The sequence below is a fragment of the Myotis nattereri genome (assembly GCF_964212035.1).
Source record: "Myotis nattereri genome assembly, chromosome: 5".
Classification (NCBI taxonomy): domain Eukaryota; kingdom Metazoa; phylum Chordata; class Mammalia; order Chiroptera; family Vespertilionidae; genus Myotis; species Myotis nattereri.
In genome coordinates this window covers 10,488,918-10,611,352 of record NC_138080.1, presented here as the reverse complement: position 1 = coordinate 10,611,352, position 122,435 = coordinate 10,488,918, and the positions used below count along the sequence as shown (strand labels likewise).

The window sequence follows — 122,435 nt, the reverse complement described above, 5'->3', positions numbered from 1 at the left end:
AACCTGGACTGGTAGCCAAGATGTGGGAGCTACAGAGGTACAAGGGCCCCCCCAGAAAGAGGTCATAACCAGTTTGTTCTGGGGCCTTGCCTGGGAGATAGGGACATCTAGTGGCTAGGAGATAAAATCAAACACCAGCCTGGCTGGTGTGGCTCAACGGTTGAGTGTCAACCTATGAAACAGGAGGTCACAGTTCGATTTCTGGTGGGGTTACCCGGGTTGTGTTCTCAATCCCATGGGTGTGCAGGAGGCAGCCCATCAATGAATCTCTCTCATCATTGATGTTTCTATCTCTCTCTTCCTCTCTGAAATCAATAAAAATATATTTTGAAAAGTCGAACACCAGGAAGATGCACAGGATATTTAACCCTCTCATTTTTATACTGCCATTTCCACACAAAGGATAGTTTAATTCTGGGGACAATTTGATTCCAGTTTTATAAGCATAATGGAAAAAAAAATCCAACAAATTTTTGTTGGAAAATACTTTTGAATCATAAATTGCACTTGGCCAATTAGATTCCTAGATCACTTTTCTATTCAGTGCAGTTAAACCCTTCCCAAATTTTTCTCAAAGTTCATTTTTACTTGATTGAAATAATTTTATGAGGAACATATTTTTCATGTGATTTTTTAAGTAAACATTTGATTCATCAAACAGTCTCCTTTGTCCAATTTTTACCAACTGTTGATTCTATCACTGTGATTTTTTGTGTAATTGTCATTTCTTCAGAGTCAAGTTTTGCATATTTAAATTTATTGAAATACTTTCTCTCTCTCTCAGTATTCAGGCATAACAAACTTTAGCACAATCAAAAATTTTTTCTGTATTAAACTTTCTGGACTCAAAATTCATTTGTTGTAAATATTGATTAATGTGAGTTGCACCTCATACTTGTCACATAGAGAGCAAATTAGGCTATAATTTAAAAAATATATTTTTATTGATTTCAGAGAGGAAGGGAGAGAGAGAGAGAGAGAGAGAGAGAGAGAGAAACATCAATGATGACAGAGAATCATTGATCAGCTGCTTCCCTCACACCTTCTATTGGGGATCAAGCCCACAGCCCCTGCATGTGCCCTGACTGATAATCGAACTGTGACCTCCTGGTTCATAGGTCGATGCTCAACCACTGAGCTACGCTGGCCAGGCCATTTTTAATTTTTTGAGATAATTCCATATTGCTTTCCACAGTGGCTGTATCAATCTACATTCCCACCAAGACAGTTCCCCTTTCTCCATGTCCTGGACAACACTTGTTATTTGTTAATTTATTGATAATAGTCGTTCTGACAGGTGTGGGGTGATATTATTGTGGTTTTGATTTGCATTTCTCTGATGATTAGGGACATTGAACATCTTTTCATATATTTATTGGCCATCTGTATGTCCTCTTTGGAGAAGTGTCTATTTAGTTCCTTTGCCCATTTTAAAAATTGGATTGTTTGTTTTTTTGGTGTTGAGTTTTATAAGTTCTTTATAAATTGTGGACAGTAATCCTTTATCAGATGTATCATTGGCAAATATGTTCTCCCAGTCAGTGGGTTGGTTGTCTCTTCATTTTGTTGATAGTTTCCTTTGCTGTGCCAAAACTTCTTAGTTTGATGTAGTCTCATTTTTTTCATGTTTTCTTTTGTTTCACTTGACCAGGAAGATATATCAGAAAAAATATTGCTATAAGAAATGTCCAAGATTTTACTCTCTCTCCCTCCCTCTCTCCCTTCCTCTCTCTCTCTCTCTCTCTCTCTCTCTCTCTCTCTCTATATATATATATATATATATATATATATATATATTTTTTTTTTTCTTGAAATTGGGAAGTGTGAGTTCTCTGACTTTGTTTTTCTTTTTTTAAGAAATATGATGTTAGCTGTCAGGCAGAAGAGCCTGTGAAAGAGGTGGAGCGGGAGCAGCCTGGAAGGTAGGAAGAGTCCTAGGTGAGAGGAGGGCTCAAGCAAGGAGAAGGGAATGGCTATCCCTATCAGGGTAGGACCAAGACAAAAATGGATCTGTTGGTTTGCTCAGGGGGAAGGTAAATTCTGTCATTGGTCATTTTTGGAGAGTGGTGGGAGGTAAAGCAGCCAGGAGAAGGAAAGAGAGAGGAGGTGATGGCAGGAATGAGGACAACCCTTTCCTGAGATGTTTGGTGACACCTAGGGGACTGGGGAGGTTTTTCCCCAAAGATGAGAGAAGCATAACCAAGTTCCTAGAAGTCTCCTTGTTCCAGTATGCGGGGCACAGCGCATCTGCAACACCAGGAATGGAGACTTTGGGGATGAAAACAGCAGCTGACCCAGGAGCCAACTACTGCAGGACAGGTGTCTGGGCATACCCTCCTTCCCAGGGCTCTCCAGGGCAACAGTGACCAGGAGGGGCTAAGGAGCAAGGTGAGGGAAATGAGCAAATCTGGAGGACCGTGAACTCTCAAGAACAGGTAAAATGTCGGAGAGGTGGGGGAAGGGCGGCATGCCAGGCAGAGGTTCTAGCAGACTCTAGCCAGAGCTAAGGCAAGGAGGTAGGAAAGTTTGGTATCTGTTCTGTAAACATGTGTTGAAGCCACCTCAAACCTCTGGGTGGCGCTGTCTAGCCTGGCGAGACACCAAACAGGCTGCCTGTTTTTAAATTTATTTTTCCTGAACAGGTTTTATTACACACAGCGGGGATGGGGCTCAGTCCTTCTTGGTTGCTGCTTTCCTCATGGCAAGGACATTGCTCAGCTCCTCTCTTCCTCTTGACATAGATGTGTGTCCCCTTTTCTTTCTTCCTTTTTTTTAAAAAATTTTATTTCAGAGAGGAAGGGAGAGGGAGAGAGAGAAGAAACCTCATTGATGAGAAAGAATCATTGATCGGATGCCGCCTGCATGCCCCACTGGGGATTGAGCCCGCAATCAGGGCATATGCCCTGACTGGGAATTGAACCTTGATCTCCTGGTTCATAGGTCGATGCTCAACCAGTGAGCTTTGCCTGTAGGGCATGTGTCCCCTTTTCTTGACACATTTCAGGGCTCTCTTGTCCTTAACCTTGAGCAGCTCCATAGCGTGTCTATCATGGGAAGCAAAGTCACACACACACACCTCTTGGATCATTTCCTGCACCAACTTGGTGTGTTTGGTGAGGTGCGTGCAGTGGTGGCTGAGCCTCTGCTGTGCCTCAGCTTGCTCATGTTTTTGGTCACCATGTGGTCTTTGTTGAGGCCCAAGGCCATTGGGTAGCACAAAGCCATGGCTTCTGCTCCTCAATGGCTGCCACTGTGAAAGGGCTGGCACCGCTGCTGTCCTGTTTTTTGATTCCTGTGCACAGCCCCATGGGGGGTCTCTTTCTGATCAGTGGTTGTTAGCTGAGGTTCTGTAATTCCATTGTGGGCAAGTTTCTGAGAGGCCAGCCCAGCTTGGCTCACATTTCAAAGAAGGAGAGACATACCTCTAAAGGAGCAGATGGCTTGTGTCTAAGAATTGAGGAGTTAAGTGGGGTCTTGTAACCAGATAACCGAGGAGTTCAGACTGCCTGTCACTACTTGAGCCAATTACGAAGAGTCAGGGTTGAATGATATATGAGCGTTTATTCCAATAATGCTGGCAGTATGGGAGAGCAGCAGGTCATCCACAAAAATTTGCTCTGCCTCTCCCTGTAAGCCAGATGGTTATATTGGGTAGAAGTACAATGATTACACAGGAAAGTAGGAATTACAGGCATGGGAAAGTAGGCACAGTATAATCATTACAGGTAACAAGCCATGTGGGCTGGTGGGGGTCGCAGAGGGCAGGCACCTCTGGGACTAGACCAGCCATGGGCAAACTACGGCCCGCGGGCCGGATCCGGCCCGTTTGAAATGAATAAAACTAAAAAAAAAAAAAAAAAAAAAAAAAGACCGTACCCTTTTATGTAATGATGTTTACTTTGAATTTATATTAGTTCACACAAACACTCCATCCATGCTTTTGTTCCGGCCCTCCGGTCCAGTTTAAGAACACATTGTGGCCCTCGAGTCAAAAAGTTTGCCCACCCCTGGACTAGACTGTTTCAGCCATGAGATTGTAAGTCTCTCCATAATGATAGGCAGTTCTTGGGACAGGAGGATGGACTATATTCTGATGTTAGCTCCCATGTCCCAGGGCGTACAACTCTCAACCAGGTGAGAATGTGCTTTCCTTAATCAGAACAGAACCATCATGGTTAATAGAGCATGATTAATATTTCTTATAATTATAGTTAGTTCACAATAGTCTATTTCTGCCCTTAACAGTTTGACTTGAGGAAAAACTCCTGCTGCCAATCAAAGTTTACAGGGTGTGACAGAGTCTGTGCAGCTCAACTAGTTTGGAAAAGAACTCCAAGTGGATAGGGAAGGAAGCCTTTCTGGAGGAGGTGGTATTGATCCAGGTAGCCCAGTTGGTTTGATCCTTGGTCCGTGCACATGCAAGAATCAATCAATGGATGCATAAATAAGTGGAACAACAAAAAATTTGATTTTTTTCCTTTCTCTTCCTTTCTCTCTCTCTCTCAAATCAATAAATAAAAAAATTAAAAAAAGATGTGTCTGTATATAATGTAGAAGTTAACTGGACAGTGGAATGAGCCAACATTTGCTCACTCACTTCATTTGTTCACTAGACATTTGTTGAACTCAGTCTCTCCATGTGGAACTCACAGTCTAGAGGGGGAGATAGATAGATGTAAAGCATGGGGTTTCGTTCTTTTTTTTAAAAAAATATTTTTATTGATTTCAGAGAGGAAGTGAGAGGGAGAGAAAGATAGAAACATCAATGATGAGAGAGAATCGTTGACCGATTGCCTCCTGCACAACCCACACTGGGAATTGAGCCCGCAATCTGGGCATGTGCCCTGACCAGGAATCAAACTGTGACCTGGTTCATAGGTTGACATTCAACCACTGAGCCACACTGACTGGGCATAAGAAGTCTCTTTTGATCACACCAGAGTTTATGCTAATGAGATAACTCAGAGTAGGGCCACTTTATAGTCTTAGGTTGGTCAAGTGATTACAGGGTTGGAGATTAAGTTCTATAAAAACTCTTGAAATATGAGTTGATGAGCTGGCTGGTGAGGCATCCCAGTTCCACAGACACAGAGCTCTTGTGCTTGGGATCCTTCTGGACCTCATCCTATGTACCTCTTCATCTGGCTGTTTATCTGTATTCTTTAGCATGTCCTTTGTAATAAACTAGTAAGCCTGGCTGGTGTGGCTCAGTGGTTGAGTGTTGACCTATGAACCAGGAAGTCATGTTTCGATTCCCAGTCAGGACGCGTGCCGGGGTTTTGGACTCAATCCCCAGTAGGGAGTGTGAGGAGGCAGTCAAGCAATGATTCTCTCTCATTGGTGTTTCTAGCTCTCTTCCTTCCTCTCTGAAATAAATAAAAATACATTAAAAAACAAAAGAAGTAAGACCAATTATTTGCCCGGCCGATGTGGTTCAGTGGATTGCACTTGGTCATCCCATGCACCAAGAGATCACTGGTTTGATTCTGGGTCAGGGCACGTGCCGGGGTTTAGGGCTCGAGCCCCAGTAGGGGACATGCAGGATGGATGTTTATCTCTCATTGATGTTTCTATCTCTCCCTCTCCCTTCCTCGCTACCTAAAAATCAATTAAAAACATTAAAAAAAAAACCCTAGTAAACATAAGTTTAGTTAATGTTTCCTGGAGTTTTATGAGTTGTCCTAACAAATTATTGGACTGAGGAGGGTGACATGACAACCTCTGATTTATAGCCAGTCCATCGGAAATATGGGTGGCCTGGACTTTCAATTGGTGTCTGAAATTGGGGACAGTCTTGTGGGACTGAGGGATCTGTTAAAAACAAGACAACAGACCCCAAATGGAATCGCTTATGCTAAGCTCTATGTCACCAAACTGAGACTTAAGTTAATGACAGTTTCGTCTCTCCCAGAAATGGAATCTTAACCAAGAATCGCCTGATCAGCACTAGCCATCCCCTGTAGGGAAAGTAACCTTGCAATAACCAACCCACTTTTTCTGCATTGTACAACTTCCTTGTTTCTGTTCCCCTCTCTCTAAAATCTCTTGCTTTGCATAGCTCTTCAGAGCTCTAACTGCTAGATTAGATGCCATTTGATTCACAAATCATTGAATAAAGCCAATAAGATCATTAAAATTCACTCAGTGGAACTTTTTTTTTTTTAATCCTCACCCGAGGATGTTTTTCCATTGATTTTTAGAGAGAGTGGGAGAGGAAAAGACAGAAATATTGATGTGAAAGAAACACATCGATTGGTTGCCTCCTGCATGTGCCCTGACCAGGACCCAGGCCATGGAGAAGCCTGCAACCAAGGTACATGCCCTTGACCAGAATCGAACCTGGTGTCCTTCAGTCCACAGGTTGACACTCTATCCACTGAGCCAAACCGGCTAGGGCTCAGTTGAATTTTTAAAATAGCTCTGATGCTATAACCAGGTTGATAATGTCGGAATTGACTTAAATTTGTAGGACATCCAGTCAGTGATGGCTGAGAATTTTAGAATTGCTTGGTGATATAGGAAAACATGCCAGAACTTCCAGAAGGTTACATTCTAGGGCAAGGGTTACATTCTGAAGAATGAAGTGTTGAAATGGGGTGGAGGAAGGAGTGTTTCTGTTAGAGTGGTCAGCACCTGCAAAGATTAGGAAATGAAAGAGAATGTGACTCCCTAGAGGAACTGAAAGTTTTCAGCAGGACTCTAGGGCCTTAGGAATTAAAACTAGATGGCTAGTTTGGGATCTAATTACAAGGTATGGAATACCAGGCAGAAGGGTTAATAATGAATTTGGTAGGAATAGTACACCCAAGAGAGAGTATCATCTTTGGCCTTCCTGAGGGATTGATGTTCCAGTTTTGCTGATGTGCCTCTGGAGATAGAAAAGCCACCACCACCTCAGGAAGTTCAGCCAAGCACAAAGAGTATGCGAAATCAGACAGACCTGGCTGGGGACTCTAGCTCTGCCTCAAGCCATGCAGCCAGGAGCAGCTCTTCTCAACTCTCTGAGCCTTAGTTTCCCCAATGTGATATGGGACACAGACTGTCTTAATCCATTCAGGCTGCTATAACAAAATACCATAGACTAGGTGGCTTAAATAACCAACATTTAGTCTTTACAGTTTTGGAGGTTGCAAGTCTGAGATTAAGGCACTGGCAGATTCCATTTGTGGTGAGAATCCTCTTCCTGGTTCATAGACAGCCATCGCATTCATGACCTAGTCACTTCCAAATGCCCCACCCCCAAATACTATCACATTGGGGATTAGGTTTCATCATAGGAATTCTGGGAGGACACAAACATTTAGTCTTTGGCATAAAACTACCTCACAGGGCTGTCATGAGAAAGAACAGGTCCTTAGCACCAAACAGATGCCAAATAAAATTTGTTTCTTTCCCTCTTCTTAAAGGAATAAAACTCCTCCAGAAGACCTGTAACATATTTCCAAGTTGGATCTTGCACTGTCTGTTCAACAAATCCACCAGCACCACTCACTCTGGTCATGTCACCTCTTCTCCACCAAGAACATACAAACAAAAGTAATTCGTTTATTCATTTAACAAACACTGATGGAGTGCCTACTATGTGGTGGGCAGTGTTCTTTACAGTGGGGGTATAGCAGTGAAGAAAATAGACTCAGTCTCTTCCTTCTGAACAGCCAGTCCCCAGCTCTTTTTATAAAAACAGTTGATCCTTGAACAACACAGAGGTTAAGGGTGCTGACACCCTACATAGTCAAAATCCACGGGTAACTTTGACTTTCCCAAAACTTCTAAGTTGCACCTAGATATCCATGGGGTTGGTTTCAAGATCCTTTGTGGATACCAAAATCCACAGATCCTCTAGTCTCTTATATAAAACTAGAGGCCCAGTGCATGAAATTTGTGCACAGGTGTGTGTGTGTGTGTGTGTGTGTGTGTGTGTCTGTGTGTGTGTCCCAGCCTGACCTGTACCCTGTCCAATCTGGGAGCCCTCAGGGGATGTCCTACTGATGGCTTAGGCCTGCTCCCAGTGGTCCTCTGCTCTCTGCAGGGTCTGTCTGCTCCACACCACAGCGACTGCCAAGCAGGCCATGCTGGGTGCTGCCTGCAGTCGGTGCTTGCCTGCTCCTGGGCCACCACAGCAATGGCCAAGCAGGCTGTGCTTGGAGCTGCCTGTGGGCTGCAGCGACGGCCAAGCAGGCAGTGCAGTGCTGGGAGCTGCCTCCTCCCTGCTGTCAGTCTCCACAGAGGCGATGAGGTTAATTTGCATACTCACTCCTGATTGGCTGGTGGGCATCATGAAGGTACGGTCAATTTGCATCTTTCTCTTTTATTAGGGTAGATGACATAGATCACCCTGGCCAGTGTGGCTTAGTTTGTGGGAGCATTACCTGATTCACCAAAAGGTGGTAGGTTTGGTTCCTGGTTAGGGCACATATCCAGGTTTTGGATTCAATCCCTGGTCAGGGCACATTTGGGAGGCAACTGATTGTGTTGTGTTGAAATTCAGCAAGATGCCACAGCCAGAGGGTCAAATTTGGGAGCTTTTATTTCAAAACTGACACGCCGGGACCACAAAGGGCTTTTTGCCACTCTAAACCTCGCGGTCCCAAACAGAAGTTAGGGGTAAGCTTATAAAAGCAAAAAGAGGAAAAAAACTCTAGGATTTGTGCTGTGAGATCCTATCTCAAGGCCTGGCCTGGTGCCAGCCCTGACAACTCTGTCTGGGAGAATTTTAGCGTATGGCCTTTTCAATACGGTTAAGCAAACAGGTCCTCCAATATAGACAATTTAAGAGGGAGCAGTGAGCAGACCATAAACTGATAAGAATGTACACCAGATTCCCGCCACAGGCTCAGATTTCCAGCCCCCCTCCCTTTTATTTTCCCATTATTCAAGCAAGCATATTTACAGAAGCTAGAAATAGCTTAGTTACTTACCTGATTTAGTTATACCCTGGAATTAACAGGTTAATGGACCATCTGTGCCTGAAAGTCAGTCCTAACAAAATTTATGGGAATAAAATGGAATGTTTATGGTTTAGATAGAGGGCAAGGGGACGGGACGGAGTCAGTTCTTTCAAGGCCCATTCTTTAATTGATTCTCTCTCTCTCTCTCTCTCTCTCTCTCTCTCTCTCTCTTCATTCCTCTCTCTAAAATCAATTAAAAAATGACCTAATAAAAATAATGGCATAGATCATTGCATACTGTCATTCCTCTGCCCCTGTGAACTCCCAACTGTTGATAAAAAACAGTACAGGTATTTATTGAAAAAAAAAATCCATGTGTAAGTGGACCCATGCAGTCAAACCCGAATTATTCAAGGGCCAACTGTAATTTAGTGAAACATACCCCTGTTCATTCACTGATATATCATCCGTGGTGTTTTCATGTTATAGTGGCAGAGTTGAGTAGATGTGGCAGAAACTGTATGGCCCACAAGGCCAAAAAATATTTTTTATCTGGTTCTTTTCAGAAACTGTTTGTCAACTCTTGGTTTAGACCAGTGGTCGGCAAACTCATTAGTCAACAGAGCCAAATATCAACAGTACAACGATTGAAATTTCTTTTGAGAGCCAAATTTTTTTAAACTTAAACTGTATAGGTAGGTACATTGTTATTAACTTAATTAGGGTACTCCTAAGGCTTAGGAAGAGCCACACTCAAGGGGCTAAAGAGCCGCATGTGGCTCGTCTAGACCCCCACGGGTCTAGACGGTTGCATTGTGGGGGACAGATAGTAAACAGATAAATTTTAAGCCTGAATTTGGGCCCTTCCCTCTCTTTCTTGGACTTCCCAAATATGAGACGCAATACTATCAGCCTCTACCCCCACTTTATTTTGAGCTAGTCTGAGTTGGGGGCAGAGAGGTGAATGAAAAACAATGTGCTTTCATGGTTTGAATCCATCTGTAGCAGGGACCATGGGCAGGTGAAGTAATCTTTGAGCCTGTTTGCTCATAGGTACAATGAGGACACTAATAGCTGTGTTATGGGGATTAACTGAAATCATGTCCAAAAAACATTCAGCACAAAAGAAGTGCTCTAGGAATGCTGGTAGGATTTCTGCCTCTGGTTAGAATGTAGAAGGACCCCAAAGACCCTCACTTCCATGGTGACAAGTAGAAAAAAACAGAGGAAAATCCATGCTTTACATCAGGGCTAGTTAAGATGATGAATGCAAGGAAGCCTTAATGAGATGGATTTCAGAGATAAAATGAGCCAAGAACAGTGGCAGCTTCCATACCAAGAAACAGGCAGACTCTGGCTCTGAGTATGGGTGGGCTTGCATGGATGGAGAGACCATTAGGGTTAGAGTAAATAAGTGTTCACAATGGTATTGGAGTCCAGTTCTTGTGAGGAGAGCATCCACATGAGAGGATGGCCTACTACTATGGGCTGTGAGATCACAAATGAGGTAAGAAGGAGAATAGTATGGGGGTCGTCTGCCTAGTGGGAGAGCTCAATGTCCAAGCACAGTGAGGTGGTATCCACACAAGGTAGGGGATTGTGATGAAAAAGGAGATTGGTTATATACAGGGGGATTGATTCAGGATTTTCAACATCAGAGAAGGATGTTACAAAGATGAATAGAGAAAAAATTACAATGAACTCTATTGTATTTAATTGAAAGTGTTGGTGTAAACTCATGCTCTTAAACATATATATAGAGATAACTAATGAAATTGAAGCAGTAATAAAAAAAACTCCCAGCAAACAAAAGTTCTGTATCAGATGGATTTACAGGCAAGTTTTACCAAACATTCAAAGAAGAGCTAACACCTATCTTCCTCAAACTATTAAAAAATCCAAGCTCTTTTTAGGAGGCCAGCATTATCCTAATTCCAAAACCAGATGAAGATACTACAAAGAAAGAGAATTATAGACCAATATCCCTGATGAACATAGATGCTAAAATCCTCAACAAAATATTAGCAAATCACATCCAGCAATATATGAAAAAGATCATATACCATGACCAAGTGGGATTTATTCTGAGAATGCAAGGCTGGTGCAATATTCACAAATCAATAAATGTGATCACATAAACAAAATGAAGGATAAAAGTCACACGATAATATCAATAGATGTAGAAAAATCATTTGACAAAATCCAATACCCATTTTTTATAAAAACTTTCAGCCAAGTGGAAACAGAGGGATCAACATAATGACAAACCTACAGCCAACATCATACTCAATGGGCAAAAACTAAAACAATTACCCCTAAGAACAGGAACAAGAGAGGAATGTCCACTTTCATCACTCTTATTCAACATAGTACTGGATGTTCTAGCCAGTGATCAGATAAGAAAAAAACATAAAAGGCACCCAAATTGAAAAGAAGGAAGTAAAACTGATATTGTACGTAGGAAACCCTAAAGACTCCACCAAAAAAAAACCCCACTTACCATTGCAACAACAACAAAAAGATACCTAGAAATAAACTTAGCCACGTAGATAAAAGACCTGTACTTGGAAAACTATAGGAAATTGAAAAAATAAATAGAGGAAGATATAAACAAATGGAAGCATATACCGTGTTCATGGATTGGAAAAATTAATGTCATTAAAATGTCCATACTACCCAAAGCAACCTATAGATTGAATGCAATCTATAATCTAAAATATCATCAGCATACTTCACAGATCTAGACAAATTCTCCAAAAATTTATATGAAACCAAAAAAGACCCCAAATAGCAACAGCATTTTTGATAATGAACAATAAGGTTGGAGGGATCACAATACAGATCTCAAACTCTACTGCAAAGACATTCTAATGAAAAACAGCCTGCTACTAGCACAGAACAAAGACCCCAGAAATTGACCCCTGCCACTATGGTCAATATTTGACAAAGGAGGCAAGAGCAAACAATGGAATAAAGATAGTTTCTTCAATATATGGTGTTGGAAAAGTTGGACAGGTGCATGCAAAAAAAAATGAAATTAGACCACCAACTTACACCATATACAAGAATAAATGCAAAATGTATTAAAGACAAATGTAAGTTGCAAAACTATAAAAAACCTAGAAGAAAAAATAGGCAATAAAATTTCAGACATCTCATGTAGCAGAATTTTCACCGATATATCTCCTAAAGCAAGAGAAACAAAGGAAAAAATAAACAAATGGAAATATATCAAAATAAAAAGCCTCTGCACAGCAAAATAAACCATCCTCAAAATGAAAAGGGAACCCACTGTATGGGGGAACATATTTGCCAATGATACATCTAATAAGGGGTTAATTTCCAAAGTAAACAGAACTCATACAACTCAACACCAGGGAGACAATTTAAAAAATGGGTAAAGGGCTTGAATGGATGCTTCTCCAAAGAGGACATAGAGATGGCCAATAGACATGAAACAACGCTCAACATCACTAATCATCAGAAAGATACAAATCAAAACCACAATAAGATATCACCTCACACCTGCCAGAATGGCTACAATTAATAAATCAACAACAACAAAAAAATGCTGATGAGGATATGGGGAAAAGGGAACCCTAGTACACTGCTGGTAGGAACACAGACTGGTGCAGCCACTATGGAAACAGTATGGAGATTCCTCAAAAAATTAAATATAGAACTGCTGTTTGATCTAGTGATCCCACTTCTGGGAATATATCCTAAAAATCCCAAAACTCCAATTAGAAAGAATATATGTACCCCTATGTTCCTAGCAGCGTTATTTACAATAGCTAAGATCTGGAAACAGCCCTAGTGCCCATCAGTAGATGAGTGGATAAAAAAACCTGTGTTACATTTACACAATGGAATACTATGTAGCTGTAAAAAGATGGATCTCATCCTGGAGAGTATTATGCTAAGTGAAATAAGCCAGTCAGAGAAAGATAAGTGTCATATAATCTCACTCATATGTGGAATATAATAAACAAAATAAAATAGACCCAGAGATATAGAAACATGGACCAGACTGATGAATTTCAGAGGGCAGGTGGATGTGGATGGGTGGATGGGGAGAGATTAACCAAAGAATTTATATGCATAGCCCATGGACACAGACAATAGTGTTATGAAGGCTTGGGGTGGGACAGGAACCAGGTGGAGGAGGGCAAAGGGGAGAAAATAGGGGACATTTGTAATACTCTCTGTTAGGGTCACTGAAGGAGGAACGCATGAGGCCAAAAGGGATAAAGAATTATGAATTTATTAGGTCCTCTGGAAAGCCTGATGGGCTGAGCCCCCAAATGGCCCCAGCACCCAAGGATGGGGACTCAGATTTTAAAGGACTCTAGGCAGGCTTTTTCTGGGTGGAGAATTCTCTGGGCAGGTCCTGAGGGGAAAGATAATGGTCTTAGCAAGTGGAATGTGGTCTTAGCAAGTGCTAAGCAAAAGGGAATGTCAGTTGTGCAGTGATATAAAGGTCAATTCCCAGGGGAGGGTGTGTCCCTTCAATTATTCGATCAGACCTAACACACTCAACAATAAAAATAAACAAAATATGCTAGAAAAAAACTATAGAGAAATATTTGTGTGTGTGTCTGTGTGTTCCCATTTATCTACGAGAGGTCCTGGTATGACTGGAAAGGGACTCTGCTCCTGAATGGGTCTACCTAGGGCCAGCCTGTAGTGTGTGGGTTCTTGACTTGGTGCAGGAAAAATTTCATGAGTCCAGGTGAATTTTAGAGGACGTTTATTAAAGCTGGTGACAGTGAAACAAGAAAGGACTGGGGAAATGAGGCTAGACTGATCTACTTGGCTCTTTGGGAAGTCAGAGAAAAGGGGCCTTGGGGACAGGTTCAGGGGGTTTATCTGGGATGAACTGCTGTTTCCCATTGCTGCCCAGGTTACAAACCTCGTGGGGTCCCTTAGAGTTTAGGAGATGCATACCTGTGGGGGAAGATGGGGTGGGAGGAGATGTGGGCGTGCTCCTGGAAGGAGAGCACAACTGGGTCCTTTGTCTTGAGGTTTTTATGTCTCTTGCAGGCAGGAATCTTAGGGGAGGCCTTAGGTGAGGGTTTGAGCAGAACATTCATCAGTTTTCTAGGTGTGCTCCTTCAGGGTTGTGGTCTCCACTGATTGGTGGGGTCGTTAGTCATTGCAGCTGGTCTTGGTGTCACCCACCTGGTTTTGCTGCTTTTCCAGGCCTAGCCTGGTTGGTGTTTTGTTTTTTTTTTTTAAAACAAATCCAAGCATACTGGAAATTTTATTTCGTGCAGACTTGACACAGCAGATCATTGTGGAGCAGTTAAACAATTCAATAAATGTTGCTGGGACAGTGGTAGATCTATATGGAAAAAATGAATTAAATCACGATCACACCACATACCCTGGTTGGTTTTAAGTATAGTATGGAATTCAGAAACCAAGACCTGGATGTTCAGTGTGTTTATTATTATTTAGGTATCACTGATCCCAGCGAGACAGATCAGTTCAGAGCCTGATATCCCTCCATGTTCTAGTTTTGCTTTCTTCTTCTTTGATGATGATGATGTTGATGACTCAGAAGATACTGAACATACTACAAAAGTGGAAAGTGCTTGTTTTTTTTGAACAGCTCCTGTTCTCTCAAAAGGCTTGGCTCCATAATGCTGAGCAAGGAGGGCCACCCCCACGCACCCTCTGCCTCTGCCAGCCACTCACACCGGCGTGGCTGCTGCTCTCAGCTCCTGGTCAGTGCGCCCGCAGGCCCTAACGCTCACCCAGCGTTGCCCCGCCAGGCCAGGCGAGGGTCTGTGGACTGGCAGCAAAGGGGGAGGGAACTCAGCCCTGATCCCTCATTCTTTTCCCACTCTCACTATTCTGGTAATTCTGCTTGTAATTGCATGGAGGACCCCTGCAACATGTACAGCATCTATAATGGTTACAGTCTGCTGCATATTTATTGCCTTGCACTGGAACTCCATCAGGGCTTGTAACATTTGCTGCCTCCATAACCTTTTCTCCTTCAACAAATCCTCTACATCTTCTACACTGCAATGGTAATTCCTGGGTTCATTCTTCTTTATGGCAGTCTGGTACACAAATACATCTTCCTTGGTGTCATTCCTGTTGATGAAACCACATCTGTTTCTTACATTAAACCATTTTACTGTTCCTCAAAACTTCTTTGTGATGACCCTTTTGTCCCTGTCAACAGGTGTGCTGATGTGAGGTCTCCCAGGCCACCGCTCTCTGTGCTGCTGCCTGTGGTGCTGGGCTGGTGTTGGCAGCAGTGAGGGTCGGGGTGGTAAGCAGCTGTTGGATATTGGTCTTGCTGCTCATGGTTGTGGTGATGGTGACTGGGGCCAGCTGCAACAGCTGTGGCTTCTCCAAGGGTGTGATGGTTACTAGGTCAGCAGTGGTGGTGGGGCTGCTCAGGGCCTTATAGGAAATCTTTTCTAAAGAATTAAAGAAAAGTCTGAGAACAATGTCACCAAATAGAGAATATCAATAAAGAGAGAAATTATAAAAATAAACCATATAGAAATTCTGGAGTTGTAAAGTACAATAACTGAAATAAAAATTTTACTAGAGTCCAATAGATTTGTTCAGGCGGAAGAAAGAACCAGTAAAATTTTTTAAATTTATTTTTATTTATTTATTTTTTTAATCTTTAATTTCTTTATTGGTTAAGGTATTACAAGTGTGTCCTCATCCCCCCCCCCCATTAACTCCCAACCTCCCCCCTCCGCCCCCCGCACTCAATGCTCTCATCCACCTGTTGTTCATGTCCATTGGTTTGGCTTATATGCACGCATACAAGTCCTTTGGTTGATCTCTTCCCATTACCCCCACCCTGCCCGACTTTCTCTCTGGGGATTGATAGTCTGATTGATGTTTCTCTGTCTTTGGATCTGTCCCTATTTATCAGTCTATGTTGTTCTCTATATTCCACAAATGAGTGAGATCATGTGGTATTTATCTTTCTCTGACTGGCTTATTTCACTTAGCATAATGCTCTCCAGTTCCATCCATACTGTTGCAAATGGCAAGAGTTCCTTCTTTTTTACCGCAGCATAGTATTCAATTGTGTAGATGTACCACAGTTTTTTAATTCACTCATCTGCTGATGGGCACTTAGGCTGTTTCCAAATCTTAGCTATGGTGAATTGTACTGCTATGAACATAGGGGTGCATATATCCTTTATGATTGGTGTTTCTGGTTTCTTGGGATATATTCCTAGAAGTAGGATCATTGGGTCAAATGGGAGTTCCATTTTTAGTTTTTTGAGGAAACTCCATACTGTTTTCCACAGTGGCTGCACCAATCTGCATTCCCACCAGCAGTGTAGAAGGGTTCCTTTTTCTCCACATCCTCTCCAACACTTGTTGTTTGTTGATTTGTTGATGATAGCCATTCTGACAGGTGTGAGATGATACTGCATTGTCGTTTTGATTTGCATCTCTGGTATAATTAATGACTTTGAGCATGTTTTCATATGTCTTTCGGCCTTCTGTATGTTCCCTTTTGAAAAGTGTCTATCTAGGTCCGTTGCCCATTTTTTGATTGGATTGTTTATCTTCCTATTGTTAAGTTGCATAAGTTCCCTGTAAATGTTGGAGATTAAACCCTTATTGGTGATATCATTGGCAAATATGTTCTCCCTTGCAGTGGGCCTTCTTGTTGTTTTGTTGATGGTTTCCTTTGCTGTGCAAAAGATTTTTATTTTGATGTAGTCCCATTTATTTATTTTCTCTTTAGTTTCCATTGCCCTAGGTGCAGTATCAGAGAAGAAATTCCTTCGGCATATGTTTGCTATTTCGCTGCCTGTGGATTCCTCTAGTATTTTTATGGGTTCCCGTCTTACGTTTAAGTCTTTTATCCATTTTGAGTTTATTTTTGTGTATGGTGTGAGTTGGTGGTCTAGTTTCATCTTTTTGCATGTATCTGTCCAATTTTCCCAACACCATTTATTGAAGAGGCTGTCTTGTCTCCATTGTATGCTCTTGCCTCCTAGTCGAATATTAATTGGGCAGAGTGGTTTGGATCAATTTCTGGGTTCTCTATTCTGTCCCATTGATCTATATGTCTGTTCTTGTGCCAGTACCAAGCTGTTTTAAGAACAGTGGCTTTGTAATACAGCTTGATATCTGGTATTGATCCCACCTACTTTGTTCTTTTTTCTCAGTATTGCTGCAGCTATTCGAGGTGTTTTTTTTATTCCAGATGAATTTTTAGAACGTTCGTTCTAGATCTGTGAAATATGCCATTGGTAATTTGATGGGGGATTGCATTGAATCTATAGATTGCTTTGGATAGTATGGACATTTTGATGATGTTGATTCTACCAATCCATGAGCACGGTATGTTCTTCCATCTGTTTATATCTTCCTCTATCTCTTTTTTCAGTGTCCTGTAGTTTTTCTCATATAAGTCTTTTACCTCCTTAGTTAAGTTTATTCCTAGGTATCTTAATTTTTTTGATGCGATGGTAAATGGGATTGCTTTCTTAGTCTCACCTTCTGTAAGTTCACTACTGGTGTAAAGAAATGCCATAGATTTCTTGGTATTAATTTTGTATCCTGCTACACTGCCAAATTCACTTATTAAGTCTAATAATTTTTTGATGGAGTCTTTAGGGTTCTGTATGTACAGTATCATGTCATCTGCAAATAAGGACAGTTTTACTTCTTCTTTTCCAATTTGGATGCCTTTTATTTCTTCTTCTTGTCTGATCACAATGGCTAGTACTTCCAGTACTATGTTGAACAGGAGTGGTGAGAGGGGGCATCCCTGTCTTGTTCCTGTTCTTAGGGGGAATGGTTTTAGTTTTTGCCCATTGATTATGATGTTGGCTGTGGGTTTGTCATATATGGCTTTTATTATGTTGAGGTATGATCCTTCTATTCCTACCTTGCTGAGAGTTTTTATCAAGAAAGGGTGTTGAGAATAGGGAAACCAAGATGGTGGCATAGGTAAACACTGGAGATTGCTGCCTTGCACAACCACTTCAAAAATACAACTAAAAGATGGAACGGACATCACCCAGATCCACAGGAAGGCTGGCTGAGGGGAAATTCTACAACTAGAAGGAAAGAGAAAAGCATACCGAGACTCAGAGGAGTCACGGTGCGGAAGTAAAATACTAAGGTGTGGAGGTGTGTGTGGAGGGGTCTGGTGGCTGAGGGAACGGTTGTTTGTTTCAATTGGGAGGGAGTTTTAGGCTCTGGGCTCCAGTTCAAGGCGAGTCTCTGGGGACCCAGACTCAAATGGGAGAAGCGGGACTGTCTGGCATCGGTCAGAACTTGAGGGCAGCTTTCTCTCCGAGGTACTTGCAGCGGTTGCTGGGACACTGAGAGGCAGAGCCTCTGGGGACGGGACTGAGAGCAGCCATAACTGCTCACTCAGCCTGCTCTGTTGATCCCCTGGGACCCGCCCTGCCCAAGCCCTGCACAGAGGCATTTGCTGGTTAGCCTAAGGCAAAGGCTAGATTAGCACCTCCCTAGAGGACAGAAGTTCTCCCACTGCAGACACAGCTGATTCTCACAGCCAGTTGGCCTGGAGGTCAAATCCCCCCCCAATGTTACCTACAACAATCAAGGCTTAACTACAACAAGACTGTGCACAAAGACCACTAGGGGGCGCACCAAGAAAGCATAAAAAATGCGGAGACAAAGAAACAGGACACAAATGACAGAAATGAAGGAAAGCAAAATGCTGGCTATAGAGTTCAAAACCACACTTTTAAGGTCTCTCAAGAACTGTTTAGAAGCTGCCGATAAATTTAGTAAGGCCCTTGGAAAAGACTGGTGAGACTGCCGATAAATATAGTGAGATCCTCAAGAAATCTAATGAGGCCCTCAACCAAAATGGCAGCTGTCTAAACTTCTTTGACAGAAAAGATCACTTGTTTATTCTCACACAAGGAACCAGGTAGCTCTGACGAGGCTGAGCCCTCATTCTGGGGTAATGAGGATGGCAGGGCTCCAGAGTCCTGGGGGAGTCCAGGTCTGGCCTCCAGCCTGCAAGGAGGGAAGAGGGTCTGGTCTCCAGTAGGGCTCAGAGGCCAGAAGGCAGTGGGAAGACATATGTGAAATGCTGAAAGAAAAAAACTGTCAACCAATAATTCCATATCCAGAAAAATGACATTATTCAGCCATAGAAAGGAATACAGTACTGTGACAACATTGATGAACCTTGAAGACACTATGCTAAATGAAAGAAGCCAGACACAAAGGGTATTGTATGATTCCATTTGTATGAAGTATACAAAATAAGTCAATTGATAGAGACAAAACACAGATTAGGTTTTTAGATTCTGGAGGAAGGTGGGAATGTGGAGCAACTGATTAAATGATATGAGGTTACCTTTTGGGGTGATGAAAATGTTCTGGAAAGGGCAACAAGAGAAAACCAAGATGGCGGCATAGGTAAACACCGGAATTTGCTGCCTCGAACAACCATTTCAAAAATACAATTAAAAGACGGAACGGACATCATCCAGAACCACAGGAAGGCTGGCTGAGTGGAAATTTTACTCAGGAAAGAGAAAAGCATTCCAAGACTCAGAGGAGGCTCAGTGCAGAAGTAAAATACTAAGGTGCGGAAATGCGTGTGGAGTGGGTTGGCGGCTGAGGGCGTGGTTTCAGGCTCTGAGCTCCAGTTCTTGGTGAGTCTCTAGGGACCCAGACTCATATGAGAGAAGTGGGACTGTCTGGCATCGGTCGGAACTCAAGAGCAGCTTTCTCTCGGAGAGGCTGGCAGGGATTTCCAGGATACTGAGAAGCCGAGACACCATAACTGCTAGCCCCGCCCTGTTGATCCCATGGACCGCCCCGCCCAAGCCCAGCAGGGAGGCTTTTTCTGGATAGCCTCAGGCAAAGGCTAGATTAGCACCTCCCTAGAGATCCAGGAGCCAGGAAACCCAGAGGTCAGAGTGGGACCATCCAGTTTGCAGCTCTGTGGAACCATAAAAGACACACTCAGGGGGCAGACTCAGTGAGCACCAAAGCCCCAGTGAAGCAAGTCTTACACCAGAGGGGTGTCTCCAGGACAGAAGTTCTCCCACTGCAGACACAGCTAATTCTCACAGCCAATTGGCCTGGAGGTCAATTCCTCTCAGTGATACCTACAACAATCAAGGCTTAACTACAACAAGACTGTGCACAAAGCCCACAAGGGGGTGCACCAAGAGTGTCCTCCTCAGGTAATTGGGGAGGCTGAACCTCTGGGCCCTAGAGGACACTTAGCACAGAAAACCACTTTATCAACACAGGGAAGCATAAAAAATGCGGAGACAAAGAAAAAGGACATAAATGACAGAAATGGAGGAAAGCAAACTACTGGATATAGAGTTCAAAACCACACTTTTAAGGTTTTTCAAGAACTTTCTAGAAGCCACCGATAAACTTAATGAGATCTACAAGAAATCTAATGAGACCCTCGATGTTGTGATAAAGGACCAACTAGAAATTAAGCATACACTGATTGAAATAAAGAATATTATACAGACTCCCAACAGCAGACCAGAGGAGCGCAAGAATCAAGTCAAAGATTTGAAATGCGAAGAAGCAAAAAACACCCAACCCGAAAAGCAAAATGAAAAAAGAATCCGAAAATATGAAGATAGTGTAAGGAGCCTCTGGGACAGCTTCAAGTGTACCAACATCCGAATTATAGGGGTGCCAGAAGAAGAGAGAGAGCAAGACATTGAAAACCTATTTAAAGAAATAATGACAGGAAACTTCCCCTATCTGGTGAAATAAATAGACTTACAAGTCCAGGAAGTGCAGAGAACCCCAAACAAAAGGAATCCAAAGAGGACCACACCAAGACACATCATAATTAAAATGCCAAGAGCAAAAGACAAAGAGAGAATCTTAAAGGCAGCAAGAGAAAGACAGTCAGTTACCTACAAGGGAGTACCCATACGACTGTCAGCTGATTTCTCAACAGAAACTTTGCAGGCCAGAAGGGAGTGGCAAGAAATATTCCAAGTGATGAATGCCAAGAACCTACAACCAAGATTACTTTATCCAGCAAAGCTATCATTCAGAATTGAAGGTCAGATAAAGAGCTTCACAGATAAGGAAAAGCTAAAGGAGTTCATCACCAGCAAACCAGTATTATATGAAATGCTGAAAGGTATCCTTTAAGAAGAGGAAGAAGAAGAAGAAGGTAAAGATACAAATTATGAACAACAAATACACATCTATCTACAAGTGAACCTGAAAATCAAGTGAATAATCTGATGAACAGAATGAACTGGTGATTATAAAAGAATCAGGGGCATAGAAAGAGAGTGGACTGGCTATTCTTGGGGAGGGGAAAGGGGTTAGGGGGATGCGGGAAGAGACTGGACAAAAATCGTGCACCTATGGATGAGGACAGTGGGTTGGGAGTGAGGGAGGAGGGTGGGGTGGGAACTGGGTGAAGGGAAGTTATGGGGGGTGGGGGAAAGAGGAACAAATGTAATAATCTGAACAATAAAACTTTAATTAATAATAAAAATAAATAAATAAATAAATAAATTTTTTAAAAAAGAAAGAAAATGTTCTGGAACTAGCTAGTGATGGCTGCACAGCATTTACAACCATATGAATGTACTAAATGCTATTGAAGTGTATAGTTTAAATGGTAAGTTTTATGTTATGTGTATTTTACCAATAAAAGAAATGAATGGAGTCTTTCAGGATGAAATATGAATCTAGACAATAATGTGAATCTACATGAAGAAATATAAAGTACCAATAAAGGTAACTACACAGGTAAATATAAAACATTTTTGTTTGTTATTCCTTCCTCCCCCATATGATTTAAAAAACAACTGTATAATGCAATAATTAGAAACCAAAGTTGATGAGCACACATGTATAAGGATGTAATTTGTGATAAAAGCAGCATAAAGGGCGGGAGAAATGAAACTATATAGGAGCAAAGTTTTGCATACTATTAAAAGTAAGTTGTTATTAATATTAACTAGATTGTTATAAATTAAGATGTTAAAAGTAATCCCAGGACAAACACTAAGGAAATAATTAAAAAATATGTAGTAAAACAAACAAGAGAATTTAAATGACACACTAGAAAATATCTATTTAATACAAAAGAAGATAGTAATGGAGGAACTGAAGAAGAAAAAGATATCTATATACATAAAAGCCTAATATGCAAATTGTCCCCTTGGGAATTTGACCGGGAGACTAGGAGTTTGATCACTCACTATGACTTGCACTGACCACTAGGGGATGGCATAGAAGAAAGGAAGGCCCGGGCCAGCAGCTGGCAGCCAGAAGACCTCAATCGCCTCTGATCGCCGGCCAGGCCTAGGACCCCACCCATGCACGAATTTCATGCACTGGGCCTCTAGTAGGGGATATAAAAGCCAAATAGCAAAATGGCAGATATAAACCTTTCCTTGTCAGTAATTACATTAAATATAAATGGATTAAACTCTCCAATTCAAAGGCAGAGATTGACAGAATGGATAAAAATGACCTAATTATATGCTGTCTATAGAGTACATAGATTTAGATGTGAGCAAAACCAACTCCATCTCTGCATCCAGATTTCATTTCATTTTTAAGTTTTATGCTGTGATCAACTTCACTATCCTTAACAAGCACATCAAAGCCTTCTAGTTGATGATTATATGTGCTCTTTATTTTTTATTTTTTAAATATATTTTATTGATTTTTTACAGAGAGGAAGGGAGAGAGATAGAGAGTCAGAAACATCAATGAGAGAGAAACATCGATCAGCTGCCTCCTGCACATCCCCCACTGGGGATGTGCCCTCAACCCAGGTATATGTCCTTGACCGGAATCAAACCTGGGACCTTTCGGTCTGCAGGCCAACGCTCTATCCACTGAGCCAAACTGGTTTTGGCTATATGTGTTCTTTAAAATGTAGCCATAAAATTTTGTTAGTAGTGGCCACAATGTCATGACAACAGATAAATATCAAACTGGTGATAGTACTGATTTAAGAAATCACCTGTCACAAGACCATCAGGAGGTATGGCACTACTGCATTCTCTGTCCCTTTGTCTTGTCAATCATCAGGACCTGAGTTATACTATAAAAAAGTACTGTGACAGGGGTCTGGTAGTAAAGATTAATTTTTAAAAAAATATATATTTTATTGATTTTTTTACAGAGAGGACGGGAGAGGGATAGAGAGTTAGAAACATCAATGAGAGAGAAACACCAATCAGCTGCCTCCTGCACACCTCCTACTGGGGATGTGCTCGCAACTAAGGTACATGCCCTTGACCGGAACCGAACCTGGGACCTTTCAGTCTGCAGGCCGATGCTCTATCCACTGAGCCAAACTGGTTAGGACATAAAGAATAATTTGCACAGACTGCTGGGTTGTCTGCTCTGCTCCAGCCTAATCTTCCTGTAAGTAAATAATACTATAATAAATTGGTATTTCTATGGAGTTGCCTGCTTTGTTCTTTGGTCTGAAGAGAACTTCTCCTTATAGTAGCCATTACACCTTTGCCCCACTATTGGACAAAGAAATTCACTTTAGATTAAAATTAAAGATAGTGTCCATCTGATGTGACTCAATGGTTGAGCATCAACCTATGAACCTGGAGGTCATGATTTGATTCCCCGTCAAGGCACATGCCCGGATTGTGGGCTCAATCCCCAGTGTGGGGCATGCAGGAGGTAGCCTATCAATGATACTCTCTCATCCTTGATATTTCTATCTCCCTCTCCCTTCCTCTCTGAAATCAATAATAAAAGTATATTTAAAAAATTAAAGATAGTAACATAAAACTGACTGAATCAGATAGGAAATCAGGAGTTCATACATAAATAAATTCAAAACTTGATACACATAGTTTCAAAGAAACTCTCTACAAGATAGTAATTACAAAATGGAAAGGGTACCTGCTTCGTGCAGTGGTTAAGCAGGGACTCAGAGGTCCACCTGCCTGGTTCTAACTCCCAGCCCATCACTTACAGGCTGTGCGACCTCAGGCAGTTTCTGCCCTCTCTATTTCTGTCCTCATCTCTAAAGCAGGACAATAACGACCTTTTTCTGTCAGTGCTCCTCAGCCGAAGACCACCAGGAGCACACCTGTGGTTTCTTATTTGTTGCAGCAAGGTAGAATGCACAGCACAGGGTTCTGGGGTGTGTATGTGCTAAGTGCCATTTCTACTGAGTATTTATCATTGAGATAGGAAATTTATAACCATTACTAGTGCACTGTATTAGACTTCACATTAACAGTATGAAGCAGAGTAATTGTCCCATTTTACAGATGAGGAAACTGAGGCTTTGATAAGGTGGGGCCGAAGTTCCCAGGATTAGGTGGGGGTTGGAGCAGTGCCTTTTGACACTAGCATTGACCTCAAGCTTCTGCCCCACCCTAAATGACTTCTCTCATAGCTGTGTCAGGCATTTCATCTCTACCCCCAACTTTTCCAAGAGGAAGTGGTGTCCCCACATAGTTCCTCATTCTTCTTCCTGACTTTGGGAGGAATAGCCCCTGGAGGGGCTGCTGAGGAAATTCATGAGGTTATAAAAACCATAGTCCAGGGAGGAGCTGGACAGAAGAACAGAGGGGAGAAGAGGATGGCAGAGATGTGTGTCCCCAAGGAACCAGGTGGCCCTGATGAGGCTGAGCCCCCATTATGGGGTAATGGTGGGGAGGCCAGGGCTCCAGGGTCCTGGGGGAGTCCAGGTCTGGCCTCCAGCCTGCAAGGAGGGAAGAGGGTATGGTCTCCATTAGGGCTTTGAAGCTCAGATGAATACATTCTGTCCTGTTCAGAGGAGAGGGAGATATTTCAAGGCCAGAGATCACCTGAGAAAGACCTTGGGCTGTTGAGGATCTCAAGAAGTTTGCCAGGTACTGGGATGGGTGGTTCAGGAGCAAGCACTTGGGGAAGGGGGCAGCTGGGAGGCCACCTCCAGCATGGGTGGGTTGAGGCATGTTCTGTCCCTAGATCCCAGCTCTGCCCATTCTGTAACAGAGTGTCTAACCCGGGCCCCTCTGCTTCTGATACTGCTCCTCATCTCTTTGGGTCTCTTCATGCTCATGCTGATCACCCTGATTCAAGGTGAGTTTGGGGCTAGGGGCTGGGAGTCCTGAGCCTCTTGGGGTTTTCCCTCTGGGTTGGTCTTTTCCCTTTTCCACAGTCCTCAAAACCACTAGGGCTGGGATATTTGGACTCTTTGTCATCTCCTGTGTGACTGTGGGCTGGTTACTACCTCTCTCTGAGCCCTTTTCCTTATCTGTGAAATGCAGCTCATTTTCCTCCAGGTGGGTTTATGGAGCGAGGGTTAGGTTCTCAGATCTTGAAACCAAAGGTGTCACAGGATCAGACATACTGTAGGCACTCAGTTAAGGGGAATTCTCTGCTCTTTTGTAGTCTCCAGGATCCAACAATCCCTGCCAAGAGAGGTGGATGATCAGGAGAGCCACAGCCCGGGTGAGGGGTTGGAGGCTGGGTTCTGGAATGGGAAGGGCTCTGAGCTGCGTGACCTTGGACGAGCCACCGCTGTGAGGTAGAGGGCAGGCAGGAGTGGGGGAGGAGATTGGATCCCTGTGTGAGGTCCGGGGGGCCAGGATGTTGGGCAAGTCACTGCCTAAGGCTCACTTTTCTTGTTTGTATAATGGGCTGTTGCGGTTACCATGAGATGCAGAAATCATGGGGCCCTCTCTGCACCAAGCACACAGTAGGTGCTTAATAACTGAAGTCTTCTTCTTTCAGTGGTTGTTTTGCAATCAGACCTGGAGGAGATCCTCCATCAGCTGAGCAAGATGAATGCCACCCTGAGTAAGGTTCAGACATCAAGGTCAGGAGGGAGTTGGGGGGTTATAGGTGGGGCTGAGGCTCACCTCCCATGGCTGCCATTCTGAAAATGGCAGGGAAGAATGGGATCTTTCTCATGGGTTTCTTGGAGACTGAGCTGATAGCTGGACAAAGGGGCCTGGCCCTGGATTTCCCATATCTGATGCCGTGTTGGGGGCCTGGGAGCCTAGCAACCTGTCTCCCCAACTGTCCCAACCTCGTCCCTGCTCCCCAGCTGGCCTGTGCCGTCGCTGCCCCTGGAATTGGGACTTCTTCCAGGGAAGCTGTTATATCTTCTCCAAGATTCAGAGCACCTGGGATGCTTCTGTCTCTGCCTGTGAGGACATGAGGGCCCAGCTAGTGGTCATTAACAATGCTGAGGAGCAGGTATGCCAGGCAAGGGTCCTGTCTGGGGCTGGGCCAGGTCAACACAAAGCCTTCTGCCACTCTCTTCTGCCCTTTGAGAGATGGAGGTTTGGGGGTGATGCAGTCAGGGAAGGCTTTCTGGAGGAGAAACCATGATGGACTTGGGAAGGTCATGTAAAAGTGCTGTCTATGTATGTAAAGAAAGGAAACTCAGAGTAATTTCTCCCTTGACACATAAGTGAATTGAGACATAAATTAATACATTTCCACACATCCACAGCATTAATGCACATGTGAATGCATACAACTTAAGTAGGGGATAAAGTCTAGGACACAGAAAGACTTCTGTGGGAGGCAGGGGACCATGAGAATGTGGGCAGACATGGGATGGGTGGCCTTCACTAATCTTCCTCCTGATACCCCATGCCTCCCTCACCTTCAGAAATTCCTGAAATCTTGGGATATCAGAAATGATAAAAGCACCTGGATCGGCCTCAGTGACAAACACAATGAAGGGTCCTGGCAATGGGTGGACAACACACACTTGCATCTCAGGTGACTTGCCAGCGACAATGGCCTTGGAGTGGGAGGGTAGGGAAGAGACCTGCACCTAAAGCCAGGGTTGCTCAGACTCTGGGGTTGGAAAGTATCACCCAAAAAAGTGGCTTGAGAGGCAGAGTCCTGAGTCCACCATGGTGGGGTGGGGGATTTGATTCTCTAAGTCTATATATGGGCCCAGGAATCTGTGTTTTTATTTTGCTAGCACTGATTGAGGGAGGTGGTATTTGAACCCACATTTTGAAAACCCTGTCTCTGAATTCACCATCCTCTCTAGCTGATCCTTAGAAATTTGTTACCAAAGGCCATGGACCAGCTGGTCCAAGGGTGGGTTGGGGAGTTGGCTTTGGGTTGGGGAGGGAACTCATAGCTTTGATGATGTTCACAGCTTCTGGAAAAAAGGGGAACCTAACAATCAAGGAGAGGAGGACTGTGCGGAACTGTCCGGTGATGGCTGGAATGATAACAAATGTAGTGAAGAACACTTCTGGATCTGCGAGAAGCCCCCAGCTCTGTGCCCAGGCCTCTGAGGGCCACTGTCCCCCACTCTCACCCCTGCACCCTGTTCAGTCTCCAGGATCAGGCAATTTGGCCATATACTTTGCTAGGTCCTCTCTGGTCCCACCCACTTTTGTTTTTATTCCTCCTGAACTGAAATCTTTGAGATCTTGAGATTCTGAGAACCCTTTCTCCCTCCAAAGGCTGTAGACGATCTCTCTTCTATTAATAGTCTTAGTGCCCCCAGTCAGCCCGCACGACATCCTCTTAATAAAGTCACACACTGCATTATGCCTGCATTGAACTTACTTGCCAATGTTTTAGTTACTACAGTTCTATAATATAGTTGATTTACACCACGACATTGTCTTCTCTTAATGTTTCTTTCTACTACTCGCATTTTATTTCCTAGAAACAATTCTGAATCAGTTTGTAATTTTGGTTAGGGAATATACATGTGTGTGTATATGTCTGTCTGTCTATTTACTCATTCATTCATGAACCAGTTATTTATTCAGGTACCTTTAAAATATTCTTCAGCAAAATTTTATGATTTTCTTTGTATGCATTTTGAAAAAACATTATTTCAGGTATGTGCATTCGTTTTCAGTTGATACTGTACCAAATCACCACAAACTTACTGACATAAGACAATTCAAATTCATTATCTTATAGTTCTGGAAGTCAGACCCAAACGAGTCTCATGATGTTGAAATCAAGGTGTTGACAGGGCTGTGTTTCTTTCTGGAGGTTCTGGGGGACAATGTGTTTTCTTGCTTTTCCCAGCTGCTTGAGGCGGCCTGCACTCCTTGGCTGGTGGCCCCTTCCAACACCTTCAAAGTCAACAACGACATGGATCTTTCTTACTTTGCACTGCTCAAACACTGACCCTTTGCCTCCTCGTCCACATTTAAGGGACCTTTGCTATTACATTGGGGCCACTGGATAATTTCATATGACCTTACTATTTTAAGGTCAGTGGATTAGGAACCCTAATTCTATTGAAGTATAGTCACCTCAACCTTGGGTAAAAATTGCTGTTTAAAATTTTAACCCTGCTACTCTGTAAACATTTGCTTACTTAAATAATAGGTAAAATAAAACTACTCCCCACTCCAGAGAGGCCATAAAATATGCCCCAGACAGAGTTGTCAGTGCTGGCGCCAGGCCAGGCCCTGAGATATGGTCTCACAGCTCTGTCCCAGCAAACAGGACTTTTCTCAGAAGGTCCGGAAGTCTCATTCCAAATTTGGAAAACAAAGAGCTGAAAAACATATAAATGGAAAAGACTTCCACTATATTGGGCCCCAGAATTTGAGAAGCAAGAGTTCCTCTGGGCCTGCTAAGGCTAGCAAAACTGAATAGGACTCCAAATAAATTTGGCTTATTGATTAAGGCATCTTCTGATTTATAGTATAACACTATCTGCAACCTTCACTCTCATTTTTCCATGTCGCTAACACATCCACAGGTTCTGGGGATTAGGACATGGGCATTTTTAGGGGAACATTATTCTGCTCACCATATTGTGTTATTATTGTTGTGCTGAATGGGATACATCTCAATGACAGATGTGAATTAGGGGACAAGAACCCAACACTCTCTGCTCTTGACCTAGAAAACTCCGAGGCATGTTGCACATGATTGCCCCAGATGCCTTTAGCAGTCACCTGCTCAATAATGCCAATTCTTTCTTATGGTGTCCTCTCTTCCCTGTGTCACTTTCCTACTTCCCTCCTGGTGTTGTCTGAGGATGATACTGCTTGCATTGAAATCCTTGTCTTCAGTATCCAGGGGAACTGAAGTAAATTCAGGTTGTGTTCATGTGTTTTTTCTGAATGGTGGGTTAGAACCACGCCTGATGAATGGATGGGCAGAGACTGGATGAACCATGTCATTTCCAGACTGGGATATCTATCTATCTATCTATCTATCTATCTATCTATCATCTATCAATCTATCATCTATCTATCTTCTATTATCTATCATCTATCACAGTGATGGTGAACCTATGACAAGCGTGTCAGAGGTGACACACGAACTCATTTTTCTGGTTGATTTTTCTTTGTTAAATGGCATTTAAATATATAAAATAAATATCAAAAATATAAATCTTTGTTTTACTATGGTTGAAAATATCAAAACATTTCTATATGTGACATGGCACCAGAGTTAAGTTAGGGTTTTTCAAAATGCTGACACGAAGAGCTCAAAAAGTTCACCATCACTGATTTATCATCTATCTATCTTTATGGCTCTTTTTAGCTTATTGCATGAAGGAGTTACACTAGTCCAAGTTAAAAGCAGACCCAAAATGGTTACATTATACAAACTGTGAGTTTTTAAACTTTTGACAAGGGACAGAAGGGAAATGCTACTCATTGCAAGGAAACCTTCACTTACGCTTCAGTGAGCCAAAAGCACTTAAAACCCAGGAACCTTCAGCTGGTGTCCTTCGCCAGTCCAATCTCCATGAGGGACTGGCATATGTTCTTACACTGGTCACCCTGTAGCTGAATTACTTCTCCATATTCTATATGCTCAATTACAGTACCATTGAAGGCAATTTTCTTCTTAAATGTCTCAACTAGTTTCTTTTGATTGTAATCATCATTGAGCCCTTGGACAATAGTAAGGGTCTTCTGCAATTTCTCTGTTGAATTCTTGAATGAGTATAATCTTCAGGGCTAGCTGGAAGTTCTGGAACAAAAGCAGTAACTTGGGTGTATCGCCCTACTTGCATCAGCAAAGGGGTTGAAAGAGTGGAGGTTCTGGATAGCGGACATATGACATGATTCCTTTTCCTTGGTAGAAACAGCTGGTGGAAGGCTGCAGCAGAGGGTGTGTGTGTGTGTGTGTGTGTGTGTGTGTGTGTGTGTGTGTGTGTGAAGGAGCAGGCAGAACGCAAGGGGGGCGCAGAGGAAGGTTGCGGAGTTCTCAGCAGTGGCTCAGTGACTGGGGCCCAGATTGGGACATTTAAGAGTGACTAATCATTTTCTTGTACTCTCTTCTCCATGACCTCCTCCTGAAGTTCTGGAACAACAGCAGTTACTTGGGTGCAAGATAGTGTGGCCACATACTAAACTTAACAAGCTCAAGGGAGGCCTGTATGGCGGCCTTACAAACTCAATGACCTAAAGTAACCAATAGGATGGCTTTGTTACAAGCAGCTCAGAGACCCTAGAAAAGGTGTCACTGGACAGCCGCCTGAGTCAGAGAGAGAGGGCTATCCTCTTCCCGTTGTTGTCTTCTTGAGTAAATGAATTTAAATAATAGACTCTGATTGCGCTGTGATAATGCCAACTTATTAAAGCAAGCAATTTACTAAAGAGGGAAGGCAAGTGAATCTATTTCATTTCATCTGGCTTGGAGTGTAGATAGGTATCATTCAGCTAATTTGAGGAGCGAGTTGGGTGGGGGTTCAAGGCGTTATGTACCCTCCTGTCTATAGGTATCAAAATTCCCCTGTTGACTATCTTGGTATAGATTAATTCTCAAGTTCCCTTTTTACTTTGTTTTGGCCTTCCCAGAATTAATGAGAAGCACTTTGAGACGGCTGGCTTATTTGTTAAGGGAGTAAAAAAATATATATATATATAACTGCCTTGCCCACGCCCCCACCCCACCTTCTCCAAAAAATCCAAGAGGAAAGAACACTTCCAAGTTCTTTTAATGAGGCCAGCATGATCCCAGTTCCAAAACCAGATAAAGACACTACAAAGAAAGAGAATTACAGGCCAATATCCTGATGAACATAAATACTAAAATCCTCAACAAAATACTAGCAAATTGAATCCAGAAATATATTAAAAAGATCATACATCATGACCAAGTGGGCTTTATTCCAGGGATGCAAGGCTGGCGCAATATTCAAACCAATAAATGTGATACATCACATAAACAAATTGAAAGACAAAAAACACATGATCATATCAATAAACATAGAAAAAGCATTAGACAAAATCCAACACACATTTTTTTAAAAAATATATTTTATTGATTTTTTAGAGAGAGGAAGGGAGGGAGATAGTCAGAAACATCGATGAGAGAGAAACATCGATCAGCTGCCTCCTGCACATCTCCTACTGGGGATGTGCCTGCAACCCAGGTACATGCCCTTGACCGGAATCGAACCTGGGACCCTTCAGTCTGCAGGCAGACGCTCTATCCACTGAGCCAAACCGGCCTCGGCCAACACACATTTTTAAAATTTTTGTTTTGTATTTTTCTTTACACATGTCCCCTCCCCCAACCATTGATCCTCTCCATCCTGCCCCGCACCCTCCCAGGCCTTTAGCACCCTATTGTCTGTGTCCATGGGCTATGCATATATGCATACAAGGTCTTTGGTTGAGTACCTCCCATCTGCCCATCCTCCCCTACTTTCCTTCCAAGATTCTGCACTGTTTCATGCTTCCATGTCTCTGGACCCACTCCATTCATCAGTTTATTTTGTTACTTAGATTTCACATATGAGTGTGATCATGTGATACTTGTCTTTCTTCGACTGACCTATTTCACTTATCATGATACTTTCCAGGTCCCTCCATGCTGTCTCAAAGGGCAAGAGAATCTTCTTTTTTATTGCTGCAAAGTATTCCATGGTATAAATGTACCATAACTTTTTTATCCACTCATCTATTGATGGGCACGTGGGCTGTTTCCAGATCTTAACCATTGTAAACTGTGCTGCTATGAACATAGGGGTGCATACATTCTTTCTGATTGGTGTTTTGGGTTTCTTATGATATATTCCTAGAAGTGAGATCACTGGGTCAAATGGCAGTTCCATATTTAATTTTTTGAGGAAACTCCAAAAATTATTTCAACAGTGGCTGCACCAGTCTGCATCCCCACCAGCAGTGTACTAGGGTTCCCTTTTCTCCACATCCTCACCAGCACTTGTCATTTGTTGGTTTGTTGACGGTAGCCATTCTGACTGGTGTGAAGTGATATCTCATTGTAGTTTTAATTTGCGTCTCTCTGATGATCAATGACTTTGAGCATTTTTTCATACATCTCTTGGCCATCTGTATGCCCTCTTTGGAGAAGTGTCTATTTAGGTCCTTTACCCATTTTTTAAATTGGATTGTTCTTCCTTTTGTTAAGTTGTATGAGTTTCTTATATATTTTGGATATTAACCCTTTATCAAATGTATCATTGCCAAATATGTTCTCCCATATAATGGGCTCCCTTTTTTTGTTGTTGATGGTTTTTTATTTTTTTCTATGCCAAAGCATTTTATTTTGATGTAGTCCATTTGTTTATTTTCTCCTTAGTTTCCTTTGCCCTAGGGCAGTGGTTGGCAAACTGCGGCCCCTTGAGTGTGGCTCTTCCACAAAATACCACGTGCGGGCAAGCACGGACAGTGAGATTGAAACTTCGTAGCCACACTCAAAGGGCCAAAGAGCCGCATGTGGCTCCCGAGCTGCGGTTCGCCGACCATGGCCCGAGGGGATGTATCCATAAACATATTGCTACAAGAGATGTCTGAGATTTTGCTGTTTGAATCCAGCAATATATTAAAAAGATATATTTAAGCCTTTTACCCATTTTTAGTTTATTTTGTGTATGGTGTAAGTTGGTGATCTAGTTCCATTTTTTTGGTCCAATTTTTCCAACACCATTTATTGAAGAGACTCTCTTGACTCCATTGTATGCTCTTGCCTCCTTTGTCAAGTATTAATTGAGCGTATTGGCTTGGGTTGATTTCTGTGGTCTCTGTTCTGTTCCATTGATCTATATGCCTGTTCTTGTGCCAGTATCAGGCTGTTTTGATTATGGTGGCTTTGTAGTATAACTTGATATCTGGTATTTTGATTTCTCCAACTTTGTTCTTCTTTTTCAAGATTGCTGCAGCTATTCCGGGTCTTTTTTGATTCCATACAGATTTTTGGAGTATTTGTTCTAGCTCTGTGAAATATGCCATTGGTATTTTAATATAGATTGTGTTGGATCTGTAGATTGTCTCGGTAGTATGGACATTTTAATGATGTTAATCCTACCAATCCATTACACTTGGTATATATATATTTTTTAAAATATATTTTATTGATTTTTTACAGAGAGGAAGGGAGAGAGATAGAGAGTTAGAAACATCGATGAGAGAGAATCATCGATCAGCTGCCTCCTGCACATCTCCCACTGGGGATATGCCCGCAACCCAGGTACATGCCCTTTGATCGGAATCGAACCCGGGACCTCTCAGTCCGCAGGCCGACGCTCTATCCACTGAGTCAAACCGGTTTCGGCGATTTTTTTTTTTTTTACCTGTTTATATCTTCCTCTATTTTTTTTAACCTTTTAAAAAAATATTTTTATTGATTTCAGAGAGGAAGGGAGCGGGAGAGAGAGAAACATCAATGATGAGAGAGAATCATTGATTGGCTGCCTCCTGCATTCTCCACACTAGAGATTGAGCCCACAACTCGGGCATGTGCCCTGGCTGGGAATTGAATTGTGATCTCCAGGTTCATAGTTTGATGCTCAACCACTGAACCATGCCTGCCTGGCTTAATCACTTTTTTCACTGTCCTGTAGTTTTCTGCATACAAGTCTTTTACTTCCTTCGTTAAGTTTATTCCTAAGTATCTTAATTTTTTGTTGCAATGGTAAATGGGATTGTTTGTTTAGTTTCTCACTGAAAATTTATTATTGGTGTATAAAAAAGTCATAGATTTTGGGTGCTGATTTTGTATCCTGCTACATTGCCAAATTAATTTATTAAATCTAGTAGTTTTTGGTGGAGTCTTTAGGGTTTTCTATGTACAATATCATGACATCTGTGAATAATGAAAGTTTTACTTCCTCCTTTCCAATTTGGATGCCTTTAATTTCTTCTTCTTGTCTGATTGCTGTGGCTAGGACTTTCAGTGCTATGTTGAATAATAGTGGTGAAAGCAGACATCCCTGTCTTGTTCTTGTTCTTAGGGGAAATGCTTTTAGATTTTTGTACATTGAGTATGATGTTTGCTGTAGGTGTGTCATATATGGCCTTTATCATGTTAAGATATGCTCCCTCTATTCCCGTTTTGCTGAGAGTTTTTATCAAAAATGAGTATTGGATTTTGTCGAATGCTTTCTCTGCATCTATTGATATGATCATGTGATTTTTGTCTTTCAATTTATTTATGTGATGTATCACGTTTATTGATTTGCAAATATTGTACCAGCCTTGCATTCTGGGAATAAATCCCACTTGATCATGGTGTATGATCTTTTAAATATATTGCTGGATGTGATTTGCTAATATTTTCTTGAGGATTTTTGCATCTATGTTCATCAGGGATATTGGCCTGTAATTCTCTTTCTTTGTAGTATCTTTATCTGGTTTTGGAATTAGGATCATGCTGGCCTCATAAAAAGAACTTGGAAGTGTTCCTTTTTCTTGGATTTTCTGTAATAGTTTGAGGAGTATAGGTGTTAGTTCTTGTTTGATAAAATTCCCCTGTGAAGCCTTCTGGACCTGGGCTTTTGTTTGGTGGGAGTTTTTTTGGTTACTGCTTCTATTTCATCAGTTGTTATTGGCTTATTCAGGTTTTCTGATTCCTCCTGATACAGTTTTGGGAGATTATATTTTTCTAGGCATTTGTCTATTTCATCCACATTGTCCAGCTTGTTGGCATATAGTTGTTCTTAGTATTTTCTTACAATCATTTGTATTTCTGTGGTGTCAGTGGTTACTTCTCCACTTTGTTTCTGATTTTATTTATTTGGGTCCTCTTGAGAAGGCTAACCCCTATTTTGTAAAACTACTGTTTGGAATTCTCTGCTATTCTTTAGATGGCCTCTTATTCTAAAAAATAGCTTTGCTTTCTAGCCTGCTTTAGTCTGCTTGAATGCCGGGAGCTGGTCCATCCTTGCTGCAGGGAAGATACATCTGCACAGCATATGTTTCAAGGGACCTGGCGTATATGGCATACTGTTCTTAATATGTTTGCTCACCTTCTTGGCACTATGTGTTTTAACCAAGGTCACCTCTCCGAGAAAGGTTGTTTCCCCAGGTAGGGATTTTCCCCTGAAGTTAGGGAGGGAATAAAACCCCTTAACTAAGTGCCAGGCGGGTAGTTAATCACTTTAGCTATGAACAATCATGCTTAAGCTACATAATCTTTACTCCCTGGAATGGAGATAAGAAACGCCCTAACCTTTGGAATAGAGATTGATAGGATTGGAATCAACTGGTATAAATACAGATGTAACAAGACAACAGGACACAGAACCTAGAGACAGAACCTAGCAAGAGAACATGGCAAAAGATCCTGGACAGAACCTGGCTACAGAACTTGGCTGGAGAACCTAGACAGAACCTGGCTACAGAATCTGGCGACCAAACCTGGCTGGAGAAGCTGGAGAGCCTGGCTGGAGAACCTGACTAGAGAACCTGGCGAGGCTGCTGATCAACTGAACGCTGTCTCCGTGTCATTCCTTCTTCGCTGACTCCGTCCACACCTTTGGAGACCCCTGGACCTGCTGGGGTTGGACCCCAGCACTTGAATAATGAGGAAGATAAACTTAGCTGTCTGACCTTGTAGGCCAGAGACTAGATACGCCCAATGCCATGCCAGGTGCATTTTTTAATTGGATAGAATTGTGTAGTTTTCAAGGCCACCAGTGAGATAACCACTAAGTGCACATAGGGCTGGCTCTTTCATAAAAAGGGAAGTTCTGCTTGTAGCTCTGCTTAGAATTTGAATTCATTTTCTCTAAGCCCACCGCGGTGAATAAAGTGTAACTCCAAACTCTCTGAGCATTGCTTGGTTCTTCTCCGGTTTTTCTGTAACACTCTCTCTTTGTTTCTTTAAAAAAAAAAGAAATATTTATTTATTTATTTATTTATTTATTTATTTATTTATTTCAGAGGGGAAGGGAGAGGGAGAGAGATAGGAACATCAATGAAAGAGAATCATTGATTGGCTGTCTCCTGCATGGCCCCTAATGGGGATTGAGCCTACAACCCGGGCATGTGCCTTTGATGAAAATCGAACCTGGGACCCTTCAGTCCACAGGCCAACGCTCTATCCACTGAGCCAAACCAGCTAGGGTTCTCTTTGTTTCTTGATGACTCTGGCTGACGGTTTATCGATTTTATTTATACTTTCAAAGAACCAGCTCTTGGTTTCATTGATTTTTTTCGTATACTTTTTAGTCTCTATGTTATTTATTTCTGCTCTAATTTTTATTATTTCCTTCCCTCTACTTATTCTGGGATTTTCTTGTTGTTCTCTTTCTAGTTCTTTAAGTTGTAGGGTTAAATAGTATATTGCTGATTTTTCTTGTGTTTTGAGGTATTCCTGTAGTGCTATGAACTTTCTTCTCAGGATTGCTTTTGTTGTGTCCCAGGGATTTTTGGTTGTTGTGTGTTCATTTTTGTTTGTTTCTAAGGAAGTTTTTGATTTCTTTCTTGATCTCCTTGGTAACCCATTCAATCCTATTTAATAAAAGCCTAATATGCAAATTGTCCCCTCAGGTGGTCTTTTGATCACTCGCTATGACATGCATTGACCAACAGGGGGTGACGTCGCACTGGCAGTGGGCAGCAGTGAAAGTGCTGCTGGCTCCGATGGGCCCCAACGACAGCAGGACCACAGCGGATTGGTGGAGCAGGTGAGTGAGCGGCAACAGGCTAAGTTGGATGCAAGCAGGGGCCTGATCACCCAGCAGATGGCGACCAGTGGCAGGGGGCGGGGCTGCCTCCGGCTCCCAGGTGCTGAGGGAGCCAGGCAAGGAGCCCGGCCCTGCTCGATTGCCCTACAGATGGGATGGTGGAGCAGGTGAGGGGGTAGCACCAGGCCATGGTGGGGTGCCAAGCAGGGGTGTGGGGCTGCAAGGCAGGAGGCGCAAGGAGGGGCTGCAAGCCTGGGGTGCACACTGGGGCCCAATCCCTGCAGGTCACCCCAAGGGACTCCACCCATGCATGAATTCGTGCACTGAGCTTCTAGTGTTTAATAGCATGCTATTTGTTCTCCATGTGTTTGAATGTTTTGGGTGTTTTTTAAAGTAGTTGATTTCTAATTCACTCTACTGTGATCTGAGAAGATGCTTGATATGATTTCAGTCTTCTTGAACTTGTAGAGACTTGTTTTGTGTCCTAACATGTGGTCTATCTTTGTGAATGATCCATGTGCACTTGGGAAGAATATATATTCTGCTGCTTTGGGGTGAAATGGTCTATAAATGTCAATTAAATCCAGCTGATCCAGTGTATCATTTAGAATCTCTGTTTCCTTGTTAAGTTTTTGTCTGGAAGATCTATCCAGTGAAGTCAGAGGGGTGTTCAAGTCCCCTACTATGACTGTATTGTTGTCGATCTCTCTGTTAAAATCCTCTAGAAGTTTTTTAAAAAAATATATTTAGGTGTTCTTATGTTGCATGTATATATGTTTACCAGGGTTATATTCTCTTGTTGGATTGATCCCTTTAGTATTATGTAGTGATCTTTGTGATGGCCTTCATTTTAAAGTCTATTTTGTTGGATATGAGTATTGCTTCTCCAGTTTTGTTTTTCTTTTTGTTTTCCATTTGCATGTTTTCCATTTGCAAAATTCTTTTTCCATCCCTTTACTCTCATTCTGTGTAAGTCTTTTGTTTTGAGGTGGGTCTCTTATAGACAGAATATAGCTGGGTCATGATTTGTACACATTCAGCTACCCTATACCTTTTGATTGGAGCATTTAATCCATTTACATTTAGGGTTATTATTGATAGGCACATATTTATTGCCATTTTAATTCTGTATTCCTAGGTTTCTCTCTATGTTTCTTCTTTTCATTACAGCAGTCCTTTTAGCATTTCTTGTAATGCTGGCTTAGTGGTGATGTACTCCTTTAGCCTTTTTTATTTTTTTTGTCTGGAAAGCTCTTTATTTGACAGTCTATTTTGAATGAGAGCCTTGCTGGATATAGTAACCTTGGTGTCATATCCTTGCTTTTCATTACCTTAAGTACTTCATGCCATTCCCTTCTGGCCTGTAGAGTTTCTGATGAGAAATCAGGTGTCAGCCTTATGGCAGTTTTTTGTAAGAACAATTTGTTTTTCTCTTGCTTTCTTTAAGATTCTCTCTTTGTCTTTAATTTTTGGCATTTTAATTATGATGTGTCTAGGCATGGGCCTTTTTAGGTTCTTCTTGCTTAGGGTCCTTGTACCTCCTGAACTTGTATGACTTTTTCCTTTATCAGATTAGAGAAATTTTCTTCCGTTATTTCTTTAAACATGTCTATATCCCTGTCTCCCTTTCTGCCTCTTATGGCACACCAGATATTCACATGTTGTTATGTTTCCCAGCTCCCTTAAGCTGTCTTCTTGTTTTTTAATTGTTTTTCTTTTGGGTTTTCTAATTGAGTGAGTTTTTTCAACCCACTCTTCCAATTCACTGATTCGATCCTCAGCTTCCCCTTATCTGCTGTGTATTCCTTCCAATGTTTTCTTTATTTGTGCTATGTCATTCTTTATTTCTGTTTTTATAGTTTCTATATCTTTTCTCATGCTGTTGAACATCTTTACCTTTATTACTCTGAGCTCTGTTTCAGATAAATTTCTTATCTTTACTTCATTTATCTCTTCTTCTGGAGAATTCTCCTGTACTTTCATTTGGGCGTTGTTTCTTTGTCTTCTCATTTTGGGTGCCTATTTGGGTTTGTGTCTATGTATTAGGTAGATCTTCTATAGAGTAGGTCCTCAGGTTATGTTGGAGGTCCATTCCTATGGCGTGATGTAACGCCATTTTTGCTGTAAGTCAGAACCCACTTACATCACTCATGTGGAGCACATACACAGCAGTAATGAAACAGTAAAAAAAAATTTTTTTAAAGAAAGAGAACAATTCCTGACCTTTACTTGTGGTAAATAGATAATAAAAAAAATAGAGCACATATGTACATACGTTGAAATGACGAACTTTTTTTTTAAAATAAATAAATTGGAGCCGAAACCGGTTTGGCTCAGTGGATAGAGCGTCGGCCTGCGGACTGAAAGGTCCCAGGTTCGATTCTGGTCAAGGGCATGTACCTTGGTTGTGGGCACATCCCCAGTAGGAGATGTGCAGGAGGCAGCTGATCGATGTTTCTCTCTCATCGATGTTTCTAACTCTCTATCTCTCTCCCTTCCTCTCTGTGAAAAATCAATAAAATATATTTAAAAAAAAAATAAAATAAATAAATTGGAGATGGTGGCGTAACTATGAAACAACATACATCCAATCCGACGTAACCCGAGGACTGTCTGTACCTCTCAATGCCTTTCCCAGGATACTTGCAGATGTGGTTGGGAAGTCATTTCATCCCTGACCTTTGTATGTCAGTGGCAGGCAGAGTGGTTAGAGGCAATCAGGCAGGCAGGCAGGCAGGCAGGCAGGTGAGCGGTTAGGAGCCAGCAGTCCCGAATTACAAGAGGGATGTCTGACTGCTGTTTTACGCCCGATCCCTGTAAACTGGCAGGACATTTTTCGAGGGGTCCCAAATTGGAGAGGGTGCAGGCCAGGCTGAGGAACACACCCTCCCCCATGCACGAATTTCATGCACCGGGCCACTAGTATCTATATAATTATATAGTAACTATAATGAGTTGTTTTGGTAGAGAAATGGTCCTTGAGCGCCCCCCAGCTCTTGCCTGCTGCCTGGGTTTCCGATCACCGTTCTTCCGTCCTTCCCCTTTCGCCTCCCATCATTGCACATATGCAAATTAACCGCCATCTTTGTTGGCAGTTAATTTGCATATCGCCCTGATTAGCCAATGGGAAGTGTAGCGGAGGTAAGATTAATCACCCTTTTTGTCTTTTATTAGATAGGATATAACTTCTATTGTAAGAATGCCCTTGTAATTTTGGAAAAATTGTTTGGTTCAAGGTATTTGCTATAGTGCAGTGATATATTTTTTTTTATATAGTTTATTTGGTATCTGGGTTACCTAAACTTTTAAATGAATTGTGAAGAGTTTCATATTTTTCAATATTTTTAAATAGTTCAGACAGTTCTCAAAGAGAAATAGAGATGAGAAAGCATATTTTATTCAGTACTATTGCCAACGAGAGAAGCTTCAGTAAAATCAAACTCAACTCCCCAAACAACAAAGATAGATGGGGATTTATAGCAAACGAACACATTAAGAGGGTCAGTGGATGGAAACTACCAAAAGTATCAAGTTTGGGGGGATTTTTGCTAAATAAAGGGAGGCTAAGGACTTAAACATCAAGAGTAGGGGAATGGGAATTGGATTAGATATTAAGAATGGGGATTCTACCTAGGCTCATTTAGCAGGATTCTTGCTAAAACTGAGCTCCACAGGCCAAGGACAGGGCCCAAGAACCAGAGCTAGTAGAAAAGAGGGCTCAGAGGAACCTGTCTAAAGTTTGGTCAAAGGGTAGGTCTTTGTCACAGCAACAGAAACAGGCAGAGGTTATTTTTAGAAAACCAAGTATTACACTCTATCATATTGATCTGCCCCCAAGTCATGTACTTCTCCAAGTTCCAGCAGCAGAATTAGCTGAAACTAACTCTGGCCACATATTTAATTGAAGATTTTGTCTGCATTGTGCACAGTGATAATTTTGAAGCCCTTAGAGCAGGCTAGGGGAGGGGGCACAGTAACCACCATTCATGGAGTGCCCACTATTACTCCAGACGTTACTACCTCTTCTCATTCTTCTGACAACTGCAAGAGACTCTTCTGGGCTCCCCTTACTGCAAAGGAGGAAAGTGAGGCTTAGCCAAGGCTGTCTCCTTCTTCCCTCCCAGGGATTAGAAACCCGCCGGCTCTAACGAAGGGGTCCTTTCGGGTAGTCGGGATACGGTCTCGATACAGACCTCTCCAGGCTAGGCGAGCCGCAATCCCATCGTGGGAACCAACGCCGTCCTCAGAGCCTCCATCGGCTGGAACCGCCCCTTCCCTTCCGCCCCACCCTCGGGCCTGCGCTTGGCGCACTCCGATGCCGTCCACTGCCCAGCTGCCTTGTGGGAAATGTAGTTCGGCGTCCCGGGGAGGCGGCAGGCGGGACGGCGTTCGGCAGAGGCAGCTCCCACTCAAGCTGGGTGAGGGTGAGGGTGAGTGCGGGGCAGCGGCTGCACGCGCCGAGTCTGGCTGGGTGGCGGGCGCTGGGCGGAGGCCCGGATGGGACGAGCCCTGGACGTCGCGCCAAGTGAGGTCGGGGCGGATGGGCTGGGGCCGCTTCTTGCGGGTCTTTGCGCAGCGCCGGGCCGCTGGTTCCAGGTGCGCCCCATCTCGCCCCGGGAGCCGAGCCGGGCTGGGAGTGGGGGGCACCCAGCCGAGGGTCACCGGACGCGGCCCTTCCCCACCTGTCTCAGGAGCGGCGAGTGCGGGCGTGGCGTGGCGGCCACGGTCCGAGGGCCAGTCCGGGTCCCTGCCTGCGTTCCTCCCGCCTCGGCTTTCCCCGGGACCCGCTCGGCAGTTGGGGGGATGCTGCCCTCTTGCGGGGGCTCCAGGCTCCAGCATCGGCCCTTTGTGTAAACCGCACCTCAGTGCGCGCCCACTGATTTCCGATTCGAGGAGCGCAGCGTGGTCTCTCTTGGACCCGTTTCTTCTAAGAACCGGCGGCCAACCCTGTGCAGGTTCTTTATCCTTTTCTCTTTCATTTTTATTTAAGCATTTTTTTTTTAAATCTTACAAAGAAAAACAAATATTCACAACCAGAAAACGCAGAGGAGCAAAAGGGAAAAATTATTTGCAAACTGTCAAAATTTGCATGTCGACGTATATATGTGTTTGAACATAGAAACTCTGTTCTTAAAGCCATGGCTATTAATATCCTTTTCTCCATGAGTCGTGAAATACATTTGGTGTGGGATTTAAAATGTACAAATCTTAAGCTCCATGGCTTTTATATTTTGTTCATGTAAGTACCACTCAATCAACATGGAGAATAAATTTTAAAAGAAGTGAATACTGAAAACATTACTTATACCAATTTTTAAAAACAGCTAAGCTGTCATTTTAATGAGTGTGAGGAAAAGTATGTCTGTGCCATACTTAATCCTTCCTTTAGGCCTTTCTGTTATTAGGTTTTGTTTTGTTTCAGTATTATAAACAACATGGGCCACCTGGCTACATATTTGCATTCTTGTCTCATTCTATAAATCCCTTAAAGTGAAATTTCTGGGCCTTTATAATATATATGTATTTATATATATTTTAATTGATTTTAGAGAGGAAGGGAGAAGAGAGAGAGATGGAAACATCAGTGATGAGAGAGAATCATTGATCAGCTGCCTCCTGCATGCCCCCTACTGGGGATGGAGCCCGTAGTACAGTCATGTGCCCTGACTGGGAATTGAACTGTGACCCCTCCTGGTTCATGGGTCTATCTTCCACCACTGAGGCATGCTGCCTAGGGTTTTTGTTACCTCCTGTCATATTTTCTCCAGAAAAGTAGCAGTTTAAAAAATTTGCAATGTAATTGAGCCAGAATGATCCACCCCAAACCTGGGTATTACTTAACTATTCTCTAACTTTTGGAGAGGTGCAAATGATAGGGTTGTTTAAATTTGCATTTTGAATATTAATGATTATTTTATGCAATTTGCTTTTTGTCTTAAAATTTTCTATCTGATGCACAAGTGTTTCTTTACTATGCACAAATGCCATATTTTCATGTGGTCAGACAAGAAGACCTTCCCTTCATATTTGGGCCTTTGGCATCATTAGGCCTCCTAGTCCTTTATCATCACAAAAATGCTCACCTGCATTGTCTTCTAGTTCTTTAGTTGCATTTTATGTGCAAATTTTTATTCTTTTCCAAATGTTAAGCCCTTATTCCAAGTTATTGAATAATCCATCCTTTCTTCACTGACCTGAATTTCACTTTTTTCTTATCCTGAATTCTTATATGTAATTTTTTTTCTGAATTATTTATGTTGGCAGGATTTCTATTTGTTCCATTTACTCTTTTCCCCTATCTGCACTAATAAAAGAGAAAGATGCAAATTGAGCATACCTTCACAATGCCCAACAGCCCATCAGGAGTGAGTATGCAAATTAACCCAACAAAGATGGCAGGTTAATTTGCATAGCAGGCCCCGAGTGGCTGGGGGCAGGGCGGGACGCTGGCATTCTGCACTGCCCCAGCCGCTCCGGGCCTCTGGGCAGCGTGGGAAGGCAGAAAGGTGGCTCCGGCTCCGGGCAAAGGTGGAAAGGCAGCTCTGGCTGGAGCGAAGGCGGTGCTGGCAGCCAGGGGAAGGAAGAACCATTCTTGCATGAATCTTCGTGCATCAGGCTACTAGTTAAATTATAACATCCAGGAGAGCAGAGAGATTTCTATTTTGTTTGCAACTGTATTCTCCTCCCTTCTTGTCCACACATATATACATAGACACAGGAATGGTGCCTGGTCAACAATGTATTTAGTGAATGAGTGATTCTGACATTCAGTAACATTATATTCTACTAGGGGCCCAGTGCACGAATTTGTGGACCTTGAAAGGAACTGTGGGCAGTGAGGCTGTGGTGGGCACAGAGGCGGGTCTCGGCCCATCCTCTGTGCTCCCACCTGGCCCACACTGTGCCCCTGGTCCCCTGTCTGCTGGGGGCCCTGCCCCTGCCCCTGCTGCTCCCATGTGCTGATGGCGCCAGCCCTGCTCACACCTGCTGACGGCACGGAGCGATTGAGGCCAGCGCCTGCAGTGGGTGCAAGCGGTGGCTACTGGCCCAATCGCCCCTCAGATGCAGGGGAAGATGGAGAAGCCCTCAGGGGCGATCGGGGCTGGCAGCCCCCACTTGCACCTGCTGACAGTGCTGAGTGATTGGGGCTGGCACTGGACTCCGGCTGTGGCACCAACAGCGGTGCAAGCGGGGCCAGTGCCGGCAGCAGGTGCGAGTGCCCAGTGGGATCGTGGCATGCGGGAGCCAAAGAATTTTTGGTAACCACCAGAGGCTCGCCTCGATGACAGCGACCGGTGCCCTGCCTTGGTCTGGTGCCCCCGCTCACCTGCTCCACCATACTGCCGCGACCCATGCCCGCCATGTTCCATGCACTGCTGCCTGCTGCCAATACCTGCCATGTTCCGTGCGTGCCCCCTGGTGGTTAGTGCACGTCATAACAACTGGTTGTTCGGTTGTTCCGCTGTTCGGTCTATTTGCATATTAGGGTTTTATATATATAGATTATCATAGCTTCATAGTATCTGGTGGGCAAGTTTTTGCTCATTACCATTCTCTTTCAGAAATTTCCTGGCTGTTGCTATTCCAGTACAACATAGTTAACTTTTAAAAAAATAATCTTTTTCATAATTAACTTTAAAATATTATTAATTTGGTATAATTTGATTTGGAATGTGTTAACTTTATAAATTAATTTAAAAGAAGTGACAAATTATTGTGACATCCTATCCAGGAATACGGTATGTCTCTCACTGTTCATCTTTCTTCATATATAAGTCAAATAAGCTTAGTAAAATAAACAATAAAAATCATAGTTTTATGTAAATTGTGTGAACACGTTGTATTTGCTTTATCTATAGGTATTTTATTTTTTGTTGTTGTGGAAGTCTCCTTTCTCATGGCTTCTTTTCCTCCTATCAGCTCTGCCTCCTCTCCCCACCCATCTCCTAGGAAGGACCCCACAGGAAGGAAGGAGAAGGCAGTGGATGTTGGGCCTCTACCATTGGGAACTCAGGTGAGGTTTTTCAATTTCAAACCTCTCCTTTACCCCTTATTCCTATACTGTACATGGGTTTCACTGCAGAGGACAGGGCTATTGAGATCTCTGAATGTTGGATATTTTTCACAAAGCTACCTTCAGTGTCCCTCAGCTCTGTTCTCAGCTGTCACTTCCTCATTCAGCTGGCCTATTGAGCTCTTGGTGCTGTTCAAGGGTCAGAAAAGGAACAAACATTATATGAGAGAAGGTCCTGGTGCTTACAGGGCTATGGACTCTCAGGGCACATAAAAAGTTACATCTCTACAAGATACAGTCACGATGATTGTACATGAGTCTGATAATAAGAATGAGTATGGTTAGGTACCCAGATTGTCAGTGTTCTAAGACCTGGAGAAGGAGAAGATCAGTGTGGCAGCCAGGAGAAGTAGGGTTGGATAGGGGTAATGGGAGAGGATTTGCTGTAATGGAGTCAGAATGTCCCAAGTTTACCACTAAATCCTAACTTGACCATTTAATATCTGTGTTGTCTTGGGTAGGTGACTTGGGTTCCCTGAAGCATTAGTTCCTCATGGTCATGATAGAAATAACAGCATTAACCAAGTGTTTGCCACATACTTGACTTTGGTAACAATTTCACATGGCTTATTCCATTTAATAATACCTATTTCATAGGTTTGTTGAAAGTTCAAATGAAGTAATGTAAAAAAAAAAAGTGCCCAACATTGTTCCTGAGATGTTAAAGGCACTAGGTAAGTGTAGGCACCCTCTGTACCATTCCAGCCAAGTGCTTGGTATTTTCTAGTAGAGTTTAGAGGTAGAGCAGAATGTAGCATTGACTGGTCGTGAGGAGTTAGTTACAAAGTTTGGGGTCAAGTGCCAGGAACAAGGAGTTTGTGTGTTGGTGAGGTGGTAGGCATAGGGGTGGAGGAGGAGTCACAGAAGTTTTGATAAAGGAGTTGGCATAAGAATTTTTCTAGAAAAAAGCAGTGTCCGTCAGCTAGAGGAAATCATGGGACAAAAACAGTGAATGGGGAGCCTTGGTTTTTTTTGCACTGATTACTTTAAAATGGAAGCTGTGCCCTGGCCAGCATGCTCAGTGGTTATAGCATTGGCCTGCTCACTGGAAGGTCATGGGTTCAATTCCCAGTCAAGAGCATGTACCTGGGTTGTTGTTTTGATCCCCGTCCCTAGTTGGAGAGCATGTGGAAGGCAACCAATCAATGTGTCTCTCGCACATCAGTGTTTCTCTCTCCCTTCTCCCCCCTGCCTTCTACTCTCTGAAAAAAATCAATGGAAAAAATATCCTCACTTCTCTAGTGAGGTTTAAAAATAAAATAAAATAAAATGGAAGCTGCTAGTTTTTACTAGAACCTGGAGTTATTGCTTCTCTGGAAAAGGATATAAGACATCAGGCAGACTTGGCTCAGGAAGCACTAAGTTTTGTTTTATATTTTTCTTTTTTAAGGTTAGGCTTACGTAACTTTATAGTCCTGAAGGACTTGCGGTGTTTTCCTCATTCATTAGATCATGTGTTAGGCTTCTCTTAAATGTGTCACTTGTTTATTTAGCAAAGGCGCTAGTTTTTTTAAAATTGATTTTAGAGAGAGGTAGGGAAGGAGAAACATCCATTGGTTGCCTGGAGCCCACCACCTTCTGGTGTACGGGATGATGCTCCAATCAACTGAGCCACACCCGCCAGGACGCAAAGGAACCAGTTTTAAGAAGACTTCATGAAGACAAGTATAACTGTTATGATTTCTGTTTGTACTACTTCCTCACCTTGATATTATCAAGCTTAGTTCTAAAAGTCAGCATAACTCATAGTTATTATAGAAAGGGAGTTTCTAGAAGAGGGGAAGGTTTGAAGAGGGAGCATTCAGAAGATTTTGGTTGATGTAGGTTGTGGTTTGGTTGTCACTAGCCTTGATTGGTTTTATTTAAAATAGTGTTAATTAAGTTTTTAAGTCAGCATTCTTTTCAGGTATAATTTATAAAAAATAACCTATTTTGAGCTTATAATTAATTGAGTTTTGCCAAATATATGCACCACTTCAGTGAAGTTGTAGAACATTTTCATCACTCCAGGTGTTCTTACCTCCTCCTAGTCCACATTCCCCATCGCAGGCATCCACTGGTTTTACATACCAAAATACAAAGATCAAAAGGATGAAACTTACAATGATATAGTACTGTTACCTAATCTACAAATCTTACTCATATTTTGCCACAGATGTCCTTTATCTGGTCAGATCTCATCCAGATCACAACTGAAACTTAGCTGTCCTATCTCCTTAGTCTCCCTTGACCTAGAACAGTTCCTTAAGTCTTTGTTTTTGGTGACTTTGATACTTTTGAAGAATACACTGACTGATTTGGGATGCATTGGTACAGCATTAGAGCTATTTTCCTTTCTTCATCTTTCCTCCTATTTATCAGCCAGTGACGTGACTCTGAGTTGCCAAGTATGACTTACATTTGCCTATAAGTTATATCTTTTTTTTCTGAATATAAATATTGGGCATATAATTGTAAAAAAATTTCTGAAGAAAAAAAAATTCTGAAGCTATAATGTATACTCCCAAGTTTCAAACCCTCAAAAATAACTATGGATATAAATTTTTTAAATATCTCTCACATCTTTTGCCAATTTTAATATTGGGTTGTTTATATGTAAAAAAAAGCCTTTCCTGTAATGTGAATATTAATCCTTTGCCATAAGTTGCCAATACTGTTCCCTGTCATTTTTCTTTTAAATTTGTTTATAACATCTTTTGTTACAAATAAGTTTTGAAGTTTTATTCAGTTAACTTTCCTTTTTCTTTGTTTGGCTTTGGAATCATGCTGTGAAAAACTTTCTGTACCCTAAGATTTCATATAAATATATTTCTATGTTTTCTATTTGTTTTATCATTTTATTTTTTTTTATTTATTTTTTATATATTTTATTGATTTTTTACAGAGAGGAAGGGAGAGAGATAGAGAGCTAGAAACATTGATGAGAGAGAAACATCGATCAGCTGCCTCCTGCACATCCCCCACCGGGGATATGCTTGCAACCAAGGTACATGCCCTTGACCGGAATCGAACCCGGGACCCTTCAGTCTGCAGGCCGACGCTCCATCCACTGAGCCAAACCGGTTTTGGCTGTTTTATCATTTTAATTTTGAATCCTAGCTATCTGGAATTTACTTACTGTACGTTATATGAGGTTGCAAGCTAACTTCATTTAACATGGTGAGGTGAGGCAGGTATAATTTATATAAAACTAGAGGCCCAGTGCATGAGTTTGTACACGGGTGGGGTCCTTTGGCCTGGTTGGCGATTGGGGCCATCGGGGTCATCAGGGCCCTCTCACTCAGTACAGGGGTAGGGACTGCGGGAGGTTGGCTGGCTGGGGGTAGGGACTGCAGGAGGTTAGCTGTGGGAGTGCACTGACAACCAGGGGGCAGCTCCTGTGTTGAGTGTCTGCCCCCTGGTGGTCAGTGCATGTCATAGTGACGGGTCAACTGGTCGTTTGGTCAACCGGTTGTAACAGTCACTTACGCTTATATATATATAGATAACTTATTCAGGTATAATTTCATTATCATCCATCCATTCATTAAACAGATAGTTAGCACCTGCCTATCATATGCTAAGCTGTTTTTCGAATGCTGGGAAGATAACAGTGAAGGAGCCAGGCAAAGTCCTTCTCTTCTAGATCTTATCTTCTGAAAAGGGGAGGCAGCAATGGAGAAGAGACATTACTGAAGACATTGCTAAGGTGTGCTGGCCACACAGCAGGTTGGTATGGTCAACTTTGACATGGGAAGGATGGAGACTGGTTAGACAGCCGGAGTGGCACCACAGTTTCTGCTGTAGTACCACAGACATTCTATTTATTTAGAATTTATTATTTCACAAAGCAAATCCCCCTAATTTTTCTTTTCAAAGTTTTGGTTACTGTATTGTTCTTATACATTTATCCTTATAATTGAATTTTAATAACTATCCAGTTTTATTAACTTTATCACGTTCTAAAGGTAATAGTTAAAAAGAAAAATATGCAATTTTGATTTGCATATCATTAAATCTATATTAATTTGAGGAAGGATACCATATTTACAATGTTTATTTTAACTATTGAGTAAAAAAATTACCCTTCATGTTATTCAGATCTTTCATTATGGCTTCTGTTAACTTTGATCATGAGGATCTTGCATATTTCTATTAAGTGTATTTTGCCATGTTTCATTTTTTTGTTGCTATTGTGATTGTGATTTAACCATGATTGGGATTTTGTAGAAAGAAAAAAGATTGCTAAGAATTCTATCTGAAGACATTTTGCTGTTGTGGTGCCTCAACTTCATCACGATTGTATCTTCTCTATAAATTACACTTCCATCATTTAATATATCCTATTTATTTCACTTGCACTCCACCTTTTCAAAGAATAACAATATCAAAAGGCCAGTGCTTTTAGGTTACATGAATGACATAAGTCTATGAAGCTACTTTTTTCCAACACCGTGAGTCATCCTGTGCTTCATGTAGTGCTGAGAGAAAAGGACCCAGACTAAGTGGAAAAGGAGAGAAAGGAAACAAAAACACGTCTTCATGGGTTAACAAGGAATACATTTTATGAACAATAAAGGATTAACAATATATATGTTTTGTGAATGATACTGTTGTACTTTTACCTTTTAAAATGCCTTTCTGTGCTTAACTAAATCAGTGTTTCCTGAGCCCATGGCCAGCACAGGAATCCACATGACATTTCATGATGAGAGATAAGCTTTGGGGCACTCTGAGGTCTACGCAATAAGGGGATGAGAGACTAGGGAAGTGGGGAAGACCATATAGTTCATTTGAGTCTGAATTTGGATTTTTCAGCTAACAAGTCAATTTATTGAAAAAAGTGGATTAATTTTTGGAAAGAGAATGCCACATCTTTTCTCACAAATTAGGAGTTTCTATTATGTTTCCACATATATTCTACCTTAGATGATTTTTCTGTGTTCTCCCTGCTTACTTTTTATTTGCCATTGCTTGCTAGCTCTTGTCTCCCCGCCTCCACGCCCTTTTATTTTAACTTTTTGTTTGTGTTTTAGATCTATCTCTTATATGTGCCATATAATTGGATTTTCAACCAATTTTAGAGTTTTTGACTTTTAATAGAGAAAGTCAACCCATTTATGTATCAGGTTTTTTTCTGGTTATTTAATGTTTATGGTTATTATGCTTTCTTGTTTCCTTTTGTTAATGATAGGTTTAGGCTATAATAAAGAATATAGTGTTTATGGGAGCAAAGGAGGGATTGCAATCCATGGCACTGATTCAGGTACCAACATAAACTGTGCTTCAAAGGGAACAAGGGAAGGCAGGGTTTGTAAAGGGCAGAACCAGCAGAGTTGCTCTCATTAAAGCCTTTGAGTAGATGAAGAGTGTTGGCGAGGTCAGTGGCATTGTCAGGCTGATCATATCAATGGCTGGGTTCCTTTCAAGGTGAAGCATGCATCCAGGATGTTTGTTGTTCGCCCTTCATCTGAGTGCAGCAACAGGTCAGCAACTTAACAGTAGTTCCAAGATTTATCCATGAGCTGTGTATAGGCCTCCAAAACCGTTTTAAGTGACAATCTTAGCAATGCTAATTTCATTTTATTTTCTTCACATCACCTTCTCCTTTCTTTACATTTGTTGAACTGATGACTTTTCTTGGCTCCTTCTTACCTTCCATAAAGTGGAAATATAATCCTATACTAATAAAAGACAAACATACAAACTGACTGTACTTTTACTACACCTTAAGCCACGCCCACCAGCCAGTCAGAGCGACTATATGCAAATTAACCCAACCAAGATGGCGGCCAGCAGCCACGGAGCTGGAGTGAGCAGGAGGCTTGCTTGCGCCAGTGATGGAGGAAGCCAAGGTTCCCCGCCTGCCGTGGCCCGGCTCTGAGCTCCACTGAAAGCAACAAAGTTTCAATTATAGATGGTAAAACCCCAGATACCTGCTTTCAGCCAGCCGTGGCCACGGAGCTGGAGCGAGCAGGAGTGGGTTGCCCCTGGCAATGGAGGAAGCCAAGCTTTCCGCAGGCCTCCGCTAAAGGCAACAAAGTTTCAATTATAGAAGGTAAATAAATCCCAGAATAAAAAAGAAAAAAAAGGAGAGGCTGTGAGCTTACGTCGCCAGGGTGCTTGGCCAGCCTGAAAAGGGCCCTCAGCCCCGCACCCAGACTGGCCAGGCACCCCAGTGGGGACCCCCCACCCTAAAGGGGGTGTGGCCAACCTGAAAACAGTCATCAGCCCCTCACGCAGGCTGGCCAAACCTCCATGGGGTGAGGGTTCCCACTGGGGTGGACATCCTCCGAGGGGTCCCACACTGCAAGAGGGCATAGGCTGGGCTGAGGGACCCCCTGAGTGTACAAATTTTTGTGCACCGGGCCTCTAGTGTATTTATATCCTAGCAGCTACCTTTGCCTGATAATATTTGTGAGTGATTTTTAACATTTTTTTTGTTATTTTGATATATTGTTTAAATAAATATTAGGAGAAAATAATGAGATAGGAAGAAAGATAATGAACTTTGTGCCTCAGTGCTGACACTTTTTCTGGATGAATTTTTGGAGAGTTCGTTCTAGGTCTGTGAAGTATGCCATTGGTATTTTAATGGGAAGTGCGTTGAATTTATAGATTGCTTTGGGTAGTATGGACATTTTAATGATGTTGATTCTACCAATCCATGAACACGGTATGTTCTTCCATCTGTTTATGTCTTCCTCTATCTCTTTTTTCAAAGTCCTGTAGTTTTCTGAGTAGAGGTCTTTTACCTCTTTAGTTAAGTTTGTGACACTTTTTCTGGAGTTCATAGCAAGTAGAATGGCAAATACAGAAATTTCTTGGAATTGGTTTCATCCTATCTCTGGTCTCTTTAGTCCTTTCTCCTCACTAAATTTATCCCTTTTGTCTATTTACATATTACATTCTCTGTCCTTAAATGAAAACCTTTTCTATTTCTTTATTTACATTACCTATTCCTTACTTTCTATATAGTCCTATTACTCTTCTTTTCCACAAAAAGTTTAAAGTAACTTCACCTGGTTGCTTCTGATTTCTTATCTTCCATTTATTCTTTAGTCTACTGCAAGGTGACTCCTGCCTTCACCATTCTGCTGGAATTACCTAATTTTCAAATCAGCAGCTCCCCTTTCAATCATCATTCTGTTTGACCCACTCCAGCTTCTGAGAGTGTTGACCACTCCCTTCTTCTTGAAACTCTCTTTCCCCAACTGTCAATCCTGAATCTCCATCCATCTTCCTTTCCGTCTTGCTCTCTCTTGTCTCCTGGGGTTGCTAGTGTTCTTTTCTTGGCTTTCTTCTCATCTCACAACACTGGGAGTTGGGTAGCCTTGGTTTTAAGTCCCAGCTATGTGATCTTGGAGAGGTTATTTAACCTTTTGATCAGATTCCTCATCTATAAAATGATGATTCAGTTAGTGTTTCCTCCTTTTATTAGTCAAGATTCTCCAGAGAAACGGAACCAAAAAGATATATGTGAATATGTAGAAAGAGATATGGGGAGTTGGCTCATGCAGTGATGGAAGCTGAGCTGTTCCCATGAGCTGCCGTCTTCAGGTTCAGGAAAGCCAGTACTGTAGTTCCACTCCAAACCTGGAGGCCGGAGGCCTGGGGACCAATGGTAAGTCCTGGTCCGAGCCTGAAGTTTCACAAACTAGGAACACTGATGTCTGAGGCAGGAGAAGATAGCTCTCTCCACTCAAGCAAAGAGCAGATTCACCCTTCCCTGCCTTTTTGTTCTATTCCAGCTCTCAGCAGACTGGATAATGCCCACCCTCATTGGTGAGGGCTGATCTTTACTCAGTCTACCCATTCAAATTCGAGCTCCCTCATAGAAACACTACAGATACTACTTTACCAGCTATCTGGGCATGCCTTAGCCTCATCAAGTTGACATAAAATTAACCACCACACTTAGTAAACAGATACTGAATGCTTACAGTGCTTTATTTCCTAGTCTTAAGGGCTACAGAAAAGGCAGAAATAGACTTACACATCTGAAATGCCAATCAGGTCAAGCTGGATGTTTTATTGGTTCTCACTCACAGTTTAGATTTGTCCCGTTTATACTTGCTTTTCTCCCAGTAATGGATTTCCACCTGTATTGAAAGGCCTGTAATTCCATGTGCTGCCTTGGCAACTTTGAGCCTCACAGAGCTGCACAGACCTACCATGAGTTCCCCTTGCCCAATATGCCCCATCCAGCTGGAAAGACTCCCTACCCAGCTAATTCCCTTGTTAGCCCCATCAGTTACACCCTTCCCAGGTCTCAATCTAATGGGTTTCACCTCCCTACCAATCCATGGAATTGTTCAAATAAACAAAAGATCACCTCACCAGCTTGTCATTGCACAGTCTGCCTCCCACAGCTCCTGTTGGTTCGCAGTTCCTGAGAGCAACTGCATGGCTTGTGTGTCCTCCTCCCCCAGGTCGTGAGGAGTCTCCTCTGTCCAGGGCCAGGTATGGTGTGTTGGGTCATCTTGTGCTATTTGAGGTGGGAATCCCTCCTTCACCAGTGGTGTGGATAGGAGGTGATCAGAACAGTGATAATCCAGAGAAGACTTCATTACTGTCCCCATTGCTCCCTTGTGCCTCTGCTCCTTGTCCTTATATGCCAGAGCACTTTGTTTTATGTTTATTTCTGATTATCTATATATATAAAAGCCAAGCAACCAGAACTCCTGAACGATCGGAATGACCAGAACAACTGGTCACTATGATACGCACTGTGGCCGGCTAACCGGCCCAATCAGGGGGGAGGGGGGCAGCCCCTCCCTCCAGCTGCCCCCGGCCGGATCAGGGGCGGGGCTGGCCAGCCAACTTTCTGTGTCCCCTCACCCCCCCGGCCTGGCCCGATTGGACCCCACCTGTGCATGATTTCGTGCACCAGGCCTCTAGTGTCATAATAATGTTGTAGATGCTTTCTTTTGGGAGTGACACATTTTTCTCACAGAGGTCTCTTTATCCTGTCCCTTCTAAGGCTCCTTGTTTTTCCACTTCCCTCAGAGGGTTTTATTGGTGTAATCTTTGTCGAGCAGGAATTTATAGTTTCAGGAATCAGTGACACTCTAGGATGTGTCTGGATTTCACGTGGGAAGAATGGATTCATCTAGAGTCTACTCCAAGGAAGTTGTGTGGGAACATGATGCTAGAGAACTACAGGAACTTGGTCTCACTGGGTAAGGACTTCCCCTTGTAACTCACCTTTCCTCACCTATTGACATCTTGTACAACCTCTGGAATTCATGAATTTGGACATGAAATCCTGGATATTTTATGGCATTGTTTTAGGGTAATTGCATGGTGTCCTTTCTTTCCACGTGAAAGGTCTCTTCTGTAGAGAATTGGAAAATGGGAAACTAAAGAAGCCCTGTGTCCCTTTAAGAAGCCCTGAAGGGGAAGGGAAAAGACTTGTGCTGGAAGTAGCTTTTATACTGAGTGTAGTACACAAGTTTAATGTCTTTCCTCTGAGCAGGGAATCAGCTTTCCGAACCAAATGTGACTTCTTAGCTGAAACGAGAAGGACTGAGCTTGATGCCAAAAGAACTTCCAGGGTATATCTCTGCAGGTAAAATGTCAGGACTTATTAAATGAGTGTGCCACCTGGGCAAGAAGTCACTTCAGAAATCGCTGGGTCTCTTGGGTACATCTGCCCATTTGATATATGTCCTCTCAGATGTCTCCCATGATCAATGCCTCTCCTTCTCTCCAGTGTCGCATGTCCTCGCCTTAGTGACACACTGTGTAAACGGGTTACTGTGTTGTCTGGGATGCACAGAAAATGCAGTAAAGTTAGTGATTGTTTCCTCTTTGTCTATACTTTGAACCCATGCTTTTCTCTCTCCTTATTCTCTTTATTCCCTGTCATTGGCCTTTCTTTTTAGCCATAACCTATATCTACAGTTTCCTTTCCTTTATTCCCTTAAACATTTATCAGCTTTTAAAAAGGTAACCCTTCTCTTCACTGCGTCGTTTTGTAGTCTTCATTTAAAAATAAATGGAAATGACTTCAGCTGTGTTACTAGTAACCTTACATTTTCTATAGTTCCTTTCTCATTTCTAAGTTTGTAATCTGCATTGACTGCCTATTCAGTCCCATTCTCCTGTGAAAACAATGCTTTTTAATCTTTATTACTTGGTTTCTAATCCACATCACAATTGAAATTTCTTTTTTAGATATTATTAGCAACTTTTCTCCAAAAACATGTGTTTTATACCTTTACTAGAGGCCCGGTGCATGAAATTCGTGCATGGGTGCAGTCCCTAGGCCTGGCTGGCGATGGAAGCGTGAGTGTCTGGCATGGAAGGGCAGGTCCTAGCTGACCAGTGGGCCCTGGGAAACACCTGGGCCCCCACTCGCACCCGCCTTGGCCTGGCACCTCCCACTCACCTGCTCCAGCATCCCACTGCGGTCCCGCTCTTGTCGGGGCCTATTGGGGCCAGCAGCACTCCACTGCCAATGCCTGCCATGTTCCACGCCGCCCCCTGGTGGTCAGCGCATGTCAGAACGAGCGGTTGAACTCCCGGTCTCCTGGTTGAACAACTGCCCGAGGGGACAATTTTCATATTAGGCTTTTATTATATAGGCTATTTCTCTGCTCAGTGTGAAAGTGTTGTTCATACACTTCTTTTCATACTTTTTAAAAATTGTGCGAAATAGGCAAGTAATTTTTGATCTCTAGTTTAAACCTATTTATATATATAATATCCTAAGCGACCATTACAGCTATGAGGCGCACTGACCACCAGGGGGCAGATGCTCAATGCAGGAGCTGCCCCCTGGTGGTCAGTGCGCTCTGACAGCGGGAGCGCTGCTCAGCCAGAAGCTGGGCTCACGGCTGGTGAGCACAGCAGCGGTGGCAGGAGCCTCTCCCATCTCCGCAGCAGTGCTAAGGAGCAGCAAGCTGAGCAGTAAGGAGCCTGCCGCTAAGGAGCTGAACGGTAGGGAGCGAGCAGGAGGGTGGTAAGGAGTGAGGGGTCCCGGACTGCGAGGACTGCAAGGAGAAAAAAAATTAATACCTGGGTGCATTAGAGGGAAACTACAAAAAAACCCAAAAACAAACAAAGGCAGAGAACATCTTAAAAGTAGTCAGAAGAAAACCAGCAGGCAACATCCCCCGAGGAGTCCCGGACTGAGAGAGGGATGTCCAACTGACGGCTTAGGTGGACATCCCCTGAGGGGTCCTGGACTGCAAGAGGGCACAGGTTGGGCTGAGGGATCCCCTCCCCCCTAGTACACGATTTTCGTGTACCAGGCCTGTAGTGGATATATAACGCAATAAAATAAATGAGTGAAAGAACATTTTGATATGAAAGAATGATTTAATGAACATTGTTGCTGATTTTCATAAGCTTTTTAAAGTATGGGATTCTAGAAGAATCACTGGGTCAAAGGATACAAACATTTTTATGGCTCTTGATACATACTGCACAAACTTGGATATTATTTTATGTTTTTAATACTAACTTATTAGGTATAAAATGATCCCTTAATGGCTTTAATTGCAAATTTGTGTGGATTTGATCACTCTTGCTATTTGTATTAGTATTTATTTTTACGTAAATAACCTCTCTGTTCAACAGATGGTTTGGAAGCACTAGGCTCTGTTCCTAGCACTGCAGATACAGCAATAACCTAAATAAGCAGTTTCCCCATGGAGCTTATAGTCTAGTGAAAGGGACAATAAATTACTAAAGAAAGGAGACAGGGAGGGAGAAGGGACAGAAGTGGAAGGAAGGAGGGAGGGAATGAGTATCACAATGTCATAGTGCTGTGTGGAGAAATAGTGGCATCGGGAACTAGAAGAGTTAACCGCGGACTTTTACAGGGGCAGTCAGGGAGGGCCTTTCCTCTGAGGTGACTGTTGAGTAGCTACTAACCATGATGGGCTGCACGGGGGACACTCTGGGCACAGGGGACAGGAGGTGCTGGCACGTTTGAAGGGAAGATTGCAAGGAGATGTGAAGATTTTCTTAAACTTTATCTTTAGTTCTTTGAAAAAATTTGTTTCTACCATCATTTTTGTTGTTAAAATTTCTTTGAGCCTTCTCATTCTCTGCATGTTCCTTCCTTTTTAATTGCTATTTTAATGCATGCCTTAACTTCTCTTGTCTGTATGAGGATATTTAAATTATTATTATTTTTTGTATGCATCTGTTCCCTAGATTATTCCAGTGGGTTTATATAGGTCTTTGTCATTACCCCACTGTCATTCTGGTGGGCTTTCTGGAGGCAGCAGAAGCAAACACATGTATTCTTGGTACTTTGTTGTCTTCTCTAATTTCTTTATCTATCTTCAGACTTCTCCACCGGACTGGATCCTAAAAATTCCTCACTCGTTACCGGGTGTTGTAGGTTTAAAAAAAAAAAGATTCTTCACTTGTTTATGACTGCATTTCACACTGTTTTCGTCTCTTTGAACGTCTGTCTAGCCACTCGTATGTAGGTTCACTGAATTGTCATGAGTGAGCTTAGTTTTCTTTATATTCTTTGCCTAGCACAGTGCCTGCCAGAGAGGTATTTAATATATGTTTGTTGAGTTGAATATTGAATGACATCAAGTAGAATTTTTAGAAATCAGGTTATAGACAGATTTGGAGAGTTATATGTGTGACATTCATATCAATTTGTCTTATTAGGAAGAATGAACGATAAAGGTAAAGCAGCAAGGATGAAACCCTAAAGCAGCGGTTCTCAACCTGTGGGTCGAACGACCCTTTCACAGGGGTTGCCTAACACCATCGGAAAACACATATATAATTACATATTGTTTTTGTGATTAATCACTATGCTTTAATTATGTTCAATTTGTAACAATGAAAATACATCCTGCATATCAGATATTTACATTATGATTCATAACAGTAGCAAAATTACAGTTATGAAGTAGCAACAAAAATAATTTTATGGTTGGGGGTCACCACAACATGAGGAACTGTATTAAAGGGTCGTGGCATTAGGAAGGTTGAGAACCACTGCCCTAAAGAACAATAATATTAGCTGAACTGGTTTGGCTCAGTGGATAGAGCGTCGGCCTGCAGACTGAAGGGTTCCAGGTTCTATTCCAGTCAAGGGCATGTACCTTGGTTGTGAGCACATCCCCAGTGGGGGGTGTGCAGGAGGCAGCTGACCGATCTCTCTCATCAATGTTTCTGGCTCTCTGTCCCTCTCCCTTCTTCTCTGTAAAAAATCAATAAAATATTTAAAAAAACAAACAAAAAACAATAATGTTTGACTGGGAGTCAAAGATACTCTAGCAAAGGAGACAAAGAGTGGTCAAAGAAGGAGGAGAGAATTTAGGGAGAGCTAAAGGAAGAGAGAAAAGTAGAAGGTGAGTGCAATAGTGCCAAGAAGGTAAAAGTGGTCTGTGATCCAGCGGAGAGTGTTTCTGGTGTGAGGGAAACACATTGTGGTTTGGAATGTAAACAATTAAAGACTTAAGTATAGACTGTCATTTCAACAAGGTTAACTTTGAGGAAAAAGAAGAAAGGACAAGAACTGAAAGAATTCAGAGGTAGAGTGCCTCCGATTTGGTTTTTACCAAGGAAGAGACTTGAATGAATTTACAAGAGCAGAGATATCTGTTAGAAAGGAGAAATTAAAAGTGGAGGGAGAGCATGGAGCCTAGGAAACATGATGATGTGAAAACTCCAGGTCTTTGCAGGTTTTCTTCAGTGTTGATGCCAAATTAAACTACCGTTTAGTCTTACTGTCCTGACCAAAATCAAGACAAAAAAGCATTGCTTGAGTGCTGTGCTTGGCTCTTCCCTGGCTATCATTTGATGTGCTCATCATAACAATCCCACGGGGTAGATATCATTAGCCCCTTTCATAGTGGAAGAATAAACTCAGAGAGGTGAAATGACATGCCAGAATTTAAACACAGGTTTTTTGTTTTGTTTGTTTTTGTCTTAGAGTTTAATGCTAATTCTAAAAAAAAAAAAAAAAAAAAAAAAAAAAAAAAAAAAAAAAAAATTCATTATTTTCTTGCCTTGCCTTGCTGTGACTTTTTGTTTCCTAGTATATTTAGTGAAAATAGAACTTCTATATCCTGGCCTAATATTCTTTTTAAAAATATATATTTTTATTTATTTTAGAGAAAGGAAGGGCGAGGGAGAGAGAGATAGGAACATCAATGATGAGAGTTAATAATTGATTGGCTGCCTTCTGCATGACCCCACTGGTGCATTATCAGGGCTGGGGAGGGACCCTGGGAAGGCTCCAGGGCATGTCTGGCCCGTCTTTCCCAGTCCCTATTGGCTGGACCCCAGCAGCAAGCTAACCTACCAGTCAGAGCGTCTGTTCCCTGGTGGTCAGTGTGCGTCATAGCAACTGGTCAAATGGTTGAACCAATTGTTGGACACTTAGCATATTAGGCTTTTATTATATAGGACTAGAAGCTCAGTGTATGAAATTCGTGCACTGGTAGGGTCCCTAGTGGCTGCTGGCTGCCAACTGGGTACTCCCTCACTTCCCCTGGCCGCTTGCTGCCGCTGGCTGGGGCCTCCCTCCCTTCCCCCAGTTGGCTCTGCCCCTGCCCCCTGGTCAAACTCCCGGAAGAACTCTGATTGAGGGGACAATTTGCATACTATGTTTTTATTATATAGCATTTCCATTTTATGGCTTTTATTTTATCCATAAGGCAGACCACTTAAATACTAAGTATTATACTTGTTTATTATGTTGACTGCCCTTCCTCTCACTAAAATATAAGTTCCCTAAGGGCAGAAATGTATTTTATTCATTGCTATAGCCTTAGCACTTGGAACAGTGCCTGGCTCAATGTACATTTATTGAATGAATGATTGGCCATATTCAGAAGAGCAGTTTGGCTGCTGCATGGAGACTGCATTATAGGGTAGCAAGAGTGTAAGCCAGAAGTTCAGTCATGTGAGTATTGAAATTGTCTGGTTGTGTGGGAGGAGTAGCTGAAATATTACACAGGGGATGGAAAAAATATAAAAAGGGAAAATAAACAAACTTGTCCTAGGAAGAGTGGGCAATACTGCCCAAGCCCCTACCCACTCCACTACTTTGCAGGCTCTCAGCCTCTACTATGGCCGTCCCAGCCATAAATACTGAAAGACCTATGCTTTCCCAGACCCCAACAGTCCTGAGGACTCCTGTTCATGACCTGACAAGTACCAAAAGAATATAAAAATCCTATTCTTTAGGCATTTTTAATACAAGATGGGAGTATGGGCCACTTGAAAGTCCTGTTGAGGAAAAAGGAAAGGAAGAAAGAGGTATCTATTGTGTAACATAAAATAATGGTAATATTAATTGTTAACAATCATTAAACCTTATCATGGCCAAGCATAGTGCTATGTGCAAAACGGAGTTTTTATTTAATAAAATAGCAAAATAGCAAGAAATGCTTCCCAGTCTTGGAAGAGTTAGTTTTTTTACCCTTAGTACTCAAGTTCCAAGCCCACAATATTTCACTGATTCTTCGTAAAGCCACCCTAACAGTTTTGTTTTCCAGATAGTCATGTAATCAGAAAAATAAAGTTTCCTCCCTTCTCAGTTGTCTAATTTTATTGGTCATACTTTTGCAACAATATTAAATAGCAGTAATAATAAACACCCTTTTCTTGATTCTGTTATTAATGTGAATTTTTACAGTGTTTTATTTTTATGCTTGACAGTGCTAAGATTTTTGGTGTTGAATCAGGATTGGATGTTGGATATTATCAAATACTTTTTTGAAGCATCTATCTGTTGATCATGTGTCCTTTTTCTATGACCTAGTATGATATTAATAGATTCCTAGGAGTGAACGTTCTGGAGTTCCTGGATAAATCCTTTGTGTAAATTGCATATTTCATGTAATATTTCAGGAATGCTTTAGAAGTGCTGTGATTACTGAGTCTGTCATATTTAAGAATGTGTTTTGTTTTTCTTTAATAGAGTACTGGCCAAGTTGAATTCTTGAGTCACATCAGCCAGTATTTTAAAAATTTGTAGGTAATCAATTTTTTTTTTAGGGAGCAAGTCTTCAGAATAAATAAATAAATAAATAAATAAATAAAAGTACTTATTTATTTAATTGGTTTTTAGAGAGAGAAACATTGATGGGAGAGAGACATCGATCAGCTGCTTCCCGCAACCCGGGCATGTACCCTGACCAGGAATCGAACTGGCAACTCTTTGGTCAAGGGACAATGCCCAACCAACTGAGCCCCAATGGCCAGGGCCAGGAAAACTTTTAAATGAAGTGTCTAAATTCCATAGAGATAAAATGAATCTCACTGTTAAGTTTTCTGCAATACATAATGATTTTTAAACTTTCATTAGTATTTTCTAAAATAGTATTTTGTTCTGATTTTTTGAAATTTATATATACAGAAGAATGTGTAAAATATATATTATTTAACAAAACTGACATACTCTTCTAATATAAGTACTATAACTATTAACTAACATTCTTACACCAACACTGTGAGATAGGGACCATTTAACAGGTGAGAAAAAGAATATAGACATGTTAAGTAACCTGCTCAAGGTCACACAGCTAACTGTAGTGGAACTCAAATTTGAGCCAGGTAGTATGGCTCCAGAGTTGTTGTCTTAGCCATTATGCCATGCTGCATCTTTTTATAGTTAATAATGGTAAAGATTAATGAATAATAAAGCAAACACCTAGGCACCAGAACCTAGAGTAAGAAACAGAAAATTACTGGTATCCTTGCCATGATTTGTGTGCTCCTCATTCACACACTCTTAACCTCTCTCTGGGACATAATGACTATTCTCACTTTTGTGATAATTCTCTTCCCTTTTTTTTAAGTATTGCCATCCATAAATGAACCTATAAACAGCATATTTAGTTTTAATCTGTTTTTAAACTTTAAGTGGACTCTTGCTATATATATTTTTCTGTGACTTTAAATCATTCATTCATATTGATATGTATAGCTATAGTTTATTAATTTTAACTAGTCTTAATTCAGGCTGCTATAACAGGGTACACTATACAGGTAGCTTAAAAGTCAAATAACTATTTCTCACTGTTCCAGAGGCTGTAAGTCTGAGATCAGAATGCCAGTGTGGTTGGGTTGTTGGTAAGGGCCCTCATCCTGGTTTAGAGACAACTCCTTCCTGCTAGAGAGTGGAGAGACAGGAAACAAGCTCTTTCATCTCTCCTTATAAGGGCACTACTCCCATCACCCCTCTGCCCTCATGACCTTTGACCTCCCCCAAATCCCACCTAATATAATACCATTGGGAATGTAGCTTCAACATAGGAATTTTGGGGAGACACAAACATTCACTGTTGTCAATTATTCCATTGTATATATATTTGACAATTTAGTTATTTATCCTATTATTGATACTTGTGTTGCTTCCATTTTTTTTTTTGCTGTTGTGCACTGCTACTTTTAAAATTATGAATGGTATACCTTTGTAAATTAGATTTACCTATGTGTGTGTGTGCCTGATAGTGGACTTGCTAAACCATTCATTCAGATTTCCACTTATGTGCCTGTTCAAGTCTTGCTGGTTTTTCTAGTGGGTTTAGTGTTCCATAGATATTGTTTTCCAAGTCTAGGTTCTAGTTCTTTGTGGGTTATTGTTATAGATATCTTTCCCCAGTATGCAACTTTTAAAAAAAACTTTATGATGTCTTTGGATGGCTGGAAGCATGTAATTATTCTTCCAATATTTGTTTTCCCTTTTGATTTTTATGCTTTTTCCTTCTCATTGTTTACATTATTTTAAAACTTTATTTCTTAATGCTCTATGTAGTTTCCAAACTTGGTATTTTCTGTGTATCATTATCTTTGAATGGAGGTAGTTCTATCTGGACTTTGTCTAACAGAATGAAACCCCCTTTTGCTCTTTATGTTTGCCTGGGTGGCACTTTAAATGTTCTCAAAGAATTTTAGTTGGATAGCTGGATATGATAGTGAGGTGGGGCAAGTGGCCATCTCTAATTCATGTGTTGCCTGTTATTTTCATACTTGATTGGATAGGTCCTTTCTGTGGTTACTTGGTTGTGTGTTTTGGAGGTGGATTCCACTAGGATGTCCACTTTTTATCTTTTATGTAAGCAGGTCAGGTTGTAAGGAGGAGGTCCAGTTAATGCATAACCCTTGCTTCACAGTAAAGCCTCCTGCTCACATGCCAAACTTTGTTGCTTCAGTGTTTATCTCTGCTCTGTTGACTCTGATCAAGCTAACAGATTCGCAGATTATAGTTTCCTGTCCTCTGCCTCTCATTGCCACTAGGCCATTTTGTCTGGAATAAGAAATGGGATCAGAAAATAGAGCCTGAGTGGTCCTTCTTTCAGCTCCTTCTGAAGCAGTTCAACAGATTCTTCCTTGTCTGCCCCCACCACCAGTTCTCATCTTTAAGGACTGGGTATTTAGGAAAGTGTAGGGCCCTTTAGGACTCTCTTAACCTTTGTGAGAAAATTACAGCCTGCTTGAAATTTGTGTGTGGGGAGGGGAAGCTTTTAGATTGTGTTATCCTCCCTTAAGAGTTTGAATTTCAAATATGTTCCAGACAAATATGTTCCCAAAGCGTAGGTTATATACATTATCCTTATCAGATTATTTTTATCCTCATTTTATAACTGTGAAAACTTAGACCTAGAGAAACAAGTAGCTAGTTAAGATGGTAAGTGTTGAACCAGTTGTCTGATTCAGGGTTGACAGTCTTCATTGTGTCACTCTGTGATCTTTTTGAAGATTTAGTATTAGAATTATAGGTAGGAAGAAATGGCTGGTAAGAACAGTTGGTACAACATGGCAGGGCTTTCTGATCTTCCTCTTGCAATCCCTGGTCTTCTGTATATTTTTCTTTAGTTCCATCTTCATTATCTAGCCTTGTCTAGTGGTCAGTGACTTCAGTGTCTATTCCTTCTGCATAGGCTCACTCTTTTCTCTGCTTACCCTGTTTCTAGTTCTCTTATCTGTGGACTGGTTCTCTGTTTTTTCCTTTCTTTTCAATTCTCTTCCTAATTGTAGGGACATCTTTAAAAGCTCTCCAAATATGCCATGTATTCTCAATTTTATTCTCATTCCCACTTTATACAGTTTTCAGTCTCCCAACATAGAAACCAATGTGCATTTGAATTTTTTATTTTTTACAGACTGGGAGGCAAGACTTGAATCCAAAGAGTCAACTCCAGAGCCCATCATTACTGAAGATTTATCCTATTGGGTAATAATGGAAAAGGAAGGTCTCTGGCATTCTTCTTTAAGGGAAACCTGGGCACCTGATAATTGATTAGAGGGCCAACAGAAAAACCAGGATAGACATCTGGGTCAAGTGGCAGTTACCCATAAGGGAAATCACACGGAGAGGAGGGTATGTAGAGGTAATGAATTTGAAAGATGTTCCAATCAGGGTTCAATCATTGATATACAACAAAGTACTCCTATGGGGAAAAGGCCCTGTTATCAGAATTCACATGGAAAAGATAAACAAAATTCTGAATTAATTAAGATTCAAAGAATGTTTGTAGGGAAGAAAATGTATGAATGTAATGAATGCAGGAAAGCCTTCAGCCAGAGCTCATCCCTTCTTAAGCACCAGAGGATTCATACTGGGGAGAAGCCCTATAAGTGCAATGTATGTGGGAAGCACTTCACTGAACGTTCCTCTCTTACTGTACATCAAAGAATTCATACTGGAGAGAAACCCTACAAATGTAATGTATGTGGCAAAACCTTCAGTCAAAGCATGAACCTTACTGTTCATCAAAGAACTCATACTGGAGAAAAACCCTATCAGTGTAAAGAGTGTGGAAAAGCTTTCCGAAAGAATTCATCCCTTATTCAACATGAAAGGATTCATACTGGTGAGAAACCCTACAAATGTAATGAATGTGGGAAAGCTTTTACCCAAAGTATGAATCTCACAGTGCATCAAAGAACTCATACAGGAGAAAAACCCTATGAATGTAATGAATGTGGGAAGTCTTTCAGTCAAAGTATGCACCTTATTGTACATCAGAGAAGTCATACAGGAGAGAAACCCTATGAGTGTAGTGAATGTGGAAAAGCCTTCAGTAAGAGCTCAACTCTTACCCTGCATCAACGAAATCACACTGGAGAAAAACCCTACAAATGTAACAAATGTGGGAAATCCTTTAGCCAAAGTACATACCTTATAGAACATCAGAGACTTCATTCTGGAGTAAAACCTTTTGAATGTAATCAGTGTGGAAAAGCTTTCAGTAAGAATTCATCTCTTACTCAGCATCGGAGGATTCATACTGGGGAGAAGCCTTATGAGTGTATCATTTGTGGAAAGCATTTTACTGGACGATCATCGCTTACTGTACATCGGGTTATTCACACTGGAGAGAAACCTTATGAATGCAATGAATGTGGAAAGGCCTTCAGCCAGAGTGCATACCTTATTGAGCATCAAAGAATTCATACTGGTGAGAAACCCTATGAATGTGATCAGTGTGGTAAAGCCTTCATTAAGAATTCATCCCTTGTAGTGCATCAGAGAACTCATACAGGAGAGAAACCCTATCGGTGTAGTGAATGTGGGAAAGCGTTTAGTCGGAGTACAAACCTTACACGACATCAGAGAACTCATACATGAGGAAAGTTTTCACTGGGCTTGTTATGAACTCTTCAGTGATAATTAGATATATCATGTCATGTAGAAACCAGTAAATGTAATGATTTTAGAAATCTTTTAGTTGAAGTATATTATACCATATCCGATGATACAGACCACTAGATAGGAACCATATAAAAGTGGAAAATCTTGATTGAATTAGAAAGTAAAACTTTGCATCTGAAGGCTTAAGTATCTGATATTTTAAACAATGAGGATTCTTGCTGAAGATAAGTTCTGTCATGTCATACTGCAGATTCTCCTTTGGATGTCAGAGATTTCACATCAGAGAGAATATGTGAGAGTGCTTAACTGGACAGCCCAAAGACCTGGTATGTACTCTGATCTGTCACTAACTTGGACAAGTCACCAACTTTCACCAGGTCACAGTGCCCTTATTTGATAAGTGAGGGATTTTGGATTTAGAAGATCTCCAGGATCCCTTTTAGCTCTATAAAGCAACAAATCTGTAAACATAATGAATGTTGGGACATCCTTAATCTTTTACCACGTTATATATGTTATTATATGCTACTATTTTGCAGTCTGGTTTCCCTGGATGTTGTGAGTTAAAATTCTCTATCTCTACCAAATCCTATTATTCTCCCATGCCTACCCCCTTCTCCTTGCATTATTTTCTCCTCTAAACATAGGCTGGTTGCAAACAGGTGATGGAATAATTGTACAAATCTTAATGCAATGGTATGCTGTTTTGAGTCCTCAATAGTCATTAAATTGTTGTTAAATAAGCTAATTACTTAGAAAATAATATAGCTTACAGTCTTTTCCTAGGACTCAAATACATATCTTTGTATCATACTGACAATCGAGTGAAAAGGAAGCTAGGCTGAACACTAATAGAAATAAAAATCTCACATTAACAAAATCTTTGTAATTCAAACATATGCAAAACAATCATGGAGATTTTATAGACCTATAGTAAAGAATTTTATTTCACACACATTTAATACGTGCTATAAACATGTGGTAGGCATGATTAGAAAATCAAAATAAATATGATACATTCTTGTTTTCCAAGGTTTAAACTGAGAAAGTGACAGTGAGATGGGAGAGGAAGAATTCAGGCAAAAATGAGACAATCTAGATCAGTGGTTCTCAATCTTGGCTGCACATTAGAATCACCTGGGAATCTTTTTAAAATCCTGATTTCTGGGCCTCATCCTCCAGAAATTCTGTTTCTTTGTTATGGGGTGGGGCCACAACATTAGTAACAAAGAAACAGAATTTCCGAGGGTGAGGCCCAGAAATCAGGATTTTAAAAAGATTCCCAGGTGATTCTAATGTGCAGCCAAGGTTGAGAACCACTGATCTAGATAATGTGGTAACTGATTCAATGTGAGTGCTTGAATTTATTTGGATGTATAGGGATGCCATAACTAAAAATATAAAGTTGACCAATTTGTGGGGCAATGATGAGTTCAGTCTGGGGCATTTTGATGAGTATGTGGATATCCAAGTGAAGATTCATAATAGACTATACACTAAGTAGTAGGGCATTGATTCGAGGGTTCTCTGGGAATATAATAGTTCCCCAAGCCCCAACTCATGGTTTTGCTTTTCACAGTTTGTTACCCACAGTCAGCCTTGGATCCAAAAATATTAAATGGAAAATTCCAAAAGAACCGCCACAATTCATGTTTTAAATTGCGCACCATTCTGAGTAGCATGCTGAATTCCCATGCTACCTCACTTCTTTGTGATCTCATCACATAGCCACTGTATCATGTCATGTCATCACAAGAAGGGTGAGTACAGTACAATGAGATATTTTGAGAGACCACATTCATGTAACTTATTACAGTATCTTGTTAAAATTGTTCTCAATAGTTACTGTTAATCTTTTACTGTACCTAATTTGTAAATTAAACTTTATCTTAAGTATGTATTTATGGGAAAAAACATAGCGTGTGTGTGTGTGTGTGTGTGTATATATATATTTCAGTACAACTTATTGTTTTAGGCATCCACTGGAGGTCTTGGAACATACCTTGGAAACAACAGTTAAGAGAAACACAAAAAACAGAAAAATCAGGAGAACATTTTAGAACAGAAGTAAAAGGAGAACTTTAAGGGATAGAAATCCTATCTAATAAAGAGGGAATATGCTAATTGACTGCCCCACCCTCAAATATAACGCTGCCCACAGCCAATAAGGAGGGCATATGCTAATTGCCACACCCTCAAAAATGGCGATGCCTACAGCCAATAATGAGAGAATATGCTAATTGAATGCCACACCCTCAAAGATGGTGGCACCCACAGCCACAAAATGGAGGCGCCCAGTCCCCTTAGCCCCACTGGGGTGCCTGCCTCCAGAGTCCCCCAGTCCCCTCAGCCCCCAAGGGCAGCCTGAGGTGCAGGCAAGCCTCGGATGGTGACTACCCAGCAGCCCAGGACTGGCCTGAGGCACAGGCAAGCCTTGGATGGTGGCTGCTAAGCCGCCCAGGGCCACCGGAGGCTCAGGTAACCAGGGCCAGCTGAGGCTTGTGCTGCTGGCAGTGGCAGCAGCAGAGGTGTGATGGGGGCGTCGCCTTCCCCTGATCTCCGGGTCACCTCCCACCCCTGAGGGCTCCTGGACTGTGAGAAGGAGCAGGCCAGGCTGAGGGACTCCCCCTCCAGTGCATGAGTTTTCATGCACTGGGCCTCTAGTAGTTAATATTTTCAAATGCTACAGAGGGTTAAAGTAAGATAAAAATATAAATATTGCCCTTAGTTTGGTTGATAATCTGTGTAAATTTTAGTAGGTTAAAGAGTGAGTCAAAGGTTGAAAAGGACTTAGTAGCTTGACTAGAAAATGAGTTTAGAAAGATAACTAGAGGGAGATTGGGGTTGAAAGAACCTCTATCAGAAGAGCTTTTGGCTACATCAATAGAAAGCCCAGTTAACAATGGCTTACGAGCAAGTAAGGATTTATTTCCTCATATAATAAATCTGGAGGTGGGTGGGATTGTTCAGAGAAAAAATAATTCAATGCCTTGAGTTTCATGGCTTTTCCATCATGGGCACATGACTGCCACAGCTTCAGGTAAAATATCTGCATTCAATGCAAGAAGAAATGGAGTGTGTAGCACTAGCAACGTCATTACCTTTTATCAGAAAAGGTTTTCCCAGACATCCTTCAGCAGACTACTGCTTACATCTCCTTGACCGCAGCTGTGTTACATGGAGACTAGTAGCAAAGGAGACTGAGAAAATAATCATTTGCTCTTGGAGCCTCTATAGTAGGTAGACAAAGAAAAGGTGGTTTGATAAAGGTGTTGACTTAGCCCACAATCTGCTGAAAATGTGTTTGCATGACTTAAGGTAGAAGAATTGAGCATGTTTGTCTCCTAAAAGAGATGTGGAGTCCAGCCGGTGAGGCTCAGTGGTTGAGCATCGACTTATGAACTAGAAGGTCAGGGTTTAATTCCCAATCATGGCACATGCCTGAGTTGCAGGCTCAATCCCCAGTAGGGGGTGTGCAGGAGGCAGCTGATCAATGATTCTCCGTCATCATTGATGTCTTTATCTTTCTCTTCCTCTCCCTTCTCTGAAATCAATTTCATATTTTTTTTATTGCTTAAAGTATTACAAAGGGTATTACATATGTGTCCTTTTTTTAATTTCATATTTTTAAAAATAATAAAAGAGGTGTGGAGACTCTAAAGGTGCATAAAGGAGGGGGTGTGCATCTCAAAGTGGGAAAATAAGATTTGGAGCACAGGTAAAGGATGCAGGAATATTTTTCACTGGGAAGAAGGACACTTTCCACTGGAAGAGATGGTAATCAGTGATGGGTGCAGATGTTTGTGGGTGACAATGGAAGAGGTTCCCTGTAGATTCTCAGTGTTTGGACTTTGGGCAGTTTTAATTCATGGAGTTAGAACATCAAAGACAAAGGAGGAATGGAACACTAAACTGTATCTTCAGAAACAGATTTTAAATTTTTCTCCATTTCACCCAGTTTCCTCCTTTCCCTTCACCTATTTTTCTTATACCTCATTCCATCTCAAGAATACAAGTAGATAGGAGGAAAGGCAGTGAAGAAATGGGTAGAAAATAGAAGAAAGTGATTAAGACAGCAGCACATTAAAGGCTCAAAAGGAAGGCACAGGATAAGGGGAAGAAGAAGAATGAAGTTATTGAAGCCTAAGATGGATGCAGTAACTCAAAATCAATAAAATATTAACCCATGGAGGGAGCACCAGGATACATGACCCAGATAAATGGAGGTTTCACTACTTTTTCAGGAGTTTTGGAAGTCTTAGACCCTGTATGTCAGTTCTCAGCCATCTTGGGCAACAAGTAATGAGGACTTTGTACCTTTCCTCTATCAACAGGTGCAGGACTCCTGGTTCCATGCATTAGACATGACACCTTGGGCAAGGCACTTAACCTTGGTGCCTCCCTTTTCTCATCTGTTAATAGTGCAAACCTCACAGCTTTACTAGTAGGTTGCATTAGGTAACTAACGTAAAGTGCTTATAAAAATGTCCAGCGTGTAGTTCGTACCCAACAAATGTTATCACCCTCATGTACCTGAAAACAATATCCAAACTCCATAGCATGGCGTCCAGAAACCTTAATTATCTTAGAATGACTATGCTCTCAAAACATACCTTGTAAAAGGTTTATAAAACTGGGAGTCAGTTCCGCCCCAGCCTGCTGTAATAGCTTACTAACTGGTTTCCCTGTATTCCTTCTAGCCCCACCATAGCGAGTTCTCCACACAACTGACCAGTGATTCTGTCCAAGTATGCTCAGCCATATCACTATTTTGCTCAAACACCTGTAATGGTTTCCCATCACAAACAGATTAAGTCCTGCAATGGTCTTCAAGGGTTCTAGTTACCCTTTGAACTCATCTCCCCCTCTCCCTTGTTCACCAGGCTCTCTCCATTCATACTGGACTTCTAAGCCTCAGACTCACAAGGTACTCTTCTGTGGACAGCATGCCTGTTCCCTCCGACATAGAAGGTTTCCCCCGAGAGAGTCACATGATTTCCTCCCCCACTGTATTACAGTGTCTGCTCAATATTTTCTGAGAACTTCCTAAAACGCTACTTAAAATAATCCCAAACCTCTGTCACACTCTGAAATTTAACCCAGCTTTACTGTCATCAGTATCTGATATTTTGTTTATTGACTTCCTCCCCGAATAGAATTACAACTGAATAAGTGCAGGGTTTTCAGCCCCTAGGACAGCCGTGGGCAAACTACGGCCCGTGGGCCATTTGAAATGAATAAAACTAAAAAAAAAAAAAAAAGACAGTACCCTTTTATGTAATGATGTTTACTTTGAATTTATATTAGTTCACACAAACACTCCATCCATGCTTTTGTTCCGGCCCTCCGGTCCAGTTTAAGAACCCATTGTGGCCGAAACCGGTTTGGCTCAGTGGATAGAGCGTCGGCCTGCGGACTGAGAGGTCCCGGGTTCGATTCCGGTAAGGGCATGTGCCTGGGTTGCGGGCACATCCCCAGTAGGATGTGCAGGAGGCAGCTGATCGATGTTTCTCTCTCATCGATGTTTCTGGCTCTCTATCTCTCTCCCTTCCTCTCTGTGAAAAATCAATAAAATATATTTAAAAAAAACAAAAAACAAAAACCCATTGTGGCCCTCGAGTCAAAAAGTTTGCCCACCCCTGCCCTAGGACAATGCCTCACACATAAGTGCTCCAAGTAGGTATCTATAGAAACCTTCAATAAAACCCCAAACAATGCTGTAGTGTCACATGAAAGTAGCTGATACTGCTCCCTAAGAGGTAGCCAACGGGTGAGTTCCCTGACAAACCTCAGGTCACATACTTGAATTTTTCACCACCTACAAAATTGAAACCCTCTCATCTTCCTGAAAATCCTGATAAATCGCCAAGAGCCAACTCTTCCACCTGCTCTATGCTTCTCAGGCACCATGCCCGACGCCACCGCCCAGGTCCCGAACCTCCGCGGCAGCTCCTCACCCATCTGCCATCCTTCCGCCCTCGTCCTCCTGCCTCCGCATCCCATTTCTCGCTTAACCACTCCAGGCCCGACAGCCGGCCACGCTGTCAGTGTCGGTTGCGTCCCGGCCGATGCACAGTCTCGGTGTTTGGTCTGGCGCGCGCCTTTCGGCTACTCCGTCCTCCGGGACCGTTCCTGAGCCGCACTCCTCAGCGGACCTGGCGCCGCCCCACCAGACTGACCTGCCTTATCCCAACTTCTCGCGGGTCTCTAGCTTGGGCGTGTTTCAAGGCAGAGACCGAGTCCCAATCTGATCAGAGCGGAATCAAAGCCGCAACTCCCAGTGAGCACGCCGGGAGTTATCTGCAAGCTGGACCGCGACGCCCCGCCGAAGCCTCTGGGAAATGTAGTTTCAGTGTAGAAAGCCTCGGGACCTGGCACAGGGGAGACGAGGAGCGGGCGGAGGGGAGGTAGGAAGTAGGGGGCTGTCTGCTTGGGAACGCAATATTTTCTTCCGCGCGCCGCGGTGGATTTGCCAGATGGGAAGTGGCCTGGGGAGCAGAACGGCTCAGCCTTCGAATTTGGGGAGATTCGTCCTTGCGGTTCCCAGGGCAATGCGCAAGCGCAGTTCAGACCCAGGCTGCAGACTCCAACTCTTTGTTCTGCGGCGAAGTGGCGATGGAGATCTCTCACTGCTGGCAGAGTCTCCTCGGCAACCCAGGGTAACCAGCCTCGTCGGGAGAGCTGGAGTGGTCGGGCGTGGTTGCGCCCGGGGAGAAGAACGAGATGAAAGCTCAGTAGGTCCGGGTCATGCTCCGTTCTGGAGGACGCCGATGTGATGCCGCAAACTTCCCAGGATGTATGGCTAAGGTTTGATTCCAAAGAGAAAAGGGACGACCAGGTATGGGTTCTTGGCTTTCGGGCTCGAATCTGCGAGTGCCCTCAGGAGGACGCGGGCAGGGCTTCTGGCGTGCATCGTAGAGCCGACCCCCGGAAGCCCGATTACGCCCAGCGGGGTAGATGGTGCTCCCGATGGGGTTGTGACACTATATGTGGAGCCCTCCGAGACGGCAGCAGAGCAGAGGGCGAAGGGTTGTGTGAAGATTCCTAACCCTCTCCCACTTGCTGCCTCCCCCATTTTACCCAAATACCTGCTTATCTACCTTTCACGCCAGGTGACCCAAACTGGGCCCCGGAAGAGGACAGGCCTGAGATCAGGGAAGTGCTTGGCTTGAGAGCCTCGACAATGAAGGGGGTGAGGGGGAGGGGAGGAGATCTACCCTTCTTTGCTTCCTTTTGAAGGAGTAAGAAGTCGACTCTCCTGCACTTCCTCACTCCACTCCCAGAAGTAGGCAGCTGTCCAGCGAGGAAAGGCTTCTTTATTTTATTTTATTTTTTTTAAATGTATTTTATTGATTTTTTACAGAGAGGAAGGGAGAGAGATAGAGAGTTAGAAACATCGATGAGAGAGACATTGATCAGCTGCCTCCTGCACATCTCCTACTGGGGATGTGCCTGCAACCCAGGTACATGCCCTTGACCGGAATCGAACCCGGGACCCTTTAGTCCGCAGGCCGACGCTCTATCCACTGAGCCAAACCGGTTCGGCGGAAAGGCTTCTTTAGAGAGACCTCTCGGAGTGACTTAAGGGCAGAGGCCTGGGAGCGGGTGGAAAGCGTGAGAGCTGGGGCTGGAGAGTGCTTTCTGCAAAGAGAAGTCAATGTATGTATGATACGGAAGGGGGATGCTAGGGGAAATGTGTGTGCGGGGGTAGCAGAATGGTGAGTGATTCCTTTTACTGTGGGGACCAGCAGAAATGCTCTCAGAAGGAGGGAGAATTGGGAGCAAATAGGGACTAAGAATTGGAGGGCTCCCAGGATGTAAATGTTCACAGCCTCACCTGGACCGCTGTGTGCTTTCTTCTGATGCAATCCTCTCCTCATAACAGGTGTGTAGAAGTTTCTGCCTGAGGAGTCCTACTCTGCTTGTTCCTAAAACAGCTCATTAGAGAAGAAATGGCTTTCAGGCACCTGCCAAACATGGTCCAGGTGAGTGGGGGTTGTTGTGGAGCACTCTTCCACACACTGAATTGCCTTAGATTTGAATATAGAGGTTTGGAGAGTGTGGGCATGTTTCTTTTCCCTGACCAGAGGTTTTTCTCCCAGTCCAGTCTCTATTCAGAGGACTGATGCAGTCACTACATTCTCCCTCCCCCACCATGTCAGGCTCATCCTAGTGGGTGTCATCCAAGCTAAAGGACTTGTTAAAGGTCACAAAAGTGACAACTGGAACTGGAATCCAGGTTGGTCCAAAATAGAAACCTGCACTCTTTCTACTAGCAAGTAAGACAAGGGATCTAAAGTGATAACAGCAGTGCCTAAGGCAGGAGTTGAGAGGAGAGATGGGAACACTTTCTTGAGGAGGTGGGGGTGATCGGGTCGTCAGGGGAGGGCAGTTTGGGGGCGATCGGGATGGCAGGGGAGCAGTTAGGCGTAGATCAGGCTGGCAGGTGAGTGGTTAGGGGGTGATCAGGCTGGCAGGGGGGTGGTTAAGGGATGATCAGGCAGGCAGGCAGAGTGGTTAAGGGCAATCAGGCTGGCAGGCAGGCGAGCAGTTGGGAGCCAGCAGTCCCAGATTGTGAGAGGGATGGTCCGACTGCCGGGGTCCCAGAAGGGTCCCAGATTGGAGAGAGTGCAGGCTGGGCTGAGGTCCCCCCCCATCCCCCCCGTGTACAAATTTCACCAGGCCTCTAGGATTGTGATAACTATGTATGGTGCCAGGTAAGTACTAAACTTATGGGGGGAATCACTTCATAAGTTATATAAATATCTAATTATTATGTAATATTGTATGGCAATTATAATCATAAAAATTTTAAAAAAGATTATGCTTTCAATTTTAATAATTTACTAAAAGGCTTTGAGCAGAGCCAACCTCTAGAGAATAAGGATATGGACTACACTATGAGGGAGATAGCATTCATTTGAGTGTATAAATTCCAATGAGTTTGGTAAAATTGTTCTAACTCCTTCACATTTAAGCCTGTCTAGGGTAGGAATCTGTGGTAGAAATCATTGAAAGGGATGAGCAGCTCCTAGTTTCTGAGTTGTCCTTTAGGACCCATCTGATGCACCACTTTTTCTGTGCAACTGGTCTCCATGGTGCCAGTGCACTGTGGTCCTTCTCTTCCATGACCATTTTCTCAAATTCATTGTTGGTGTTATGCAATTATCTTGTATTTACACCCTGTCTTAATTGGTTTGCTATGTGAAGGGGTAGCTGCCAGTCAACAGGGATGGGCTTGTTGTTACAGGAATCAGTGACCTTCAAGGATGTGGCCGTGCTTTTCACCCAGGATGAGTGGGCACAGCTGAGTCCTTCTCAGAGGGCCTTGTACAGGGATGTGATGCTGGAGAACTACAGCCACCTGGTCTCACTGGGTAAGTGGGGAGCCTCTCAAGGCTTACCTTAACACGTGGACATCTCTTGGGACCTTAAACTGGTAGCAGAGAGCTGGCATGGGCTGATTAAAGATGTTATTTTTAAGTCTATGACATGCCTACCTTGGTGTCCCAGACACAGGACTCTTTTGGAGCATAGAGTGAGTGGGGGTTGAATCCTCCCTCCTTTTGGCAGAGAGAAGGGCATGGGCATAGGTTGTGTATCAGACCTGAGCCATCTTTTTGTTCTCTGGGAACTCATCTCTATCTTGGACCTTCCCATCAATCACCTTTTCCAGGAAGTTCTGAGGACCAGATCTCTTCCTTGCAATGATTTTTTCTATAGCATGAACAGATGTGGTCCATTTTTCCCCCCTTAAAAACAGGGCTCTTAGGACCCAAACCAGCTCTGTTTGCCCAGCTTGGAAAAGGGGAAGAATGGACACCAGAAGACGCCTCCCGAGGCTTCTGTCTGGGTAAGACCCTGTGTGTGGGAGGCCTGGAGAGAAACTCAGCAAATGCGACAGGCTTGTGGACCTAGAAATGAGCATCTTCTCCCTTTTGTTCACCTCAATACTTTATTGTCACCTTTGTCCCTGCATGCATATGTCACTCCTTGCTTTTGGCCATTTGTGCTTTCCTAAATCCTCCTCTCTGGGATTTTTCTTCTCTCCCTATCTGGTATAGATTAATCATCTCTGGTTTGGAAAACACCTCACATGTAATCTGGGCAGCTCCCCCACCAGGTTCCATCGTCCCATTCAACACTTGACAGTGCAGCCTCTGTTCCTACTTCTCCAGTGAGGAGGAGCCACGCTGGGTCACACACAGTAGGGTGGCTTCTTCATAGTTATGGGCCAGTAACCATGCTCATCCTGAGGCTACTCTTCTAACTAAACATTGCACATTTCTTCAACTGCTTTCCTGTTTGTCCAGACACATGTACATGTATTCAGCCAGCATTCAGTTACTTTCCACCTTCTGCAGTAGCGCACTTATTAAATTATACTTTGCTGTATCACTCACATCCAGCATCCAAATGCGTGGCATCTGGGTGGGTGGCATAGACTTGTTGCTTAGGGATACAGAGAACATGATAGTTTAGTGGTTGTTACTTGTCTTGAGGAGCCCATTGGATCTGGTAGCTTAAAAGCAGGAACAGGGGTGCCTCTCCTACCCCAGAATGTGCTAAAGCAGTGGGAAACCTTTGGAGCAGCAGTCCCCAACCAGTGGTCCATGGACTACTAGTGGTCTGTGAGGTCTGAAAGGTTGGTGACCGCTGTTCTAGGGAGCTTATTGCCTTATCCAGTACTACATTACAACATTTCACTTTTACTATCACACTTGCAGGCTATAAAATGCACATACACACACACACTAGAGGCCCGGTGCATGAAAATTCATGTACGGGGGTGGGGGGGGGGGTGTGTTCCCTCAGCCCACCCTGCCCCCTCTTACAGTCCAGGAGCCCTTTCCTCTTTTGGCCTGCGATCGGCCTGGGAGGCTGCGGGCGGGCTGCCCTGTCCTCCCTTGGCCTGCATTGGCAGCAAGGCTGTGGGCTGGCCGCCCTTTCCTCTCAGGGCCTGCAATGAGCCAGGGAGGCTGCCGGCGGCCCGCCCTTTCCTCTCTGGGCCTGCGATCGGCCAAGGAAGCTGCAGGCAGGCTCGCCCTCTCCTCTCCCAGCCTGTGCTCAGCCGCGGCGGCTCAGGCTGGCCCCCATGTCCCTGTCCGTGTCTGCTTCGACCCCCCTGTCTCTGTCTCCGCTCAGGGCCTCACCTGCGCATGCAACCTCCTCCTGTCTGGTTGTGACCCATTAGGGCGGGTGTCCCAGCCTAATTTACATATTATATCTTTATATATGTGTGTGTGTGTGTGTGTGTGTGTGTATGTATATATATATATATATATATATATATATATCTACACTAATAAAAGAGAAACATGGTAATTGGTGTACGACTGCTACCCTTCCCATTGGCTAATCAGTGAGATATGCAAATTAACTGTCAGCCAAGATGGCGGCCGGCAGCCAGGCAGCTTGAAACTAACATGAGGCTTGCTTGCCTCAGTGACGGAGGATCGTTGGAGGAAACCAACGTTCCCTGCCTGCGGCTGCAGGCCTCTGAGTGGGCAGTTTAAGAAACATTGTAACAAATACCGCTGGACTTCAGCCAGCAGATTCGCAACATTGTAAGCAAAGGCCAGAAACCTACTTTCAGCCGTGGAGGCCTAAGAGCTGGAGCCAAGCCTCAAGGTAAAGCTGGCCCAGAATAAAAAAAAAAAGAAAAAAAGGAGCGGTTGGGAACTTCAGTCACTCCCAGCCTGAAAACAGCCCTCAGCCCCTCACCCAGACTGGCCAGGCACCCCAGTGGGGACCCCCACCCTGATCCAGGCCACCCTTCAGGGCAAACCAGCCAGCCCCACCCATGCACCAGGCCTCTACCCTATATAGTAAAAGTGTAATATGCCTCCTGGCACCAGGATCAGCGTGACAGGAGGCAGCGCCCCAACCCCCTGATCGGCCCTGCTCTGTGGGTGATAGAGGGCGGTGCCCCAACCCCCTGATGGGCCCTGCTCTGTGTGTGACGGGGGCAGCGCCCCAACCCCCTGAATGGCCCTGCTCTGTGCGTGACAGGGGGTGGCGCCGCAACCTCCCCATCGACCCTGCCTTGAGTGTGACAGGGGACCATGCCCCAACCCCCCAATTGGCCCTACCCTGAGCGTGACTGAGGGTGGCATCACAACCTCCCAATCTGCCCTGCTCTGTGCATGACGGGGTGGCGCCCCAACTCCCCAATCGGCCCTGCTCTGAGCCTGACCAGGGGCTGCACCTAGGGATTGGGCCTGCCCTCTGCCACCCGGGAGCAGGCCTAAGCCAGCAGGTCGTTATCTCCCGAGGGGTCCCAGACTGCAAGAGGGCACAGGCCGGGCTGAGGGACCCCCCTCCCCCCCGAGTGCACAAATTTTTGTGCACCGGGCCTCTAGTATATATATATTTGAAAACCTTACTGATGTTTCACAGTAGTCCAGTGAAGTAGGCAGGAATTTATATCTTATGTTAAAAAACTATATACCTGTGATGTCTACGACACAATCTGTTATGGAATTTAAATGTATGAACTCCAAAACAGTTATCAAAATCATTTTTTACCTCAATAGCATTCTGAATTTGTATGTTTTATTACGAATAAACTAAGGCATCTTAATATTTCATTCTGTATTAAACAAGCAGTGTTATTACAGACAAGGGGGGGATTATACAAATTCATTCACTGTCCTACCACTCCAGTATCATGAATGCATTCTTCCATTTACTCGTCACTAACACTAGCTAGCTCTTTATTGCACTGGTGTGCGGGGAACATGAACATGAGAAGGACTTTGATGCCGATAAGGGACTCTAGCAGGGGTCCTCAAACTACGGCCTGCGGGCCACATGCAAATACAAACATTGTATTTGTTCCCATTTTGTTTTTTTACTTCAAAATAAGATATGTGCAGTGTGCATAGGAATTTGTTCATAGTTTTTTTTTAAACTATAGTCTGGCCCTCCAATGGTCTGAGGGACAATGAACTGGCCCCCTGTTTAAAAAGTTTGAGGACCCCTGCTCTATAGTCAGGTGTGGGAATGACTTGAAAAACCTGGTGGTTGTGATTCATTTCTTCCAAGATGCCTTTCACAGCCCTCAGATCCAGCACTTCTTATTTGTGCATTGCCTGGACACCCTAAACTTTGAGCCTACTCATGTTTATGTTGTTCATTATATTCCACAAATGAGTGAGATCATGTGATATTTATCTTTCTCTGACTGGCTTATTTCGCTTAGCATGATGCTCTCCGGAACTTTCAGACTTTTAAAAAATTCTCCTAGTTCCATTCTTGAGAAATGGTATCTCATTGTGGTAATAAATTACATTTCCTTGTTTGCTGGTGAAGTTGAATGTCTTTTTATATGTTGATTATTTGTTTCCTATAACTTACATATTTATGTTCTTTGCCCAATTTTCTATTATTTTTTCTTACTAATTTCTGTGAGTTTTGTATATATTCAGGAATCTAATACTTTATTAGTTAATATGTATTTCAGTCTATAACTTATCTTTTCTCTTTATTAACAGAAATTTTTAATTAATGAACTAGAATAGATCAGTCTTTATCTTTATGATCTATTTCTTTTTGTGTGTCCTGTTTAAATAATCCTTTCTGCGCCCGGATCCATGAGGGAAGGATTTGGTCTTGTTTGATCTTGTGTCCCCAGGACACCAGGTCCCAGTATGTAGTTGTTGAGTGAAAGCATAAATTTCTAATATTTACTTTTGTCTTTTTTCTGTATAAGTCTTATCTGAGGTTTGTTTTTACAGTAGGGTTTTTTTTTAAAAAATATATTTTATTGATTTTTTTACAGAGAGGAAGGGAGAGAGATAGAGAGTTAGAAACATCGATGAGAGAGAAACATCGATCAGCTGCCTCCTGCACATCTCCCACTGGAGATGTGCCCGCAACCCAGGTACATGCCCTTGACCGGAATCGAACCTAGGACCCCTCAGTCCACAGGCCGACGCTCTATCCACTGAGCCAAACCGGTTTCGGTTACAGTAGACTTTTTAATGAATAAATGTTTGACTTAGCTAATCCTTTCTATTTTATATTGATCTAGTTCATTAATATTTGTTTTTTTAATTTAAATCTTTATTGTAGAAAGCATTACAGATGTCCCCTTCCTCCCCCTCCAGTACCCCCTTCACTTGGTTCCAGCACCGCCCCAGGCCTTCACCACCCTATTGTCTGTGTCCATAGGTAATACATATATGCATATGAGATCTTTGGTTAATCTCTTCCTGCTCCTTCCAGCCACCTTTCCTCTGAGATTCATCAGTCTGTTCCATGTTTCTATGCCTCTGATTCTATTTTTTAGATTTGTTGATAGATATGTATTCATTGCCATTTTATTGTTCATATTTTTTATCTTTTTTTTCCTCCTTTTTCTTCCTCTTCTTAAAGAATACCCTTCAACATTTCATGTAATACGGGTTTGATGGTGATGAACTCCTTTAGCTTTTTCTTGTCCATGAAGCTTTTTATTAACCTTGAATTCTAAATGATAACTTTTCTGGGTAGAGTAATCTTGGTTGTAGGTTCTTTGCTATTCATCATCTTGAATATTTCTTGCCACTCCCTTCTGGCCTGCAAAGTTTCTGTTGAGAAATCAGCTGACAGTTATATGGGCGCTCCCTTGTAGGTAACTAACTGCTTTTCTCTTGCTGCTTTTAAGATTCTCTCTTTGTCTTTAACTCTTGGCATTTGAATTATGATGTGTCTTGGTGTGGGTCTTTTTGGATTCCTCTTGTTTGGGACTCTTTGTACTTCCAGGACTTGTAAGTCTATTTCTTTCACCAGGTAGGGGGAGTTTTCTGTCATGATTTCTTCAGATAGGTTTTCAATATCTTGCTCTCTCTCTCCTTTTTCTGGTACCCTCATAATGTGAATATTGGTGCACTTGAAGTTGTCCCAGAGGCTCCTTACATTATCTTCATATTTTTTTTATTCATTTTTCTTTTTGCTATTCTGATTGGGTGTTTTTTGCTTCCCCATATTCCAAGTTGTTGATTTGATTCTCAGAATCCTATACTCTACTGTTGAATCCCAGTAAATTATTCTGTATTTCAGTTAGTGTAGACTTAATTTCTAATTGGTCCTTTTTCATGTCTTTGAAATTCTCACTAAGGTTCTTGTCTCGCTAAGTCCCTTGAAACTCTCATTAACTCCCTTGAAGCTCATTAAGATCCTTGAGCAAGTTTATAACCATTGTTTTGAACTCTGTATCCAGTAGTTTGCTTGCTTCCATTTCTTTCATTTGTGACATGTTTCTTTCTTTGTCTCCCCATTTTGGCTGCTTCCCTGTGTTTGTTTCTATGTATTAGGTAGAACTGCTATGTCTCCCGGACTTAGTAGAGTGGCCTTGTGTAGTAGGTGTCTGGTAGGACCCAGTGGCTCAGCCTTCCCAGTCACCTGAGCTGGGCCTTCTAGATGCACCCATGTGTGGGCTGTGTGCACAGTTTTGTTATAATTGAGCCTTCATTGCTATTGGTGTCACTGGGAGGAATTGACCTCCAGACCAATTGGCTGAGAGGACCAGCTATAACTACAGTGGAAGAGCTGCTATGCAGGACACACCCCTATGGACCAGGACTTGCTTTAGTGAGGCTTTGGTGGTTGCTGAGTCTGGCCCTTGAGTGTGTTGCTTGTGGATGTGTATAGTTATAATCTGGTATGGTCTGAAGCTGTCCACAAGGTGCACTGGCTTGGAGCCTCCTGGGAGGTGCAAAGTTAGCCACTGCCTGGGGTCACCTAGCAGGAGCTACAAAGAGATCTGCAGATGGCTGCTATTTGCATTGGGCTTGAAAGTCCCCAGGCAAGGCCCAGCTGTGAAACAAGGCAGATTGGTGCTAGTGCCAGGTCTTGGGCCTCTTATTGATAGATATTGGGCACACTGACACCAGCCGCTGCTTATATGAGAGATATTAGAAAATTCTGATGCCTGAGCTGCGACAGGGCATTCATATGGAAAAGCTGCTGCAAATAGCTTGGTTTAGGCTGCAAATTGAATAGAGCAGAGTCTCAGGAAATCACCAAGGCAGAGCAAACAATGTGGTTCATGGTGATAAAACTCAGATATAGCTGCCAGTCACCTCTGGGTTGGGGGAGGTTCCAGCACAGGAACAATGACCCCTTGTGAGCACCCCTGTCTGTCAGAAAGCTGCCCTCGAGTCCCTGCCCTGATGCCAGACAATCTTGTTCCTCTCAGTATGTCCCTGGATACCGCAAAGCTGCTGCCTGGTGCTAGAGCTCAGAGGAAGCAGGACCATGTAAGTTCCTACACCAGCCCTTTAAGAGGAACTGCTGGGTCTCCAGCAGTCTCTGTGTCACTTAACCAGAATCCCTGAAGTTATGGGGACTTCTCTTCCCAGCTCTGGAACCCTGGGCTGGTGTGAGACTGGGACCTCTTGTTTTTCAGGGGAGGCCTCTGCAGCCTAGATATCCCTCCCGATTGAAAAAAAACACCACACATAGGTGTTGGACTAGCCTGTTCCATGCCTCCACTCCTCCTACTAGTCTCAATGTGCTTTATTCTTTACTTCTCTGGTTGTAGGACTTCCATTCAGCCAGATTTCAGGCAGTTTGAATGATGGTTGTTCTGTATTTTAGTTGTAATTTTGATGTGGTTGTGGGAGGCAGTGATACCAGTGTTTACCTATTCTGCCATCTTGGTTCCCAGTTCATTAATTTTTGCTTTTCATTATTTCTTTCCTTTGACATTTTGGAGTTTATTCTGTTCTTTTTTATTTGTAGACTTAAATTTTCTCGAAGTAATACATTCATTTAAAGTTTATTTACTTTTAGAGAGAGAGAGAGAGAGAGAGAGAGAGAGAGAGAGAGAAACATTGATTTTTTGTTCCACTTATGTATGCATTCATTGGTTGATTCTTGTACACCCACAATCTTGGTGTATCAGGACAATGCTCTAACCACCTGAGTTTCCTGGCCAGGATTGAGTACATACATTTAGTTTAATGTAACTACAATATTTATTATGAAAACCAGTGGCCCCTCTTCCACTTTCTCTTCTTTTAGTTGATTATTTGATCTATTTGTTTTCATGTCTCCAAGTAACATGTTTGTATTACTACCTCTTTAACGTTTCAGTTTTAGACATTATTTATTTATTTAAAAATATATTTATATTGATTTCAAAAAGAAAGGGAGAGGGAGAGAGAGCTAGAAACATCAATGATGAGAGAGATCATTGATTGGCTGCCTCCTGCACGCCTCCTATTGGGGATCGAGTCCACAACCCTGGGCATGTGCCCTTGACTAGAATCAAACCTGGGACCCTTCAGTCCACAGGCCAATGCCCTATCCACTGAGCCAAACCAGCTAGGTCTAGACATTATTTATTGAATTCTTTCTATAAAAAGTGAGGATGAAACTCACTGCCCCAACTAGTCATCTAGCCTTTCATTCCCTGTGTTCTCAGTAGAGCTGTAGGATCCTTTTGATCTGAATAATAATCAGTGTTTACATCCTTAAGCACTATTCACAAAACTAATCCATGTAGTGAATTATGACAACTTTTGCTTGACAATCTTATTCCCAGCATTCACTGGCCCATAGCTCCACTTAATTTAATTTAATCTCAGCCCTTCTCCAGTTGTCTGAATCTTGTCTCAAGACTTTCAGATTCATCAGACAATGTGACAGCTTCATTTTCCTGGAAAAGCCTTTTCTGGAACGTGTGACCCGCTCCATTCTAGAGTGGCTGGTGCCTAGCTCTTGCCTTCCTGTGAAGCCCCTTCTGGCTGCATATCTCCTGTCATCTTCCTGCTTAGTTTGCTCCCTTCTTTGGTGGCATACATCTTTCAATAGCTTTCTAAGAAAGAGTTTATTTTTTTATAGCCTATCATGTCTGTAAATGTCTATTTTCTGCCCTGACACTTTCTGGGTAGTTTGACTCCATAGAATTCAGCACTGGAAATCTTTTCCTTCAGAACTTTGAAGACATTGCTCCATTGTGTCTGGATTACAGTCTGCTCTTGTGAAATACAAAATCGTTCTAAATCTTCATCAGTTGTGACTTTTCTTCTTCTTCAAAACCTTGCAGGAGTTCCTGCTGTACACCAGTGTTCTGAAGTTTCCAAGTGATATACCCTGGTGTGGTTCTGTTTTTATCCACTGGGCATCCATGAGCCTGTGGTTGAGTGTTTGGTGAGGCCTTTCCATCTAAAATGCCTGCCCTTTGCATTTTGTGTGACCAGTCATCCACCATGACCAGAAGTTGAACTTACTTACCCCTACTGGTTTTAACAGTACATTTTTAAAAATGCCTCTAAACATTCAATAAAATTTAAGTGAACTTTTTCGATATTATCTTATACCTTAATTCTTCCAGATTCATGTTGACAGTTTATACTTTTTTAAAAAAGAACAGCACATTTATATTTTAGCTGATGGGTTTTTCTGTAGTGTGTGTGTGTGTGTGTGTGTGTGTGTGTGTGTGTGTGTGTGTAATGGTATGGGTAAAATCTCTATTCATTCTTTACCACTGTCAGATATCTAGGTATTTGGTTAGAAATAGTTTGGCATTAGATTTGATGTTATTGGAAAACTTAGAATTCAAAGACAGTGCAAATATTTTTATTCTCAAAGGAATGTTTTAATTCACACTCTGTTGTTGGACACTATTCTTTTGTTGAGCTAATCCATTTTTATGGACTTTTATTAGCATTGTACCTAATATGCACTCAGAATTTATTGAATTGTTCCCAGTTTAAATCAATAAACAATATGTTACTGTCCCTTGAAAAAACAAAATGCCTACCTTTTGGTTATTTAATTATAGTAGGAGACATTTTCTTCTATTGTTTGATTTCCACCTTCAGTTTTTTCTTATCTTCATGGAATGCCCAATACCTCCTGGACTGGTCTTCTAATTTTATTTTTATTAAAATTTTCATCTTTATGCTTTTTTGTTCTACTTTTTGACAGAATTTAGAATTTTATCCTCCAGTTCTTCTATTGAAGTTTTAAAAATATTTTTAATCAACTTCATTAAAGTATAATACACATGCAATAAAATTAACCAGTTTAAAGTGTAGTATTTGATCAGACAATCATACAGTTGTGTAACCATCACAAATCAAGAAAAATAACATTCCAGTCACCCCTAAAAATTCCTTTACCTCTTTGCAGTTACTCTCCTGGCTGCCACTGATCTGTTTCCATGACAAATTTATGTTTCCAGGATCTCCTGCAAATTAAATTACATGGCATGTGCTCTTTTGCGTCTGACTTCTTTTACTTAATATAATATCTTTGAGACTTATCCTTACGGTTTCACATGTCATAGTCCAGGGGTGGGCAAACTTTTTGACTCGAGGGCCACAATGGGTTCTTAAACTGGACCGGAGGGACGGAACAAAAGCATGCACGGAGTGTTTGTGTGAACTAATATAAATTCAAAGTAAACATCATTCATTACATAAAAGGGTATGGTCTTTTTCTTTTTTATTTCAATAGTTTTATTCATTTCAAACATTTTAACAAGAAGAATGTAAACTCTAATTATTATAATTTGAAACTTCAAAAAATGGAGGAATCATAGCACAATAACATACCTTATATTGAAGATGGCAAAGCGATTTTGTAATAAAATCTTTAGTTCATCACATTTCTATACAATCTTTTTGTTCTACCCACTGAATTAGGGTTCGTTCACACTAGCCGTGCTGCCGTTGCAGTGTGGTGCAGTACTGCAATGCAGCGCAGCTAGGGTTAATGCAGGGTACACAGGTTTCCATCATGTTTGCGTTGATGCAAATGTGCAGTGGTGCATGTTAACACAAATGCCCTGTAGCACGCATTTTTACAGCTGAAAGTCTGTTGTTTTATTAACAAGTCATTGTGATGTACAGAATGTGGGAACAGGAAAAAATTGTGTTTGAGTAGAGCTCTTAATCTTACCTCAGAAAGGCTCTGATACTGTGCTCTCCAGGGGCGTGTCTCCCTACATAACCACCATAACGTGTCTACGCATTCCCAGGGTGATGTCGGAGACGCGTCCGCGGGCATTACAAGGAGCCTCTGGAAGACTGAGAGGTTGTTCCTTTTACTGAATGGGTGGATATAAATCCGCCCACTCAGAAGAAGGAGCTGCGGCCGTATTTCCCGACGTTGCCATGTTAACACTGCTGCTGGTGAAGGAGCGGAGTGGAGAGCAAGAGAACCCTCCGCTCTTTCGGCTCCGCGGGCCGGATAGAACAGCCGAACGGGCCGGATCCGGCCCGCGGGCCGTAGTTTGCCCATGGCTGTCATAGTCCCTTGCTTTGCTGAGTAGCATCCTGTGGTGTGTGGCTGGACAACTATTTTGTCTGTCCATTCATTAATGAACATTTGGATTGTTGTCAGTATTTGCCTAAAGTTTCTCTGAACATTCTGATACGAGTTTTTGGGTGGGCATATTTTTAGTTCCTATGCTTTTTCTGGCCATATGTTTTGATTGAGATAAATGTCTAGAAGTAGGGTTGCTGGGTTTTATACTAAATGTGTATGTAGCTTTATAATAAACTAGAGGCCCGGTGCACAAAAATTTGTGCACTGAGGGGGAGTGGAAAGGGGGGTCCCTCAGCCCGGCCTGTGCCCTCTCCCAGTCTGGGACCCCTCGGGAGATAACGACCTGCTGGCTTAGGCCTGCTCCCTGGTGGCAGAGGGCAGGCCCAATCCCTAGGTGCAGCCCTTGGTCGGGCTCAGAGCAGGGCGGATTGGGAGGTTGCGATGCCACCCTCAGTCACGCTCAGGGTAGGGCCATTGGGGGGTTGGGGCACCGCCCCCTGTCACACTCAAGGCAGGGTCGATGGGGAGGTTGCAGCGCCACCCCCGTCACGCACAGAGCAGGGCCAATTAGGGGGTTGGGGCGCTGCCTCCTGTCACTCACAGAGCAGGGCCCATCAGGGGGGTTGGGGCTCCGTACCCTGTCATGCACAGAGCAGGGTCGATCAGGGGGTTGGGGAGCTCCCCCCTGTCACGCACAGAGCAGGGCCCATCAGGGGGTTGGGGTGCCTTCCCTTATCACGAACAGAGCAGGGCGGATAGGGAGGTTGTGGCCCCGCCCCCTGTCACACAGAGCCGCAGGGCGATCAGGGGGTTTGGGCGCTGCCCACTGTCATGCTGATCCCAGTGTCGGGAGGCCTCGTGGCTCTGCTGATCCCGGTGCTGGGAGGCATATTACCCTTTTACTATATAGGATAGAGGTCTGGTGCATGGGTGGGGGCCGGCTGGTTTGCCCTGAAGGGTGTCCTGGATCAGGGTGGGGGTCCCCACTGGGGTGCCTGGACAGCCTGGATGAGGGGATGATGGCTGTTTGCAGCTGGTCGCACACCCTTCAGTGTGGGGGACCCCACAGGGTTGCCTGGCCAGTCTGGGTGAGGGGCTGCGGGCTGTTTTCAGGCTGGCGGGTGACTGAAGCTCCCAACCACTCCTTTTTTTCTTTTTTTAAATTTTTATTCTGGGCCAGCTTTCGCTTTGAGGCTTGGCCCCAGCTCTTAGGCCTCCGCTGCTGAAAGCAGGTATCTGGTTTGTTTGGGTTCTATAATCAAAACACTGTTTCAACTCCAGCTTTGAGATCCTGGCTGGCTGAAAGCAGGTTTCTGGGGTTTTGTTTAGCTTCTATATTTACAACAATGTTTCAAACTGCAAGCTCAGAGGCCGGCAGCGGCAGGCGGGGAACGTTGGAGTCCTCCGTCACTGAAGCAAGCAAGCCTCATGTTCGCTTCAAGCTGCCTGGCTGCTCTCCGCCATCTTGGCTGGCAGTTAATTTGCATATCGCCCTGATAAGCCAATGGGAAGGGTAGCAGAGGTATGGCTAATTACCATGTTTCTCTTTTATTAGATAGGATTGTGGAACTGTTATCAAAGTGACAGGTCCATTTTGCATTCCCACAGCAGTGTATGCAAGGTCCTGGGGTTTCTGGACCTGCTACTCCAGTGCAGTGCCAAGCAGCAGCTATGAGAGCAGCTTGTTCCCTGTTTCAGGTGGAAAATTTCAGTCTTTCACTCCTGAGGTTTTAATAGGTGCTCTTTATCAGGTTAAGGGAGTTTATAACTATTTCTGGTTTAATGGGAGTTTTACCATAAACAGATACTGAATTTTTAAAAGTCCAATCCTTTTTTGAATCCTTAAGATGATGTTGTGATTGATATAGTGAATTACATTGATTGGTTTTAAAATGTCAAATCAAATTTGGCATTCCTGGAATAAATCCAAGTTAGTCTTGATATATTATCCTTTTTAGATAGTGCTAGATTTAATGTGCTAACATTTTAAGAATGTTTGCATCAAGATTCATGAGTAATATTAGTTTGTAATTTTCTTTCCTTTGCTATCAGAATAATGTTAGCATTATAAAATGAATTTTGAATTTTCCCCATTTCTTCTATTTTCTGTGAAAATGTGTCATTTCTTTATTAAATGTTTGGTAGAACTAGCAAAGTCTTCTGGTCATGTTTTCTTATCCATTCAGCTACCCTGTGTCTTTTGATTGGAGCATTTAATCCATTTACATTTAATATTATTATTGAAAAGTACTTGTTTGTGGTCATTTATATTCTTAATGTTTGTGTTTCTTCTTGTTTTTCTGTTTCTTCTTTTTACAGCAGTCCCTTTAGCATTTCTTGCATTGCTGGTTTGGTGGTAATAAACTCTCTTAGCCCTTTTTTGTCTGTGAAGCTCCTGATTCCACCTTCAATTTTGAATGATAGCCTTGCTGGCTATAGTATTCTTGGGTTCATTCCCTTGCTTTGCATCACTTTGTATATTTCATTCCATTCCCTTCTTGCCTGGTGTGTTTCTGTTGAGAAGTCAGCTGATATTCTAATAGGAGATCTCTTGTATGTAACTTTCTGTCTCTCTCTGGCAGCCTTTAAGATTCTTACTTTGTCGTTGGTGTTTGCCAATTTAATTATGATGTGTCTTGGTGTTGGTCTTTTGGGGTTCATCTTGTTTGGCACTCTATGTGCTTCTTGGACTTGTGTAGTTTTTTTCTTGCCAGTATCAGGGAAGTTTTCTGTCATTAATTTCTTCAAACCGGTTTTCTATTCCTTGCTTCTCCTTCTCTCCTTCTGGTACCCCTATTAAGCAAATGTTGTTTCGTTTTGCATTGTCCCAAAGATCTCTTAGGCTCTCCTCTTGCTTTTTAAGTTTTTTTTTTCCAGTTTGCTCCTGTGTTTGTGTGTTTTTTCCTACCTTGTCTTCTAATTCGCTCATGCGGTCCTCAGCCTCTTCTAGTCTGCTGTTTAAGCCTTCCATTGTGTTCTTTATTGCAGCTATGTCGTTCTTCATTTCCTCTTGGTTCCTTTTCATGTTGGTGACATTCTCATTCAGCTCCTTATAATTTTCATTGAGTTGTGTGTATTGGTCATCCAGCCGTTTGAGCATCCTTATAACCATTACTCTGAATTCTTTCTCTGATAAGTTAGTAGCCTCAATTTCATTTAACTCCCTTTCTGGTGATTCCTCTTTTTCTTTCCTTTGTGGATTGCTTTTATGTCTTCCCATGTTTTGCTGTAATGTTTTAATTGTAGCTCCAATTGCTTTGCTACCCAGTTTCTTTAGGGTATAGTGCTACTGGTGTGACCTCTCAGGTCTCCTGGGTTTGGTAGTCTAGTGTAGCTCCCTACTTGGGCTATTTGGGTTCTCTTGATGTAGGCCTGTGAGCTGGAAAGGTGCAACTGAGGTATCTAGAAGTCAGCAGCCGTGGAGGGGGTGTTCCAATTTTTGCTGTCTTATGCCCTTGGTTGAAATCACGTGTGCCCCGCAGGGACTCACAGTGGCACCCAGGAACCGTCTATTGGGGTGGTGGGGCTCAGTAAGCCTGCGTTCTGGCAAAGCATGACTGTGGTGTCCAGAGTTCTGTAGTTGTGGGGTGGGCAGACTCAGCTTTTGCTGCTGCCTCCATGGTAGGATACACGCGATTCCAGCGGCAGCCCTCAGAGGCACCTGTGGTGTGTTTGCCAGCAGGGTGTACTGACACACTCTGAAGGGCCTGGCACTGAAGCCACTGGATTGCAGTGTCTGTGGGCAGGTATCCCGGAAGAGGGAATTCAGCATTTCTACAGCCCAGCAGTGCACCCCTGTTTGTTTAAGTGCACGACCAGCAGGGCTCGCAGTGGGGCCCCAGGGCTGCCTGTGGAGGGGTGGTCTTGGGAGACCTGCACGCTGGAAAAGCATGCAACTGTAGTGTCCAGAGTTCTGCAACTGTGGGGTGGGGAAACTCAGATTTTGCTGATACACCTGTGGTGGATATGCTTGTGTTCCCTGTGGCGGCACACAGGAGTACCCGCAGTGAGTTTGCTAGCGCAGGTGCACTGAAGCACTCTGAAGGGCCCTGGCACGCTTTGGGCAGGTACCCAGGATGGGTGAATTGAGAATTTCTACTGCCCAGGGGAGTGCGTCCCTATTAGTCCAAGATTGGACCCAGCAGAGGCTCACCTCGGCTTCCCCAAAGTGCCCTGTGGATAGATGGGCTCAGGGGGAGTGAGCTACTGTGGCAGGGCAGCTCACCGGTGCTGAGCTCTGACGCACTCTGAGGGACCCTGGCGCTGAAGGGCCCTGGTGCTTAAGTTGCGCAGCTGGGTGTGTGTGGGCAGTTATTCAGGCAGAGGGAATTCAGAATTTCTACTGGGTGGCAGTGCGCCTGTGTCTGTATAAAATCACACCCAGCGGAGGCTCCCAGTGACTCCTAAGAAGTCTATGGAGTGGTGTGCCTCGGAGGTCTGCCGCTGGGGAGGGGGAAGCTGCACTTACTGCTGCGGCAGTGCTGTGCTCCTTTGGCAGTGGAAGTCCCAGGGTCCACAAGTCTGCCGGTGTGGCTGCAGGATTTTGGCTGGAGTGGCTGCCGGGTCTCGGGCAGTGTCCAAGGCCTGTCTGGGTGGTGGTGATGCTGAGTTCCTGGAAGAGGCCGCTCTCCCCTTTAAGATGGCGTGGGTTCTGTGCCCGAGTCCCGAGTCTGGGGAGTGCCGCAGTGGTGGTAGTCTCTCCGTGTCCCAGAGAGCCTGGTCTGTCAGCTTCTACTGCTCCTGCCGGATTTAACTGTCCCCCACTCACTCACACACACCACACACATCCATACACTCTCCATTCATCCCCTCACCCACTCACTTCCTATCCCTCACCTCCATCCTGCCAGCCCCCATCTTTCTAAATATTTTTATATATACAGAGGGTGTGTTTTTATTCCCACAATCAGGAACAGGTTTTTTTTTGTTTTGTTTTTTTAAATATATTTTTATTGATTTTTTACAGAGAGGAAGGGAGAGGGATAGAGAGTTAGAAACATCGATGAGAGAGAAACATCGATCAGCTGCCTCCTACACACCTCCCACTGGGTATGTGCCCGCAACCCAGGTACATGCCCTTGACCGGAATCGAACCTGAAACCTTTCAGTCCGCAGGCTGATGCTCTATCCACTGAGCCAAACCAGTTAGGGCAGGAACAGGTTTTAATAGATACAGCTATCCAAAGCTGCTAGAAAAGGAAGCTAGCAGTTAGTTTTATTGAGCCAAATTATTATTTTTGAAATCCATTGCCCAGATTTTTTAAAGTAATGTTTTTCTGCAGTAATACTAGCACAGAAAAGTACACAAACCATAAGTATAAAAAAACAAATTTTTACAGTATAAATACATCTGTGTAATCAGCACCTATATCAGGAAATAGAATGTTGCTAGCACACCAGAACCCCCAACCTCAGCCCTTCTGTTTCTTTTGTCATTTTGTCCTAAAGGTAACTATTACCCTAACTATAGCTTTGGTTTTGCCCATTTTAAATATGGTTTTCTATTAAATATATTGAAGTAACATTGTTTAATAATATTACATAATTTTCAGGTGTACAATATTATAATTTGATCTCTGTGTACTCAGTTCCATGCTCACCACCTGTCACCATATATTTGACCCCCTTTACCCTCTTGCCCTCCCCCTGTCACCCTACCCTTGTGATAACCTCCATTCTATTGTCTGTAGCTTTGCATTTGTTTTGTTAGTTTTGTTACTTTTTGTTTTATATTCCACATATGAGTAAAATCATACATTCTTTGTCCTTTTCCATTTAACTTATTTCATATCTGTTGTTGCAATGGCAATATTTCATCATTTTCATGACTGAGTAGTCGTCCATTGTGTATATGTACTACCCCTTTAACCACTCATTGGTCAGTGAACACTTAGGTTGTGCCCATGTCTTGGCTATCATGAATAATGCTGCAGTGAACATAGGGGCACAAGTATTCTTACAAATAAGTGTTTTCATATTTTTTGGGTAAATACCCAGAAGAGGAATTGCTGGATCATATGATAGTACCATTCTTAATTTTTAAAGGGACCTCCATACTCTTTTCCATAGTGGCTGCACTAATTTACATTTCTATCAACAGGGTATGAGGGTTCCCTTTTCTCCACATCCTCTCAGACACTTATTTCTTGTCATTTTTATAATAGCCATTTTAGCAGGTGTGAGGTGATATCTCATTGTGGTTCTAATTTGCATTTCCCTGATGAGTAGTGATATTGAGCATCTTTTCATATGTATGTTGGCCATCTGAATGTCCTCATTGGAGAAATGTCTATTCAGGTCCTTTGCCCATTTTTTAATCAGATTGTTTGTTTTTTTTGGTGTTAAATTGTATGAGTTCCTTATATATTTTGGATATTAATCCTTTATTGGATGTATCATTGGCAGATATCTTCTCCCATTCAGCTGGTTGTCTTTTTGTTTTGTTGATGGTTTCTTTTGCTGTATAAAACCTTTTCAGTTTGATGTAGTCCCATTTATTTATTTTTCCTTTTGTTGCCCTTGCCCAAGGAAGCATAGTAAAAAAGACATTGCTAAGATATGTCAAAGAGTTTACTGCCTGTGCTTTCTTCAAGGATTTTTATGGTTTCAGGTTTTACATGTAAGTCTTTAATCTATTTTGAGTTTATTTTTTTGTATATGGTATAAGAAAATTATCCATTTTTTTTTCTATATCTGTTCAGTTTTCCCAATGCCACTTATTGAAGAGACTGTCTTTACCCCACTGTATATTATTGACTCCTTTGTTATAGATTTAGACCATACAAGAGAGGATCTATTTCTGGGCTTTCTATTCCACTGAACTATGTACTATTTCTTTTTATGGCAATATTATACTGTTTTGATTATTGAAGCTTTGTAATGTAGTTTGATATCAGGTAGTGTGATATCTCCCACTTTGTTCTTCTTCAGGATTTCTTTCACTAGTCAGTGTTTATTGTGGTTCCATATAGGTTTTAGAATTAGTTGTACTAATTGCAAGAATGCCATTGGTATTTTAACAGAGATTGCATTGAATCTATATATTGCTTTAGGTAATAAGGATATTTTAACAATATTAATCTTTCCAATTTATGAGCAAGGTATATCCTTCCATTTATTTGTATCCTCTTCAATTTCTTATTGTTTTCAGAGTATATGTCTTTTAAAGCGTGTCTCAAAATTCACGCAAGAAGTAATTTTGATAGAAAACACAGATTTATAATTAAAAATTGTAAATTTTTTATTGATTCTTAAAGTATACAGTATAAGGTTATGTATGGAATAGCATATCAGGTAAATGGCCTCCACAGCTTTGCTGGCACATACGCACTCTTTTGTTATTGCCTGAGCAGCCGCATTTTCGAAGAAGAATGGTCCGATGATGCCTCCAGCCCAAAATCTGCACCAAACAGTGACACGTTGTGGATGCATTTGTTTCTCAACAATCAGTCGTGGATTTTCTGAACCCCAAATGTGACAATTTTATTGATTAACCAAGCCATCAAGATGAAAATGAGCCTTATCGAAATTCAGCCACATTTATACAAAACGGTCATGGAAAATTTCAACAAAAGAGTGCATATGTGCCAGCAAAGCCGTGGAGGCCATTTACCTGATATGCTATTCCATACATAACCCTATACTGTATACTTTATGAATCAATACAAAATTTACAATTTTTAATTATAAACCTGTGTTTTCTATCAAAATTACTTCTTGCGTGAATTTTGGGACACTTTACTTTCTTGGTTAAATTTATTCCCAGGTATTTTATACATTTTAATGCAATTATAAATGGGATTGTTTTCTTAAGTTCCCCTTCTGATAATTTGTTGTTGATATATAGAAATGCAAAAATCCCTGCAACTTTACTGAATTCATTTATTAGTTCTAATAGTCTTTTTAATTTTTTTAATATATTTTATTGATTTTTTTACAGAGAGGAAGGGAGAGAGATAGAGAGTTAGAAACATTGATGGGAGAGAAACATCGATCAGCCACCTCCTGCACATCTCCTACTGGGGATGTGCCTGCAACCCAGGTACATGCCCTTAACCGGAATTGAACCTGGGACCCTTCAGTCTGCAGGCCGACGCTCTATCCACTGAGCCAAACCGGTTTCGGTGGTTCTAATAGTCTTTTGACAGATTCATTAGGGTTTTCATGTATCATGTCATCTGCAAATAAATGAGTTTTACTTCTTGTTTTCCAATTTGGATGCCTTTTATTTCTTTTTCTCATCTTATTGCTGTGGTTAGGAGTTCCATTACTATCTAATCTAATAAAAGAGAAACATGCAAATTGACTGTACCTTCGCTATGCCCCAAGCCACACCCACCAGCCAGTCAGAGCGACTATATGCAAATTAACCCAACCAAGATGGCGGCCGGCAGCCATGGTGCTGGAGCAAGCAGGAGGCTTGGTTGTCCCAGCAGTGGAGGAAGCCAAGCTTCCCACCTGCCCTGGCCAGCTGTGGCCTTCACTAAAGGCAACAAAGTTTCAATTATAGAACATAAATAAATTCCAGATACTTGCTTCTAGCCAGCCTCCACTGGGAGCTTGGGTGGCTGGGGGCTGTGGCCAGCTTGAAAACAGCCATCAGCCCCTCACCCAGGCTGGCCAGGCACCCCAGCGGGGACCCCCACCCTGAAGGGGCTGTGGCCAGCCTGCAGACAGCCATCAGTGCCTCACCCAGGCTGGCCAGGCACCCCAGGGGAACCCCATCCTGAAGGTGCTGTGGGCAGCCTGCAAACAGACATCAGCCCCTCACCCAGGCTGGCCACGCCCTCATGGGGTGAGGGACCCCGCTGGGGGGCTTGGCAGCGTGCAGCCATCAGCCCCTCACCCAGACTGGCCAGGCACCCCAGCAGGACCCGCCCACCCTGAAGGGGGTGTGGCCAGCCTGAAAACCTCCCTCAGCCTCTCACCCAGGCTGGCCAGGCACCCCAGCGGGGACCCCCACCCTGAAGGGGGTGTGGCCAGCCTGAAAACCTCCCTCAGCCTCTCACCCAGGCTGGCCAGGCACCCCAGCGGACCTCCACCCTGATCTGGGACACCCTTCAGGGCACACCAGCCAGCCCCCACCCTTGCACCAGGCATATAATAAATGGGTAATATGCAAATTGACCCTAACAGCAGAATGACTGGGAATGACTGGTCACTATGACACACACTGACCACCAGGGGCAGATGCTCAATGCAGGAGCTGCCCCCTGGTGGTTAGTGCACTCCCACAGGGGGAGCTCTGCTCAGCCACAAGCCAGGCTGCCAGTTGCCAGCACAGCGGTGGTGGTTGGAGTCTCTCCTGCCTCCTCAGTAATGCTAAGGATGTCCGACTGCAGCTTAGGCCTGCTCCCCGCTGGCAAGTGGACATCCCCTGAGGAGTCCCAGACTGCGAGAGGGCACAGGCTGGGCTGAGGGACCCCCTCGAGTGCACAAATTTTTGTGCACGGGGCCTCTAGTGCTGAATAATAATGGTGAAAGTGGGGATCCTTGTCTTGTTCCTGATCTTAGAGGAAAAAGTTTTGGCTTTTCACAGTTGAATGTGATGTTAACTTTGCGTTTGTCATATGTAGCCTTTATCATTTTGGTTTAAGTTCCTTTTATATCCACTTTTTAAAGAGTTTTTAATCATAAATGGATGTTGAATTTTGTTAAATGCTTTTCTTCATCTAGTCAGATGTTTATATGGTTTTTATCCTTTATTTTGTTAATGTGATGTATCACATTGATTGATTTATGGATGTTGAACCATTCTTGAATCTCTGGGATGAAACCCATTTGGTTATGGTACATAATCCTTTTAATATATTGTTGAATCCAGTTTGCTAATATACTGTTGAGAATTTTTGCATCTATGTTCCTTAAGAATATTGGCTTTTAATTTCCTATTTTTTGTAATGTCATTGTTTGATTTTGATATCTTAGAAATGCTGAATTCAGAGAATGAGCTTAGAAGCATTTCTTCCTATTTAATTTTTTGAAATAATTTAAGAAGAGTAGGTATTATTTCTTCTTTGAATGTTGCATAGAATTCACCTGTGAAGCTGACTGGCTCTGGATTTTTATTTGTTGGTAATTTTTTGATTACCACTTCAGTTGCATTGCTAGTAATAAGTCTGTTTATATATGTATTTCTGTCTGGCTCAGTCTTGGAAGGTTAGATACTTATAGAAATTTACCATAACATTTCTTCTAGGTTGCTGAATTTATTGACATGTAATTGCTTTGAATATTTCAGTACTCCTATGTTGGGTGCATAGATACTTATGATTGTTATATCCTCTTCTTAGGTTGATCCCTTCATAATATTCTTTAATAATTCCTTATATTTCTGTGCTGTCAGTTGTAACTTCTTTTTCATTTATGATTTACTTATTTGGGATCTTTTTTGGTCCATGATGAGTTTGGCTAAAGGTTTTTCTAATTTATCTTTTTAAAGAACCAGTTCTTAGTTTTATTGACCTTTTCTATTCTTTTATTTCTATTTTTATTTCCATTCTGATCTTAACTACTTCCTTCCTTTTGTTTTCTTTGGGTTTTGTTTGTTCTTTCTTTTGTTCCTTTAGGTCAGCGGTTCTCAACCTGTGGGTTGCGACCCCTTTGGCGGTCGAACGACCCTTTCACAGGGGTCGCCTAAGACCATCCTGCATATCAGATATTTACATTATGATTCATAACAGTAGCAACATTACAGTTATGAAGTAGCAACGAAAATAATTCTATGGTTGGGTCACAACATGAGGAACTGTATTTAAAGGGCCAGAAGGTTGAGAACCACTGCTTTAGGTGTACAGGTAGATTGTTTACTTGGGATTTTTCCTGTTTCTTAAGGTAGGCCTGTATAGCTATGAACTTCCCTCTTTAAAGTGCTTTTGCTGCCTCCCATATACTTCAAATAGCCATATTTTCATTTGTTTCAAGATAGGTTTTGATTTACTGTTTGATTTCGTTTTTGATCCATTGGTTGTTGAGTGGCATATTGTTTAATCTCCACATACTTGTATTTTTTTCCTGTTTTTTTTTTTTTTTTTTTTTTTTTCCCCTGTAGTTGATTTCTAGTTTTCATGCTACTGTGGTCAGAAAAGATGCTTGATATGATTTCTGTCTTCTTGAATTTATTGAAGCTTGTTTTGTGATATGTGATCTGTTCTGGAGAATGTTATATGTGTACTTAAAAACAATATGTATTTTGTAGTTTTTGGGATGAAATACTCTGGAATATACTATGTCAGGTGAATCTGATCTAACATGTCATTTAAGACTATTATTTCCTTACTAATTTTCTGTCTAGATAATTGATGTATACATTGATGTGAGTAGCATGTTAAAATCCCCTACTTTTGCCCTAGTCAATTTGACTCAGTAGATAGAGCGTCTGTGGACTGAGGGTCCTGGGTTCGATTCCAGTTAAGGGCATGTACCTCGGTTGCAGGCTCGATCCCTGACCCTGGTTGGGGTGTGTGTGGGAGGCAACCAACTGATGTGTCTCTCACATCGATGTTTCTCTCTCTCTGTCTATCCCTCTCTCTTCCACTCTCTCTAAAAAATGAATGGAAAAATATCCTTGGGTGAGGATTAACCAAAATAAATAAATAAATAAAAAATAAGTAGTGCTGGAGAGGATGGGGAGAAAAAGGAACTCTCGTGCACTGCTGGTGGGAATGCAGACTAGTGCAGCCATTTTGGAAAACAGTATGGCGTTTTATCAACAAATTAAAAATGGAACTCTCATTTGACCTAGTAATCCCACTTCTAGGACTATATCCCAAGAAAACAGAAACACCAATCAGAAAGGATATATGCACCGCTAGGGTCATAGCAGCACAATTCCCCATAGCTAAGATTTGGAAACAGCCCAAGTGCCCATCAACAGATGAGTGGATTAAAAAACTGTGGTACATTTACACAATGGAATACTACACTGCTGTAAAAAAGAAGGAATTTTTACCATTTGCGACAGCATGGATGGAATTGGAGAGCATTATGCTAAGCGAAATAAGCTAGTCAGAGAAAGATAAATATCACATGATCTCACTCATTTGTGGAATATAATGAACAATATAAACTGATGAACAAAAACAGAACCAGCGTCATAGAAGGATCGAACAGACTGTCCAACCTGTGAGGGAAGGCAGGGGTCAGTGAGGGGGTAAGAGATCAACCAAAGGACTTGTATGCATGCATATGAGCCCCTAACCAATGGCCACAGACTGGGGAAAGTGTGGGTGAGGGCATGTGTTGGGGGTTGGGGGCTGCTGGGAAGAGGTTAATGGGGGGAAAAAGGAGACTTATGTAATACTTAAAACAATTTAAATTTTTTAAAAAATATTACTTGTTAAATATTTTTTAAAAAGAAAATAAATCTATTTTTATTATATTACTGTGGTTTTCTCCTTTTATATTCATTAATAATTGCTTTTTATACTTCATTGCTCCTATGTTAGGTACCTGGGTACTTATGATTGTTATAGCCTCTTCTTGGACTTACCCCTTTATAATTATGTCATATCCTTCTTTGTCTTTTTAAAAAATTTGTGTTTTAAAGTCTATTTTGTTTGATATGAGTCTTGCTGAACCAGCTTTTATTTTATTTCTATTTTCATGGAATGCCTTTTTCCATCCTTTCACTTTCATTCTGTGTGTGTCTTTTGATTTTTTAAAAAAATATTTTTATTGATTTCAGAGAGGAAGGGAGAGGGGAAAAGAGATGAGATATCAATGATGAGAGAGAATCATCGATTGGCTGCTTCCTGTATGTCCCCCACTGGGGACTGAGCCCACAACCTGGGCATGTGCCCTGAATAGGAAGCAAACGGTGACTTCCTGGTTCATAAGTCGATGCCCAACCACTGAGCAATATTGGCTGGGTGTCTTTCGATCTTAAGTGAATATCTTGTATACAACATATAGATGAGTTTGTTGTGTTTTTTTTGTTTGTTTTTTTTAATTAAATCTTTATTGTTCAGATTATTACATTAGTTACTCTTTTTTCGCACCATAACTCCCCTCCACCCAGTTCCCACCCCACCCTCTGCCCTCACTCCCCACCGACTGTCCTCATCCATAGGTGCATGATTATTGTCCAATCTCTTCCCTCACCCCACACCCCTTCCCCCCCCCCCCCAAGAATAGTAGTCCATTCCCTTTCTATGTCCCTGATTCTATTACAATCGCCAGTTCATACTGTTCATCAGTTTATTTATTCCCTTGATTTTTAGATTCATTTGTTAATAGATGTGTATTTGTTGTTCATAATTTGTATCTTTACCTTTTTCTTCTTCTTCCTCTTCTTAAAGGATACCTTTCAGCATTTCATATAATACTGGTTTGGTGGTGATGAACTCCTTTAGCTTTTTCTTATCTGTGAAGCTCTTTATCTGGCCTTCACTTCTGAATGATAGTTTTGCTGGATAAAGTAGTCTTGGTTGTAGGTTCTTGCTATTCATGACTTTGAGTATTTCTTGCCACTCCCTTCTGGCCTGCATAGTTTCTGTTGAGAAATCAGCTGACAGTCGTATGGGTACTCCCTTGTAGGTAACTGATTTTCTTTCTCTTGCTGCTTTTAAGATTCTCTCTTTGTCTTTTGCTCTTGGCATTTTAATTATGATGTGTCTTGGTGTGGTCCTCTTTGGATTCCTTTTGTTTGGGGTTCTCTGCACTTCCTGGACTTGTAAGTCTATTTATTTCACCAGATAGGGGAAGTTTCCTGTCATTATTTCTTTAAATAGGTTTTCAATGTCTTGCTCTCTCTCTTCTTCTGGCACCCCTATAATTCGGATGTTGGTACACTTGAAGCTGTCCCAGAGGCTCCTTACACTATCTTCATATTTTCGGATTCTTTTTTCATTTTGCTTTTCGGGTTGGGTGTTTTTTGCTTCTTCGCATTTCAAATCTTTGACTTGATTCTTGCGCTCCTCTGGTCTGCTGTTGGGAGTCTGTATAATATTCTTTATTTCAATCAGTGTATGCTTAATTTCTAGTTGGTCCTTTATCACAACATTGAGGGTCTCATTAGATTTCTTGAGGATCTCACTACATTTATCGGCGGTCTCACCAGTCTTTTTGAGGGCCTTATTAAGTTTATCGCTGGCTTCTAGACAGTTCTTTAAAGACCTTAAAAGTGTGGTTTTGAACTCTATATCCAGCAGTTTGCTTTCCTCCAATTCTGTCGTTTGTGTCCTGTTTCTTTGTCTCGGCATTTTTTATGCTTCGCTGTGTCGATAGAGTTCCTTTCTGTGCTAAGTGTCCCAATTACCTGAGGTAGACACTCTTGGTGCACCCCCTTGTGGGCTTTGTGCACAGTCTTGTTGTAATTAAGCCTTGATTGTTGTAGTTATCACTGTGAGGAATTGACCTCCAGGCCAATTGGCTGTGAGAATTAGCTGTGTCTGCAGTGGGAGAACTTCTGTGCTGGAGACACCCCTCTTGGGCTAGACTTGCTTCAATGGGGCTTTGGTGCTCACTGAGTCTTCCCCCTGAGTGTGTCTTTTATGGTTCCACAGAGCTGCAAACTGGATGGTCCCACTCTGACCTCTGGGCTTCCTTGCTCCTGGATCTCTAGGGAGGGGCTAATCTAGCCTTTGCCTGAGGCTATCCAGCAAAAGTCTCCCTGCAGGGCTTGGGCGGGGCGGGTGCCAAGGGATCAACAAGGCGGGGTTAGCAATTATGGCTGCTCTCAGTCTTGCCCTCAGAGGCTCTGCTTCTCAGTGTCCCAATAATTGCTGCAAGCCCCACGGAGAGAAAGCTGCCCTAGGGTTCTGAGCGATGCCAGACAGTCCCGTTTCTCCCGTATGAGTCTGGGTCCCTAGAGACTCGCCCGGAGCTGGAGCTCAGAGTCTGAGACTCCCTCCCGATTGAAAACAACAACCACACCCTCAGCTGCCAGCCCGCTTCGCATGCACTCCACACCTTAGTATTTTACTTCAGCACTACGCCTCCTCTGAGTCTTGGTATGTTTTACTCTTTCCTCCTAGTTGTAGAACTTCCACTCAGCCAGCCTTCCTGTGGTTCTAGATGATGTCCGTTCCGTCTTTTAGTTGTATTTTTGAAGTGGTTGTTCGAGGGAACAAACTCCGGTGTATACCTATGCCACCATCTTGGTTTCTCCTGTTGTGTTTTTTTTTTTTTTTAAATGCCTCTCTTTGTCTTTTTAAAAAATCCTTACCCAAGGATATTTTTTCCATTGGTATTTTTACTTTTATTTTTTTAAATTTAATTTTATTGTTTAAAGTATTACAAATAATAGTACATATGTCTCCTTTTTTCCCCATTGACCTTCCCCTGGCCTCCCCTACCCCCCGGCACATGCCCTCAACCCGCCCCCCACCGCCCCCCCCCCCCAGTGTCTTGCGTCCCTTGGTTATGCTTATATGCATGCATACAAGTCCTTTGGTTGATCTCTTACCTCCCTCCCCAGCCTTCCCACTGTAATTTGACTGTCTGTTCGATGCTTTACTGCCTCTGTATCTATCTTTTTGTTCATCAGGTTATAATGTTCTTTATTATCCATAAATGAGTGAGATCATATGGTATTTTTCTTTAACTAACTGGCTTATTTCACTTAGCATAATGCTCTCCATTCCATCCATGCTGCTGCAAATGGTAAGAATTCCTTCTTTTTTATATCAGTGTAGTATTCCATTGTGTAGATGTACCATAGTTTTCTATTCCACTCATCTGCTGATGGGCATTTACGCTGTTTCCAAATCTTAGCTATTGAAAATTGTGCTGCTATGAACATAGGGGTGCATATATCCTTTCTGATTAGTGTTTGTTTTCTTGGGATATATTCCTAGAAGTGGGATTACTAGGTCAAATGGGATTTCCATTTTTAGTTTTTTTGAGGAAACTCCATACTGTTTTCCACAATGGCTGCACCAGTCTGCATTCCGACCAGCAGTGAAGGAGGGTTCCTTTTTCTCCGCATCCTCTCCAGCACTTGTCGTTTGTTGATTTGTTGATGATAGCCATTCTGACAGGTGTGAGATGGTACCTCATTGTCGTTTTGATTTGCATCTCTCGGATGATTAGTGACTTTGAGCATGTTTTCATATGTCTCTTGGCTTTCTGAATGTCCTCTTTCGAAAGTGTCTATTTAGGTCCTTTGCCCATTTTTTGATTGGATTGTTTATCTTCCTTTTGTTAAGTTGTATGAGTTCCCTGTAAATGTTGGAGAATAAACCCTTATCAGAGATATCATTGGCAAATATGTTCTCCCATGCAGTGGGCTTCCTTGTTCTTTTGTTGGTTTCTTTTGCTGTGCATAAGCTTTTTATTTTGATACTAGAGGCCTGGTGCACAAAAATTTGTGCACTCAGGGGAGTCCCTCAGCCCGGCTTGTGCCCTCTCGCAGTCTGTGACCCCTCGGGGGATGCCCACCTGCTGGCTTAGGCCTGCTCCCTGGGGGGATTGGGCCTAAGCTGGCAGTCAGACATCCCTCTGGCAGCCCGGCAGCCCTTGGGGGATGTCCACTTGCCAGCGGGGAGCAGGCCTAAGCTGCAGTCGGACATCCTTAGCACTGCTGAGGAGGCGGGAGAGGCTCCCGCCACCACCGCTGTGCTGGCAGCTGTCATCCTGGCTTGTGGCTGAGCAGAGCTCCCCCTGTGGGAGCGCACTGACCAGCAGAGAGCAGCTCCTGCGTTGAGCATCGGCCCCCTGGTGGTCAGTGTGTGTCATAGTGACCAGTCATTCCCAGTTGTTCTGCTGTTAGGGTCAATTTGCATATTACCATTTTATTATATAGGATAGTCCCATTTATGTATTTTCTCCTTAGTCTCTCTTGCCCTATGATCTGTGTCTATAAAGATATTGCTATGACATATGTCTGCAATTTTGCTGCCTATGGAGTCTTCTAGGATTTTTATGGTTTCCCATCTTACATTCAAGTCCTTAGGCAATTTTGAGTTTGTTTTTGTGTATGGTGTAAGATGGTGATCTAGTTTCATTTTTTTTGCATGTATCTGACCAAAGTTCCCAGCACTATTTATTAAAGAGACTGTTTTGACTCCATTGTATGTTCTTGCCTCCTTTGTCAAATATTAATTGAGTATAATAGCTTGGGTCAATTTCTGGGTTGTCTATTCTGTTCCATTGGTTTATATGTCTGTTCTTGTGCCAGTACCAGGCAGTTTTGAGAACCATGGCTTGGTAATATAGCTTGATATCTGGTATTGTGATCCCTCCAACTTTGTTCTTCTTTCACAGGACAGCTGTGGCTCTTCGGGGTCGTTTTTTATTCCAGATGAAATTTTGGAGAGTTTGTGCTAGATCTTTGAAGTGTGCCATTGGTATTTTTTTTTTATTGCTTAAAATATTACAAAGGGTATTACATATGTGTCCATTTTATCCCCCTGCCCTAGACAGTCCCCTAGCCTCCCCTATCCCACAGTGTCTTATGTCCATTGGTTATGCTTATATGCATGTATACAAGTCCTTTAGTTGATCTCTTACCCCCCTACCTCCTGCCCCCCAACCCTCCCCGGCCTTCCCGCTGCAGTTTGACAATCTGTTTGAGGCAGCTCTGCCTCTGTATCTATTATTGTTCAAAAGTTTATAATGGTCTCTATTATCCATGAATGAGTGAGATCATGTGGTATTTTTCCTTCATTGACTGGCTTATTTCACTTAGCATAATGCTCTCCAGTTCCATCCATGACGTTGCAAATGGTAAGAGTTCCTTCCTTTTTAGAGCAGCATAGTATTCCATCGTGTAGATGTACCACAGTTTTCTAATCCATTCATCTACTGATGGGCACTTAGGCTGTTTCCAGATCTTAGCTATGGTGAATTGTGCTGCTATGAACATAGGGGTGCATATATCCTTTCTGATTGGTGTTTCTGGTTTCTTGGGATATATTCCTAGAAGTGGGATCACAGGGTCAAATGGGAGTTCCATTTTCAGTTTTTTAAGGAAACTCCATACTGTCTTCCATAGTGGCTGCACCAGTCTACATTCCCACCAGCAATGCACAAGTGTTCCTTTTTCTCCACATCCTCTCCAGCACTTGTCGTTTGTTGATTTGTTGATTATAGCCATTCTGACAGGTGTGAGACAACCATGACAACCTCATTGTTGTTTTGATTTGCATCTCTCAGATGATTAGTGACTTTGAGCATGTTTTCATATGTCTCTTGGCTTTCTGAATGTCCTCTTTTGAAAGGTGTCTATTTAGGTCCTTTGCCCATTTTTTGATTTGATTGTTTATCTTCCTTTTGTTAAGTTGTATGAGTTCCCTATAAATTTTGGAGGTTAGGCCCTTATCAGATATGACATTGGCAAATATGTTTTCCCACACAGTGGGTTTTCTCGTTGTTTTGCCATTGGTATTTTAATAGGTATTGCATTGAATCTATAGATTGCTTTAAGTAGAATGGACATTTTAATGATGTTGATTCTACCAATCCACGAACATGATATGTTCTTCCATTTGTTTATGTCTTTCTCTATCTCTTTTTTCAATGTCCTGTAGTTTTCCGAGTACAGATCGTTTACATCCTTAGTTAACTTTAGTCCTAGGTATCTTAATTTTTTTGGTGCAATGGTAAATGGGATTGTTTTTTTCATTTCTCTTTCTGTGAGTTAATTAATGGTGTACAAAAAGGCCATTGATTTCTGGGTGTTAATTTTGTATCCTGCTACATTTCCAAATTCATTTATTATGTCTACTAGTTTTTTGATGGATTCTTTGGGGTTTTCTATGTATAGTATCATGTCATCTATGAATAAGGACATTTTTACTTCGTCTTTTCCAATTTGGATGCCTTTTATTTCTTCTTGTCTGATCACTATGGCTAGTACTCTAGAACTATGTCGAACAGTAGTGGTGAAAGTTGGCATCCTTGTCTTGTTCCTGTTCTTAGGGGAAATGAGTTTAGTTTTGCCCATTGAGTATGATGTTGGCTGTAGGTTTGTCATACAGGGCTTTTATTATGTTGAGGTATGATCCCTCTATTCCCACTTTGCTGAGAGTTTTTATCAAGAAAGGGTGTTGGATTTTGTCAAATACTTTTTCTGCATCAATTGATATGATGTGGTTATGTGATTTTTGTTTATGTGATGTATCACATTTATTGAATTGCAGAAATTGTACCATCCTTGCATCCCCAGAATAAATCCCACTTGGTCATGGTTTATGATCTTTCTAATGTATTGCTGAATCCGATTTGCTAGAATTTTGTTGAAGATTTTAGCAACTATGTTCATCAAGGACATTGGCCTGTAGTTCTCTTTTTTTGTGGTGTCTTTATCTGGTTTTGGGATTAAGGTAATGGTGGCTTCATAGAAAGAGGTGGAAGTGTGCCCTTCTCTTGAATTTTTTGGAAAAGTCTTAGGAGGATAGGTTTTCGTTCTTCTTTGAAGGCTTGGTAGAATTCCCCTGTAAAACTGTCCGGACCAAGGCTTTCGTTTGCTGGAAAATTTTTGATCGCTGTTTCAATTTCTTCGGTAGTTATTGGCCTATTCAAGTTTTTTGATTCTTCTTGGTTGAGTTTTTGGAGCTTGTTTTTTCTAAGAATATGTTCATTTCATCTACATTGTCCATTTTGTTGGAATAGAGTTGTTCATAGTATTTTTTCATAATCGTATTTCTGTGGGATTGGTTGTTACTTCCTCTTTCATTTCTGATTTTGTTTATTTGGGTCCTCTCTCTTTCCTTCTTGGTGAGCCTGGCTAGAGGTTCATCAATCTTATTTATCCTTTCAAAGAACCAGCTCTTGGTTTTGTTGATCTTTTGTAGTGTTTTGTTTTGTTTTTTGGCTCTATGTCGTTTATCTCCTCTCTTATCTTTATTATTTCATTCCTTCTGCTTATGCTGCACTTTCTTGTTGCTCTCTTTCTAACTCTTTGAGTTGTAGGTTTAGATAATTCATTACCATTGTTTCTTGTTTTATTTTTAAAAATAAATCTTTAGTATTCATATTATTACAGTTGTTCCTCTTTTTCCCCCCACACTGTTCCCACTCGACCCCATGCCCTTTTGCCCCCTCACTGTCATCCATAGGTGTACGATTTTTGTCCAATCTCTTCCCTCACTCCCCACACCCCATTACCCCGAGAATTGTCAGTCCACTCCCTTTCTATGCCCCTTATTCTATTATATTCACCAGTTTATTCTGTTCATCAGATTTTTTTATTCACTTGATTTTTAGATTCACTTGTTTGATAGGTATGTATTCGTTGTCTTTGTTCATAATTTTTATCTTTACCTTTCTCTTCTTCCTCTTCTCAAAGAATACTGTTCAGCATCTTATCTAATAAAAGAGAAACATGGAAATTGACCATACTTCCACTACACCCACAAGCCACGCCCACAAGCCAATCAGGAGCATGTATGCAAATAAACCCAACCAAGATGGTGGCAGCCACAAAGCTGGAGCAAACAGGAGGCTTAGATTGCCCCTGGCAATGGAGGAAGCCAAGCTTCCCACCTGCCCTGGCCGGCAGTTGGCTCCGTTCAAGGCTACAAAGTTTCAATAATAGAAGATAAATAAATCCCAGTTCCAGCTTCCAGCCTCTGTGGTCCCCGCTCAAACAGGGACTGGGAGCCTGGGTTGCCCGGGGCTGTGGCCAGCCTGCAAACAGCCATCAGCCCCTCACCCGGACTGGCCATACCCCAGCCTGAAAACAGCCCTCAGCCCCTCACCCAGGGTGGCCACATCCTCATGGGGTGAGGGTGTCTGCTTGGGGGCTTGGCCAGCCTGCAAACAGCCATCAGCCCCTCACCAAGCCTGGCCAGCCACCGCAGCGGGACCCCCCATCCTGAAGCAGATGTGGCTAGCATGTAAACAGCCATCAGCCCCTCACCCAGCCTGGTCAGGCACCCCAGTGAGGACCCCCACCCTGAAGGGGGTGTGGCCAGCTTGAAAACAGCCCTCAGCCCCTCACCCAGGCTGGCCTGGCACGCCAGTGGGGACCCTCACCCCATGAGGGCATGGCCAGCCTGAAAACCACCACAGGTCCCTCACCTCAGTTGACCCACACCCCAAGGGAACCCCCACCCTGATCCGGGACACCCTTCAGGGCAAACCATCTGGCCTCCACCTGTGCACCATGCCTCTATCTATACTAATAAAAGGGTAATACGCTAATTATACTGGGATACCTTCCAGGAGACCTTCCGGACATTCTTCTGGACAAAGCCATGGTGGCGGGGCCAAAGTAGAGGTGGTTAGAGGCCAAGAGGGGAGGGCAATTGTGGGTGATCAGGCTGGTGGGGCTGGGGCCGTAGGGGGTAAAAAGAATAGCAGGGGGGCCAGTTGGTGGCAAGCAGGCCATTTGGGGGTCAGTTGAGGTGATCAGGACAGTGGGGTGCAGCAGTTTGGAGTGAGCAGGCCAGCAAGGGGCAGTTTGGGGTGAGCAGAGTAGTGAGGAGGAAAGGTGGGGGTGAGCAGGCCAACAAGGGGGCAGTTGCAGGTGATCAGGCTGGTGAAAGAGGTATTTGGTGGCAAGCAGGCCATTGGTGGGGGGCAGTTGGAGGTGACCTGGCCAGCAGGCAGAGTGGTTAGGAGCAATCAGGCAGGCAGGCAGGCAGGCAGGTGAGCGGTTAGGAGCCAGCAGTCCCGGATTGCGAGACGGATGTCTGACTGCCGGTTTATGCCCAATCCCTGTAAACTGGCAGTAGGACATCCTTTGAGGGGGTCCCAGATTGGAGCAGGTGCAGGCCGGATTGAGGAACACCCCCTCCCCTGTGCATGAATTTCATGCACTGGGCCACTAGTTTCATATAATACTGGTTTGGTGGTGATGAACTCCTTTAGCTTTTTCTTATTTGTGAAGCTCTTTACCTGACCTTCAATTCTAAATGAAAACTTTGCTGGGTAGAGTAATCTTGGTTGTAAGTTTTTGCTATTTATGACTTTGAATATCTCTTGCCACTGCCTTCTGGCCTGCAAAGTTTCTGTTGAGAAATCAGCTTATAGTCGTATGGGTACTCCCTTGTAGGTAACTGTTTTTCTTTCTCTTGCTGCTTTTAAGATTCTCTCTTTGTATTTTGCCCTTGGCATTTTAATTATGATGTGTCTTGGTGTGGTCCTCTTTGGCTTCCTCTTGTTTGGGGTTCTCTGCGCTTTCTGGACTTGTAAGTCTATATCTTTCACCAGGTAGGGGAAGTTTTCTGTCATTATTTCTTCAAATAGGTTTTCAATGTCTTGCTTTCTCTCTTCTTCTGGCACCCCCATAATTCGGATGTTGGTATGGTTGAAGTTGTCCCAGAGGCTCCTTACTCTATATTCATATTTTTGGATTCTTTTTAATTTTTGCTTTTCGGGTTGGGTGTTTTTTTGCTTCTTCATATTTCAAATCTTTGACTTGATTCTTGGGGTCCTCTCATCTGCTGTTGGATCTCTGTACATTATTCTTTATTTCAGTCAGTGTATGCTTTATTTCTAATTGGTCCTTTTTTATATCCTTGAGGGTCTCTGTTGAGTAAGACTCCCTTCATGTTCTGCAGAGTAGGGTTTGGTATCTGAAAGAGGAGCCGCATAACAAATGAGAGAAAAAGACACGAGATAATTTTGCAATATTGGGGGACCAGGCGGGCAAGTCCCTAAGGACTTCCACTGATGCTCAGGCTGCTCCAACCTTTTATTGATCTGGAGTAGCCCTTAGGGTAAGGAAGTTTCAATGACACACAGATCAGCAGACAATTTCCAGGAATACACAAAGTATCTGATTAGCTCATCAATAGATTTCCAGGAATAGGCAGAGTATCTGATTAACAATCAACAAGGATCTACATAAATATCTAAGGAATTAAGTGAACTAATGTGGGGATGCTTCAACTATTATTACCTAAATTAACTGGGTGGTTCCTAGATTAACTGGGTGGTGCACAGTTCTGACCTTTGCTAGGACTTCAAAGGTTACTAGCTTTTGGGGGTCTGTTTAAACTCAGCTAGTGAAGACAATGAATGGACTCCGGCATCTCCCCCTTATTTTTTCTTTAAAAAATCAAGTATCTGTAGACTAGAAATATAAGAACAAGTCCCAATTTCAATGTCCAACAGTTCTGAGTCCAAGTTTCAATGTCCTACAGTTCATGTGTACGTGCCAGCAATGAAATGCTGGTTCTGGATGGTGGACAAATGGTGGTAATGCAGGTCCGGTCCTCTGGTTTGGTCCTGGGCACCCTGCAGTGATGCACAGCTGCTGATTGCTAGCATGGCAAGGCATCTTCACCATCTCCATCTCTGAACTGTCTCTTTTGTCTTTGTGGCTAGAGAAATTCTTTCTGGGATCCGTTGTCGCAGGAATCCATATGGTCTTGAAGCTGTTTTCTGAAAGTATACAAACATATTCTCGACCAAAGGTTAAAGGAAAAAACCTTACTTGGGATTTTTTTCTTTAAAATGGTCTTTCCCTGGCTTACCCTGGCATCATGTGTGTTTTTCCTGGGTGTCTCGCTATTAGCATTATAAACGAAAAATTTTTTCTCTCTAAATGTTACAGGATCTATTTCTCTAGTTACAGGATCTATTTCCTTACATGGCATTTTTCCACTATATTTTTCCACTATCCCCCTTTTTTTGATTTAATTAGGAGACTTCTTGGAAATTTTATAATGCAGTCTAGATAGCTTTAAATATTAATTTTTTACGCACAAAAAAATGAACCTGAACATGCTTTAGGTTCATAGCATATTTACCATGAAATGAAAATTTTGGTTAATATTTTTTGAATAATTCTTTCAAGTTAGCCAAATTTAATTTGAAAACTTGACAACTATGTTACTGTCAAATTTAATATTTTAACAATAATCTTAATTTACATTGTAAATATTAATTGAAAGGATCACTTTACGTCCTTGAGGAGGCCTAAGCATTCCTGTTGTTACGCTAGATTTAAATTTAGGGTCTGTTAAACTAAGCCTTCGTTTTCCTGGGTACCATTTTCAGCTGGCCCAAGTCTCTTCTGTTATTTGGTTCCTGATTTGGGCTGGGCATGGGAAGCAAGAAGCAGCCATGGGGACAGGAGACCTTCCTCAGAAGGGGCGACTGTTCAAGCCCCTGCACCATTGGGGGTTGATGATCTGTGCCTCACCTCTGTTGAACCCCAAGTTTTCTCCTACTGGCCCCCGACTGTGCCTGTCTTAGGTTGCCCCACCCTGTGGGGTCTTACCTGTCTTTGACTACCAGCCATCTCTGGGCCAAGTAGGGTGATGTGAGGTTCAGTTCTGTCTCCTAGGTCCTACGTCCCTCTGGCCTCCATGCCCAGCAACTGCCTTTGGATCCCCTCACCTGCTGGCGGGGTCCCAGCATTGATCATGGGGAACCCAGGTTTCTTCTCCAGAGAGGGCTCAGCTTATGCCATTGGGCAAGAGACAGGTCCATGGTACCAGCTTTTCATGATCTCAGCTTGAACGGAGAGCTCAGATAACAGCTGTAGACAATTGGAATCTTCTTGGCAAAAAAGGTCAAGAGAGGTCAATACAGAATGCTTAAGTGCCTTCCCAGAAGGGAATAAATCCTTTCATGTTCTTAAAACATTCAAAGTAAATATTAATTTGTAACTTTGTTTGGGACAAATGTACAATATACTGTTGTAAAGCATCAAAAATTATTAATAAAACTTTGTAGAATAATACCATGTAAGAATATTCTTTGCTCTAGGTCATGACAACTTTAATTTTCTAAACTGGCTGTCTCAAGGTTTGGAATGAGGAACCTAGTTTTCAAAAAAAAAAAAGAAGAAATTTACAGAAGCAAAGACAGTATGCTATCTAAATTACAGTTTTGGATGAACACATTATCTAGAGTCCTTGGTGACCTAGGTTAAACTTAGGCATGTTATCTAAATTACAGTTTTGGGTCTCCAGAACACCGAGTTGACAAGTTAACTGGAGCCCTCTGACCTTGGGATAGCTGTGCTGTCCTTTCCAGGTAAAGGAAAAAAGTGCCTTTTAAGATCAGTATGAAACTAGTTTTTACCTGAAATGATTGTTACCATACTTCGCTGTACCGTGCCCCAGGTGGTCTCTGGGCTGTTCCTTTTATTCTGACACCAATGTAGCTCCATAGGTGTCTTTCCATTAGCATCACAAGTGAAAAAATTCAGAGTAATTAAAGCTAGGTGCAGTCTACCTGAAGGTGATTTCTGCATCACCCCCCTTTTTTGTTTTCCAAGTTGGGATTTTTAAAAGCTGATGAGACTCTGAAGCCTCTTTTAATAAAGCAACCAATTGATCAGCATGTGCATTTCCCTTAGTTAACGGGCCAGGTAATACGCTGTGAGCCCTGATGTGAGTGATATAAAAAGGGTATTTTCTCTGCTGCACAATCTGCTGAACCTTTTTAAACAGTAAGAATAAATTTTGGTCACTAAGCCATTTCCACCGGTCAGTTTCAATTCTACTTACTAGGCCTGAAGCATAAGAGGAATCAGAAATTATATTAATAGGCTGTTGTAAATCTTGCAATGCAGCTTTAATACCTTCTAATTCAATTCTTTGCACAGAAGTATGACTGGTCAGTATGACTCTGTCAGAATTTATAGTATGATAGGCGGCTTTCCCATTTGATGACCCATTAGTAAAAACAGTTAAAGCTCCAGGAATTGGTTCCTGCCTAGTGTTTTTTGGTATAATGATGGAGGTCTTATATAAAAATTGTAGTAGTTTATATTTTAATAGGTGACAGCTAAGTTCCTCTGAATATCCACTTAGCCCAATTTGCCAATTTTAAGTCAGTTTGAAATAACATTTATTCTTTTAACTTTACTTGTCCTAAGTTATGGACAGTAAATGACATTAAATTTCTGGTATTAGTCTTTGGGTAAATTTACATAAAATTTGTTTAAGGAGGCAAAACACAAATTATTTACTTTAGTTTATGAGGCCCAATGTATTGATTTTTAATAATAGTTAGACATCTGAAGGAAACCTCTTTTTATTTTCTTCCAGACAGTTTTCTTTCTCACACAAGCAACAAATATAAGGAACATGGTTGCCTTTTGAGATTTTAATAAATACTGCTGCAAAGCCATATATTTTAAGTGATTTTTCATTTATGGTGACTGTAATTATTGTCAGATTTAGTATTTTAACAACAATTTGTAAATGTTAGCAATTATATTTTTAAAGAGTATCCCCTCTGGCTTATTTGCATATACAGAGGAATCATGGGAAGCCTTCAGTAACCTTTTTAGAAAAATTTATTTTACTAGGATTCAATTGCTTACAAGGATAGTAATAGGCAAAGCGAAGCAAGTAAATTTAGTATTTAGTAAACTTTTGATTTACTAGGGGTAAATGTTGTGCCCAGATTTCATGATTCCCAAGAACCCACAGGGAGCCAGCGAGTCCGATGCAAAAGCAAAGAGTCATTCATTTCAAACCTAGGTTTGGCTCCCCTGCCACACTCACCGATGCAACGGTAAGCTCCAGTGGCCGAGAGAGAGAAAACTCTGTGTGGAGAGAGGTTTTATAGGGGTTTGGGGTAAGGGGAGGAGAAAGGACTGTGGGCCCTGCCGATTGGCCAGGTGCGAGTCGGTGTCTCATTACACAGGATGTGGTCATAGTGATGGCATGCACTTCCCTTGACTATCTTCCGGGAAGAAGCTTGCTGAGCACATGGCCAAGTTAAGATGAAGGGCATAGCCCTTACCCTGGGGCAAGGTGGAGGGCATAGCTCTTACCCTGGGGCAAGGTGGAGGGCGTAGTCCTCGCCCTTTCATTAACACTGCACCACTTCCAGCCTAATTTAAAATGCAGTAGTGAGGAGCTTTTGTTATTTCAAATTACATCTTAAAATTTCACTGCTGTATTCTAAGAAATATTAAACAAAATAACTTGTTTTGTCCTTTCTCAGAGGCAAAAACTTAAAATATATTCATTAATTTTTATTTGATAAAGCTTTCCATGTGATTTCAAGTGTATTAAATTTAGCTAAATTTAAAAAATCCTTTAAAAATAGAGAATAAACTTTTGAAAACATTTCAGGGCCCGTGAAATTTCTCAAAGTCATTCCTTGGTTATAGTTTTGAAATCCAACTTGAAAGACCATCAAATATATATATATATGATTTAAAAATTATATACTTCTTATAATTATTAAGAGATATCAATTACATTTAAACTGGTTTTAAAATTTCAGCTAGGATCACAGAAATTGGATTACTGCTATCAGTCCCTTTTAAATACTTTGACATAAGCTACTTAACTTTTGTTTAGGGAGTGAACATATAACCTTTAATTGTCCTTACTTTAAGGAAAGCAGGGTTTTCTAGATTTAGGAGATTAGAAACAGTTTCTGCCCCATCTGCATTTCTGTAGTAAAATTCCACCTTAAAGCTCCACCCCTGAAATTCCATCCTGCCTCAGTGAGCAGACATTCCCTTTTGGCTAAATCAGAGGGAGGGGCCTTTGCTGTTTCAAGATGGCGGCCCCAAGGGGCGTGGCAAGCCATGTGGCTGACGTGGCGGCTGCCAAGTCATGCAGCCCAAAGTGGTGGCTGTCTACACTGTTCTTTGCAATTAAATTTAAACTGGTTTTTGTATTAAAAATTTCAGTTGAGGTCATAAAATTAATCCTCTTTTTTAATCAGATCAATAAGCAACATATTTTGAATTCTAATTATTTCAGAGAAAAAAATTTTCTCAAAAATAAATTTTTTTTTTACTTTTAAAGCATTTAGCTATTATAATTATACAATTTTTCCAAATTCAATCCGAATTTTAAACTTTTAGCTAGAAAGTCAAATATTTCTCAATCAGTAACATTAAGAATAAACTTTAAAAATGCAAGACATAATCAACCAACAGATTTAATACTGTCCTCTAGATTTTGTACGAGGCATACTCAGATCTCATTTAATTCAGTATTATGCCATTTCAAGATACCTAGGTATAAACTGCAAGGTCTTAAATTTTACAACAGCTTTGGAAAACCACACTTGAGGCTGGCAAGGCAGGCCTGGCCCAGCCTTTGATTTTAAAATGACCATAATTTTTTCCTCTGGGGAAGGTCAAGAAACAAGCTTGTAGCTACATTGTTTCCTGCCCCTTACTTGCTGGTGGGAAGTTTCAAAATTGGCCTGGGGGGGGGGGGGCGGGGGAGGAACTGTTTTCCCTGGCAAAACAGGTTAGGCCTACACTGGACCAATCAGATGTAAATTGACCACAATCTTTAAGAATTTGCTACAGGCGGGAAGCAGCTAGCCCCTTTTCTCATTAGAAATGTTTTGGCCAGCCTTTTCAATTACAAAGGGCCGGTTTTTTTACCGGGCTACTTAGATTTTTATAATTAAGAGATTTTAATAATTTTTGAGATTCAAATCCAATTATTTTAAGGCATTTACTTTAGCAAATTTTTGTAACAGAGACAATTTTACTGATTTTCCTTTTAGAGGTCTTAAAGTTAGCTTTGGAATAGGCTTCATTAACATTATTATGGAAAAATACCAATCTTGTTGCTAGAATTTCTACCCTGGGGCAATTTCGCTGTTTTCCTTAGGAAATAATCAGTCTTGGGTTTTATTCTGCACATTTGTAAAGAGATTCCAGCTCAAAACTCTATCTAAATGTCCAAAATCAGAACGTGCGCGCATTAGTTCCAAGCCAAGTTTTCTCTTTACACGTGAACAGAGATCCCAGATGCATTTTTTAAATTTTGTAAAACTTTTCAATTACGAGAAGGAGACTTTAAATTAGAATACTGGGGAGGAGGCGTCCATATTGGATAGCCATGTGCTTCCCTTTTCCTTTCCACCACATCCTGCTTTGGGGGAAGTTTCAGCAAATGACTCAGATGGCGTATTTGTTCCCAAAGTCATGCTTAATAGAAAAACAGATTTTAAAATTTTTTTCCTTTTTTGCTTTCCAAAGTAGTAGCTAGCACCCACGGTGACCTTGGCTAGACTTTGCACTTTCTGACATGTTCTCAGGTGGTTTTTAAACAAAACATTAAGTAATCTCATTGTGGGAGAGCTTATTGCTCTGCGCTCTCCTGCCACCTTTGAATCTCTCCGAACCAGAGAGAGATTCGGCAGCGGGGTTTCATTTCTTGTTACAGATAGATTCCAAATACAAATTAAGACTTTAATTTGGATAAGAAAACACATTAAGATGACCATGGCACTATTTTTTCAGCCTCATCTAAAAGAGTACCTTTTTCAAGAAAAACAAAGGTTATGTTCTATAATAACACGCAAAGAACTGTAAAAGATTACCTTCTAAAATTTTAACACTTTAAACATGCAAATCAAAAGCCTATAATACAGTTTCTTAAGTTTTTTAAAAGCCAAATATACCTTTTTAAAGCTGAATCTACTTTTTTAAAGCCAAATCCTGCCCCGTTTGTTAGCCTGGTTAAGAAAACGTTCCCAGTTTACTTACAGACCCGGGCTTCTGTAGTTGATCCTGGGCATTGCATGCGGTAGAATTCCCCTCACCTTTTTCTGGTGAGTTTTCTACACCTTTTCAGTGAAAACTTCCTTTTCTCGCTCCAGCGAGGCCTGCACTTCCAGATTACCCAGCAGGCGCCAGATGTCAAGTAAGACTCCCTCCACGTCCTGCGGAGTAGGGTTCGGTATCTGAAAGAGGAGCCGCACAACAAATGAGAGAAAAAGACACGAGATAATTTTGCAGTATTGGGGGACCAGGTGGGCAAGTCCCGAAGGACTTCCACCAATGCTCAGGCAGCTCCAATCTTTTATTGATCTGGAGTAGCCCTTAGGGTAAGGAAGTTTCAATGACACACAGATCAGCAGACAATTTCCAGGAATACACAAAGTATCTGATTAACAATAATCAATAAGGATCTACATAAGTATCTAAGGAATTAAGTGAACTAATGTGGGGATGCTTCAACTATTATTACCTAAATTAACTGGGTGGTTCCGAGATTAACTGGGTGGTGCACAGTTCTGACCTTTGCTAGGACTTCAAAGGTTACTAGCTTTTGGGGGTCTCTGTCTAAACTCAGCTAGTGAAGACAATGAATGGACTCCGGCAGGTCTCACTAAATTTCTTGGCATTTTCTAGAAAATTCTTGAGTAACTTTATAACCGTGGTTTTGAACTCTATATCCAGTAGTTTACTTTCCTCCATTTCTTTCATTTGTGACCTGTTTCTTTGTCTCCACATTTTCGTTGCTTTCCTGTGTTAATAGAGTGGCCTTTTGTGCTATATGGACCAGTGGCTCAGCCTCCCCAATCACCTGAGGTGGACAGTCTTGGTGCACCCTTTTGTGGGCTGTGTGCACAGTCTTGTTATAGTTAAGCCTTGATTGCAGTTGGTATCACTGGGAGGAATTGACCTTCAGGCCAATTGGCTGTGAAGGCCAGCTGTGTCTACAATGGAAGAACTGCTGTGCTAGAGACACCCTTATGTGGCAGGACTTGCTTCAGTGGGGCTTTGGTGCTCACTGAGTCTGTGCCTTGAGTGTGTCGCTTATGGATGTGAAGAGTTGTAATCTGGTGTGGTCTCACACTGACCACTGGGTACACTGGCTCTTGGATCTCCAAGGAGGTACAAAGTCAGCCACTGCCTGAGGCCACCCAGCAGGAGCTACAGCGAGATCTGCAGATTTCTCCTCTTTGTGTGGGGTTTGGAAATGCCCAGATGAGGCCCAGCTGTGAAGCAAGGCAGGCTGCTACTGCCGAACCTTGGGCCTTCTTTTGGAAGCTTTAGAGCTCTCTGACCTAGCTGCAGTTTGTTAGATTAGTCTGCGAAAGGACAGGCCATTTATAAGCAAAAGCTGCTGTGCACAGCTTGGGTGGGGTTGTAAATTGGGTGGGTCAGGGATCTCAGGGAATCACCAGGGCGGAGCAAACAGCAATGGCTGCCAGTCAGCCCTGCACTGGGGAGGTTCCTGTGTCTCCATGTCTCCATGTCTTACGCCCCCATGCAGGAACAATGATTGCTGTGAGCACCTCTGAGAGAAAGCCGCCCTCGTGTTCCTGTCCTGATGCCAGACAGTCCAGTTTCTCCCTGTATGAGTCTGGTTCCCCAGAGTCTCACCCGGAACTGGAGTTCAGAGCAATCCGGAGCTTGTATCTCCCTCCCGATTCAAATAAAAACATTAGCACACCGACTTGTCAGCCTGTTTCATGCGCACCTCTGTACCTCTGCACTTCTGCACCTCCCACCAGTCTCAATGCGCTTTTTTCTTTCCTTCTAGTTGCAGAACTTCCACTTAGCCAGCCCTCTCATGGTTCTGGATGATATGTGTTCTGTCTTTTAGTTGCAGTTTTGATGTGGTTGTGAGAGGCAAGTACTGTTGTTCACCTATGCCACCATCTTGGTTCTTCTGTTTCTTGTTTTTTGTTTTTTGAGGTAGGCCTGTAGAGCTATGAACTTCCCTCTCAGGACTGCTTTCACTGTGTCCCATAGATTTTGGATTATTGTGTTTTCATTGTTGTTTGTTGCCATGATGCTTTTTAGTTCTACTTTGATTTCTTTGGTAACCCAGTCATTGTTTAATAGCATGCTTTTAGGCTACAGGTGTTTGATTTTTTAAAGTTGTTTTTATTGTAGTTGATTTCTAATTTTATGCCATTGTGATCTGAGATGATGCTTGATATGATTTCTATCTTCTTGAATTTGAATAGATTTTGCCTGTGTCCTAATATATGGTCTATCTTTGAAAATGTCCCTTGTGCACTTGAGAAGAATGTATATTCTGTGGCTTTGGGGTGAAATGTTCTGAAGATGTCAATTCCATCTGATCTAGTAAGTCATTTAGGATTGATGTTTCTTTGCTGATTTCTTGTTTAGAGGATTTGTCCAATGGTATTAGTGGGGTATTAAAGTCCCCTACTATGATTGTATTGCTGTCAATCTCTCATTTGATATCCTCCAGAAGTTTTTTTATGTATTTGGGTGCATATATGTTTACCAGAGTTATATCTTCTTGTTGAATTGCTCCGTTTAGTATTATGAAGTGGCCTTTCTTATCTCTTGTTATGGCCTTCACTTTGTGGTCTAATTTGTCAGATATGAGTATTGCTACCCCAGCTTTTTTTTTCATTTCCATTTGCCTGAAAAACCTTTTTCCATCCCTTCACCATCAGTCTGTGTGAGTCCTTTGCTCTGAGGTAGGTTTCCTGTAGACAGCAGATATATGGGTCGTATTTTCTTATCCACTCAGCTCAGTCTTTTGATTGGGGCATTTAATCCACCTACATTTAAAGTTATTGATAGGTACTTGCTTGCCGCCATTTTTATTCTTTACCCCTGTGTTTCTTCTTCACTTCCTATTTCTTCTTTTTACAGCTGACCCTTTAGCATTTCTTGCATTGCTGATTTGGTGGTAATAAACTACCTTAGTCCTTTTTTTCTTGTCTGTGAAGCTCCTGATTTCACCCTCAATTTTGATTGATAGCCTTGCTGGGTACAGTATTCTTGGACTCAGACCCTTGCTTTGCATGACTTTGTATATTTCATTCCATTCCCTCCTGGCCTGATGTATTTCTGTTGAGAAATCAGTCACTAGTCTGATGGGGAATACTTTGTAGGTAACTTTCTGTCTCTCTTTGGCCGCTTTTAAGATTCTTACTTTGTCATTGGTATTTACCAATTTAATTATAATGTGCCTTGGCATCTGTCTTTTTGGGTTCATTTTGTTTGGGACTCCTTGAGTTTCTTGGAGTTGTGTGAGTTTTTACTTCCCTATATCAGGGAAGTTTTCTGTCATTAGTTCTTCAAACAGGTTTTCTATTCCTTGCTCAGTTTCCTCTCCTTCTTTCACCCCTATTATGCGGATGTTGTTTTGTTTTGTGTTGTCCCAAAGTTCCCTTAGACTCTCCTCCTGTTTTTTAAGTTTTTTTTTCTAGATGCTGCTCTGCTTGTGTATTTTTTCCTACCTTGTCTTCTAGCTTACTGATATGATCCTCTGCTTCTTCTGGTCTACTGTAGATGCTTTCTATTGAATTCTTTATTGCAGCAATGTCATTTTTCATTTCTTCTTGGTTCTTCTTCATTTCCTCTTGGTTCTTACACATATTGTTTGAATTTGTCTTCCAACCTTTTCAGCGACCTTATGACCATTTTTCTGAATTATTTCTCTAACCTATTGCTTGCCTCCATTTCATTTACTTCCTTTTCTGGTGATGCCTCCTTTTCCTTCATATGTGGGCTGTTTCTTTGTCTCCCCATGATCTCTTCTCCGGTGTCTGGTTACGTAGCTCTCGCTCTCTCCTGTGTTGACTTTCTCTAGGCAATATTTGACCTTTCTGTGAGAAGGTGCAAGGCTCGCCCGCATCCATGTATTCACACTGCTTGAGACCTGGTGTTTGTGGGTTCGCAGCTGGTCCCTGGGTGTTGTGGTTGTAGGGTTGTGGGAAGTATCCGAGTTCTTCAGAAGGTAAGGCTAGGCTTCTGATCCTCCATTGGTATTTTTAGAGAAAGTGGAGGGGAGTTTGGAGGGAGAACGATAAAGAGAGAAACATTGACATGAGAGAGACACATCGATTGGTTGCCTCCCACAGTTGCCTCGCCAGGACTGGGGATCAAGCCTGAAACTGAGATATGCACTCGTGACTGGGAATTGAATATGTGACCCTTCAGTTCATAGCTGAAGCTCTACCCACTGAGCCAGACAGACCAGGGCTCACCCTATGTCTTTTTATTGGAGCAGTTAATTCACTTACATTTAAAGAAATTATTGATAAGTATATACTTACTGTCATTTTGTTAATTGTTTTTATTATTTTCCTTTTCCTTTCCTTTTCTCTTGATCTCTTCCTTTGTGGTTTGCTGGTTTTGTTTAGTGGGTTTTTTTCTCCTTACTCTTTGTATATCTTCTGTAGTTTTTTGGTTTGTGGCTACCATGAGGTTTATGTATATCATTGTATATCTATAGCAGTCTGTTCTAAACTGATAGGCATTTAAGTTCAAATATATTCTATGAGAATTATAGTTTAACTGCCTTCTCCTTGCTTTATGTTATTGATGCCATGTATTAATTTTTTTTTTTGGTATGGTATATCTCCTAACTACTTATTGTCATTTCAGTTGAGTTTGATACTTTTTTCTTTTGACCATCATAGTAGCTTTTTAAATATCTGACTCACAGCTAAGGCTCTGTAGGTCAGGAGTTAGAACAGTGGTCTCATAAATATCTGATTCACTGTATTTATTAAATACTAGAGGCCTGGTGCACAAAATTCGTGCTGGGGGGGATCCCCTCAGCCCAGCCTGCACCCTCTTCAATCCGGGACCCCTCAGGGGATGTCAGGGATTGGGCCTAAACCAGTAATCGGACATCCCTCTCACAATCCGGGACTGCTGGCACCTAACTGCTCACCTGCCTGACTGCCTGATCATCCCTAACTGCCTGCCCCCCCCCCCCCGCCAGCATGATCACCTTTAACCACCTCTGCCTGCCGGCTTGATTGCCCCTAACTATGCCCCTGCCAGCCTGGTCACCCCTAACTGCTCCCCTGCTGGCCTGGTCGCCCCCAGCTGCCCCCCTCTTCCAGCCTAGTCACCTCTAACTGCCCCCCCCGGCCGGCTTTGTTGCCCCATGCAGCCTGCTGTTCAGTCATTTTGTCTTCCCTCACTAACCCCCCCTGCTGGCCTGGTCGTCCCATGCAGCCTGCTGTTCGGTCATTACTGTTATTCTGACAGCATCCTAGACAATTTGCATATTCCTCTATTATTAGTATAGATTTGGTTTTACTGTGAGATTTTTTCCCCTTTCTCTTGTTTTCTTATTTCTGGTTATGGCCTTTCCTTTTCTGCTTAAAGAAATGCCTTTAACATTTCCTGTAAAGCTAGTTTTATGATGATGAACTTCTTTAGTTTTTGCTTGTCTGGGAAACTCTTTAACTGTTCATGAATTCTGAATGATAAGCTTTCCAGATATAGTATTCTAGGTTGTAGGTCCCTTTCTTTCAGCACTTTAAAGATGGCCTGCCACTTCTTCTGGCCTGTAAAGTTGCTGCTGATAAATCAGCTGGCAGCCTTATGATATGTCCTTTATGTGTAACTTGATGCTTTCCTTTTGCTTCCTTTAAGATTGTCTCTTTATTTTTAACTTTTGCAGTTGTAATTATAGTATGCCTTGGTGTGGATCATTTTGGGTTCATCTTGTTTGGAACTTTGTGCTTCCTGGATATACGTTTCCTTTCCCAGTTTGGGAAAGTCTTCAGCTATTGTTTTTTTAAATAAATTTTCAATTCCTTTTTTTCTCCTTCTGGTATCCCTATAATGCAAATGTTTGAGTCCCAAATGAGAGCCTCACATGTTAACTATGCCTTTCCTCCCTTCCTTTAAAGTTCCTGAACTCTAATTTTTGGCTTCACAGTACTATAATACTATAGGAAATTCTTTTTTTTAAATTAAATCTTTATTGTTCAGATTATTACAGTTGTTCCTCTTTTTTCCCCCCAGGGCTCCCCGCTACCCGGTTCCCCTCCCACCCTCACCCCCCTCCCCCACTGTCCTCATTCATAGGTGCACGATTTTTGTCCAGTCTCTTCCCGCATCCCCCACACCACTCCCCCCCGCCCCCCGGAATAGTCAGTCCACTCCCTTTCTATGCCCCTGATTCTATTATAATCATCAGTTTATTCTGTTCATCAGATGATTTATTCACTTGATTTTTAGATTCAGTTGTTGATAGATGTGTATTTGTTGTTCATAATTTGTATCTTTACCTTTTTCTTCTTCTTCCTCTTCTTAAAGGATACCTTTCAGCATTTCATATAATACTGGTTTGGTGGTGATGAACTCCTTTAGCTTTTCCTTATCTGTGAAGCTCTTTATCTGACCTTCAATTCTGAATGAAAGCTTTGTTGGATAAAGTAATCTTGGTTGTAGGTTCTTGGTATTCATCATTTTGAATATTTCTTGCCACTCCCTTCTGGCCTGCAAAGTTTCTGTTGAGAAATCAGCTTACAGTCGTATGGGTACTCCCTTGTAGGTAATTGACTGTCTTTCTCTTGCTGCTTTTAAGATTCTCTCTGTGTCTTTTGCTCTTGGCATTTTAATTATGATGTGTCTTGGTGTGGTCCTCTTTGGATTCCTTTTGTTTGGGATTCTCTGCACTTCCTGGACTTGTAAGTCTATTTCTTTCACCAGGTAGGGGAAGTTTTCTGTCATTATTTCTTCAAATAGGTTTTCAATATCTTGCTCTCTCTTTTCTTCTGGCACCCCTATAATTCTGATGTTGGTATGCTTGAAGCTGTCCCAGAGGCTCCTTACACTATCTTTGTATTTTTGTATTCTTTTTTCATTTTGCTTTTCCGGTTGGTTGTTTTTTGCCTCTTTGTATTTCAAATCTTTGACTTGATTCTTGCGATCCTCTGGTCTGCTGTTGGGAGTCTGTATAATATTCTCTATTTCAGTCAGTATATGCTTAATTTCTAGTTGGTCCTTTATCACAACCTTAAGGGTCTCATTAGATTTCTTGAGGGTCTCATTAAGTTTATCGGCGGTTTCTAGAAAATTCTTGAAAAACCTTAAAAGTGTGGTTTTGAACTCTATATCCAGTAGTTTGCTTTCCTCCATTTCTGTCATTTGTGTCCTGTTTCTTTGTCTCAGCATCTTTTATTCTTCTCTGTTTGATAGAGTGGCTTTCTCTGCTAAGTGTCCTCTAGGGCCCAGTGGCTCAGCCTCCCCAATTACCTAAGGTAGACACTCTTGGTGCACCCCCTTGTGGGCTTTGTGCAAAGTCTTGTTGTAGTTAAGCCTTGATTGTTGTAGGTAACACTGGGAAGGATTGACCTCCAGGCCAATTGGCTGCGAGAATCAACTGTTTCTGCAGTAGGAGAATGGATCTCTAAGGAGGTGCTAATCTAGCCTCTGCCTGAGGCTACCCAGCAGAAGCCAGCTGTGAAGAAATGCAAGTTGCCTTGGGGCCTTGGGCCAGCTGCAGTTTGTTA

The 122,435-nt window shown here is 42.3% G+C and overlaps 2 protein-coding genes, 1 long non-coding RNA gene and 1 pseudogene across 11 annotated transcripts; 3 read left to right on the top strand and 1 right to left on the bottom strand.

Moving 5' to 3' along the window:
* Positions 1 to 24,389: 24,389 nt before the first annotated feature.
* Positions 24,390 to 27,459, top strand: LOC308520430 (CD209 antigen-like protein 2). 8 transcript variants are annotated; one of them, XM_081092983.1, is made up of 8 exons: positions 24,431 to 24,467; positions 24,653 to 24,730; positions 24,828 to 24,941; positions 25,254 to 25,313; positions 25,596 to 25,661; positions 25,912 to 26,063; positions 26,485 to 26,597; positions 26,989 to 27,459. In XM_081092983.1, the coding sequence occupies exons 3-8, from the start codon at positions 24,914 to 24,916 to the stop codon at positions 27,128 to 27,130; spliced, it is 561 nt and encodes a 186-aa protein (XP_080949109.1). In that variant the 5' UTR covers positions 24,431 to 24,467; positions 24,653 to 24,730; positions 24,828 to 24,913; the 3' UTR covers positions 27,131 to 27,459. The 8 variants fall into 8 exon arrangements, with proteins under 8 accessions (XP_080949107.1, XP_080949109.1, XP_080949105.1 ...); XM_081092979.1 differs by having other exon boundaries at positions 24,437 to 24,487; positions 24,855 to 24,941; XM_081092978.1 differs by having other exon boundaries at positions 24,437 to 24,487.
* Positions 27,460 to 29,522: 2,063 nt separating this feature from the next.
* On the bottom strand, positions 29,523 to 29,884 carry LOC308520325 (eukaryotic translation initiation factor 1-like; annotated as a pseudogene). The gene has a single exon. The product of its transcript is annotated as a eukaryotic translation initiation factor 1-like (transcript).
* An 11,185-nt stretch (positions 29,885 to 41,069) lies between these two features.
* On the top strand, positions 41,070 to 66,201 carry LOC308520692. Its single transcript, XR_013996108.1, has 3 exons — positions 41,070 to 41,135; positions 44,626 to 44,719; positions 63,859 to 66,201. It is a non-coding gene; the product is annotated as an uncharacterized lncRNA (long non-coding RNA).
* A 5,718-nt stretch (positions 66,202 to 71,919) lies between these two features.
* On the top strand, positions 71,920 to 119,942 carry LOC308519329 (zinc finger protein 454-like; the record flags this gene model as incomplete). The annotated part of the gene is made up of 7 exons (XM_081091304.1): positions 71,920 to 72,189; positions 73,237 to 73,336; positions 74,602 to 74,728; positions 75,115 to 75,204; positions 116,459 to 116,644; positions 118,882 to 118,912; positions 119,906 to 119,942. Exons 2-7 carry the CDS (start codon positions 73,304 to 73,306, stop codon positions 119,940 to 119,942), a joined length of 504 nt encoding a protein of 167 aa, XP_080947430.1. The 5' UTR covers positions 71,920 to 72,189; positions 73,237 to 73,303.
* Positions 119,943 to 122,435: the final 2,493 nt, after the last annotated feature.

Excerpts from the sequence above, each read along its gene's own strand:
- LOC308520430 (XM_081092976.1), top strand. The coding sequence starts at position 24,457 with ATGGCAGAGATGTGTGTCCCCAAGGAACCAGGTGGCCCTGATGAGGCT. Across the intron at positions 24,521-24,652 it reads GGCTGAGCCCCCATTATGGG|AGGAGAGGGAGATATTTCAA; the intron begins GTAATGGTGGGG and ends TGTCCTGTTCAG. Across the intron at positions 26,064-26,484 it reads TTAACAATGCTGAGGAGCAG|AAATTCCTGAAATCTTGGGA; the intron begins GTATGCCAGGCA and ends CCTCACCTTCAG.